General features: G+C 44.2%; 4 protein-coding genes across 9 annotated transcripts; 3 read left to right on the top strand and 1 right to left on the bottom strand.

Moving 5' to 3' along the window:
- The first annotated feature begins 35,221 nt into the window (after positions 1-35,221).
- On the top strand, positions 35,222-76,845 carry dab1a (DAB adaptor protein 1a). The gene is made up of 15 exons (XM_041040557.1): positions 35,222-35,291; positions 50,075-50,214; positions 52,120-52,218; positions 58,003-58,134; positions 60,880-60,999; positions 61,460-61,498; positions 61,998-62,060; positions 63,460-63,513; positions 69,496-69,558; positions 69,695-69,791; positions 70,691-71,002; positions 71,039-71,097; positions 71,269-71,464; positions 71,575-71,723; positions 76,702-76,845. The coding sequence occupies exons 1-15, from the start codon at positions 35,222-35,224 to the stop codon at positions 76,747-76,749; spliced, it is 1,641 nt and encodes a 546-aa protein (XP_040896491.1). The 3' UTR covers positions 76,750-76,845.
- A 3,415-nt stretch (positions 76,846-80,260) lies between these two features.
- On the top strand, positions 80,261-91,002 carry LOC121182959 (arginine-glutamic acid dipeptide repeats protein). 4 transcript variants are annotated; one of them, XM_041039660.1, is made up of 20 exons: positions 80,262-80,602; positions 81,112-82,283; positions 82,420-82,589; positions 83,820-84,017; positions 84,128-84,395; positions 84,485-84,612; positions 85,111-85,139; positions 85,270-85,304; positions 85,472-85,640; positions 86,047-86,206; positions 86,515-86,647; positions 86,780-86,814; positions 86,900-86,984; positions 87,126-87,160; positions 88,406-88,475; positions 88,585-88,656; positions 88,760-88,779; positions 88,974-89,007; positions 89,283-89,394; positions 89,494-91,002. In XM_041039660.1, exons 1-19 carry the CDS (start codon positions 80,594-80,596, stop codon positions 89,377-89,379), a joined length of 2,919 nt encoding a protein of 972 aa, XP_040895594.1. In that variant the 5' UTR covers positions 80,262-80,593; the 3' UTR covers positions 89,380-89,394; positions 89,494-91,002. The 4 variants fall into 4 exon arrangements, with proteins under 4 accessions (XP_040895595.1, XP_040895594.1, XP_040895593.1 ...); XM_041039659.1 differs by having other exon boundaries at positions 89,491-91,002; XM_041039661.1 differs by lacking the exon at positions 89,494-91,002 and having other exon boundaries at positions 80,261-80,602; positions 88,763-88,779; positions 89,283-89,482.
- A 3,279-nt stretch (positions 91,003-94,281) lies between these two features.
- Positions 94,282-102,094, bottom strand: prkaa2 (protein kinase, AMP-activated, alpha 2 catalytic subunit). 2 transcript variants are annotated; one of them, XM_041039663.1, is made up of 11 exons: positions 101,895-102,093; positions 100,671-100,812; positions 99,336-99,429; positions 98,245-98,389; positions 97,222-97,309; positions 96,522-96,746; positions 96,166-96,328; positions 95,707-96,045; positions 95,489-95,615; positions 94,700-94,985; positions 94,282-94,473 (listed from the first exon to the last, which is right to left on the bottom strand). In XM_041039663.1, exons 1-10 carry the CDS (start codon positions 101,992-101,994, stop codon positions 94,735-94,737), a joined length of 1,674 nt encoding a protein of 557 aa, XP_040895597.1. In that variant the 5' UTR covers positions 101,995-102,093; the 3' UTR covers positions 94,282-94,473; positions 94,700-94,734. The 2 variants fall into 2 exon arrangements, with proteins under 2 accessions (XP_040895597.1, XP_040895596.1); XM_041039662.1 differs by having other exon boundaries at positions 94,282-94,985; positions 101,895-102,094.
- A 1,394-nt stretch (positions 102,095-103,488) lies between these two features.
- Positions 103,489-130,659, top strand: plpp3 (phospholipid phosphatase 3). 2 transcript variants are annotated; one of them, XM_041039819.1, is made up of 7 exons: positions 103,489-104,072; positions 117,459-117,613; positions 120,634-120,726; positions 121,116-121,303; positions 121,415-121,472; positions 125,258-125,434; positions 130,048-130,659. In XM_041039819.1, exons 1-7 carry the CDS (start codon positions 103,934-103,936, stop codon positions 130,174-130,176), a joined length of 939 nt encoding a protein of 312 aa, XP_040895753.1. In that variant the 5' UTR covers positions 103,489-103,933; the 3' UTR covers positions 130,177-130,659. The 2 variants fall into 2 exon arrangements, with proteins under 2 accessions (XP_040895753.1, XP_040895752.1); XM_041039818.1 differs by lacking the exon at positions 117,459-117,613 and adding an exon at positions 118,012-118,169 and having other exon boundaries at positions 103,493-104,072.
- The last annotated feature ends 13,520 nt before the right edge of the window (positions 130,660-144,179 follow it).

Raw genomic sequence — 144,179 nt, 5'->3', positions numbered from 1 at the left:
TCTCCACTTCATCACTCCCTGGTCTCCCTCCTTCACCACGTCTCTGCATCTCTGCTGGCTGTGCTTTTAGGTTTTTCGGGGTCCAAGAGGGAGCAGCATGCTAGGCTAATTGCAGCGTTAGGATCCAGCCATATTGGCTTATGTTGTTTTTCTGCTTCTTCTCTCTGCTGTATTGTAACCAGGGGACTTGTCCATTAATTGCCCCGCTGATGGCCGTCATCATCCGCACCCCTATATGTCTGACAGGGGTGTGGATGGGCTAGAGCGCGTGCATGCGTGTACTTGTCTGTGTTGTGTGTTTGTGTGTGTGTTGGTCTCAGCGGGTGTCTGATGGGAGAGTGCTCAAGTGTGGAGGACTCATCATGGGTTATTAGGAGCATGCAGGGGGGCCATCAAGCGTGAGAGATAGTGGTGGCAGAGAGATGGCGAGAGAGGGAGAAATGGGTGAGAGAGGATCATTCTTAACACAAACTAGTGCTGGTCCTAAAGTGTGGCTTTGAAAGAGTCTCACTGAGTTTCTCCACCTCTCCTCTCCTCTCCTCTCACTTCTCTATATGCTTTTTTTTAAGATAAACCTTTGTTGCCAAGAAAAATATATTTTGACAGAGTCACACTGAACTTTATAAAGTTGGGGGATTTCCAAGAGACAGATTTTCATCCATTTTGTCCCAATTTTCAATCCTCGCTGTGGGTCAGGCTCTTAAAATGCAGGATCCTACACTTCCCATAATGCAACGCCATAGCATCCTTTTTTTTCAGTCTGTATTCCAGGTTTTCTGTTATAAATATTTTAGTCTCAACCTGAGATAACCCTGTTACTATTACTGTGATATCATCTGGGTCATTTTCTCGGCTGTTAGAAAGCTCCTTCTCAGACCACAGAGGACATTATGCAGCGGTTTTCACAGGCTCAGCTGTCCCACTCGCGATTAGTCAACTGACTGTGACATTAGAAAGAAAATGGTGAGGTGGTCCTTTAAATACATGTTTTTTTCTGTCATAGAAATCTTTATGGGATGAAGGAGCAGCATCAAATGGCATTTAGCGGCTTCACATGGGCAAGACACACACACACACACACACTGGTCTCTGTCATTGGCCACTGTTAATTTCCTGCAAAGCATCCTCACAGCACATGAAGGCAGATAAGGATAAAGGACAAGAATCTAGACAGCCTTGTACGCCATGATTAATTCATTTCATATTCTGCTTGCCTAGAATGAATGTGCAGTTAAAATTTAATATTCAATTCAACTCGATTCAGTTTTATTTATACGGCGGCAAATCATAACATGCATTACCTCAAGGAACTTTACAGAGTAAAGTATAGTGAGAAACCCAACGGTCCCCACCGCGAGCAAGCGTGTGGGGACCGTGAAGAGGGACCGGACACAGAGTGGGCGACAGAGGACAGAGAGGAAAAGCACAAACTACAGCCGAGAGAAGACACAAAGTTAATCACATGCAATGATGTGGAATAACTGCGTGTGCACAGAGAGAGAGAGAAGAAGAAGTGGTCAGTGCATCATGGGAGTTCCCCCAGCAGCCTCAGCCTATAGCAGCATAACTGCAGGGCTCATCTGATCCAACACTAACTATATGGGAGAAATATGATTCATTTTTTTCTCGTTGCTGTTTGTTTGTTTCTAATTTATTTTTTTAAATGTCATGTTTCTAATTTTCATAATATTCCTACACTTTCTCCACATGATTGCAACACGATTATGAGGAGGACATGTAGTGGGTGTGTGTGTTTGAGAGGTGAGAGAGAGGGTAGGAGGGAGGCAGGGTTAAATCGCACGTTTTTTTTTAATTGCACTGTTTGTGCTTACCAGTAATGCTAATGTGATGTTTATAATAGAAAATAGAAAACAAAATTAGATTGAAAGAGACAATTAAAGAGAAAGAACAGGAGATGACAGGAATAAGGGAGGACTGGGAGGGGAGAGAGACACAGCATTACCATATGTAGTTCAGTGTGGGGGGCAGAAATGTGTGTGTGCTGACACAGTGTGTTGTTGTGCATCTGAGCAGCGCAAGAATAAACACACAGAGCACCTCTAGCTTTATTTTCATGTTGTATCTAATGAGGATTTTTTTTTTTTCGTTGATGCCACGATGAATGTTTACGTAGTGTTTGTAGTATATCTTATACATTAAACTCTCCCCGCTGGAAACACACTGCATGGAAGAAAACAGCAAATGAGAGAGGAGGAGATCCAGATTTCATTATCACATAATACAACCCTTGAAATGTTATTATTGTTCGTAATTGGAGCCTTTAATAAGCCCGCTGTGAGGTCATGGGGTATTAATGGTTTGTATTACAATAATTTCCCAGATTCACAGAGCAATGGAGGCTTTGGATAAGATTCCATTATATATCACAGTAAAAACACGCCCACCACACACCGCCACACATCGGCTTTCACTCCCTGTGAAAGCCGATGTGTGTCGTAATTATTCTTCTGTGAATGCAGTGCATGTCTCTGCAGAGTCACATAGAGAAGGGTGGCATGGCCACAGAGGCCAGCAGTGGCAGCTGCCTCGCAAAACCCCCACGAAGAAGCTGATTGGCCGATCCAGCTTCTTTTTGGGAGACAAGTTTGAAGTGAAACACTGGACCTGAACTGGACATTTAGAAAACAGCCGCCACAGTGTCTCCAAGTGCAGAGAAGCATGCTTGTGCCTTTACACACACACACACACACACACACACGCACTGCAGACAGTGTCATGTTGTTGCAGTAGTAGTATTGTGAAGGTGCATAATGTGAAGTAAGAGCCAAAGGGCTGATGGAGGAGTTAATTAGAGGCCAGGCCAGCCGTCCCCACCTCCTGACCCATTTCCACCCCTCCCATCAGCCCCCTCCACATCTCTCCTCATCTGTCATTCACAGTCCCACCACTGCTAATGAGCTTATTCTGAGCCATACATTATGTCTGCAGCTGTACCTTTTTCCCTGTTCAGAGCAGCTCGGCTTTTATTTCCTCCAGCAGAAAGAGAGAGAAGGCTATTCGTTCCCGCCATGTCTCCAATTAGATGCCCCTCTATTCATCCTTCTGTCATTCCTCCTCCTCCTTCTCTCTATCCTCTTGTTTCTCTTGTCTGCTAGTGTTGGAAGCAGGTTGTAAAACAGGCTGCCTTATCCAAATGGAGACAAGCCCCGCGGTCACCATAGTTTTGTCACATTAGCCTCTTTAGCCTGCCTGTGTGTGTGTGTGTGTGTTTCAGTGCGTGAGCTTGCGTGTGTGTGTTGATATGTATGTGTGTTTTGAGACTGTGTGTGACATTAGCCTCGCAGTCACAGGTAATGATCTCATCTCCCCGCTGGTGACTAGAGGCCCACAAAGCAAATTACACACACACACACACACACACACTCAGAGGGAAAGATGGGCATTGTAATGGTACTCTAAAGGGCTACCTGACAAGTCAAGTGCTTTTTCTTAATGCTGTGCCCCCCCCCCCCCTTGCTCTCTCCTGCAGGTGCATTTTCCTTCTTCGAGGAGCAGTGATATGGACACCAGGTGTGGTGACGTCCAGGTATGTATTCAGTGCCGACACCACACTGTGATGTCTCTCATGTCATGTGCATCAAACACACCATCCTCTGGATAACCCTGCCCTGTCATCACATATCATAACCGACTATCACCTCTGCCAGTTCTACCTTTTGTTCAGCTGCTATTGAACCAAATCCAAGGTTGTTTGGAATCACTCTCTGTTTTCTATATGTTGCACTATATTTACCCTCCTCCATTTTATGTAAGTGCTTGAATTGAGTGTGAAATTCATGCGTTGTGTAGTGCCCTTTATGATTTCCACAGTAGAAACAATAGAATAGCGTCCTTGGCATGTGCAATCCCTGCTCGGTGTGCTGTGTCACATTTTATAGAATTAAAATTACCTTTGTGTGACTCTACAGCTGTAAGTGATGACACAAAATGAAGATGAGACATATGTGTCATGCATTTTGGACACAGGTTAAATCAGTCTACACAGTAAATGATGACGGAGGGAAACAGAATAGAACATTTAAATCAGATCTGCATCAGTCCTGAATACGAACTGAGAGAAAGAGCAAATAGGACAGATTAAAATAGAAGAGAAGCTCACGCAAGATATGCAGCAGTCATCTCCACACATCAAATTAATCGCACAAAAACCTAGGTGAAACAACACAGAAACAATGCCAAAACAAACCAGGGGGTACTGAGGCAACACACAGCAACAAGAGATGAGTGCTGCGAGCTCTACTCCAAGTATTCCTGTTATTTCTGAACCTGCTGAAAATTAATGAACCAACAAACAGCGGTGAAAACAGTAGCATGAAGGCACAATTTGTAAAAACATGCTGATTTTTGTATCGGCTCAAAAAACAAAAATCAATTCTGCATTTTAAGATGAAATCACATCTTCAGAGTTTTGATCTGGTTGTGTTTTGGGAAGCTGATTGTGTCATTCTGCAACCTGTGTATGTGATACTGCATCTGATGTGGTTTCAGTGCGACCAGCTAAACTTGCCATTAGATTGAACATTTCCTTATCTTTGAATCCTGCAGCCCATCCACCTGCTATCAGATGTGATGTTTTTTAGCAGTGAGCAGCCTCTCCACCCCACAGACACACTGTAATGCTTTTATATTCCTGGCTCTCTATTTTTCTATTTATACCCACTGAGATGAGCGATGAGCCCCAGGCAGCCCTCACTCACCAACCCGGGCACACGTAGACACACACACACTCCAACACAGAAACACACACAAACACACACGCTGTGAGTTAAGGCTGAGGTGGAGGTTAGAGGGTTTCATCAACAGTGTGTCTGACCATGTGAACTAATGCAATGCAGTTAGCTGTAATGTCAAGAAAGCACACAGAGGCCTGGAGTTCCTGCTGTGTCCTTGCTTTCAGCTGCACGGCATCATAGGAAAAATCCACTTTGGGAAAAAAAAGAAAAACTAACATTTGCTCTTACTGTGATTTTGCTCATTTTACGTTTGCAAATATGAAAATGAGATAAATAAGAGCGTCTGGAAGTGTCTTGGCAGAGTCATCAAGAGACACATCCTGAAGCAACACTGACAGTAATTGGGGTGATTTTATGAAGCTGTATGCTTTTCAGTTGGCATCTGTTGTCAAAGCAATGAAACTAAGTAATTTTTTTTTAAATGTAAAAGCTCAAGTTTTATATGAATTTATAAAGTCACTTGATGTTTTTTTTTTTTTCCTTAATCATCACTAAAGAAGTAGCACGAGGGAGCGAGCATTGCAGGTCAGTGCTGATATCACAAGAGAAATCTGTTTTGAAGTGGATTTTTTTTTTTTTAAGCTGTAATTATCTCTAGCAATCAAAAAACAATTAGCAGTGAGGAATTAACCTGCGTGTTTTTTCTGACCCCTACAAAAAAAAAAAAAACTACTACAAGGTTAGTTTATGTTTATTAAAAACGTGCCCTCACTTGCATACGTGCACATACCCACACATACAGGCCGGCACACACAGAGAGGGAGAGAGAGAGAGCGCTGGAGTACTACTGTGTAACTGAACCAGTTAAAAATGAATGAAGACAACATCCATGAGAAACAGCCCGTCCTGCATTATTTACTATGTTGAGAATACACTGGAACTGTGTCAGTTTGACTTGTTCCACCTCCTCTGCCCTCTTTTGCTCCTTCTTCTCTTCCCCGTATTACCAACACCCATCTCAGCTCCCAACCAACACACACACACACACACGCGCACACACACACACACACACACACACACACACACACACACACACACACAGATTTTTCCTTCCTCTCCCAGCCCCTCTTCTTGAATGATTCACAGACTTTACCAGAGGTCGAGTAGGGTCAATGTCACAACTCTTCAGTGTAGCGGAGCAGACGGTGGTCAGAAGAAATTTCGGGTGCAGCAGATCCTCTCATCAACTCTTCAGTTCAAACTGATGGAGGATTTTTTTATTTGATTCTTATACATTTATGCATTTCTTCATGGATAAGTGTAGATGTCCTGGTTTTACATAATGTCTAATCACGTCTTTTTTACACCTAAATTGCAGCGGATTATGCAGAAATGGAGGACGGATAAATGTCTGTGTGATTGCAGAGGTCCAAAATTTAAATTCATTATGTCCATGGCTGGTGCATGATTGATACTCGTGTACAATAAGGTAATACTTGTTTTTTGTTATATTATGGGTCTCTGAATCCATTATTACGCCCAGCGACATGTCTGACATGATATCTGACACCTTCATTTAAAAAAAAAAGAAAAAAAAGGTAGCACTGGGACAGAGAAAGATGAAGTAGATTTCTCATATTTTTCTCTGTGGTGGGGATAGCGACTGTGTCCAAGAGAGAACGATGTTCCAAGCTTCATCATGGGAACAATACTTCTTGGCCAAACAACACTATTGTCTAGAGTACAGGGGCTATTGAATCAGCTGGGAAAAACTTATCTTAATTGATCTCACAGCATCAAGTGTGCAGCCCAGATATTGTTTGTGTTTGAGGAGTTCTCTTCAGCTGGGTGTTCTTTTAGAGATGCCTTACAGTGTGAACTGCGTGAACTCAGACTTCATTAAAGTCTTTACAGTGTGCTTTAGAATGATGCCAGGCTCACGTTTTATATGAAGGGGATTCAGCTCCATAGAGACTGTCTCTGTCACTGACCCTGCGCTGAGACCACAATGTGGACGGACAGAGAAGAGAAAGCAGAGAATGTCCTTATTCAGAGATTTTACATTGAGGCTGTAACTCCTGCATACATACAAAATAAATAGAGAAAGAAGAGCTTTAAAATTGTCGCAGACAAACAGAAATGAGATGAAAATTAGCTTCACTCCTTTCTCAAGGAAAAAAACTCAGCAGTTACTAATGTTGCTGCTAATGTTGTCACCACTGCCTCCTGTCACCTCCAGTAAGACCCTGTTAATCTTTTCCTGCTAATAACCTCCTTTAATTACTTCTCAGACACACGTTATGTTTCTATTATGATACACGCACACATTCACAACATATTTTAGAGTAAGATTAATGTGTTTGCGCGTTTGTGTTTTCTGAGCTTTTCAACTCACCAGCATAATTGTCCTTCTTTGTGAAACACACTGGTGCCAAACCACAGCCTGCTGTGGGTACTACTGGTGGCAAGCGGGTGCCTTCGTGGTATATATGTATATGTAAAACCACTGAATTGGGATCGACTGCACTACAGTGACGTGTGCAGCACGCTGATGTTCTTTTTTCAGAGCAGTTCAGGATGTCAGGATCAGTTCAGACTGGCAGCAGGGCTCACAGAGCTGGGAATGGAGGGAACAGACGCCCTTTACTTCCTCTCTGTTCTGAGGGAAACGAGTGAACGTATGTTTGCATGTTCCCTCGTCTGCATATGCATGAAACGTGTTAATGAAATGTGATGAAATATGATGGATCCTCCCAGAGGCAAAAGCCCTCAAAGTTACACATTCTGATAAAAACATAAACATATGTGACATTTCAGCAGCCGCACATCTTTACATCTAACCCCCTGCAGCTTAACACACACACACACACGCACACGGCTCCCCTGAACCAGCTGCACACGACTCAGCCTGTCACCTAGATTTAAGTTGTGATCATTCTCGGCAGCCTGAACCTGCCTCCCTCTGTCTTTTTCAGTTTAATAACATGAGAATACAATAACAGTGAACTGTCGCATTGTCAAAACTCCACTCAAAACTCCTTCTGCATGTGTGTTTTCAGATTCACTGTTTTTTCTGTCACTTGAATCATCTCCCTGTGCCCCTTTACTCTCCTCTTATCTGTCAATCACTTGATATCCTGTTACATCTGAGCTATTGAAGACTGACACGCATTGATAGATATGGTTTCGCTGTGATATTTCGTCTTTGGAGGGACGGTCGTAGCGATGTTCCATCTGCCTCTGCCTTCCCCCCTCTTTCTTTCACTCACACACGACACCCTAGTGTTTGCAGTTTGCTAAATAAGCAGCGTGGGATATAGAAGGTGAGACAGGTCACTGTGCACTTGTGTGTGCATTTAGGTCGAAGCTAATCTCATTCCAGTTTAGATGTATCCCTCAAATTCACCTCCAGACGTATTGACACTGGTTCAGAGGAGACAGACGCCATTTACAGGCGTCAAGTGATGTTTGATTACAGTGTCATGTGACTGCAGCGAGGCATGCAAGCTGTACAGTGTGAGCTTTTAATAAAGTGCAGATGTTTTCATCAGCGTAAGAAGATGCAGCAGCAGTAAAGAGAGCTGCATCTCATAAGACAGATTCTGGGCATCGGTGAAGTCTCATCACGGCCATATTTCCACATGTATAGATATACATCAGAAAAACATCATACACTAGAAAACATCATAGAAAAATGTATGTAAACTACCTGTCAGATGTTTCCGAGCACCTCCACTTTTCCAAACTTTAATTTACATAATTCAGTGTCTCCGTGTGTGTGAAATTAAACCATACAACAAATACACCAGTTTGCGAATTTAAAAAAAAAACATGGAGTCTTCTTGTTGAACTAAATTTAATCTGAATCTTTGACTCATACACTCTTGGTTTGTTGCCGATGTGTTGCTCTTCCAGTCTGTCTTTGCATGTTACTCACCTTTTTCCTCAGTATTCTGACAGAAATACACAGTGCTACTTCCTGCAGTACATTATAATTCATTAGCGGGTGTAATGTTTGTTCCAACGTGGCCTTTGAACAGACAGAGGATCTGTACGAATTGTTTGCATTAACTTTCGGGGCTTCTTTTACTTTCATTGCTGCGGGAAAACTGGAAGTTAATCAGTTTCTTCACCCCTGAAAAAGGGATTTTTTCATCAAAAACCAGAAAAATGGCGGTGTTCTAAAACTTTTGGCTGACAGTGTACATACGCTGTGTCAATATGCCACTGGCTGGGTGCATAAGCAACAACCAGAACCTGTCTATCCTACGAGACGCCCTTATTTGCTGGGTGCAGGAAATGAAAGTGCCTTTCCTGCTCTTCTGCTTCTTCTTACACTGAAGACCTGCGGTTTGTTGCTGCACCTTATTAAAAGCTTTGACTTGAACCGTGTGCTCCAGGTTCCATCCCCGTGTATCCTGTCTTATTGTCCAGTCTGTGGACGGACAGCTTAGAGCTCTGGATTCCCTGATGTGCAGAGATTCTGTCGTTCCTGTTTGACCTTGTTTTAATGCTTCTTATCCAAATATGACGTATGTGCACATGTTATGTGCTGCATGGCTTAAGGTTTTAACCAGGCTTTACGGTATGTCCAGTGATGAACTGACCGTCATACACTACCCCACTGTACTGTACTGCCACTACTGTAGTTCAGAGCTGTGCTCAGGCAATTAGAGAGCTGCCTTTGTTGCCTTTAACGAGTTTGACCCGTTTTGCTGATAATACGCATAAATTTCCATTCTTTCTCCTCTTCTCTGTTTTTCACTCTCTGTCTCTCGTCTCCCTGTCTGTCCCTATCTTTTTCCTTTTTTTCACCCTCTCTCTCTCTCTGTCCTCTTCCTTTGCGTATGTGTGAATTAGAGGAATCCTAATCCTGTTGAACAGTGTTTTGTGTGAGTAGAACAAGAGAACTGACCTTCACATTCTCACTGGAGATCACATCCATATGGGCATTCCCATGGATTACCCAAAAGACACATCTGTGTGTGTATATGTGTGTGTAAAAAAAAACAAAGTGTTATGTATTTATGCGATTACATCTGTGTGACTGCTGTCTGTGTGTGTGTGTGCGTGTGTGTGTGTGAGACATAGGAGTGAGAGGAAAGATGGACAGAAAGCTGCTGGCTTGCCCACATGAGCATCCGAGAATTATCTGTTCAGTCAGGCTGAGACAGACAGACAGAGACTGTGAGAGACAGGAGGAAGGTGAGGGAGGGAGGGAGGGAGGGTGTAGACAGCAGAGCTCTGCACAGAGAGAGATGGTAACCTACAGCTCGACTTAGGCAAGAAAACAGAAAAGATGATGGGAGGGGAGGGAGGGGTGAGGCACGAGGGAGGAAGGACGGACAGGAACGCTGCAGTGATGAAGTGATGTGGTTGAAGACAGGAGCAGCGCGAAGTTTGGAGAAGTTTGATGGTGGATGAAATGTAGTCATGAGGTTACAATGAGGTTTTAAAACACAGAGGTGAAGTTTAACAATGTAGAGTCACTAAACGTGTCACTCATCCTCATGCTAGTTTTCTAGCTAGCAAATCTAACCAGTAATGATGGAGGTAAGATAATGGATTCAGAGTGAACAGGTGTTCAGGCTGTTGTTGTGGGCAGACGGTGTGAGAGACGACGATCCACAGAGCCCGGTCGGATCAACAGGTCCGTGAGTTTTTTACAGCTCTGGGGAATTTATCACAGCGACAGTCTTTTATAGCCATATATCCATGATACAGAGTAATCAGGCCAATGCAGTGCCCTGCCAGGTGATGCTGAATTGTGTTGTGGCAAAAGTTTAACCAAGGCCAAATCTTTGGCATGAACCCGGCATTTTTTATTTTTTTTTTTTATGCTGCTTCAGCATTCCCACAATGCCAACAAAGTGACTTCATGAAACAAAGGCTTTTATTTGTTAATATTTGTGTACTAACTCTGTTGACAGCAGTTTACAAGCAAATACTTTGTGAACCAAATTAACCAGCGTGTACCATTGGATTTACCTGCCTGCTCTACAAACACTCCACTGAAACTTTTCTCTCAACCAAAATCTGAAACCAAACCCACATCCCTGTTTGAATGTGGAGGAAGAGGCGGAGGTGGAGCGGGGGGGGGGGGGGTTTAGGTGGAAGAGTGTTGAGTGCCTTCCAGTCTTTGCAGAGATCAGAGGAATTGTGTCCACACTGAGTCTCCTAAACCCCTGACAGCAGCACTCCACATCCGGAGAAGAGGATGATCTGAGGCGAGGAAGTGCGGGAGAAAGGGAGAGGAGGAGGCGGCGCAGGGATAGAGAAGTGAAAGGAAGAGGTGTGGATTAAAGGGGGCTAGCTGTACAAGTTCAAGGCTTAAGGGCAAATGCAGGAAAAACATGAAATTCTAAATTTTCTTTTACCAGTTTTTATGCTCATTAATCAATAAACAACAGTAAGGAAGCAGCGTTTTGTATCTTTAGGCCTCTAAGTGAGCTTTCTTTCTTTCTTTCTTTAAATATTTTTTCATAGTTCCAAAAGCTTAAGTGTGCTCCCACTCTCAGAGCAAGACGGTCAGACACCACGGTGAGTTTGCCAAGTCTATGACTCACACACACACACACACACACACAAATTGGCTGCACGACTTAACTGCAGGTGGTTAACCAATCAATAGTCTATGCTGAATGACGGAGCGAAGGCTGCAGCATGACTGCTGCTTGCGTGCATTCATGACTCAGTGAGTGTGTTTGTTTGTTGTTTTTTTTTTTTGGTCAGCATTGCTGAGTGTGGGGAGAGAAAAAGTGATGATGATGATGATGATGGTGAACTTTGGACGGGAACAGGCATCCTGCCACACACTCTGACCACACAGTGATTCACAGCTCCGGTGACATTTCTTCCACAACTTTTCTTTATTTCTAACCTAAATCCATCCATCAGCTTTCCCTCTCAGGCTCCCACTTTTTTCCCCCTCTCCTTTCATCTTCTCTTGCTCATTATGATTTTGTTAATATACATTTCATAATCCTCCACCATCACCCATTTCTTCCTCTTCTCCTCCTCCTCCTCCTCCTCTTCGCACCCCCTCCTCCACCTCCACTCCTTGAAAGCTGAAAAAAAAAAAATCAGGGCAGTTCAGCAGCGGAGGGGTTAAGGCGAACCCGGCCTTGTGATTGGCTGCCGGCCGGCGGTCTGAACCAGCCTACAGAAAAGAGGTAACCAGGCAACCTCAGTGAGGGAGAGAGAGAGGGAGAGGAAAGAAGAGAGGGGGCAAAGGAGCGAGGAGGGGGGGAAAACGCGCTGAAAGAAGCCTGGCATAGTTTTGTGGGGATTGTGGAAAAAGATGTAACGAAGCTTGCAAGCGCTCTCCCAGGGATGGAAAACTGGATTACTCTCCCTGCTGAAGCACACTGTGGATGTCTGAATAAACCAGGGGGAGATACGCGGGAATGAATGGATTCTAAAGCCTTTTCGCAAAATGGGAACTAACTGCTCGTTTTCGCTGTAGTGCAAAGGTAAGTGCGCCAGTGCAAACAGCTTGATCGGATGCGGCACAAGTGGCTGATTTGGTCCCGCTCCCCTGCGCAGGGTCCACGAAGTGTGTACTTTTAGGCTGGTGTGTGATGGTGTATCTGGACCTGAGAGGAGCCTGTGGATTCAGTGTGCTCTGCTCCTATCACTGCAATGAATTATCAATCGCTGCTGCTGCTGCTGGTGCATCGGGATTTTACTGTGCGCCCTCGTGTGTGTTGGGCTGTTGTGGGGGAGTGACCCCCTCACTGAAATTGTGGTCAGGGGCTCTGTGTGTGTGTGTGTGATATGTTAGGCGGGAGGAAAGACGGTGGTTTTGCTGCATTCGGCACCTGTCCCCCCGGCGTGTGTGCGTCTCAGGGCGTCCTTCTGACGGAGATTCGCGATCATAATTCCGACTTATTTACTGTGAAGTGATAAAAACACTGGCAAGTTTTGATTCTGCATTAATCCATCCACTTCAGCGCGCTTTCCCTGCCCGGTGTTTGCCTCCTCCTCTGCCACCAACGAAAAAAAAAATAAATCAAGAGACTAGAGTGGCTTGTCTTTGGTACTCGACGGTGACTTTATAGTAACCTTAATATACTTGATTCAGTTTTTCTCCTCTGAGTGAGATGAATCTTTCCTAGATTTATTCAGTAGTGTGTTTTGTGACCTTTCTTCACTGAGCCATATGGTTTATTTTGTTTTATTTTTATTTATTTTTTTCCAAGTGAATGACCGCACACCTTTGAGAACTGTACCCGGGGTTTCGTTGTGCAGAGAGGCTTTCTAACCCCACACAGCTTACAGTAATGTTCCTGATGTGTGCGGATTTTGTCCACTTCGGAGGGCCGGCTCACGGTGGGAGAAGAGAGGTGAAATGAAGTGCAGCACGGCACAGCGGAGGTTATACGGATGTTGATGAAGTGTTAGTGTGGAATTGTAGTCAATGGTGTGGAGGTTATAGCTGGTTCTCAGCCACTGGGTTTGGGTTGATGGAGAAAGAGAGAGAGAGAGAGAGAGCGACGGAGGGAAGGAGAGCTGAATGGGCGACCCGGTCAGTTTGCTTTGGGGGACCCAGGCTCCGCTGCAGCTAAAAGCCGCATTAATCATGAGGCTGTGGTGCTCTGCAGACCCTCACTCTCTCCCCTCTCTCTCTTTCTGTCGTGCACACAACCTGCATCAGTTATATGTAGTGGAGACGGTGTGTTATATATATTTATATATAACACATGTAGCTGGTGTGTGTGTGAATGTGAATCCTCGTGTCTACATCTATCAGATGTGACTCCATTTGCAGTAAAAGCTCTACTCTGTGACTGTTGTTTTTTTTTTTTTTTTTTTTTTTATCACAGATGCAAAAATCTGTGTCACTTACAAGCTTGGCAGGTGCAAACCAACCACCTGTGTGTGTGTGTGTGTGTGTGTGTGTGTGTGTGTGTGTGTGAGAGAGAGAGAGAGAGAGAATGAGGATCATTATTGAGCAACTGTTCTTTTATTCTGAAGTACTGTCAGTAATTGGAGTACTACACTCTGTGATACCTAATAGCTGTATTGTACAGCATGTCAGATGGAGACGTTGCACTTCTGAATGTTTTTTTTTTTTTTTTTACCATTAGTTAGCTCCTCAGCAGATTCAGATTAAACACATAAAAGATCCATCAACATCATGAAACATGATGCATCTCTACAGGTTAAACTAATACCTAAAACAGTAGTTTAAGAAAACTTAATCTATAAATCTGTTCTAATTATGGCAAGTACATTTTACAGCGGTTACTTATTCACATTTAGCTGTAAAAGTAGAAATTTGTTTGCAGGATATTTTATTTTTGGTTGTTTATATTTGCCCTGTGTTGCTGCTGCTTGAATCTAGGTAGAGGATTTGAATACTTTGTCCTCTACTTCCAAACAGACCTCTTACTTCTGCCTGTATGGGCCCAGCAGGCGACTCCAGGTCGTCATAGAAACCCTCAGAGTATTGTGTGGAAACTCTCAAAGAAAACACTGATGAAGGCCCTTTTTCTCCCTCTTTCAGTTCTCATCTCGGTCTGCTCCGTCTGCAGCCTCCCTTTTCTTTTCTGCCCGTTCTGTCACTTTCCACAACCCCAGCCTGCCTCTTGCAATTTATGTTTGTTTTTTTTTGTGCAGTATAGTGGGTCTTATGTCTGTGTACTGTATAGCAGTAGACAATGCTCCTGAATGAATGCTGGGCTAAATCTTGAAACAGAAAAGATCTCTTTTAGGCTGTGTAGTCTTGACATCAAGAAATCATTGGAAGCTGGAGCTCACTGTTCCAGTTCCTAAAGCTTGTCACAGCCTTTGCAAAAGTAGGTTTGTAACTCTGAATTTGGATCTCAGTTGGAGACATGGCGTACCTCTGAGATCAAGAAAGCCTTTTTTCCACACAGACTAGTTTTGTGCGGCACAGAAACACATCTGACGCCATGTAAATGTCTGCATAAAAATGACAAGCTGTAAAAAAATAAAAGTACCACCTACAAAGAATTACATCAAGCTCAAGGCGTTTCCCGAGCTGAGTTCTGTGTAAAGTTTGATTAACGGCACTGCTGCTGCTTTAAAAGTAAGGGTGGCCACTGAGTGCATTAAGGTGTAATGGCTTTTGGTCAAACATGTCCCGTGAAGACGTGAGGATTTGACCTCGGATTGGACCCAGGACAGAGGAACACTGCATACTGTGTTTTTAATCAGCCCTGTCGCTGACAAGCGAGAAGTTAGAATAGCATGAGTAGTTCTCGTAGCCTGTTTGAGCCTTAGAGTTTTACTGTAACCTTAACATTCACATAGCTGCCAAATTTGCTGTGTTGCCCCAGTGACACTTGTTGCTATGGATACAATTCAACGCTACAACAAACTTGACAGCCTATTCAAGTTACCTGCTCGGCTCAGCGCCGGCTGTGTCTCTGTGGCGTTTCTTTAAATTAGCTGTGGTGAAAACAATGAGCTGGCAGCTGCAGGGGAATTAAACTTGTGCATGAAGATAACTAACTTCATCAAGTCCCCGGCCTCCATTACTTTCTCTTCCCGTTTGACCTGGAAGCCTGATGGGAAAGTTTTGTTTTTTCACTCATTGTATATCTAATTTACCAACAACAATAAGGTTCAGAATTCAGATTTGTCTCCCACTGCGCCGTTTCAGACCCAGGTTCAGCCTTTTGGTCCATTTTGTAGTGGTTTGTGTTTTAATGGGCTGTTCCTTAAGGTTAACAGGCTGATGGTACTTTTAAGGCCAGCTATACATTTCTTTTTTTCGTATCGGTGAAACCTCCCGCTGAGGTTCTATCTCAGTCAGCTCCTGGGTGAATATTCCAGCTGCAGATATGACCAAATATTGCATTTCTTTAGCTCAGAGGTGGACTGCTGTGTAAAAGCAATTCACGTTTCGATCGACTTTGTCCTCAGCAGTGTGCACTTTTACAGAGTCATTCCCATCAGCAGGAAAACTGTGTCCAGTATCAAAGTCCAGTATCTAAACATGCAGTCCATGGAAATCTCATTCATGCTATTTCTGAAATTACACAACAGCTGTGCACTATTCCTCTTCCTCAGGTCTTTTGTATGCTCCCTTTTCTCCCCTCAGGTCTGTACGTTTGTTGTACTGGGGGTGTCTCAGCACAGCTCTGACTCATGATTGAACCAGGATTGACTTCTCCTCAGTATGAGCCAAAGATGCTACAAAAACACTTTATTTTTATTATAATCTCCTCATATCCTTCTTAAATGTGCGTCATTGTCAGAAGCAGAATTTTTATACAGTGGAAACAGTGCTAAAGGAACAGAAAAGGAGACGTGTCACAGTGAAGTCTGTACCTGCTCTGCTGAGGTATTTTAAACAGGTTGTAACGCGTTAAATATTGGTATTTTTTCAGCAGAGGGTTCCACGGTTACAAGAGAGGAAAGAGGGAGAATTGACTGGCTCTTGGCTGGCTGCCCTCAAAATTGATCCACATTCCTTGTGTGTGTGACATTTTCTCAGATATAATTGGCACTGAGAATATCTTTACAGCTCATTGGAAGTGTGTGTGTGTGTGTGTGTGTGTATAATGTATACGTACCTTATTTCCTGGCTTTGATTTATTCACTGTGAGGGAAATGGGATGTGTGTTTGTGATACCTGGCAAATCAATATCCACACACATAAACCTTAAGACAGCGGATGTGCACAGAACTATCATTAACAACAGTCGTGCTTACCTCTTGAATACAAACAGACACACTAAAGCACATTACGTGAACACACACACACACACACACAGAGCCACAGAGGGGCTGCGAGAGAGCAGGACAGTCCATCCAGAGGTGAGGATCGAGCTGTCAGCTAGTCTGCCTGTAATCTGTGATCTTAAAACACTCACAATCTGTCCACGCCAGTGGGATTAGCATCCGCAGACACAACAACAGTACACACACACACACACACACGTTCACTGCCCACTGGCTGCGTGGGTTTGGCATGCTCTGCCTGTTTGCAGAGGACCTTACTCATCAGGTGTCCTGCGTTTAATGCATCACTACCTATCCTAGAGTTGGATTTGGAGTCCAGGGCGGACCATCATGCCCTCTGATGGACTACACCAACCTCACAAATACATTTTCATAGTCACAGTAGACCACAGAGCAGCTGCCACATTCTGCGTTTTACTGTCAGACTGAAAACGAATGAACATGGTAATTGCTTTTTTTTTTGTCTTTCACATCGAGCCGTTTTCTATACCTGTTCTGTACTCTATCGCTGCTCCACATCTTTACCCTCACTGTGTCCTTTCTCACTCTCTGTCTTTGGTTTTCCTTCTCTGCCCTGATCCAACAGTGCTGTGTTTTTCTTCAGTATTGGTTTACCTCTTTCTCCTTCTCTCTCTCTCTTTCTCTGTTTCCTTCTCTCTCTTTCCCCTTCATCTCTCTCTGCCTGCAGAGTGGCTTCGGGGATCCTCTTGTTTCAGATGAGATGTTGATTATGGAACTGAGACTCTTAAGTTCTCTCTCTCTCTTTTCTTTTTCCTACTCGTATTCACAGTACCATTATTATTTCACATCATCATTATCACATTTTCTCCCTTTTTTTTTCGCCCCTTCCTTCTGTACACGTCTGGTCCTCCTGCTCTTTCCTTTCTCCAGTGAGCATCATTTCGGGGTGAAATCACAAAGGTGTTCGCTTTGTTAATGAGTTTTCACAGCAAACAAAAGCACTTTAGAGGAGGCACAGGCACACACACACACACACACACACACAGAGGCATGCGCCACACTGGAGTCACAGCACATTAACACTTCAATTAATTTAACGCGTTACATTCTCATTTCCCCAGAAGTCAAGATCCCTGACCACCCACCTCCCCTCCAACCCCACACACACACACACGCACGCACACATACGTGAGACCCGAGCAGTATTACATGCTCCTACTGACATTTGAGGTGCCGGAGAGAAAGCAGCAAAGCGTCATAAATTACATTTTAATTTGTGTTCTGTGCCTTTCATCCGGCCATGTACACAGGAGAGGAGATGCCCGGTTTTGTACAATATTCTTTATTCAAGGAATACAATAGATAATGAATGCATGTACAGCACGGGAGGGAGAACGGGGAGCGGGCTCTCGGTTTTGCTGGGGGGTTTGTTAGCTACACTTCCCTGTGGAACAGCTCCACTGACTTCCACACTCTCTCTGAGACTGCAACAAAGTTAGAGAAAGAAAAAGATGGAGACGGGAATGGAAAGATGTTTTCCTCAGAGGATTTCCTCTTTATATTTCTCCCCCTCTTTCTTTCTCTCTTTGTCTCTCTTGCTTTCCTTCCATCTGTGCATTTCTGTGGCTGCTCACTAATGAATTTTTAACCGTCCCATGATTCTCCCCTTTGTCTCTCCCGTCCTCTCTGTGTTTGTAAAGATTACCCACTGTCTTCTGTGCATCGAACCCACAGTGATGTTTCACAGTGCGGTAACTTATTACATGTCAGGAGCAGCGCAGCCGTTTACTCAGTCATGTGGAAGTGACATGGCCTGTCTGACCCCGTCTCGTTTTTAAAGACAGGGTGTTAGTAACCTAATTCACTTCTTTGTAGGTGGTGGTAGGGCTGCGTCGTGTGCCAAACATCTGTTAATGCAGGAGACACAGGCAGGGAGAGGGGCTGAGTCTGGCATCGGTGCATCCAGGACAGAAGAGCCGTAACTGGTCCAGAACCACATCATGAGCTGCCTCCCTGGAGCATCTGGCTCCCACCTCACGCAGCGCTGGCTGGGCTCAGAGGAGCGGGTGGGTGCCCAGATGCTCCGGCACTCAACGTGCTGAGTTCACACTCTCTGACATACACAGTCACTCTTATATGAACTCAATCGTGACACACACACGCGCTCCTCCTTCACGAGTTTTTACTCATTGACAAACTTGTGTGCTTCAGCTCGCAGGGCGCAGCACTTCAGTGTCGCACCCAAGCACTTTTGTGATCATAGAACGGAGCTTTATGTGGTTTCATGGGTCATGAAATCTGCTCATCCCATAAACTGAGTTAAGTTTCAATTGAGGTAGAAACATAAAAATGATCAAAATGAGATCCGTTTTTTTTCATGCAGCATTAAAGCAGAAGTGGAAAACCTCTCAGGCTCTGGTTTTAGTGGTTTTTAAATTTTTGCTTACTGTGCTCGACCTGTAACTGATCTCAGGCACAGTCGTTTCAGGTAGTGCGCTTTTTGTTACCGTAGAACTGAAAATACTGATCCAAAATGTTTATGAAGAAAATGAACTGAGGCACAAAACAAGCACACAAAACACTTCTATGACCACACTATAGGCAGCTGGTGCGAATGAATTGCTCGGTTCTTCCCTTTGATCAACATTTCCAGAGTTTTCATGCAAATCCATTTTTATCCTGCTAAGAGATAAATAGATGGAGTGAAATGCAAAGATAAGATAATCCCATGGATCTCCATTGATGGAGATATGGAGTCCATAACCAGTGATTCACCAACGGACTCGGAAAGTGTCTGCATTTGCACACACACACACACACACACACACACACACACATATATATATACACTCAGTTCGAGAACGGATAAAATATGCATAGGACTGGAAACAGTGATTTTTAATGTGGTTCCTACTCATAGTCAGTCCTAATGACACACCATATATCCCTGTAGCCTCAGTATTATTATTATTTTTTAAATGTTGTTTACTTGGCACTCATGTAAGAGGATTTGACCCACAGACACGTACACAACACATTAGGAATAAAGATAAAATGAACCGGTTTTCACTTCAATGCTGTAAATGTTCAGCTCACGTCAGCCCAGAGCTAGTTAGCGTGGCTTTGTGCTTTAGATTGAGCTGTAAAAGTGGAGCTTTAGCACTAGTAAGCATGTACTTATGAGACTGGCATTTGTAAATGAAATACAGCCTAAAGTAGCTTAAAGCTGTATTAAGCTATTTTTTTACTCCTCACAGCGTTATTTACAGCGAAGGGGGTGGGGGTGCAAATGGAGGGGGGCATTTGGACCACACAGAAACAATGCCCGCTCAAGCTCCCAGTCCCCCCCTCCAACTCCCCCTTGGTGAACCTCCTGTAATGGGGTAGTTCAGTAGTTGCTAAACAAACTGATATGAAAGCTGTGTTCTGCCCTGGTCCACGCTGCCTCCCTCTACCTGTGCATGACGGCTGCTTCACTGAACCACTGCAGAGATCTACACCAAAATGTGCATTGCTGCTACTGCCAGACCGAGTCTTTCTACATTGATAATGGTCATCAATAATAGAATGTTTCATTATAAGCAGTCACGTGATTTTCGTTTTACCCTCGTTCAGAGTGAGCAGAGAGAGAGAGCACAGGAAAACTACTTCCCACAGACTATAGGTCTACGGCTCTTCACCTGATGTTCTGTTCAGTTATTGACATGATCATAGCCTACATCATGAGGCTAAATAACTGACACCTTCGGTGCATCTCACCATCTCTACAGTGGTTCTGTTTTTTTTTTTTTTTTTTGCAGGGGTGAATTAATATATTGATCAGTTTCATCGCTTTTGCTGTATTTGCAGGAAACTATCAGTTTCTTGAAGGGAGACATATCAAAATTTTGAAAAAGCACGGTGGTGTTTTATTCTACCTCAAGTAGAGTAGGGTTGTCTGGAAAACTAAAATCCAGACTTTGAAATCAAAATTCCGCCTCTGCCTCACAGGATGAAGCTTTGATACTGCACCAGCTTATCAAGTTCTTATGGCTAAGCCAAAAACTGTTGGCAAACAATTGTCCAGCAGAATCAGAGCAATGTGGACATCCCATCAGAGTCTCCAGTGTCCTTCTTTCCATCTGTTCAAGTCCAGTGTTTACTGGTGTTTTGGTCTCAAGACTTGGTTTTAGGGTTCTGGTTAGATTTGGGTTTAGATTAGGCTTAGGTGTTCGGTTTGGTTATGGTTATGGTTAGGGTAAAGGGCTAGGGAATGCATTATGTCAGTGCATGTCCTCACAGAGACACAGGTACATGTGTGTGTGTGTGGTCAGCGTCTCAGTCAAGGGTCTGCCTTAAGGACAAATGGAGGATTCAATCACCTGCTCTCAGGTCATTTGTGTTCCTTGATCGAGTTCCTACTGGGCCGACACACTCTGCTGGCTGCTGCTGTCACGCTCATACACACACACTCAAATAATGAAGAGGACATATAACTGAAGGGTAAATTAATTTTTTCACTGTAATAGTGCTTTTGATGGCCCCCTTACCCTCAGGCCATGACCCTTCTCTCCCTCTTTCTCACACTCTCTATTTCTCTCTCCCCCTCTCACACACACACACACACACACATACACCCTCCCACCCATTCTGTATTTGAGCATTAAGATAGGCAGCCTTCAATTAGCTGGATATGCTTCCAGATAATGACTCCTCTATCCATAGCAGTATGAAAGCTGATGAGTATGATAAGTAATTTTTGGGAACGATGGTGTTAAAAGACCACCCATTCAGCCATGGGGCCACGCTCACCCTGTGTGTGTGTGTGTGTGTGTGTGTGTGTACACATAAAGCTGGATTAATGGAACAGGAAAGATCTAAGAGCTGCAAGATTAAATGACTGTGAACTGATTTGATGGTTTCAATCACGCACACGCATAATAGCCGTCGCTGGAGCTGACAGAAATATTTGATAATATGATGTGGATGACTGGACCACCATATTTGGTGTGTGTTTGTGTGTATGTGTGTGTGTATGATTTAAAATAGCACCCATGCTTTTCTTTTCTTTTCTTTTTTTTTTAGAGTTTACTTCTTCACGTTGCTTTAGTCTCCTGTGGCAGCTGGTAACAGCAGCTGTACTGTTAAAGATATTGTGCTTCTAAAGTGAGGAGAGGCTGCTCTTCATATATCTTCCCTTCCTGTATTTTCCCATGTGACGTTATGGATGCGTGTCTGTAAGGAGTGTGTGCTTTAAGCAGCTTTTTCACATCATAAAGCAGCAAAGTGCTGCAACAGCCGTTACAATGGCTCGTGTCTTCCAGGTGTGAAAGAAAGAAAAATTACATAAAAAGTTAGGTCTGAAGAAAAAGGTAGGATTTGAGGTATGTGTTTAAGATGGAGCGACCTCATCGCAAAGTACTTAAAGATGGCAGAGAGGAAGAGAAGTAGGGGAAGGAGTGAATGACGGAGGGAGGAATAAAGAAGGAGCAGAGGGAAGTGAGAGACAGAGAGGAGTGAGGTGAGAAATGGTTGTGATTGCCTGGTGTGCCTCAGTGAGCTCTGCAGTGTTATTAGTCATACTACCTGCTGCTGTGATCTGCCCAGCTCACCTCATGCTGCCACCTGGCATGTGCATGTGCCCTCATGCGTTTGTGTGGGTGTCTAATGGCTTCTGGAGCTGGCGATGAGTCCACTATCTCGCTTTCCTCTCTCTCTCCCCCGTCTCTGGAGGGTCTCCGCTCGCCCGGAGAAAACAGACTCTTACCTCGGCCTTTGCTGTAAATCGCCCCTCGAATGAGTTCTTGCCGTGATCCCCTCGCGCTGCCTCGGACCATAGCTCTCTTGAGAGAACAAGTTAATGACCCCCCACCCCCACTCTCCTAAACAGAGGCCAGAGGAATGAATGGAAATGTGTGCTGAAGGGAATATTTGAAGCCTGCGTTGTCTATCAGGTGGCCTTCCCAGAGAGTGGACCTCTTCACCAGAGTGGATTGACCTTCGCAATTTATTACCTACATCACTGACATCCGTCACTTCTCAGCCCTCAGGGACACACACGCAATAATAATATCACAGCAGCCCCATACAGCCGGCCACATGACTGTCTGCCTGCTGCCGTGGCTGTCTGTACAACATACCGCCTCCTACTATAGGTGTTTGATCCATTATACGCTAAGGTACCTGGTTCTCCGGCTGGATGTTTGGTGTATAAGTGAGAATACGGCCCGGTGGCCATCCCTCAGTACACCCGTCCTCATCAGTACCCTAATGGATTTTTTTTTTGAAGCCTCTCCTTCCCTCTCCTCACAACCACTTTCATCCAGGCTTCCCTATCAGTGTGTTAGAAGCCTCTTTCAGAAATGCATTTCACCATGTAAATGTGGTCGCAATTTTATATGTTGGTCTCATGTCAAGGCCCCAGAGTTACTTTTCCATATAAGTGCCAATATGGCTTCAGTCTGAATTGAATCACAGGCGCATTAATGTAAAGGCTACAGCGGCGCAAGGTTAATAAACCAAGAAATAGCGTGGATGAGCCAATTTAAAGTTTCGAGAAGAGGCTCCTCTCATGTCAGATCACTCTGTAAAAATGTGTTTTCATTGATTTTTCTTCTCCTTTGTAGTGCAGAGGAAAAAAGTAATACTTTGAAAGCCACAATAATCTTCAGACGCTCTATCGCATTAAATTTGCTGCTTTGAGTATGGATAACAAAACTCTACACATACAACATGTGAGCAAATACGACTTAAATCAGAGCCACGACCTGTTAGATGCTGGTGGACTAAATCAAATATCATCAAACCCAGTGATGCAGCCTTAAAAACAACATGGGAACACACTCCCTTCGTATACTTATCTTGAAATGAAGGTGCCACCACTCCTTCTTGCTTACCAGATACCAAATGTCGCTTGAATGTTGTAGCTTTTGCTAAAACAGTATTCTCATTTATATGGCACTTTTTATCCAAAGCCATTTACCTCATTTACCCAGTGAGAGCAACTGGGATTCAGCATTGTCCTCAAGGACACTTCTTCATATGGACAAAGGGGACTAGGTGGCTCAACCACCAACCCCTGCCATCTACCTGATGAGCCACGGTAAACACATACTCTATATATTTGAATTGAATAGAGCCGGAACAAGCATTTACATCATGGAGACCTGTGTGTGAAGCAGATAGATGGACCCAGCAATGTCGCAGACTGTCTGATAAGGGCTGTAGAGTGAGGTGTGGCTGTAAGTGTGAATGTGTGTGTGCGTCGTATGGTGTGCATAGCTGTCCTGCGGAGTGTGTTGTGACTGGCCCAGGGGAGTTCTCAGGGGTGTAGCTGTAAATTAAGAGAACAGCAGAGATGGGAGGGATGGAAGAGAGGTGGAACACTTCCAGGTGTGGCAGAGCGTTTAATCACTCACCTGTGAGACTAATGAGAGGAGCCAGCCGACCACACACACACATACCCATATATGCTCATGCATACACATACACTCATAGACTGGTGGGACTAATTACCCAAACTCCACCACGGCGAATGCACCACCACAGCACGGCTGGTAAAAGCTCATCCGTACACACATACAGAGACACGACAGCTTGCTGCTTCCTCCCTAACTCATTACACCGCTCGTCTCCTGCACCTCTTCTCATGCCGTCGCCATCTGAAGGAGACACGGAGGAGGAGGAGGAGGAGGAGAAAAAGAGAGCAGGGCGGTAGCTAGTAGGTCAGGAAGCAGATAGGCAGAGGTAGCTATTCTCCACGCAGACTGTGGCTGCCGGCAGCGCTACAGGTAACAAACACATCAGTCACATACACAGCGCACCTGTTACTGTACAGATGGCAAGCCCTGGGAGAGAGGCAGGCAGAGCAATGAAGAAAGATGAGCAATCAGACAGAGAGAGAAGCGCAGAGGAGGAGAGACAAAGGAAAGGAAGGAATGATATTTTTCATGGATAGCTTGTTAAGGGAGATCGAGGAGGGGGAGACTGGGAGGCTGGTGGTGTGGGGTCAGGGGGGGCTGCACCTGTTTGTTTACCACTGGGTTTGCAGGGGGAGGAGAGCTGAGGGAAAGGGGGGGGAAGAAAAAAGGGAGGGATTTCCTCACCTGTGTCCTCTGCCTGCAGCATTCTATCTGCAGCAGATAGAATGCTGTGTAATCTAGTGAGTCTCTCTAGGCTCTTTGTATATCATTATACACACACACACATCTCTTCTTACCATCTTTTTCCTTTTCTTTTTTCATCTCTCTTTCTTGTTCAGCCTCACATAAGAAATAATCCTCTTCATTACCTGTATCCTCATCAAAGACACTAACATTCTCCAAAGCGCTCTCTGCTCTAGAACTCTGCCATTATCATTTTGTTCTCTATAATCATCGAATAAAAGGTTTTAGTCTGTGTGTGTGTGTGCGCGAGGGCATGTGTGTGTGTGTGTGTGAATGTGTGTGCACATGTGGCTGTGCCCCCAGCTACATATCTTAATCTCCTGTCTATTAGTATATTCAGAACTCTCCTCTAGCTGGTGGAGGCATCTGCATCTGATAGGCTAATTTCACAGCCCCGCTGGCCTTCATCTTGCTCCAGGAAGTGAAGAGGATGATGTGTCTTGGGAATAAGATGAGAAGAAAAGAAAAGGAAAGGAAAAAAAAGAAAAAAAGTGCTTCATCCTTTTCTGTCTCCGTCGCTCTCTGAACAGATCTAGTTGAATTCTGAATGAGCTAAAGGTAATTTGGAAAATACAAATTCCGTATGAAAAGATGAATTTGGCAAAAGCAAAGTCTTGGTGGTGTCATTTTAGTTTCTGTTTCGGGCAGTTGGCTGAGATTAATCACGAGCAGTTTTTGACTAGAGAGCAGATAAATTCCTACGTGGTGTCAATAAACGGACCTTTTATAGGCTCATGTAACACCACATTTTGGGGCCATGAAGAACCATGGAAATATTCTTTACAGCAGCAGGGTGAAGATGGTTTTATAGAGAACATTTGTTTTGCTTTGAAGAAGCAAATTTGCAGTATTAAAATGCATTTTTAATAGCTGCAATTTTATCTCTTATCTTTTTTTATTTCAACAAACCAAAGGGGTCCTCGAGCGATCATGGTCCTCTTTAAAAGCGTTGCTCCTGTCTTATTCAGTAACTCTGTTGTTGCAGGAATTTAACATGACATTTCATGAGATGTTTATGAATGCAGACCAGAATTCTGCCTTGTTTAACCACATAGTATCAGTGAGACATTAAAAAAAAAAAAACAATTTAGCTGTGGTGGTATGTTGCGAGGGTGTTGCTGGAGTCTCTAGCCAAAGTGCTTAAAATATGAATACCTCCTCTTGACGTTTAAATCTGATCTTGTCTGTCCCACAGACAGAGAGGAAATTTTCAAATTATCCATAAAACCATGGCTGAAGATCAAACACAATCTCCTGAAGTGCAGACTTGTGTCTTATTCCTGAGAAGCTCAGAGGTCGTGTCGAACCAGGAGCATCCACTGGCCTTTAATATTAATCCACACAGATGCAGTGGAGCTCGTACGCAGCGCACACACTCAGCCTCAGCTTTTCTGTGTGTTTGGCAGCGGGCATTGTGTGAGTGTTTGTGTCTTTGTATGTGTGTGTGTGTGTGTGTTTGAGAGAGGAGAGAGTGTGAGAGAGGGAGGAGGCCTGGGAGAATCAGATTGCCTATTCCAGTCACACAGATAGTCTTTTCACTCCTCAGCCTGTGACAGCACATTTCCTTCCCTCTTCATGCTTGTTGCCTCTTCTCTACCAGCTCTCTCTCTCTCTCTCTCCCTTTTTCCCTCCTCCACCCTCCTCTCTCTCAAATGCAAATGCAAATTCAAATTAGCTTTATTGGCACGACAAGGATTTTTATATAACATAACATACAGTAGTGTAATAACAGCAAAATTCTTGTTGTTCTTTGTCTCTTTTAATCCCAGCTGCCTCTTTCACTTTTCCCTCTGCAGTCCTCCTCTCTGGCTCCCTCTCTTTTCCTCTCCTTCTATTCCTGTCCCCCCCCCTTTTTTTTTTTTTTTCCCCTGGCCCTCTCTGTGCTGGTGTATGTATTGGTATCATTAGCAGCTGCACTATGATAGATGGCACTGAGAGGCTGGGCCCTGACAGGGTGGGACTCTGCTTTAGCACACTATCATTACCGGTAACACATAATGCACACACACACACACACACACACACACACACACACACACACACACACACACACAGACACACACACACACACACACGCACAAAAGCAAGGACTGACAACATGTGTGTATAACTGTGTATCCACACCAACATGTATTTACAACTAATGCATGTCTGAAACAAATGACGTCATTCAGACGGCTGCGAACAGATGGAAAAATGAGTATTGAACTTTAACATCACCCTCTTTCTCTCTCGCTCCCACACACACACATACAAACACACACACGCGCTTAGAAACACACACAGCCTTTTCTGAGTTTTAAGAGGTTTGTATTGACTCGGATTCCCACAGGGAACTGAATGCCAATAGCCTCTCTACTCTCTGTGAGAGTTCAGACAGACCAGCGCTCCAATAGACCATAGGGTGCTAAAAGGGTCTATTTCAAGCGCTGGCAGAAAGTTTCACCTCCAGGAACTTTTGCAGACTCCATATGCAGCATGAGATTTTAGCACATTGCCCGGGTGTGAGTGTGTGTGTATATATTTATGTATGTGTGTGATTTTGGCTGGAAATGTTTGTGCAAAGTTCAAAGAGTTTGGAATTCAAAAGTGGAAATTATGCAAATCATCTCCTGAGTCTGACAATCCTGTGGTGGTTCACTCCGAATCTGCTGATGACATCAGAGGGTGTGTGTGTGTGTGTGTGTGTGTGTGTGTGTGTGGTGTGTGTGTGTCTTTATGAGACAAAGATGGATGGAAAGCCAACCAGTCCAACAACAAATACAGTGTGAGATAAGAAAATGTTACACAGCTTTCAGAGACACACACTGGTACAGTAGTCACTCCCCTGTGTGTGTGTGTGTGTGTGTGTGTGTGTGTGTGTGATGTGGAGGCTGATCATGTTGTCAGAGTCCATAAGAAACAACAGGGCCTTATTAAACACGGACACTCAGTAAAGATTGATTTTGTTTGGCTGTCTCTGTTTTAACTGGAAGGGCAGGCGGCTGTGACAGTGTGCGTGGGCGATTAGACACACGGGCAGGAGGCAGGAACTGTGACTGACTGATGGCCGCTGGTGGCAGGAGGCTGCACGGGGAGGGCTGCGGAGAAGTTGTACTTGTACCCCCTTGGGGATTTTTTTTTTTTTTTCCCCAAAGGTTTAAGGGGGTAGATTGAACCTAGACATTCCCTCTGCGCACTGACTGGGCTCAGAGGACAGAGGTGGAGAATCTGTTCCTCCCCCTGCAGCGCAGAGACACACTGGCAGAGTTTGAAACCATCGATACAACTCACCCGTTGGCTCCTCCAGATGTGTGTCTTGGTACCAGTGGCTGGCAGTGAGCTGCTCAGCTAGGGCTCGCCAGCGGCTTCCAAGTGAAGAAGTTTGGGACTGTTATTGTTTAAGGTTTAGCCTAAAGCATCCTTAGCTTCTTTTAGTCACTGCGCACTCGTCTGCTCTGCCATCCGGTCCTTCCTCTCCTCTTTATCCTTGTCATACCTTTCCTTGTTAAAATGAGCAGAGACTGAGCAGAACTTTGGTATTTCACTCTGAAAAGAACTTTAACATTCCCATGAGGTGCTCCCAACGAGCACTGTGTGCTCGTGGGGACGTATATGATATAGATATTTGGGTTATCACTTTCATTAGTGAGCAGATGAGATTTTTGTTTTGTGGAGTAGCGAGGGATGCAGCAATCAAACATTTTCTCACCTAATACCTCAGCTCGGGGTATCACCCGAAACTTATTACAGGTCTGCTGCTATTGATCTGTTTATCTCATTTAATGTTTTATGTTAGGTAACATGAGGCCAGATTGCTGTGGCAATAAAAACTGAGTCAGGGGTCAGAGTTTTTATAATGACTTTGAAACTGTATTTAGGAGAAATGTGTCACATCATGGCTGATACCTGAGCCACTTAAAAGGTCTGGTTCTGCGTATTGGATCCCGTGAATCCCTGGAATAAGCAGAATTCCGACACAGGGATTAGTCAGAAGATAAAAGGTAAAATTTTAAGTTCTCAGGGTTGAATCAACCGGCTGACCGGGGGCCTCTCTGTGTGGGGCCTGCATGTTGTCCTAGCCACCCGGTTCCACACCTCTGAATCCCACAGACCGACAGTCATGAAACTCATTTGGAAAGACAAATCAGAAGCTTGTCAGCAGGATTAAGAACGGTATGCCACCGTCCTACATAGCTACAACCAGTAAAATGGTAACAAGCCTAATTAAGATCAGCTGATTTGTCTGAAATGTCAGTGTCCACGTGTGTTTATAAATCTGTCCTGGCTCCTGTAATGTTTACTGTGTCAGGATGAAACACACACACACACAGTATCTTCATTTCCCTTTTCATCCATCTATGTGTCCCTCTGCATGTCCGCCTTTACAGGCACAGTTTGAAAAGTCTGTGGTACGTCTGTGTGTGTGCGTGTGCGTGTGTTTGTCTGCATGTGTGTGTGTGCACATGTGTGTTTGTGCAACAGCATCGTGCGACACCATGATTAAGTGTTTTGAATAATTGATGATTGCATCCCTCATTAAGTCTCAGTCTTCTGCTCCGGCAGGCTCCGGCTCTATTTTTATGCAGCAGAATCCTCGTCTCCTCTGTTCCACTCCACAGATGTAGCAAATCCATCACTCACTTTAGGCTGTGCTGATGGGGGTCCAGAGGGGCGGCGAGGGATCTAAATCATCTTGAGTGGACATTCTTAACAGGCCAGCGGCACCGTGAACTGCAGCTCAGTGATGATGGGTTTTCCAGTTGCAAAGAGGGACACGCTACTGGGGACACACTGGTTGCAGCAGCCCAAAATGTAAAACAAGTAGTTGTGAAGCTTTGAGTGTGAGCATGGGTCTGCTGTCATTCCCTGTATGCTATTCACTCATTCATTCACCAATTGGTGGTGCATAAAATTAAAGTGAAGATGCCACGAAAATAAATGAAAATGATATTTACTTGTATCCGAAGGGTCAGGGGAAATGATGGCTGGACGGTTCTGCTGTGTGTCTGTATCATACTTGGTTGGTCATGAAAATCCATTACCCTATTGCTGACATTAGCCCGCTTCACTAAATCACTCCTGGACAGGATGGAGCTACAGTCCCACCCCCACGTGTTGCTGAGCGCTGGGAACGAGGAAGAACCTGCAGCAGGTCCAGATGTGCAAAGACCGTCTGAAGTTCTACATCTGTGGAGATGAACAGGAGAAAATCTGCAGCAAATTAAATCATCAGTCAGAGAAAATGTGTCTTGTGTTAATAGTGCAGATGAGGCTGATGCAGACTGCTGTAGTACAGGAGCAGAGTGGGGTGAAGCAGGCAGCGAGGAGATCAGACCGACAGACAGACGGAAAGGTGGAATCAGAGCGCGGGTTTGTTAATAAAGGCATAACCACAGTCTGTCAGCAAAGCCGCAGCTTCCTCTCTGCATGAAGAAGACAGCCTTACACACATTGTTGAGCAGGACCAATTTACATTTTAGCACATTAACAAGGCAGAGGAGACGCACACACACACGCACAAGGGAGGTGCAGGGAGAATGAGTTTCATTTTCATCTATTTCCCCTTAAAACATGAGAAAGGAGGAATTCCCCAAAGAGAGTGCAGCGCTTTGATATCTACAGCCCCCGTGTCTGTAAATAGGTTAGGTGAAGACAATGCGAGCCGTGTGTGCGCTTGCTTGCATGTGTGTGTGCATGTTTTCGTGTTAATTTGCGATCCGCACGTGCACGTGAATCTGTCATCTTGTGGGGTATCCTATTTCTGGCAGGAGGTTGTGGGTGGGAAAGCGTGTGTGAGTATGTTTACCTTTTCCTGATGAGGCCTCTGCTGAACGTTCCTTGTAGTCATTCAGGCAGGCAGGCAGGCAGGCAGGGAGCCATGTGGAGTACCTCGAGCAGCTCAGAGCCCCGTGTTCCCATGTTCCCTTCCTGCAGTGTGCTGTTGTGTGCTGGCTGGTGGCCTGGCTGACAGCCTGCTGAACTAGCTGCACTGCTGTTCTTATAGGCCTCCGGGCCTGCTGCAATAGCCGGTGCTTTATCCACTAGACAGCTGCAGTAACAATTTTGAGGCGCTGTTTGTATGTGGCACAGATGTAACCACAGTTGAACTCCCAGTTTTTTATTTTTCCTGCTTCGACCTCAAGAGGAAATCCGGCGCTGCTCATGTGGTGTGGGGATGTAATGGCAGTTTCGATCAGAGTCAAAACCCCCTTTTATCACAGGGTTCGTTTATCATGCTGTCTATCAGCAACCGCAACGTTTTCCTAATCACTCAGAGAGAGGTCAGGTTAATGATAAGATCTGGGTAACCCATTTATTCTACTTATATGAAGCCATTTTTCCACAGCCCTGTTTGCAGGTTTTGTTTTTACTGCCCTGGATGTTTAGTCACATCTAATTGTCCTCAAGAAAACGTGTTAGTGTGGATGACAATTATGTTTAATCTTTTGAATTTTATTTGGCAACTAACTGAAGAATGACAGACGGAGCAGGAGCTGCAGCGGCGGTTTTGAGTGACAGAATTATTTGATTCAGTTTGATTTGTGATTCAAAATAATTAATGAGTTTATTTAATTTATGACATCACATGTCTAATTTACTTGGATTGTGCTGTGGGAAAAAAAAAGCCCATGTCAGTTGTTTCAAGGAAGCTTTCAGGTGGTTCAGGTGACGCATTCATTCGATGATCAGTTTAATGAGCTTTTAATGATTAATCAGTTATTGATCTTTAACTTGGCTGTTCCCTCGATTGAGGGAAATTAACTCTCTCAGTTTGTTTCCCAACTCAACACCCACATCACACACGACCCTACATGGTCTGCTCTGCAGTTGCCACATATTTAATCATCATCACCATGTAGCTGTCAATCTTTTTTTTTAAATGCTGATCTCTCACTAAATGTGAGAATTGCACTTCATTTATTGTTGGCTGAGTATTGGACAAAGTGCATTGATATGCAGCTGTTACATAGGTGTGATATTGAACTTTAACCCAAAGCTCATGTTCTCATGTCTTTATCTTGCTGTCTCTCTCTCTCTCTCTCTCTCTCTCTCTCTCTCTCTCACTGTCTTTCTCTCTCTTGCTCACACACAATCTGCTAACTCATTCACCCATTGGTGCGTCTTGTCCTCTAACTTGTATTAGTTGATCTATCACTTCTTTCTTCACATCTATTCTGGTACACTGTGTCATCATAAACTGGTAGGTCTCTGTATTTCATATCCTTAGTTGTTTTTTTGCTGTTGAGGTAAACCATTATTTTTTTTTCCCTCCGGATAGAACAGGTGTTGATTGACATTTATTTGTCTCTTTGGTTTGCTAGTGTTCTCTATCACTTGACATTTCAAGGTTCATTTAACCATCTGGGTCCCTGAAACTGCATTTGATTGTGTGTGATTGTTAATGTAGTTAAAAGAGAGATTGTTCATTTACCATTCAAAGCTATGAACCATGACAGAAGGTAACAAGGGATAAGCTTTTGTACACGCAGTCATGGTTATTCATCAACGAGTATGGCTCAGGTGTCAAGATACAAAGGTGAAGGGGGCGGGGAGGGTGGGGGGGGGGGGGAGTGGTGGTGTAGGGTGGAGGCTGAAGATGGACAGAGCACAGGTAGTGAGAAACATAGTGTGGAGGTGGTCTATATGATTATTCATTATTGAGATGGCAGGAGAGCTGAATGAGTGCAGCCGCTAATCTAACTCTGAGCCTGATGGACAGAACACAATTACCCAGGGAGTGCGGGAGGTGGGCGAGAGAGAGGGGTGAGGACAGAGAGCCAGCACCCACTCTTCTCTCCCCCCCACCCTCCCACCCCCTTCTTTTTTCTTTCCATTCGCCTGGCAGACTTTACTGTAGCTGCAGATGATTTCTGAGCATTAAGCTCCTGTTGGCAGCGTCCTGTTTATCGAGTCACACACATATACAGTGAAGACACACACACACACACACACACACACACACACACACACACACACACACACACAGGCAGATCCTCACATCACCCACTCGCTCCTGTTGGCAGCACCCCATTTACGGACGTCCAATTTACTGCTCGTGCCCTTCTCCTGCTTCCTTCCAGTCTGTGTCTCTCCTGGTATGGCTTCAGATTGATGTCTAAATCCAGACACGCTAAGCCATGTTCACATCCTCCTCTGCTTCTACTTTTAGCTTACATGCTGATTCCAGGTCAAACCGACACTACAGTGTTCACGATGGCTTTTTATGCGGCTGCTCTTTCTTTCGTGTTATCTGTGTGTACATGAGGCAGGGAATTTGTACAGCTAGACATGAACTGCTTTGCTTTTTTTTTTTTTTTTTTTGAGAAATTAGCTTGTTCTCCCCTCCGGTGACTGTAGCTTAGATGTAGAACTGTTCCCCGAGTCTCCGGAGGAACAACCATATGTCTGGAGCCTTGGAGACGTCTGGAGACTGGTGCTGCAGCAGATTTTTCATTTTCAGCCTCAGAGTCTTGTTTCTTGCTCATTTTCACAAGTGGACTAGTGGCTGTTTTGTTTGGTTGGATGGGTTGGACTTCTTCAACTAAGTGAGTAGTGCTCTCACAGGATCCAGTTTAGCAGACAGAACCTTACCTCTGAAGTCATTTTACAATTTTTTTCTTGATAGATTTGTCTTTGTACACTCAACACGGCAGAAGTTTATCTTTGAATCTTGTGTTTTTGTTGTTGTTGGGGGAAAAAAGCAGTTATTTTCTGGGTTGAGGCGGTGAGGGGGGGTTTCTAGACTGCCTCTTTTCTGGTCCAAGTCGAGGATTAACAGACTGCCTTTCTTAAACACGGGCTCCAGATGCTGCCTGAAAGACTTTGCAGCTAGAAGGGGAAGAACAAATTCAGAGAACAAAAAAGGGAAGGGACAGAGGGGGGCATGTTCAGGGTTACAGCTGAAGCCGCTCAAATTCCGTCCTTTCTGTTCTGATTTTACTTCCTTGGGCTTTTTTCTCTCCCCTTTTACCCCTTTCTCATTATCTTACTCACCCACTCTATGTTCCCTCACCCCTCACTTTCTTTCCACTCTGTTCATTTCTCTTCCCTCTAACCCCTCTCTCTTCATACTCACTCTCTCTCCATCCATTTGGTGGAACAGTGCTGCTGATAATGCCTGTAATTGGAGTGACTCACACTTTTCCAGTGTGTTTGGACCAGATAAAGAATATTGTCAGCATTTTGCCGACATGGCCTCTGCTGGCAGAATTAAATGGACTCTGTTCTGTTCTGTCTGCAGCAAATTAAAAGCCTCTCAATTCATCTGTTCTCGCCCGAGGCTTACAGGGGCCTCCTATTCACACAGAAACACCGTGGAGAGGGGGAGGAAGAGAATAAGAGAGATTTCCCTCTTCCCCAAGAAGCACCAGTCTTTTGGTTTTGTTCAAGCTTGCACTCAGCCACTGTTAGATGAAGACGGAGAGGGAACGAGAGGTCAAGACTTATAGTCTAAGGAGAGGTGAAGAGCAGCTCAGAAGGTAGTCGGATTCATTATGCAGCATGTCAACTTGCAGCTGTCTCCTGCTGCCTTTGTACTTCAGCGTCTCCGAGTAAGAAAAGAGCTTGTCTGCGCTTGTGTGTGCATGTTAATGTGTGCGCGTGTGTTTTCGTGCATTCGTGTGACAGGGTTAGAGTGCAGATCTGAGTGTTTTTGGCTGCTAGGTTATGGTCGTCACTGCCAGTCAACACTTCAGAATAAAGTAGCAGCAGATGGGCGAAGAAGGGACAGACTGCTGGGGCCAAAGGGGCCCATCAGGCACTGGACAAGGCCCAGGAGGGACTACGAGTGTGGTAGTAGCATTGAGGAGAAAGCACGGTATAATACAGCCTGGGTCTGATTAATTTCAGCTCTCTTCTACTGGTGTTAATAATGGAGCCACCAAGTTAATGGCTGAGACCTGGGAACGCATCGACATTGTTTGAAAAAGAAGAGAACACGAGCAGCCAGATTTAAACCCCAAACGTATTTGGAAAATTAAAGAAGCAAATTAAATTATTTCTCAAAATGTTCTTTGTAATCATCCATCAACTACTACGTACCGTAGCTGTGTACACAGGCAATTTGGGCCAGTGATTTCTATTTCATCTTCTGAATGTGTGTGGTGATTTTGTCAGAGTATTAGTAGTTATTTAACAGGTAGAATGCAAATACAACACGATGACGTAACGAATATGCTGATTAGCGCCACCTCACAGTTCCCCGGCAGTTTTCAGCTGTGTTGTCAGTTTCGTGCGTTGACCGTACATGGTCTTGTTACTGCATGATTAAAGAGGAAAGTGGTTTGGTGAAGTCTGATTATTCCTCAGGCAGTGTCCTTGCTGAGACAAAATATTGACAAGAAGCAGGAAATGTGCAGCAGGTCTCACCAGTCTGTTACCATGGGCAACATCTACTCAAGGCCCCCCGATCAAAAACAAGCTCATTCTCATGCCTGCTGAGAACTCTTGCTAGCTTTCGCCTGCCAAGAGTAAACACAACCTAACTGAAACAAACCGCTTTCTTCCTCTCTTTCTCCCCAGCTCTCTGTGGGTGTGTGTGGGATGTTGTGTCAGGGCTAAAGCCCATCCCTCTCCCATGAGCCTGTGTGCCCACACACACACCTGGCGCCTCCACGCTCACACCCGGCGCCCACGCATACACAGCCGGCACTGACGCTGTGAACTGGACCCTCGGAGCCCAGCGGAGCCAAGCGGAGCGGTGTCTAGCCCAGTTGGAGCCTGAGGATGTCAACAGAGACAGAGCTACAGCCAGCGGTCAGGCCCAGCAGCGTCAGACGGGACTCCAAGAGGAAAGGTAAGAACACGATCACACCTATTGTACAGTCTGAAACAGTGTTAGTAATGGACTGGAACTTATAACCCTTATCACTCATTACTATACCTAAGTGGGAATGTGATTAATTAACTTAATACTCAAAGAGGTAATGAATAATCATTATTACTCATTACTTTGCATCACTAGAGATTTTCAAAGCAGAAATTCTGACTTGTGATAGTGGGAGAAACACAGGTGTGACTCTGTTCTGTTCACGACAGTGTGACAGTGAGAACAGTACCACGGCCCTAAAACTGACGCAGCTAAATGGAATTCAGCCGTCACTGATTTTATTATTTACACCTGTGCTTTTCCTAGTGTGACATGTCAAAATGTCCTTTGTGAGAAAGGCCTGTTAGGACCGAATCCTTACCTGTTATTGGTGTTCTGTCTGAAAATCATTGATTCCCCCATAGACATGGGCAGGCAAAGCTCCCTGTGATATTTTTCTGCACACCTGGTCAAACAGTGATACCAGTTTACGGCTGCTTCACGTCGGTGTACAGACTTACAGTGTTAGTCTCCGCTTTCCATCACAAAAAAAGAAATAAAAATAAGGAGAATATCTTGACACATCAAAGCATCCAGCCTCCTCTGCCAAGCTCCTGACAGGAGGAGCCATCAGCTGATGTCTGACAACTTGCCCTTGTGAGATTGTGACACAGGTTTAGATTCAGTGCGTCGTACCGTGGTTCTTTTGAGACTGTGGTTGTAAATAGTAGCACAATATTCATCAAGCCAGTATCTAAACTAAACACAGAGTTACACTGTGAAGAGCACTGAGGTTACAATAATTCATTACTTTCTGAGGTTGTACCCTAAGCACTGGTTAGAAACAGTGGTGACTCACTGATATGCTGCTCTCCTCTGTTTATTAATTGTGCCTTGATTTACAGTCGATGATGGATTTGGGTTCTGCGACAGAATGCAGGGCTGCTGTTGTTCATATCTAATTAACAGGTGTGGGGGTATTACGGTACAGTAGGTTGCCACCAAACAGGTGCAGGGATGTCGCGGTTGGTGAGAAGCAAACAGATCCAGGTGTGAAAAGCTCCGGAGGCAGATAGCTAGCAGGTGTACGAGAGCAGGCCTGTGTGGTCTCGGAGCAGAGGTGATGCCAGGGGCCAGGCTGGCAACCATCACCCAGCTGCTCGGTGCCACCTGCCCAACTGCGAGAGCGACGCCTAGCATTTTCTGAATAAGCATCTGATTGATGTGGCAAAAACTCCGGACACCGTTGGGAACGGCACTTAATGGATGCACACAACACACACAGAGAAACACACACACACGCGCACACACCTACACACATATCACTTGCAGCAGATGCCTCATTGCACACGGTGTGCTGCAGCCCCTGCAAACAAACGTTGGTTCCCACATACACAGAGTGTGAGGGAAGGCTGAATGCCTCTCATGTCCTATTTAGAAACAGTATTGTTCAGCTGCAGTGGAGATCATGTTCATCATTCAGACTGCTCTCCATATTTGGGAGGATACACACACACACACACACACACACACACACACACACACACACACACACACACACACACACACACACACACTGGGACTGGGATTGAAGCCCAGAAGAGCATATGAGAGGAAAGATGAATGGTTTGCTTCAGCATTCAGACTTGAGGGTTTTTAGCTTCTCTGCCTTCTTCCCCCATCTTTATCTCTTTCTCACACACACACACACACACACACACACACACACACACACACACACAGACGCCACAGACACACACACAGACACCACACACACCACTTTACACCTTCTGTCGTCTGCATCTCTTTTTTTCTTAAAAAAAAAAAGGTATTTACGGTGTGTTCAACTACAGACTCATCTCTCTTCTGATCTGGGTCATTCTCCGCGACAGACACACACACACACACACACACACATACAAAGACATAGATGCACACACAAATACACATACTCTCAGCAGGGTGATGAAAGTCAAATGCAATCATATACTAAACACAAACAACGACCGTGCTCTGGGAAATAGGAAACTTTAATAATGTTCCTGTTATTGTGTTTTACACGTATGACCTGAAACCCCATTGTACATACGGTACATACACATGTTCCTGTTTCTTTCCAGCCCCGTAGTTTCTGTCTCTTCAGAGTAGCTGTATTTTAATGAAAATACATCCACCAAACAGCTAACCATCATCGGCAGCTTCGCTGTTGTGAACAGTCCCTGCAGGATAGTCCCTCACTCTCTTAACATGCTTCCTCATCCTCTTCTTCCTCCCTCTGCTGTGACTCCTAAATGACCTTGCCCCGGATGAGTGAGACACAGAGGAGAGACGGATCACGGAGAGAGAGAGAGGGAGAGAGACTAATGATTCAATGTGAAGGAGAACTGTTTAATCTCAGGCCTTTGTTTCACACTTCTGTGGAGAAGAATGTAATAAGAAAGACTATGGGACTGCTGCGTGTCACACATTAATCACAGACGGTGTGTGCCTTGGTCTATGCATCATTGTGTATCTGTGGGTCTGTGACTGCACGTGGTTTTTTTTTTTATACACACAATTATGTTTCATCGGTGAGCTCAGAGGTCATTCTTCTAAGAGCACTTTTTTCTCTACCAAAAGGTTTTTATTGAATTACCATGACAAGGTAGAGATAACCTTTGACCTTTAGCATTTACATGACCTGAGCTGAATAAATGCGGCTTTCTGCTTCTTCTGACAATAAATTAGTCATTCTTTTTGGTCAGGCTCGATTCTTGAAGTATAATAGCCTTTATTAATCCTCAATAAATTCAGAAAGATTACATCTCTCCACCTCTCTATCCCTCTCTGATCCCCCCCTCCGCATCTTCTATTTGTGTAGCTGCAAATCATTAACGTAGGTGGTGATTTAGACCTTGTACCAAATCTTTTTGGCTTGTGAGCCTTTATAGCCGAGCAATAACCACTCACAAACCCTCATCGCAGGTTTCATATGAACCCAGAGCAGTTCAACCAAAGAGCTGATTCTTTAATCTGAACAGTTTTCAGAGGCCTGGAGAGGTCAAACTCTCTAAAAGTTTAAAAGGAAAAAAAAGAAAGAAGCATTTTATGTGGCATCCTGACCCCCGGGTTGGAATTTAGACTTGAAGCTATGCGAGAGGTTAAGCAGAATCCGTTGAGACGCCTTGGGTGGATATTTGTTAACTAGTATAACTGTTAGTTTTTTAAAAGGAAACACGGTTTGATATTCTTCATTATCAATAAAACATGCAGTTGACAGTCTGCCAGTACTAACACTTTTCTGTGAAAGTCAAATTAGAGCAGCGAGCCAATCTGACATTTGTGAAGAGCTCAACAGCTGCAGACCGTTTTGTCTCCTCTTAAAACTTTTTCATCTCAACACCTACCTTCCTAACGAAGTACGACGAACCGTGGACGTCTTACTCTGGGGAATCTTTGAATTGCATCTCCCGCTTTCACCGTGCAAGTAAATCATTCTGACATTACAACACAGGATTTCAGCAACACTACATTTTGTCAAATGTGGTGCGTTTTATATAATTACAGTATGCTCTGCAGTGGCTTCACCCTCCGGAGGAGCTATAGTTTTCTAGTCAATACAGGGAACAAAGGTCTGCTAACCACCTGGCTGAGAGACAGTAGAGTTTTATTTTGCATTTTTCTAATTTAGTTCACTTCTGTAACATAGAAAAACAAGTTGTTTGTACTATTTATTCACAGTTGTTACAGCATGAAGTTCAGCTTTTACACTCTCCATTCTGACAAAAGCCTGATAAAAAAACAGTTCATAATAGTAAAAACCCACTCAGCGAATAAGCCGTGTGCTGATTTGGCATGTCGAATCTGGCGTTGTGCCCGTATGGTTGTTACAATATGTATGGACATTTTCCATTATCAGGGTTGTGAGGGAGTATTTTAGCCAAATGTTGGTAAATTGTGACTGTGATTTGCAAGCTTGTCTACCAAAGCAACCACTTTGGCAGGTAACCAACAATAATGTGGATCACTTGGATGTTCCTCATTTCTAAAACCCCACTCGTAAACATAGCAACACTGACTTTCGTGCTTGCTCCGACCAGCGGATGACGGTGTTTCATTTTTTTTTTTTTGTTTTGCGTCTCTATTTGCCTTATTGTATTCATAACATCATAAAATGTTCAAATGAAACGCTCGCCTGATGCCTGTCTGTCTTTCGCGATGTGACACCAAATATGATTACAAGTTATAATAACTTCTGCTGCCGTCAACACACACACAGACAACTGTCATCACAACTCTGAAAAATCACGACTCTCCCACAATGGGATTTGGCTGAGGATGTGTGGGAGGGTGTTTCTACAGTGTAGCTGGCAGCTGTTAGCCTCGGTGTGTGCATGCGTGCGTGCGTTTTGATATGTGTGGATACGTGTGGGTGTGTGTTTGCTCGTCTCTGGTGTGCGATTAGCAAACACATTATCTTCTTCGTGTGGATATTATGCACACATCCAGTCTATCTGGCACAATCACCGCAGCCATTTACTCTGATATCTTTCCCTGGGGAATCTTAGAGCACAAACAACAGTATTTTGAGTGTGTGTGTGTGTGTGCCTTCTATGAGAGGTAATCAGATCTGTTCCCTCCAATCAGACAGAGATTGAATTGAATTGGCTGTCTGCTGTTGTGGTTGTCAGTGGAGGCCAATGGTGGATACGGGGGGATAGAAGACAAAAACGACACTCAGTAGCAGATAGTGACACACACTTTCCAAACATGGCTTCTCAGCACAAAAACTATATTTAGAGATAACTGCCTCCTCTCTGTCCTCTCCTGCTATCTGCTGCCCTTCTCTGCCATCAGTTTATTTTCGGGAAAATTAGCGATCCATCCATCCTGCTGTCTTCTCTTTCCCTCCGATGAGAGCACGGGCCGGCGCTCTCGTCGTACCCATCTATTTATCCGTCCGCTGTTTTTCAGCACCGTGAGGTGAGGGTGGCGAGATGTGATCAATCCCGTTCCCAGGCAGGTATCTCATTCCCCGCAGCGAACCCACATCCTCTTTCTGTGCAGCAGCTCCAATGACACACTCCTCTGCCCCTATTCCTGAGTGTTCGAAAAGCTTCATCCAAGCTTTCAAATGTGACCACGCCGAATTAGCATTCAAAACACCTGACTCAGAGAGAAAAATATATATCAGTGAAAGCCTTTTATTTGCTTTCCTGAGTCTTGGACTGTGTGTGTATGTGTGTGTGTGTGTGTGTGTGTTTGTGTGTGTGTGTGTGTGTGTGTGTGTGTGTGTGTGTGCGTGTGCGTGTGTGTGTGTCTGCGGTAGCTTGTGTACTCTGTGATCCTCTCAGTATGTTCAGCTTAGTCCTCTCCTCCGCACTAGTTGGTGTGGCTTTGCCCACCGCATCACTAACTACAGTCTCCATAGCAACAGTTTGCTCCCTGCACATAATTTGCACAAAAGGAAAACGTCCCAATGTCACCCACAGGCTCTAATAGAGGCCGATACTCTCACCCTGCTGTGCTGGTTGAAGGACTGCGCATTGAAGGGGCATTTCTTATTTGTTAGATGTTGACAGGCTGCTGTTTTCCATTTCACTTTGCTCACAACACAAAAAACGGCATCGTCTGTGTAGAGCTCATCTAAAACACATCAGCACTATGAGGTACAGCAACATCTGTAATATTAATGATAATAAAGAAATAAATAAAAAACATATGGTTTCAGGTGACTGAAAGGCGCCCCGTAGAGTTTTTGACCTCTAGTTTTTATGAGTGAATTCCCCTTTTGTGTGACTCATGCACTCAGACTATCCCACTGATCTACAGGTGGTCACAGTGAACCAAGAGAAGCAGCAATGCACCAACAGTGACAGGGAAGGGGAAGGCTGCTAGACTGCTAGCAAGTAAACACTGATGTAAACAATGCAGAGATCAAAATTCCTTGTAAATATTTTATGAGGAGGAAAACTCCGTCAACGTGTTTGTTAGACTTCAAGGAAACACACAATGCATTGAATTTAAGCATAACATTGTTTACAAGAGAACTCAGCAGGGTGGTCTTTTTGGAGTCAAACTTCACGTCTGAGTGTTTCTCAGACTTCTTGTTCATATTTCAGTTGGTGTTGAAAGGAAGAAATGCTTCTCTGTGCTGTCCTCTGAGTGGGCAGACTGGTACACAACTTTGACGGACAGCTGACAGGCGGGTTACTGCAGTTGGACAGACAGAACTTTGTTTACAGTGGTATTGAGGAGTAATGACCACTTAATTTAGCAGTTTATCAATCATGGTGAGTTTTTAAATTGATGAATGTGCCGCAGATGACAAGTTAATTGGCCCTCAAGCTGATATTAGCAGTGCACTTTTCCTTCAGCTGGTGTTTGTTAGAAAGTTCATTCAGCAGCCAGTGTGCATTACAGGATCCAGTATGTGTCCATGTGGTAATGAGATAATGTGAGTTATGGTTCAAACTGTGTGGCTCTCTCTGACTCTGTTGGTCAGTGTCACTGCTGTTTGCAAACATAGTTAAACTGACTATCTGCTGTACTGATGTTTTTCTTAAAAGAGACTAGAGTGTGTGTAATCTACAAGTCAAACCTGTTTGCTGTTAACAGAAAAAAACCCAAGTTGATTTAAACGATTTGATTTAAATTGACTGTGGATGTGGACGTGATGATAGTAAGTACACGGTGAGGACAAAAGAGAGAGTTAGAGACACAGAGACACTCTGGCAGATGGCAGGGTGTCCTTTTCATTTTCATGCTGTATGATGTTCTTCAGTCCTCCTTTACTCCATCCCTCTCTTCCAGGACCCTGGCTGTGTGAATGAAGGGAGGGGGTTCATTACGCAAGATGAGGCAGAGAAAGATAGAGAGAGGGATGGACCGCAACTTCAAGTGGTTCCATATTTTGGCAGAGATGACAGACGTGACATGAAGGAAGGCTTTGTTCTGGCACACTCGCCTTGGCATGAAAGGAGGACTGCTGTGTTTGGAGGAGTTACCTGTGTTTCCTAAAGCTTTGAAAGAAGGGCCTCAAGTGTTAGATGGTCACACACACACACACATGGACACACACACAAGCACACCTCCTGTTCACACAGATTTAGGAAACAAAGACTTTTGACACTTTTCAGTCGGATGTGTGTTTTGAACAGACCAAATACTGTTCGTGTGTGTGTGTTTTCAGGTGAGGGACTAAGAAGAATGACAAGGACAAAGAGTGTGTTGCTTTTTCTTCTTCCTTTGATGATGAGAAGTATTTAGAGGAAGCTCACAATGCAGAGCTCAGAGATCTACTTTTTGTTTTGTAGCGATGAACATTTATGGAAAGGTGGAATGGAAACAAACCAAATAGTGTGTGTGTCTGTGTGTTTGTGTGTTGCGAGTTGCGGCTCAGGGGCGACCGACAGTGCAGTCCATGGGGGGGAGTGCTTCAGCGTTGCATGACAGGATGCTAGCGGCATGTTTACACAGCCCACTCTCTGATGACCTGTCAGAGCCCAGAAAAGACACAGCTGCACACACACACAAGCAAAACAGATGCATACACACACATAACATGCACATGCATACACATACATATACACATAGACACTGCTACACGCACACTTTCATGTTCCCATTCTTTAGTGAGACCAATTACCTTGTAATTAAAGCCAGGGTGAGGAAAGAGCTTTACCACCAAGAGTCCTAGATAGACAGAGGGATGCTGGGTAGAGGGGATGAGGACTGAGAGAGAGAGTGAAAGTGAAAGTGAGAGTCATCAGGATCGAGAACGGCCTCATGTCGGCAGAGCTATTGTTGGCTTCTTATTAAATGGGGAGAACATGGGAAGGATGAGATGAAGTGAAAGGATAGAGGAGATGATTAAATCATCTTATTCCCCTATAGAGCATGCTGTGTTCTCTTGTGGGTGTGTGTGTTTCACTTTTCTAACACCAACTGGCTGCTTTTTGCAGATTACACAGTACATTTTGTTATGATGAAAGTTATAAACAAAACCCAGAACACATGAGCTCTGAAAACGACTTTGCCACGACGAATGCAACCATGCTGACACTTATACAGGCACAGAGCAGGGTGCTGTGCGGCTTTGCCCTTTGTACTTCATTAAAAGCTTCAAGCATTTCCTAAAATTCTACTTCACTGCATACACTGCCAAGATAGTCAAGTGCACATTCACTTCATCAATTCATTTTTCAAACTTCGCCTTCATTTTGAACTCGACTACACTTTCGTCACAACTGACTGTCTGAACCGAGCCGTTACCCTAAAAATAACCGTAACCTAATTCTAACCTGGCCCTGTGAAGGTGTGTCAGAGGAAGTGAGGACTGGCCAAAATGTCCTCACTTTCCCAAGATGACCATTAAAACTCCAAACGGGTTCTTACAGTGTATAGCTATGCAAATGCACACACGGACTCGCAAGGTGAAAACAATACCAGCCACGCTATTGCGGCCAGTAATGACTGCTTTATTTTGAAGTTGAAATCTGTAACATTGCATAAAAATGCTTTTGCTGTATAATGCTATGAAATGAATTCTCCAACCCTCACAACACACAAGTCAGAAGTTTTCTCTGTCTGAATGTGACCTTGTGTGTCTGTCTGTGTGTGTGTGTGTGTGTGTGTGTACATGTCTATGGTTGTGTGGAAAAAATGTATTTTTGTAACCATCATTGTGAGGACATTTTGGTCAGTCACAGCTTTAAAGGACTCTTTGAGACTTGGTTAGAATTGGGTTAAGGTTATGGTAAAGGGTTAGGGAATGCATTATGTCAAGGAGTGTCCTCTCAAAGATAGAAAGAAGTGTGTGTGTGTGTGTGTGTGTGTGTGTGTGTGTGTGTGTGTGTGTGTGTGTGTGTGTGTGTGTGTGTGTGTGTGTGTGTGTGTGTGTGTGTGTGTGTGTGTAGATGGGATAGTAATGGGCAGTATGTTGCATCTGTCCCTGATGTATTTTTCAGCTCTAATTTGTTCTGTGTTTTTTGCCAGAGAAGATAGCTGGACGCCTCAAGACACACGTGCATGCACACACACACACACACACACACACACACACACACACACACTTTCATACACAGGCAGCTCAGGTCTCTGTGGCTGTCATCCAGGTCAGAGCAGTGGGTGGCAGTGAAGGTGGAGCTGGGGAAAAAAAAGGGGAAATGAAATAGAAATGGAGAAAAATTACACCACTACAGCGATTTGACATTGGCCAGAAGTCTTCATTTACTTATTCCAACTCTAAAGCATTGTTTCATGATGTTGAGTCAGCCTCCACAGCTGAAACACACCTTTCTTCTAACATAGATGCCAAATTAGTCATAATAATTACAGAGGAAAATGATATCAAAACCTACAGGCAGAACATGAATTCTTTAGCATAACCTTAGCATACTTAAGTAACAAAGTAAGAGCTTGTAATGCACATCAGCAAAGGTTCAGCAATCATTTATTTGATGAGTGGCACCAGCACTTTATCATCTCATTTTACACCCAGCGTTTCACTTCAGCAACGACGGTATTTGTAACGTGTTCATATGTGAATACTCAGTGGAGTGTGAGGTTTCGTGTGCCAAATCAATCTGTCAGAATTAACCATGGAGCTGAAGGGGAAACGCTGAAGCGTTGTTTTCTTGGCACATCCTGTTTGTGGGTTTAAAAGAGTCTGTGTGAGAGTGGGTATGAGTGAGTGCTTCATCTGAACAAGTCTCTGATAGGTTAAAAAAAAAAAAACAAAACACACAAAACCCCACAATCACACACACACACACACACACATTCAGGAGCAGGGTTTAGAAGCAGGATTAATTGGAGAGTAACTGCTGGGTTCCCTCATGTGCTGTTGAGTGTTTGTTGGGAACCATCCCAGCTGCAGTTAAGAGCCTCTGGGTGCTGTTTCATCTGGAGCACAGTGAAACAAGCTCTGCAAGTTACCAGCCACTGCAAACAATGCAGGCCTGTTGGAAATAAATAGATGAGTGAGCAGGAGTGCACTGCTATCGGGAGTCGCGTCAACATTTGTGCCACTGACATCATTTCTGAGATACATCAGGCGTGATGCCAACAACTTCATGTCACAAATCAGGAATCAAACCAAATCCACAGGAGTCCAGTTTTCTTTTCTCTTGAGAGCTACTCATTCTTACCCAGTGGCCTCAAACTAATGGCCCTAAGTCTCTAATGTCTAATGAAATTAATGAAGTAGACTGTTATGCGCTACTGGCCTTACACTTAAAACTCTATGCTCTTGGCTTCAGCTTACAGCCTGGTTGACCAGCATGCATTTAAACAGAGAAAAAAAATCACCCACATGCCTCTGCAGGTCATCTGAAACACGTTTGGACACATCACCATCAGTCACAAAGCAGGAAAAGTCAAGTCAGCGTAACTGTATAAGAGAACAGGTGTAATCCAGGAGACACAGAAATACAACAGGTGGCAAAAAAAGAAAAAACTCTTGTACTTGTGATAGGGAACAGGCCAGATAAAGCAAGTGTCAGTTCTAACAGGACTGATTATGATTAAAAGGAAAATCCATTTTCTTAGAAGTACTCTGGGCTTCTCCTTAATATCAATTATATCTCATCAAGATGCTGTGACAGCCTGAACTACAAAACTAAGTGTTAATCAACTGGAATTTTACTTTCAAGTCTTTTTTCCCTCATAATTTTACAAAAGAAAAGCAAGAGAAGAAAAAGGGAAAAACGCAAAGCAGAAAAATAAATCTGATTTCTTTATGTATGTAATCTACATGTAAACCAACTACAGAGTAAGGATCATGCAGAGACAGATTGAGGAGTCGGGGTATTTAGTGCAGGAGAGGAGGGTAAAAGGGGAGAACCAGCTGGGAGAGAGAGGGGCACACAGGAAGTGGAAGGTTACAGTTGCCAGGGGCGATGCTACGGGCTTTCCTGAAGGGTTAGACATACTGTACCAGCAGTCACCTGCCATCTATCACCTGTGGAAGTGTGTGTATGTGTGTGTGTGCGCGTGTATGTGTATGTGAGTAGGAGTCGCGGGTTCTGTCTGTCATAACGTTCTAATCCTGAGTGACATTTATCCAATGGAGACCTCGCTCATTCATCCATCCATCACATTCCATTCCTCCTTTCCATCCTTTGCTCTCCGCTTTATGTCCTTCCCTCCCGCTCAGCTTGTTGCTTCAGACAGACAGTCAAACCAACCCTGCATACTAAACACTATCTCACACACACACACACACACACACACACACACACACACACACACACACACATACAACACACCCACATATAAGGTATAAGGTATTAACTACTTCACTGTAGAATAGAAAGCTGAATGCGAGACTATACGACTCTGGTTTAGCAGTGTTCAGTGTGGTTTTGCGCATTAGGTTGTGCAGATGTGAGAAAAGTTTGTATTTGAGAATGTGAGTAAAAAAAAAAAAAGAGAGTGTGTGTGTTTTTTTCATGTGTGTGTTCACCTGTGAAGCAACCATGACTGATGTACCAGAAGATTCTTTTAGTAGTGTTATGGTACGGTAGGTGGGAAATGTGTGAACATGCGTTTGTACATGGTTGTGTTTCTGTGAGTGTGATAGAGAAAGACGTGAGGGTTGTGTGTGTACACGCGTGTGCGTACATACTGTAGGTGTGTGTGTGTGTGTGTGAGTGTGTGTGAGTGGAGCAGCCATGACAGATGAAACGGAGGATTCTTTCATTAGTTGTGTTTGAAGCTCAGCGGGTTCACAGCAATTGCACACATTTAATTACAGCAGACTGAATGCTTCCCCTGCTGACACACAGAGACGCACACACGCACACACATGCACCACCCGTACACACACACACACACTCACAGGGAGGTCTTTCATGGAACATGCTTCCAAAAGGCAATAATATAAACCACTCAGCAGGAGAAGTAACCCTGGACCCCGTCCACCTTTTTCCTCTCTTTCTTCCCCTCCTGGCCTTTCTCGAATTCTCCCTCTCTCTCTGTGCTCCTCGTCCTCTGTGCGCTAAGTATAGCAGCAGTAATGGTGATGGATGCAGATGGAGGCAGCAGGTCCTAAATGTCAAGCTCAAATGAAAACCACTGTGCCAGTGAGACAAAAGCAGCTGGACACATTCAGTGTTATTTAACACTCACACATTTACATCCAGACGTAGCAAAGGAAAACAGATCCTCGGGTGAGGTCACAAAAATTTGGATCAAACTGTGCAGTGTGATTTAAGAGGGAGATTTTTAATTTAAATAAAATATACATGTAAATATGAAACAGTGCAGATTTCTCACTGAATTGTCAAGGACATCCTTTCAGGCAGTTAAATAAATGTAGCTGTCCCATTTGTTTAATAAAAAGCATCTCATCTAAATATGTTTTAAACATGGAGGTTGTGATGAGGTCACATCTACAAGTAGGATTTTATTTATTTATTTATTTATTGGCTATGGCCGTGCTGAACATTGAAGGTACCCTGTGGAGTTTTTGAAAACTAGTAGCGCGCAGAAAGAAAGTATGAATTTTCTGTTTTTGTTTTTGTGTTTTGTTATTTTTTTGTATTGTGCAGCTGCACGAGGACGCACGTACACACGTGCACACAAAGATGCATGCAACGCGATTTGCACCCCGCTGCTATTTTGATGCTATTCTGGTGATCAGCAGCTTTGTTGGTGACTACAAAGTCCGTAGACATGGATGCAAACAATGCACAATTTTAAAATCGACTTCGCTAATGTTTTTCGGGGGAGGAGAGGCCCTCAGCGTGTTTATGAGCTGTTTTTGTGAGTAACTGAATGTAAACAAAACTTTTGTTTGTTTACAAGAAAACTCCTTAGGGCACCTTTAATGTTTCTCATTGGCTACAAAAAAATGTGACTTCACCGAGTGTATATTCAAGTTTTCAGCTTTTCTTTTGTGTTGCCTGACATACAGCTTTTGTTTGCATGTGAATGAAATATGAATCTGTTCTTTTACACACAGCAGCAGCGGCACGTTTCATGTTATTGACACGGGGAGGGGGGGGTTTAGGAGGGAGGGGGTCATCGTAGCTGTTGATTGTTGCACAGTTTGCGCTTGTTTACGTGCGCACTCGCCCGTGTGCACATTTCACAGGACTGTTTCAAGTTTAATGAAGGCAATTTTTTAAATGTCTTCAAACGCCTCTGCGCCGAACAGAACAATCCTCCGGTGGTTTAATCACTTACTCTCATCTCAGCCCAGCTGAGACGTGACACAATAGAGAGCGCTGCACCGCTGTTCTCTCTTACTCCCTCCAAAATAAGGACAGATGTTCCTCGTCTCTTTTGTCTCGGAAGACTTTGACGCAGACAGTCATGATTTATTCCAAATAGGACTGAGTCTGTGTGTCTGTTCAGTGATTCAGAGGAACAAGCTCATCCACACCACATTTGTGTGTGTGGGTGTTATTTTTCATCAATGGAGTGAGGTGATTTTTTTTTCTTTGAGACAAGGACAAGGGACAAGGATTTTCAGATAAATGAATATCCACAAACATGATCTCCAGCAGCCTTGGACCTGTAGAAACTACTCTTTGAGGCTTTCACAGTGTGGGGCTGCTGACACAAGGGCTAACCCAGCATGAGAATCTTGTTTACTCTCTGATAATGAGGACTTTTTTAAGCCTGAAATGTCCTGAAGCATTGTCCAGCCTCGAAAATCCAGCATAAAAATGATTTAACTCAGGTGATGCAAATGCAAATTTAAAACTGGGCATTTATATGTGGACCGGCAGACAAAGCAGAAGGAGGTGGGAGATTAGTGTTGGACAGAGATGATTCAGTAGCGTCATATAACACCAGGCTCTCGCCTGTGGTTAAAGGGCTCATTTCTATGATCCTGCAGTGCTGTAGGGACTGTGTGTGAATGGAGGGAGTGTGAAAGAACGACGAGAGGAGGAGTGGGACCTCTCCATCACTCAGACTATGACCTTCCAAGAGTCACGCTGTTATAGAGTACAGAACTAATGCCTCAATATATTATCTGAATATGCTGCATTATCATTATGCTTCTGCCTCTCACTATTGCTCTTGCAGTCGTTCACTCGCACAAACTCAGGAACACACAGATGCAGGAGACACACACGGATGCGGGAATGTTTCCCCTGTACAATATTTGATGATGAAATGTTTGCGCGCTGCAGGTCAGAGACAGAGGAAAAGAATCCGAGAAAGATGGAGAGAATTTGGCAAGAGAGAAAGCGAGTTTGGCGTTACGAGTGGCCATTCTCTCCCTTTGGTGTGCATCGTGTGTGAAGAGGAGCGTTGTAGTCACTTCAGGAGATAACATAGAGACTTCCTGGACAAGAGCAAGGTCAACTTACGCACATCATCGCCGGCACTCACTGATGCATGCGCACAATGCCAACAATCTCCCACACAATAGAGGGTGAGGAGAGAGGGAGGGACTGTGGGAGACAGGGGAGGTAAGAGCAAAATGTCACGCCATTATTTTGCAAGAGAAATGGCTGGAAATGAGAGCAGCCTCGGTTCCAGGTCTGATCCTGCCGAACTTCATTGATTCATGTGTCTGAATGTATTGACCAGTGCCATTCATCTGATACCAAAGTTCAATGCTCCAATCTGACATAGTTGCATAATAAGATGTAGCTAACATCAGTAGCTTTGACCTATGCTGTGGCTGTGTTTTTGTAAGATTACTGTTGAGGTCTTCTGCGGTCTACGTGATTGATGACCCCAAGGTAATAGCCCCGGTCTGAGATGGAGGTCCTTGACTGGAAGATGTACTGTGGACTACAAAGTGTGTGTGTGTGTATGTGTGTCTGCAGGGCAGGATCGCAGCGAGGCAGCTCTCATCAGGCGCTTTAAGGGTGATGGCGTCCGCTATAAGGCCAAGCTCATCGGCCTGGACGAGGTCACTGCCGCCCGTGGAGACAAACTCTGCCAGGACTCGATGATGAAGCTCAAGGTAAGGAAGTCTCTCTTTTCCTCTCTTCTCTCTCTCTGTTGTTCAATTAAGATGCATAACTTGACTGCCAACAGTCGCTTTAAGTTCCATGACCCACAAAAAGAACCGAACGCCAATGGCCGACACAGTTATTGGTCCATAAATAGCTCATCAACAGTATGCATATTCTAAAGTTCAACTTTTAAATATGCATGTTTTGTACGTTACACAACTGTGTATGTGTGCACGCACTTATAAAGCAGAGTTGTGGAAGAAGATGGATAAAAAATGAGGACGTTATAATTTATAGGGACGACGATGATCAGTGCAGGAGGAAGTGTGGAGGCTAGCCATACGGATGAGAGGGGAATGAGGGTAAATGTCTCATTTGCCAGGACAGGAACAATTATCGGGGGAGGTAGACAGATGGGGCAGTTAGCAGAGGAGAGAAGGCATATAGGCAGGGACTAATTTGAATGATAGGTGAGAGAGAGATGAGGGAGGATAAAGATGAGGTGAAATAGGACTTTTTTTTTAAAAATTCATTTATCAGTGAAGTCCTAATGAACAAGCTGGTTGTGTGAAATATTTTATAGTTGCATGGAGAGCACATTTCCAAATAATGTTACTCTAGAAAATGTCCCAAAGCAGTACAAACTTAATACAAAGCCTAGTTTCGGCTTCTTTTCTCTCTAAATGTATGCAGAAAGAGTTCGAAATCACACTCAGTCTGAAGAGCGCCTTATTTATTATTAATTGTCATGTAACACATGGGGTCCAAATACTGCGGGATATATTTAAATTGAAGAAATTACATTTACGTTTTGTTTATGTCTAGTGAAAATGATCCAGCCAGGGCCTGGAAGGGTGAGGAGAGGATAGACAGCTCATTGATCAAACAGCTTCCCTCCTCCTCATTTATTCAGACAGGAAATCCATCAACTCTTTTTCTCTGATCCCTCCACCTCCTCTCTCATACTGCTCCTCCCTCTCCCAGCCCGACTCCCTCAATTCTCTGATCTCGCTCCTCTTTTTTCTTCTTTTTCTTTTGTGACTCACCTATGCAAATGGAGGTGAGGTGAACGTTAAGGGGATATTCCACCCTAGGATACACTTACAGAGGTATAAATCATGATAAGTTCAGTGAGTCTGAGCAGTTATGTGGTCATGAAGGGTTGCATTTGAACTTTTTTTGCTGTAGGCTATATTACTTGTCTGCTTTTTTAGTTATTGAGTTCCTACATTTCCCATAATACCTTTCAGCAGTTTAAGAACTTGCATTCGGCTGAACAGAGAAAATGTAGCTTGATACTGGACAATATTATATTCTTTGGGATATTTGTTTTTTCCACTTTAAGCAGATTTTAATTTTTGTAACAATTAAAATATGAATGTACAAGACGAAAGGACGATTTACAGACGTTTTTCCAAATACTGTTGTGAATTTCTAACCAGAGGTTTGACAATAAATCTCTACCATTATTCACAAATACAGTATAGTCTTAAGTGCACTGCTTAATTGCTTGTTTTGTTTAGTTGAAATGGGGTGTGAATAAATCAATATCTACCAGAAGTTTTGTCCAAATCACTGTATCCATCACACAAGCATGTCTCAGAGGACTCTATCTGGACTATTGAGACAACTGTACCTCTGGTGTGATGTCTTTATGTCTGTATGGTTGATTATAAAGTGATGCCAATATGGGATGTTTATTGCAGATGTTGTAGAGGGATTTGCAGTTATTGACAAGTAGAAGAAAAACACATAATCCAGCAGGAAAATAGTCGTGTAGATTGAGAGGTGGCCCAGAGAGAAGTTCTTTATGGAGTTACCTTCCCTTTACACTCTACATATGCTTCTGTCCTGCTTCTAACAGGGTTAATGGCTCCATGTCAGTATGTGTGTGTGTGTCTTTCTGTTCTCAGGGTATAGCTGCAGCAGCACGTTCTAAAGGAGAACACAAACAGAAGGTGTTTCTAACCGTTTCCTTCGGCGGGATCAAGATCTTTGATGAGAAGTCAGGGGTAAGTTCAGAAGCTATATATACTGTATATATACTCTGTATGTATACATACATATACACACACACACATCTATATATAGGTGTGTGTGTGTGTGTGCAGGCCTGAATACATCATTTCGGCCTCTGTGTGTGTGTTTGTGTGCGTTTCCTCTGTTAATGAGGTATCTCCATGAGAGGGAGGGGCCCCTGGGGAAATCAGGAGGCCCTAATTGAAACCCAGAGAACAAGGCCTCAGTAGATGAGAGAACATGGCTATCCCATTGTCTGCCTGTATGCAAGCAACGACAACACTGGTTTCATATTGTCCTCCAGGATTATGCATTTTCCATCTTACATGGCTGCTTTTCTGGTTGACCAGCTGGATCTATTCAGGCTTTGTTGTCTGACTGCGATCATTCCTCCTTGTTCGTTTTTTTTTTTTTTTTTTAATCTCTGGTGACCGTCCAATGAGATTTTAGAACCGCCCAAATTCCCCAAAAGACCAATAATTGCACAAGAGTTTGTCTTAGTTTCGCTGATGATGAGACATATCGACTACAATTTGATTTATGACTCCAGGACCAGACATGTAGACACCCTATGGACAGGCGAACTGTGAGTTCAGTTGTTAAATGCTGCTGCAGAGAAAGTATGTTTGCAGCTCGAGGGAAAGTGACCAGTAGAGCGTAGTGATTTTGTTTTTTTGTTGTTTTTTTTATTTCTCACCCAAGGATCCTCTGACAGGTATTATCGAGGTTCGATCCCCCAACTGGCCATATCTGTCACTGTATCCTTGAACAAGAAATGAAGTGCCTACATTCCCCAGGATACTTTGTGCTCTGGATGGAAGACGGAGCAGCGCCTCACTGAACAGGCCGTTTTGCCTTCTTTTGGTGTTAATAATGTCACAATAGCTGTAATCACAGAAACCTTTTAAAGAAATCAGTTTTAAGCCGCTTGGCCCAGTTTGTTCACCGTAGCTTACAAGAATTGTCTAAGCATGTTAGCTGCTGTTTGTGTTGCATGTAAATATGCAGCGTGAGCTGACTCTTCTGTGTCTGGCTGTCAGTCGGTCTGATTCTGCTTCAGATACGATGTGAAGCTCACTGCTCGGCACCTGACTTTAGCGGCTGACGTGGTAAGCCTGAGATTTACACCTCAACAGGAGCTGGATGTCAGTGACTCTGTGTTGTTTGTGTGTGTACGCTCGTACCCAGCAGTAATTCAAGAGTGTTGGGTATTAGACAGGCAGGACACGGAACCAGTGGCCTCCCACATGGCAGCCATATTGCATGCAGCCAAACTCCATCCCTCATGAGTCCAATCCTTCATCCCTCTTTTTATAACCCTCATCTCTCTCCGTCTCCTGCTCCTTCTTGAAGCTTCAAACTCTCTGCATCGAAAGATGGGGAGGGATAAAGAGAAAGGACAAGGGATTACATACAGATGTAGAAAGGCAAAGTGGAGAAGGCGATGAGGAGAAGAAACAAGAAAAGGACAAGAGAGAGAAGGTGAGAGGAAGCAAGACAAGATAGATAGAGGGAGGATGAGAGGGAGGGACAAAGAGACAGAAACAGAGTTAGAGGGATAGGTGGCGAATCAGTGAGCATATGTCAAAGTAAAGCTCTCTACAGGGAGACCTTGTCCTCTGTCTCTGCACATTAATATTAACTATAGAGATATGCTGTCCTTACTATCAGTCCTTCAACCACTCCTAATAGCTAGGGAGGGAGAGAGGGAGACGGAGAGAGAGAGACAGAGAATGACTCTGCTGAGGTTCAGGGATCTTGACAGTCTCATTCCCCTCCTGTGCATCAGTCAGCCAGATGGGCGGATGGATGTATGGGTGAACAAATGGATGGATGGCCTCTCTCTTGGAGGAGGGAAGGTCGTGCTGGGTGGAGGGACGTGGTGCTTGAGATGGAGGAGAAGAAGACGGGAGACATTAATCTAGCAGAGGGCAGGCCAGCATGTCTCTCTCTCTCTCTCTCTCTCTCTCTCTCTCTCTCTCTCTCTCTCTCTCTCTCTCTCTCTCTCTCTGTCAGCCTCTCTCTCAAGACACGCACATACATACACATGTAGACACACGCACACGCCACCGTCCTCAGCCCTTTTTGTCAGTCTCGTCAGGGCCGCTGCACCACGTCAGGTCAGGAACTCGCAAGAGTCGAGGGCTAAACTCCCTCAGTGAATGAAATCAGAGATTTCAAAGATTAAATTAGTCCAGTCCAGCAAACAGAAAAGACTACATTAAAAAAAAAAAGTACACATGTAGGAAAGCTATTTAGAAAAGACCCTGAAGCACAGTATTCATGGAGGCTAGGCAGAGGTGCAGCTGCAGCAAAGCAAATAAGACAGAGAAAAGGTGCCACTCACACCAGTGTCAGTGCCAAACCTTTCAATACATTCACTTTCACCCCGAAAACCCAGTTTCAGATCTTCAATATTTGCTTATAACCTCAGACTTTCATGACTTATGAGTTTAAGTTTGTGAGAACGTGTTCTTAGTTAGACACCCAAAAAATTCAACTCTTCTGCGTCATGAGGACTGTGTGGCTCTGGCTGATCAGATTTGATTGACACTAGCTGTGGCAACGTGTGCACAAGTATGTGAAATGGCCTTTTTCCAGCTCAGCCCTGCCCACTTAAAAACCAGTCAAAATTGCACAGACCAAAACACAAATACAGAAATCTCTCATGTGAAAAACCAAAACTGTTCTAAAGTTGGAGGAAGCTGTTTTCCTGTAAGAGTCCATCGAAGAAAACAGGGTTTTCGAGGATTTGAATGATTTTATTATATGTATGCTGTGTATATTTGTGTCTTCCTCACACTCATAGTCACTGTCTCGCCCATTGTGGTGTCAAACCTAATTATTAGACCATATTTACAAGTGCAGTCCAGCTTATGTGTATGTGGCCGTGTGCGATAACGACTGGCACAGAGAGCTCTCTGTGAATAAGCACAGCAGTGCTACCTCTTGCGAGGAACTAATTAAGCCTCAAAGCTAACTGCTAATCTCTGCCCTGTCCTGCTGGCTGGAGACTGGACAGCCTCTGCAGGCCCTCTGATGATGTCTTCCCTCCAGGAAGGAGATGTGAAGAGCAGGGAGGAGAGAGAGACTGTGTCCTGCTGCTTTTCCTCCTCCCTCCCCACTCTCAGCGTAACGGGGAATATCTTGGTTCAGTGGCCAGCAACTGCTGAAGGGCATGCTGCCCACAGTCCCTCAGAGACACTGTGTGTGTGTGTGTGTGTGTGTGTGTGTGTGTGTGTGTGTGTGTGTGTGTGTGTGTGTGTGTGTATGTGTGTGTATGTGTGTGTGTGTGTTCGTGTGTGAGGCAGAGAGAGAGAGAAAGAGATTGTGAGAGAGGGCCCAGCAGTGCATATCAACAGTGCCTGAGAGAAGAGACGAGAGAGTACACAGTCAGTATCGACGTTTTCTGATACACCCACCTGTTTTTGCACTTCACCAGAGAGTGCATCTATTTAAGCAGCTTTGAGCTGCATCTGATAGCTGATGCTGTCAGACGCGTCGACTCCAGCGACGACCACCCTCCTGGGATTTGATCTCTCCATTCTGTCCAAACTTTACCAAGAATGATGCAACAAACACATTCACAGGGTTTTTGCAGCAGTTACAGCAGTAGGTTGCAGTCCTGTTGGCAGAAATGTTTCATAGAGATAGAGATCTGAGAAGAATAATAACATTTGCTCCATTTTTAAGTGTGCAAATAAAAGTGCAGTACAACTGGTGTTTACAGTAGAGCCTGTAAGTGGAGAGAACACCACAGCAAATGTTTGAGCTGGTTCCAGTTGATAGAATATAGAACTGATCTTGGAATCACAAAAACTGGACAGTTAAAGAGAGTTGCTTTCGTGCTGCAATGGAGGCCTAAGATTTCTAACATTCAATCATTCCATCACACTGATTTTGAAAATGTGTTTGCGTTATGTGTCCACATGATGTGAGAAAAACACAAATGTAAAAGTCCAAAGTTCAATTTGGAAAAAATCCAAACGCAAAAGCCCAGTTAGTATTTTTTGTTTTTGACTTTAAGCCGCACATTGCTTGCCAATTGAAAATGAAAGTGCAAAGTCACATTCATTTTCATCATTAATACTGGTTACCCTTTGGAATACGCTGAAAATTATGTTTCTGAAATTTCTTCCCTAATTAGATTTTGGCAGTTATGATGTTTTTTTTTTAATCATAAAATTGATTTTTTTTTTTTTTTTTTTTTTTTTTTTAAAGTTGAGTTGAGGCCAGGATAAACTACTGCCAGAAATAGTCAGCAGCACCAATACCATAACTGTTTCACACAGCATACATGAAGGACCAGGTCCATCCCTTCATGGTAAGACAATACTGTCTCAGGACTGTTCCACAAAGTGTCTTCTCACATGTCAACCAAACTGAGCATGTTTGAAACTGGAATGAGAGGTTTTCTCAGAAAGTGGCTGTTTTATACCGTACCTGACAAACTAGGTTCCGACTCTCTGTATATGTAAATTGCATCTATTCTCTGAGCTGTACTCGCTACCAAGACGTGACAGAACAATTGAATTTATGCAGTCATCTCATTCTCCCGCTCTCTTTGAATCAGAGTCCCTCTTCGTCACCTCGCCACCCACCCAGAGATAATTCAATAACCTCTGCAAACGAGCTGTGTGTGTGTGTGTGTGTGTGCGCGCTTGTGTGTGCGTGCGTGTACATGCACGGCTGTCATTTTCAGGTCAATCCGAGGTGATAATAATAATCATTACTCTAATTATTAAATTTAGAAGACATGACTCATACAATGATTATCTATTTCTGCTGGGGCTCAGTGTGTGTGTGTATATGTGTGTGTGTCTGTGTGCGTGTGTGCATGTGTGCAAGCCACTGCCCCCTTGTTAAATTGGTGTCACTACACTCCTGCCATGTCTTAACTTCTGGAATAGCTTCAAAGCAAGCAGATGTGTGTGTTTAGCCTCTCATGTACAGCGCTCCAACCCCTAGAAAGCATTCGAGGGCTGCTGGGTCATTATGTTGACTGTGTGTCTCTGCTCCCAGCATGCAGCTGGCATAGACAATAACAACAAAGCAGACATTTAGTGTGACTTAACAGAGGGCCATTGCATATTAAGTTGTGAATTGCGTTTGTGTGTGTGTGTTTGTGCGTGTTGTGAGTGAGGGCACAGATGAAGTGATCAAGTCGACAGCTTGCCGAGCTGTGATTGTCACTGATCCCCCCTCTGTCCTCAGGAAAAACAGTGCCATCTGCCATGGGCAATGCCAGCTTGGCACTCCCCACCCAGGCTAAACTAGAGAGGGCAGGGGAGCTAGAAACAGTTTAATGTGGGATGCAAGGTCTGTGCGTGAGTGTGTTTGTTTCCCTGTACACACTTGAGGGAGTCTGCGTTAGCTTTTTTTTTTTCAGCTTCCCACAGGTTTTTGGAGCAGCGTACTGGAGTTCTTAATCCAGCATCTTTGTGTGTGAATGAGTGGGTTCATGTACCTGACGCACTGATACCAGCTTGTTTTTGTTAATCTGAAACTTAATTTCATTTTCAATGAGGTCTTCACAGGTGATAAAGGTTCTTTTTTATTTTCCTACCAGTTTCAAATTCATATTCGTACAAGAATTGCGCCACCGCACTGAAAAAGTTGCATGTTATTAGCATTAAGTCATAATTTCTAGGAAAAACTGATAATATGACAAGAATAAAATTATAATCTTTCAAGACAAAGTGCTGTTTCTTGATCGTGTCTGCATGATTTATTAAACGTGACCCCTGTGTCACCTGTGCCATCCTTCGCTCCTTCAGGTCCTCCAACACCACCATGCGGTCCACGAGATCTCCTACATCGCCAAGGACATCACGGACCACCGAGCCTTTGGCTACGTCTGCGGGAAGGAAGGGAACCACCGCTTTGTGGCTATCAAGACGGCACAGTCGGTCGGTGTCTGTGTGTAAAGATGTGTGTGTGTGTGTGCATTGGCTTCGTATGTGTTTGTACATGTTTTGCCGTGTACCCTTTGTGTGTAGGTTCATGTATGATTCATCAGGGTCTTTTCTCAATAGCACGAACCTCTTGACATTTAGATAAGGACCCTTGAACACCAGCTCGTGTCCCTTTGTGCTGTTCATCAAACAAACTGTTTACTCTGTAGAGCTCTGGCTTTAGGTTTTGTGTGTGTTTCTGTGTGTGTGTGTGTGTGTGTGTGTTTCTGTGTGTGTGGAAGGGTTCACAGTCAGTCCTTCAGCAACATACTCTATCTGATATTGAGTACTGCTTTTGCACCTGTTATGATAGTTGTTGCTGTTGTTGTGTCTGTGTGCCCGGCTTGTTTAGTCTGGATCCAGCTGGCTCGCTCCGTAGCCATATTGATTTCCCATAGTGAGTCGATGAGGGTTTGAGTGTGTGTCACCGGCTCTAATGGCATATCCATCCTCCTTGGGCCATGAACCGTGGCTCTTTGACTTAGACAGATACACACAGGCACACACACACACACAAACACACCCGTCAGGCTTTACTCAACATATACACCAGCCACATTTGCCCTCAAAAAACTGTTGCTCACCAACTGCTACCCTGCCGTACAGCGTAGCGCAAGGCTAAGTTCTCATCGGTCAGCTAAGATGTCAGTTACCTGATGCGTGCGGAAAGGTCACAATTATATTTTACTCCCGTTTTCAGTATTTGAACCAGCCATCACTTTCACGCAGACTATTAGCTGTGGAGCAGACAATGAGCGGGGTGGAGGCAGAAAGCTTATGGCAGAGGCTGAGGCTGTAATTGGAAAGTAACCGCTTTGATGTGAATTAACAAAGCGTCTCTGTCGTTGTGAAGACTCAGTGTTAAGGTTCTTCCAAAAAGGCCAATTTAGGGGTACATCCGAAAGTAATTGGCTTACCACTAAACTCAGAGTCTCAGCATAAGAAAGACGTGTTTTATTTAGCAAGTTTTAGTGCAGATGGAAGTCCGCTAATTGTGTAGGAAAGGATTTCGTAGACGGCCTCCAATTCATCACGGTCTTTGTTGTAACTTTTTAGAAAAGTTACAGTCGTAATTAATATGAATGGGATCGGTTTGTAGCAACCGTGTTTCCAGGTTATTAGGAAGGTTACGGAGAGTTTAAAGATAAGTTAGTCTCAGTCCAGATCGTCAAAATTTTAAAGTTATTTTTAAAGAAGTTATTACATCTGTAGTTATTAATTCTTTTTATTTTGGTCCCTTTATAAATTTGGAGCTAAATTACCACTGTGGGAAAATCATAACAGCACCAATAAAATAAAATAAAATAAAAATGATGTAGTGGTGAGTCTAGCTTTCTCAGAGTCAAGCAGCAAATGCTTTTTGTTGAATTAACCACTGGCAGCAGGGTTCAGCAGCTCTGTATAAAGATACTGTACTGTCTAGTCCGTCCAGTACGAAAGCTTCTTCCAGGTTTTTACTATGTCATCATTTCTGTAATCGTATGTACTGTCTCCACTTGTACAGTAAGTTCGGGCACTTTCTCTGGAGGTTGTCAAAAATCATTATAGGAAATGTAGGAAGTCACTAACTTGAATTTGATAAAGACGAGGCATGTTGAGGGAAATTCAGTATACCGAGAAATAAATTCAGGAACATCCCGGAGATATCAAGCCAATAACCAACACCAGGATTTAATCTGGGTAAAGAAATCCTGATTAGTTTAGATTCAAACAGAACAGAGTGTCCGCAGTAAAAAAGTCTTTATCACTACTGTTAAGCTCATTTTTGCCGTAGGCTATGAATTAGTCATCTAATTCAAGAGCGCTGAACTGATGATGTCTCATCTCTGTGGACCTGTGAGGTGGCCGCTCCTCCCACATCGTCCTCAAAGTTTTCTGCATTTACAGTTCTAACATTCACCGCTTGCCTCGGCTCTCTGCATCTTCTCTCACCTAGAAGTTTTGACGAGAGGAGAGGGGAAGCAAAAAAGAAAGTTAGAGCGACGGCGAGTAAAGATGGAGATTAGAGCATGTATTGTCAAATGCAAAGAGGATCTAAGTCTGACGAAGTGACAGTATGTTTCACTGTTGGCTCAGCAGGAGCCACCGTTTACCTCGGCGTGACTGTTACGAGCAATATGCAGCTGAGAACATCTCGCAGAAAGACAACACGAAAATAGAACTACTTCATGTCAGGCAGCGTTCAGGCTGTGAACTCTGGGTGCACTTCACGTCGCTCCAGTCAATAATTGATTAGGTCTGAAACACCATTGTACTATCAGACTCTTTGCTGTTGTGCTGTGACAGTAGTTATGAGTTATGAGTCATCTAACTGGTTTTTTGTCTGTACTTTTGCTCCCCTGACAAGGAGGGGTGCAAGTAAAGACGAGAGGCTGGTACAGGGTCTTTTCACTGTCAGGACCAGGGTTTCGTAGTGAGATTGTGCAGATGTGTTTGCGGAGGCTTGTCGCCTATCAGGGCTGTCTTTGTGTGATTGCAGTGTTTTTGTATACTCTCTACGCTGTGTTTGCAGCGTTAATGTCAGTCTGACCGTGGCCGTCATGAGGTACGGCAGGTTCGGTCAACATTAATCGCCACGGTAACTGGAATAAGCAGGCATGGTTGCAATATATCAATGTCATGAGTGTATATAGCGTGTGCCTGTTGGTCTGTGAGTGTTAATGGGTGGGGTGGATAATGTGACCTTGTCGTCCTGTCTAGGCCGAGCCTGTGATTCTGGACCTGCGGGACTTGTTCCAGCTCATCTATGAGATAAAGCAGAGAGAGGAGATGGAGAAGAAGGCCCAGAAAGACAAGCAGTGTGAGCAGGCCGTCTACCAGGTACACTTACCAACTATATGCTACTGTTTTTCCCCTTTAACTTAATCATCTGCCATAAGTATGATGAGCTCCATCCAAGAGACTCTCGACAGATGAGTCAAGTAAGACTTGAAAAAACCTCAAAGCAACTGAATGACATACGGAGCACCCACTTTTAGGTTTCATCAGTGGCATCATCTGCTCATTGTGCTCATTTCACCTTCGTCTGTTCTGTCTTCTTTGTATCTCCTGTTTAATATCTCTTTGTCTCTTCGTCTGTCTCCCTCTCTCTCTGATGATTGCCAAATGATTATCTGAATGTTAGGAAGCTGCTATGTCTTGCTGTGCTTTCCGCCTACTCTTTCTACTTCACCAGCTTAACTTCCCGCCTCTTCCCTCTCTTCTGTCCTCCTCCCTCTGCTCCTCTCTCCTCTCCCCCGTTTGATCTCTCCGTCTCTTTCCTGCCGCCGCTCATCTGCAGACAATACTGGAGGAGGATCTGGAGGACCCGGTCTACCAGGTAACTTCCTGACCAATCGCATTGCTGCTGTCACCTGCTTCATTTCTAGCCAGTCAGCTTGCTCCTCTCTGTGTGCACTGTGGGGAGACAGCCCCTGTTTGGTTACAGTGTGGTAACAGCACAGTTTGTGCAGTTTGGATGGACTGATGTTCGCAGATGTGTGTGTGTGTGTGGAGTCACGTGCAGTAAGAGACGCTCAAACCTGTTGTGTTCGTGGTTCTGAAGCCGTGCGTCTGTGTGCATGTCTGCCGTTTGGGGTGCATGATCAGCTGAAAGATGTAAGTTTTCTCAGCTGCAGTGGGAATTTTTTCTGCTTAACTTCTCCTCAGTGTGTCACGTGGATCTATTCTTCAGCTGCCTTTTAATGAGAACCTATTGACATTGCTGTTTGACTAATAACCTCTGCAATTTCACCGCCTTTATTCTCAATTTCTTTATCTTCCAATTTCTCTCCTGCTTCTTGTTTTCTCCTCTCGTCCCTCTGCTGCTGACGTTGTAGTACATTGTGTTTGAAGCGGGACACGAGCCCATCCGTGACCAATCAGAAGAGAGCATTTATCAGGTACTCACAAGCTCCTGTTGTCTGCTTGTGTCTAAGTTATGTGAGTTATCTCGTCACCATCTTGTAGCTACCAAAACGAAGCCCCTTAGAGCAGGTTTAATCCTCTACTTGTCGGCCAATGCTTCTTTAATGTGATAAATATTTTGTGGCATTCTCATGAATTTAATGGTTTCCATTTTCACACATAAGAATGTAGATACAAGAAGTAAAAGACAGCAAGAATCACAGGCGAACAACCAGCCAGCACTCTCTAAAGGGCCTTGACAGCCAAAGCTGGTTACCCCAGGGAGACAAGCCTTTCTCTGGGTGCTCTCCTCAGAGGCGTGGGTAGACCTCCGAGGGATGAAGAGGGGGGAGGGTACTGTGTACGTGGAGGGGATGTGGAGGTTATTCCTGGCCTGTGTGGAAGGCGAACCCCTCCTCTTTTTCCCGCCTCCCCTCCCTCTTTTTTTTTTTCCCGTGGAGATGAAAGAAAGTGGGGGAAAGATTAATCACCAGCCTCTCGTTTGATCTTTAAATAAAATGGATTGAAAATAGAAAAGAGTGCTGGCGCGCGCACAAACGTACACAAGCAGAAAAATGCACATACACAGATATACATACAAACAGCAACCCCCCCCCCCAACACGCACACACACACACGTATACACACATCAGGCGTAAGAAACGTGAGCCTCAGCCTGCCTCCAGCCACAGAGGAACTAATGTATGAATAAAGATGGCAGCTTCTGGAAATAAACATGTGAAAGAAGTAAACAAGGCATCAAGAGGAGGAGAAAGAATGGGGCAGGCTGGGCTAGACAGATATCCACATTCTTCATCAGTGCTGTTTTTCATTTACCACACAGTCTCATTAGGGCACATCCATCTGGAGAAGAATAAAACTTTATCTCAGACCTTGTGTCACTTCAGGAGAGACCAAACCGTAGGAATCCCAGGATTCATATATATCAGCATTTTGCTATCAGTACCCATTGTTTCTTTTCATTGCACACACTGTCAAATCTATCTGCCTGTGTGACATAGATATTACATGTCTCCATGTGTGTGACAATCTGAGTTATTACATGTCTGTGGATGTGACAAGCAGCCTTGTCCATTCTTTATTAGGGAGAGAGCAAGAAAGGGGGACCAATCACTGCAGGCCGGTAGTCTAGTGATTTACCTAAGATGAGTCCTTACTCCACAGATTTTAATTCTGATTATCCCTGAACACACACACAGACACACACTCACACACACGCTCACTCTCCTAGTGATTGATTTGATTCCTGACGAGCCAGGTTCCAGGGTATTGTGTTGGCATCCAGCGCGTCGCAGTGCTGTAACAGTGATGTGTGAAGACTGAGGTAACCGGCTCTCCTGGCTGTTCTCTGACTTTATCGGCCTGATTGTGTAGGTTCCCACCAGTCAGCAGAAGGAAGGGGTCTATGACGTCCCAAAGCGACACCCAGTGAGTGACCGTGTGTTTGCCCGTGTCCCACCGCCCTGCCCCCTCAGCCTGCCTCCCCCTCTCAGACAAACCTCTCAGCTGTCGCACTCGTGTGTAAAGCCTTTTCCTTCGGTGCCTTCTCCTTTTAGAGCCCTGTGATGCTCTAATTTTAAAGCGATCCTATTTCCTGTTAACATATCTCCCACACGGTGATCCAGTGTGTTTGTGATTTTTTTTTTTTTCCCCCTGAGAGGTTTGCTGGGACCCAGTGCTCTTGTGCAGTGTGCTGTGCTACTGTTCTGCTTGTCCTGTAGCTGTGGTGGCTGGCGCCCTTCTCCTCATGCTCCATGGTGCCTGCTCCTTATTGTTAACTGGGAAACTGTATGTGTGTGTCATGTCAGTTTGCTCGATGAAGCATGCCAGGCTGTGGTTTGCCAGTGTTGGGTCCAGTAAAAACCTGCATGACCTTATCCTGGATTGCTTTGAGACACATTTTTTTCACTGTCATTTCTTTCTTTTAACAGATAGAAATTATATGACTGACTATAAATGTGCATGGCCTCATGTTTTTGAATCTGTGCCTCAGGATCTTGGACAGTTTTTCACCCTGTTCATGCATATAAGTGTTTGCAGGGGAAATCTATGTCACTGTGTGTGTGTACAGTACTCGTGTGTGTGTGTGTGTGTGTGTGTATCTTTAAACTCTTGTTATTGGCTCACACTGCCAGTGGTTATAATGAACGATGACCTTGACCACTGTCAGGCTGCACTATAACTCAGCCGCTCTTTATCTGCCTATAAAGATGCTAGTTATATTGCTGCCTGATTTAATCTGCTAAAATCTTCACACTCACAATATCCAGGCTGCTGTCCTCTGTGTGTGTGTGTGTGTGTGTGTGTGTGTGTGTGTGTGTGTGTGTGTGTGTGTGTGTGTGTGTCAACACTTCGTCTTATGTTGCTGTTCCAAAGATCAGTTTTCCCTCAGTCTGACCAGAGCCCACCATCTCTGTGCTTATTCCCCCTGCAGTGGGTCTTTTATCATTAAACCGCTAAAACTGGACTCCCCCACGTCACTACTGGCAGTCAGAATCCCACTCTATGAATTTTGGTAGGCTGGGAATCAGTCTCGCAGTTTTCTGGCTGCATATTATCCCCAGCTTTGGTAAGAAGCTTACAGGCACCATAGTATTACTGTTCTCTCCTCACCCAGCCCACAACACATGCTGCTATTTGGATTGCTTTTGTGTTGGCTGATGTCTGAACGTGAACAAATCCAATATTTCTCTCTTGTTGTGCCACCAATTGGACCAGTCGTCCATTCTGGTTTAAATACAGCAACATACAAGCCTTTTCCCAGTCAGTCATAGGGAGTAAATATAACCCTGGATCAAAGAAGTATAAATGGATCATAGAAATTTAAGAGATTCCCTAGTGGCAGATAGCGTGTGTTGTAATTTGTAGATAATATGATTTAGTCTTAAGATAAATCCCGACTCACAGAGGGCAGAAAACGGTTGCTGTGCTGCTCTCTGTGGGCTGAATCCTTCAGTGGTGTCACAGCAGGTCTTTTCCTTCAAATGTCGAACTGCTGCATTCACATCAAACTGTAAATTTGAGCAGCCTCCTGATGTTCACATCGGCCTCGAGGAAAAACTGTGAATTTCTGATAACTGCAATATCTTACATTTAGAGTGAAGGGCTGCAGTGCAGCGTTACTGCGAAGCTGCCGTTTGCTGGCAGTGCAGTGTAAATAAAATCCAATCTTAACACCAATAAAATCAGTTCAGCTAATTACAAATGAAAAATACAGCCTTCACAGTGAGTTAAAGTTAGAGTTTAACTTATTAATGATCCACCTCACAAATTTAACATTTAGCGTTATTGTTTTTTATGGAGTGACTGCAGGCTTTGCACTGGGGGTAACTATCTTGAAATAATGCGTGAAAACATAACAATTGGATATTTTCTCGTTCTTCCTTTTCTTCCAACACGGTGTCAACGCTGCAGTAGCACCTGCTGTGAATACTGAGTGGGGAGTGACCACAGGCAGCATCAATTTTCTGACGATTGTTATTTGGGCTGGATTTAGTGTTTATTCCATTGGCAGGAGAGGTTCATGGTCGCCTCAGCAGAAGGATTGACACCAGACAGTAACGTTAGATGAGATCACTGCCGCGTGCACACACACACACTTCGCTTCAGATGAAATGATACAACTGGCAGAAATGTGACCTCCTGTCTACAGCAATCTCTTCTGTTGTTTACTCTGTCACCCTCTTAAATGATGACAAATCAATAAAACACACACACACACACCATTTCAATCTACTGAGGCCTTGACCCTTTAAGAGCTGAGAGAGTGAGTTGAATCAACAGACGCCCTCGCTACCTTTACACAGGTAAAGGTCAACATATTACCACCAACCAGCCAAACACATCAACTCTGCTCAAACACATATGATATGATATGATATATGATACATGATATGATCAGTTAGCCATCACTGTAAATTAGGATATGTTTAAATTGGCCTAGCTTATAGTTTATATATAAATAGCCTCCTAAGTGTGCATGTGTGTGATAGTGATTGTGTATGTGTGTTTGTGCGAGAGAGAGACTGAGCAAATGAGTTACAGAGAGAAAAGAATGTCCACAGTCTGGTTGTGTTTTGTTGAGTTATGACTCTGTGTGTGTGTGTGTGTGTGTGTGTGTGTGTGTGTGTGTGTGTGTTTGGGTTTGTGTTTGTATGTGACAGTTCAGCCGTGTTTTCGTCGCGTGCCAGTGCGATCAGTCACGCGGCAGGGGATCAGCAAGGTGGCGTTAATTAAAGGGGCTGCCTTAATTGTATGCAGAACACATGTGCACAGGTAATTACTGTTTCCCTGGAGATGGCTAATTGATAGGTGGCGGCTGTACTGATAAAGATAAAGGGCCGGGCAAAGAGATGGCGAGCGCGTTTAATGGGCACAGAGGGATAATTGGCAGTGCAAGAGAGGGAGAGGGATGGACAGAGAGCAAGAGAAAAGTGAGAAAGCCAGAGGAATGGGCAGCAGCAGAGTGTAGCTTTTAGCGAGGAAGACGGCAGGGCACTGTGTGTTTCAGTCCAACTGTCAGGTATAATTTAATGTTCCAAAAATGTATGTATATACCCAGATTGGTGTGTTTCGTCAGCTAGCTTGAAATAAATCACTATGAGTTCAGATTTTCAGAATAAAAAAACAAAAAAAAACACATCTAGTAGAAAAATGGGCAGTACCTACAGAACTGATTAGTATTGGGCAAGCTGTTATTGTTCTTCACTATCACTTAATGATGGTCGTATTTCATGCTTTCATCCCAAGAAAAGAATGAACTCAGCAAAATTGTAGAGCACCAGCTACTCTTGCTTTGCCAGACCAAGGTGCACATTATGTTTCAGGAGAAAGGTCCGGCACAGACCATCATCATTCTGCTGCAGCTGAAAAAGATGTCGGAGGTTTCCTCATACAGTTGGGGTGGGATATGTCATGTTTTGGCTACACAGACACACTGTTGGCTTGGTTTTTATCATGGAGATTTGCTGATAATTATAAAACCTTATCATGTAATTAACAAGTGTTACTGGGAAAGAGATCCAGCCAGTGAGGAAGCAAGGAGGGAAGCTGTTTTTTCCTAAAATATAACATCTTCCGTTCGCTCTCGCATACAGCTTACAGCAGCTAGTTTATCCAGCTCCTCCTTCTGTGTCTGCCTGCCTCACCGTTTGTCTCACATTGTGGTTCCTGACACGGGGGAGCAGGCTTTACAAAAACACAAAGGGGGTTTAAACCCCAGCTCAGTGCTGTAGTTTACTCTAAAGGTAGGGATGATCTTTAAACCTCTTTAAATCTTCACTTGGTATCTAAGTCTGGAAAGAAGAACCATGATCTGTTTCTGAGAGTGTGCGTATGAGTGTGTGTGAGAGTGTGCACTGTGACTAGAGCACCTGCAGACCATTGCATTCCCCCGTTAAATTAGCCTCATTTCACCTCACTCCCGTCTATCTCAACCTCTCCCTGAGCGTATGAAAAACAACTAATATGTCTGTGTGTGAGCGCATTTCCATCCCACCTGCCATCTAACACTGGGGTTGCGATTGCAGAACGGACATCAAAGCACCCCCCACCACCATCCTCAGCATCATCACTATCATGATCAGCCCCTCCAACAAGAGAAAACCGAACAACAGCCGCAGCAGAAGCAGAAGCAGCAGGCAGTGGCAGATCTGATAGACTTAGACCTGGATATGGTGACTCAGGTAAGGAGCTGTACATATATACAGCAAAGCACAGTACTCTTGTCGTTTTCAGGGTTCTCGGTATTAAATGTTACCCATCAGCCCTCATAAAGTGGTTCTTTAGGCATGTCCTCAGATGATCTCTGGTCTCCCGTCCTCATCTGTACGGCACCGCTTTTGTCCTTCTCTAGTTGTAAGTCACTGCAACTCTTGACCCCTGTCAAATGTGAATAAAACATGCAACCTTGGTGTTGCCATAGTTACCAGGCTGAGGCACGAGTAGAGTAGAGTTGTGTACCGTATGTATGGGTGCACCCGCGTGTCCACACCTGCACGCGTACGTGTGAGAGAGGGAGGACGAGCGATATATATATAGTCGAGAGACAGAGCGGAGGTTCTTTAAGGTCAGAACGAAGCTGGAGGTCAGAGTGCCTCTCTCTCACCTGCAGGCCCATTCGCTGACACATTAATAACGATTTCATGACACTCTGATAATCACAGCCAACCCGCCCAGCCCACTGCCACTCAGTTAAAGAATATTGAGTCAAGTGAACAAAAAGTGGACAGAAAGTCTATAATTGTCCAGCTTCCTGTGCTGTTTGAACACTGGCTCCAGTGGCATTTTTCCTGTGCCGGTGGTTTCTGTTTGAGGAACATTAGCAAACTCTCCATGGTATCGACTCAGAGTACTCAGTGCCACAACATTCAGCAACAACTATGGGAACTGAATGTGTTTTAGGTGAAGAAAAGTGTTTGTTAAAGTGTGTTTTGTGAATTTAATCCCATGTACAACCTGTTATCAGTCCAGTGGATGCACCATTTTGTGTATCAAGCTTATCGTCTTGTTGAGTTGATGTTTATCTGCTATGCTAGACTCTGGAGCAACACTAGTCCATATTACAGCCTCTTCTCTTTGTAAAAAAAAAAAAAAAAAACCTAGCATACCCATCCAGATCCATAACTGTAAAACACCATGCTCACAGATCCATTTTCTGATATATATAAAAAGAACTTTGTGGTCTATGTGTGACCTACGCGAGCCAACGAGAGGGAAGATATTCTAAGAACATTCATTATCTCTAAAGAAATTATCCGCATCCATGATTTATGCAAATCTCTGACCATGTGTTCAAGGCTTAAATTCTTTTATCGACTAAAAATAGTTTCTTTCACTCGCCACCGGGCTGAAGATATTATTCATGTGCAGAAAATGGGAAGATACTAAAGTGAAGGATCGTGGGGAGGCTGTGAAAGGACACAGAATGATACAGAACAAATTCAGATCAAATACAAAAGGCTACAGTCTCTGATAGCTGCTTCTTCTGAGGCACACCGCACATCTTCTGCAAGAGGGAGACATTAATGATTTGTCCAGATGAAGACAGTGGTACAGTAATGATGCAGGGGGGTGTGGTGGTCTGTGTTTAGACCAGCTGCTGGAAAGCGCCTTTATCTGGAGCAGATGACAAAGATTGTGATAACTCTTGGTAGGTATGTCATCACAGTCAATCATTTCATCTCATTATTCCACCTCTCCTCACCTCTATGTAACCTCCTCTGTGTTGCTGCCACAGTGCTCAGGTAGGTGCCACAAACTTACCCAGCTAGTGTCGTGTTGCATGCAGTGTGTGTGTGTGTGTGTGATGCATGTTGCACTGGAATGGAAACTGCTTCAGATTACATATATACGCTGTAACAGTGCTGTTATTGTGCCTGACTGCTAGTGTGTACTTTCTCCGATTCTCAGAATATCAACCAATTAGAGATTTTTGGAGACATGTCCACACCTCCTGACATCACCTCTCCATCGGTGAGGAGCTGTCACACACAGACACACACACACACAGTTTGTAATTTACATCTTATAAAATTCTAACAGCATTTCCACTGAGCTGTCTCCTTTTTGTTTTTCCATAACCCCCAACTTCCAATAACCACCGGCGCAGACCCCCGCCTCTCCAGCCAATACCCTCGACCCCTCGCAGGGCCTGCAGCCTCCCACGGAACTGTTTGCTCCCTTCAATCCTGCGTCTGTGCCCTCAGGTAGGACCTTGTTCATTTTCCGCTAAAATACACCACTGCTACAAGCGAAGAGACACAAACGCAGCGGGAGGGAGAGAGAGTCAAGAGAAGAGATGAAGGGGAGCCAGAGAGTCAGAAGATTCAGAGGGAGAGGGGAAGGGGGGGGGGGGGGGGGGTGAGATAAATAGAGAAGGATGGAATAGAATTGGAATATAGAGGAGGTGTTGGTTGTGTGTTGAATATGAAATGCATCATTAGCTTGCTGCCTCAGATGCTGCTGATTTACCTGTGGCTGCTGAGGCAACTGTGGCGGTCAGAGCAAAGTAATAAAACATGCTGAGATGATTGTAGTGAAGACTCCTTGGTATGCACGGGGGCCTGCGGGATTTGGATTTGGATGTGGTGTGGATTTCACACTTTTTCCTGGGTCTCCTTCTTCACTCCCCTCCTCACCTCTGTTTGTCTCCTCTCCTCCCTTTTCCCTTGTCAGTGTAGCAGGGTGGTCAAGGTCAAATGTCAACTTTCTCTGCTGTAGGTAACAACTGGAGATCAGAAACAAGAGAACAGCACGTGTGTAATAGAAGAAGCTTCTGCAGATGAGTTTGAGTGATTTTAATGAGAGTGTGTTAAGCTCTGCCTTCTCATAATGACTCTGCCTCATTCTGGAGCTAATTATGAGAGTTCACCATGACCATTAAGAGACACCACAGTAGCTACAGGCAGAAATAGGGCGGCGCTCTCTCGTGATGTATGGGTGATTATCTGTGTGTGTTTGTGTGCAGAGGAAAAGCGGTGGTGAAATGCACTGTGGGTATTATAATCACTTCCTTTTCCAGTTTCTGTTGTTACATTGTTATTCTGTTGTTAGCAACAACATCACCTTTGCTGTTTTTTCTAATCTCTAACCGTTCAACCACCAGGTTATGTGACAATGGGAGCGGTACCCCCCGGCCACTGGTCCCAGCAGGCGTTTGCTGCCCAGACACCACTGGCCTTCGGGGTCCAGTCTCCATTAGGCCCAGTAGCCCAGGTGCTGCCAGGCGGCCAGCCTCTCATCTGGGGCCAGGCCAACATCTTCCCTGCCACCCAGCAGCAGTGGGCAGCCATGGCAGCTGGAGCCTTTCCCCCTACAGCCTACCTCCCTGCCCAGCCTGTGGGCACCCTGCCCGCCGCCATGTTCCAGACTCTCACCCCCGTCACGACTGTGACCCCGGCCGGCGAGAGCCATTCAGGTGCTGGAGCCGGCGCTTCAGCTCCCTCCCCCTCAGCGTCGTCGAGTCCGCAGCACGGGGAGAGGGGGAAGAAGATGGGCAAGGAGATGTTCAAGGTGGGGGGAGCTGATGAATTCCGAGTTTGGATGAGAACAGAATAACAGTATCTACTGAGAATCTTCATGAAATTAAAGCAATAAAATAATAGTAATAAAACAGGCTACGTTTTGAGAGTCGATGCAGTGAGTCAAAGGGTTGACCTGACGAACGTTTGCCTCTTCCTTCAGGATTTTCAGCTGGCGAAGCCTCCGGCCATGCCGTCGAAGAAGGCTGATCAGCCCAGCTTAGCAGGAACCTCAGAGGCATTTAGCACTTACTTCAGCCGTGTGGGCACTGCCCAGGACACGGATGACTGTGACGACTTTGACATTTCTCAGATGAATCTGACACCGGTCACCTCCACAACACCATCCACCAACTCGCGTAAGCGTTCTCTCTGTCCCCGTCTGTCTACCCCTCAGCTGTTTTTTTTTTTTTTAACAAATCACCACAGGTGTGTAGCAACGTCTGACTCAGCTTGTCCTCCCATACAGCACCGACCCCAGCTCCCAGGCAGAGCTCTCCCTCTAAGTCCTCAGCCTCCCATGTAAGCGACCCCCCCACCGACGCCACAGACCCCCCCACAGACGACTCGTTTGGGGAAGCGGAGGGCAGCCCTAGTCGCAGTGGAGAGGAAGATGCTGTAAGTGTTTGTGTAGCCGTGTGTTTGTGTGCGAGGATGGTAGAGGAGGTTTGTGGAGTTAGTCAAGTGTGTGTGCCTTTAATAACTCAGTCCTTATGCTGCTATAACCTGCGCAGCATGTGTGAGGATCTCCTGATAAATAGCCTTTGTAGCAGTGTTGGCAGGCCAGGTAATCACTCTGGTTGATTAGGGGGCCGGTGCTGTTGTGTCCCTTAGTGTGTGTGTGTGTGTGTGTGTATAACTGTTCGAACGTGAGCGGCGGCGTGCCTGCGTAAGTATGTGGTTCAGTGTGTTTGTGTGTGCGCATGGTCAACACAGCATTAAATTAGCTGGTGGAATTGTCAGAGACATCATTAAGCTGTTATTAATACCGAGCAGGTAGCGTCCATACATCACTACTTCTGTATGGACAGACTCATCTGATCGGTGAGATAGAGGAGGAATGGTGCTGCCCCAATTCTTCTTCCTGCAGCCATTAATATTTATTTTACCCGCAGCAGCACCTCGAGAGAGGTGCTGAGAGAGGAAGTAAGAGAAATTGCGGAGGGATGAGAAGATAAAGAGAGATTTTTAGGGGTGGGAGGAGAAATTCCCTTTGACCAAAGTCCTTGTAGAATGAGTGACCTTCTAAGAAACAGGACTTTTCTAAAACTTTCCCTGCCATTTTTCTTTCTGTCTCGCTCTCTTTCGTGTTTCTTTCATGCTTTGCCTCTTTCTTCTCTTTTGCTCTCCGCTCTCCAGGCGTGAAACATTAGTTTTATGCCTCCAATCCTGCTATTATTGGGAAAAAAAAAAAAAAATAGAGAACTTTCACACTGCTGAAAATGTCACCAGGCCTGAATAACACGCAGAAGCTTTACACAACCCAGAAAAATGTGCATCGGTGGCGGCACTGAGTGAGTGAGGCGAAAAGGTTACAAAGAAAGAAAGAAAGAAAGAAAAACTGAGGAAAAATGGAGGGTAGGCAGAAAAACAGCCTCCCACTCTCTGCAGGACGAGGTGTAAAAAGCGGAAGTGTTTTAGGAAAAAAGCAGCGGATCAATAGAACAAACTCCGCAGAGGCTTTCATAATAGACCACTGTAAATGAGCTCTTGCGTGTGTGTGTGTGTGTGAATGTGTGTGTGTGTGTGTGTGTTAGAGTATGTTTGTGTGTATTTGCAAATGTGTTTCTGAGAAGAGACAGGCTGTGTGGGACGTGGTGTCTCGCTCCAAATGTCTGTATTTCTCCTTCGGAGTATTGACACCTTTTCTCCTTGCTTCCTGTTTTCGTCCTCTCTTGTAGCCTTTACCGATTCTGCAGCCTTTCTTTCCGATTTATTCCTCTCTTTCTGCTTTCCACCCCCTCTTATTTCCTTCTCTTATGCTCCTCCGTCGACCTTTCTCTCCACCCTCTCCTTCTCCTTCCTCCCCCTTTTTCTTACCCTCTTTAGGCTTGTGGTTCTGGGTCGCCCTGCCCAAGTGAGACAGCAGAGCCCAGCCCAGACCAGGCCAGTCCAGAGGCTGGGAGCTAGATAGCAGAAGGGCAGGGTAGGTATCAATACCACCTCCCCACTAACTCCTCCTCCTTCACCTCCCTGCCCTTTTCTGTTCTTCTGGTCGACTCTTTTATCCCACACCTGTGTCAGTCTTGCTGAAATCTCTGCATGCTGCATCTTTTTTCATCTTTTCCTTCGCCTGCTGGTTTTCTTTTGCGTCTCTGATCTTATTTTCACAGTTTTACTTCATCTCTCCTTCTCCTGCAGTCACGCATGCTCAGAGGGAGACGTGTGTTTGAGTGGATTTGAATGGTTTGTCATGTATGATTGTGCATGTATTTCATTTTTGTGTGCCGGTAGTTTTTGTCGGAGCTTCCCCCGGAGCTGTGTAAGTACCTGTTTATTATGAAGCTGCATCGCATGTGTGACATGTTCATCACGCACACACATCGCTTTGGCCATAGTGCTCTGTGCCCTCACTGTGTCCTGTCTTTGTGACGTGTACCTAAATAACGCCCAGTTCCCTAAATAGCACACATCTCACCAGGAAAGCCAACAGTGTGTGACAGCCAATCAGAAACTGTGTGCTCCAGTGAACAGGACGTCTTCTGAGATATGCCAGTGTTGTGCGCAATATGTTGATCTTGGATGTTTAGCTTAATATATTAATATAACGTGATGTGTGCTGTCATTTCATGCATTATGTATGTTTTGTGACGTACTGTAACTCACACCTTGTGCGTTTTTTTTTTTTTTTTTAGAGGATTGAACTGATAAAGACAAGCAGCTACTTTCAGAACTAAGAAAATGTGACGTGTGTTTTTGCACTTTTTGCACATCACATCATCCTACAGGAAAACTTTCACACAGCTCGCAATGGCTGGAAATTTCTTTTAGAGATGTGTCAACATGCAGTTTTGCTGTTTGCCTTCTCAAGAAGACAGAGGGACACACACACACACACACACACCAAAGAAGAGAGCCATTTTGATCCCTGCCTCCCTACCCGGTGTCATCACCCACACAGTTCTTGACTGTGGCTCCTTAATGATAGCTGCTGGCACTCACACAGGGAAAAATGTAATGGTTGTGTTTTCATCAGCTAATACTGGGGTGCCAAGATTAATGACTGCCCCGGCATAATTGGCATTAATTAAAACCCAAGAAGCCTTCTAGTCCTTCCCCCACTCGAGGAGAGAGGAGGGCTGGCTGAGCAGCCTCTCTACCCTGTTGGCCAGCTTTCTCACATTCAGACTGTCTGAAAGCTGCAGGGCAGCAGGTGGATGCGGGCCTTAAGTGGGAGGATGGATGGTGGAGTACTGAGTGGTGAATCTGGCTGCAGACTGACTGTGTTATGGCCAGAAGCACCGAGTTTTTCCTCTGTAGTAGGTGGACTGCTTTGGTCCTGGTCCAATGACGCTGCTCCCATATGGTGTTTACTTGCTCAATCACATCGACTTTAGACATCTTCCCAAACACACACACGCGCACACACACACACACCTGTGCAGTAGGCCCAGTTATTCCCCAGATAAGCACACCTGTGATCGATAGTGTCACCACCTGTGCTCATATTGGAGCCAAAATATGTGTGTGTTTCTAAGTGTGTGCTTGCTGTTGGCCATGACTGCCTCTCATGTCCTCCCCCCTCCCACTGCGTGGCTCCGACAGACATGTGTTCAGGCTGGTGGGAGTGCAAGTGTTTTTTTTCTGGCGTGATCTCATCTCGTCCAGCGAACACTCCTGCACTCTCAGCCTTACCTGCTTCCACAGTCCACTGAGCAGTCTCACACTGCTCCCCCTGTCCAGGGCCTACCACTCACATGCATGTCCATAGATGTCCACGCATGTACCAGCCAGGCCAGATACTTTGGGCTGGCACAAAACCAGCACATCACTCATACCACCATCCAGCCCCTCTTCTCTCTCTCTCTCTCTCTCTCTCTCTCTCTCTCTCTCTCGGCTGGGGTTGATGGAGCCGAAGTGGCCCCATGTTGGCAGCGCCGGGCAGATGATGCAGGGTGACACTGCCGGGCTGTGGCTGTGGTGCAGGGTCTGAGCAGTGTGTGCTCGCTGTCACTGCTTGTCTCAGCCTCTTTGTCACCTCTCTCGGGGCTGCTGGCAGCTACTTTCTGCTGACTGTCTGGCTTTGGCCACCCCTACAGTTGCAGCTCTGCATCCCGTAGCCCAAAGCCTCAGCAAGAATCCCTGCTATCCTTAACCCCAGTTCTGTGTTCAGATGAGAGGCAGTGTGGGTTATGTAACAGGTCAGGTTTCAGAGTGACTGTGAGTTTAGAACTTTTTTTGAAAGTTTGTCTCGTTATTTTTTTCTCCGAGATACGACTCTATCACTTCAGAGAGCTGCATTCAGATACAACATGAATCAAATTTCAGTTCATTGATGTAAATGAATAGGCCTGCGACTAGGCATTATTTTCATTATCAATAAAATCTTCTGCTTATTTTTTTTTAGTTAATAATCAATTAATTGTTTTGCCCATAAAATGTGTGTTGATGCCTTTGTTTGTTCGATCATGTTGCTTCTAAATTTCACTTCATGCCTTCGGTTGTAACTGAGTGGCAGCACTCAGCGGCAGCAGTAACTGCTGAATCCGACGAGGATGGCAAGACCATAACGTCATGTCGTAGCGTGGCCTTGTGAGAATGTAGCGTGTTTTCTCACATCAGCAGGAAATTTCTCTCCAGTCCGCTAAGGGTCAGGTTTCATCAGATTATATGAATATTTCTTTATCCTTGAGCAGGAGCTGCTGGTACACCCCAAACACCGAGCACACTTCTCTGCGCCGAGGGAGAGAAGTCGCCCAGAATATAATAAGCCAGTCAGAAGTCTCCAATCAAGTTGTCTGCATGGCAGATTGAGTGGCTGGCTGTAATTATGCGTACGATAATAATGGGCCCATTGTGAGTGACTGCAGCGGGCTTGGTGCTCTGACTGCAGGGTGTTCCATCATCCACTGTTTTCTTCCGGCTCAGTTGGAGAGAAATACAGACATGATGACTCATAACTGGTCTTTCAAGGCGCCAGTTTATACCTCTGATTCACACTGGTCCTGGAGGGAGCCTGGAGTGGCAGAGAATATGCGTGTGTGTGTGTGTGTGTCCGCACATTGACACACACACACACATAAAAAGGTTTCGAGAGTGAGGGGTGACTCTCTCAGTGGGAGCCTCTGAATGGACTGAGAGGAGAAATGATTGGACATCTCCTCCAATGCAGTGTGCTACTGCCACCTGGTGGCTATGTTAGGTACAGGAACTGGCAAGCCTCTGCAGGTCTGGATCCTTACTTACTTGTCAGGACCTGCAGGCTGGTGATACTTGCAGTTAAGTCGGTTGCCAGAATAAACCCGAAACTTAGACCCTCCCTTTTAATTATGTAACATTAAGATGAAGTGCAGAGGCCACATGATTCAGATACAGCCAGGCAGAGAAAAATATACAGATTTTTGAAATTGCTGATGTTTTTCTCTGTCATGCACAGATGGGGAAGGACCCTCTCTACGCCCAGATCAACAAAGGGAAGAAATAAAGAGACACACAGGAAGACAGACCTGACTAGCACTGAGGGAACAGGAGGAGAACCCTCACCTCTGTGTGTGTGTGTGTGTGTGTGTGTGTGTGCCTGTATGTCTACACATCTCCCTGCCCGACCAAGCCCTTCTTCTTCTTCTCCTCCTCTGGCTAACAACCTCCCAAGAGGAACCTCCACACTCTCTCTGTCCTCCTCCTCCTCCTGTGCTCCTCCTCCTCCTCCTCCTCCTCTGCAGTCTTCTCTCCTCCTGACAGGAGAGAGCCCTCTCGGTCATTCACTCCAGGCAGGAGGGATATCAATCACTGAGACGGATCCAGTTCTCCCTCCACTGCGCTGTCTTCTCCTCTCCTCTCCTCTCCTCTCTCCTCCCAGTGGCGACTCACACCCAGCCTTACAGACATAACCTCCCTTCTCCCCCCCCCCCCCCCCCCCCCCTCCCCTTCTTCACTCTCACACTCCTCCCTCTGCCTCCTGTGTCTGGCCAGAGCCTGTGCTGCCAAGGAGGGACTGAATCAAGCAGTGCCTCTCTATCTCCGACACACACCCACACACACGCACGCTCATCGGGATTAGAGTGATCATCTTTCCTTTTAACGGACAGAATCTGCATCTGTAGCAAGGAGATCCCACGGGAGGAGCTAGACTCTAACGGGCCTATCGGGGATGGCCCGTTACTGGGATCACTGCTTCTGATTGGTTGGTTGGTTCGGGCGTTTTCTCCCCATTCTTGTGAGTGTCTGCTGGATCACTATGCAGAAACAGACTCTCTGGGAGCTACTCACACACCAACTACACACACACACAACTTCTGTGCACACAGCAGTCTGCCTACAACACACACACACGCGCGCAGTCATCCCTCACTGTCTCTGACACACATACACACACAGTGATTTGCCAAACGTCTCTCCTCACAGACAGACTCGTTCAGAGGCCAGAGGACCCGACGTGCTGAGGAATGGACCCTGAGAGGGAAGTGTTGCAAGTCAAACAGATTCTGTGATCGAACTGTTCATTCTCTATAGCTTTTGTACAATACCGATTTAAAAAAAGAAAAAAGAACAAATTAAAAAATTGAATTTTTATTTTATAAGTCAATCAAGCCGCTGGGGTCAGCTCTATAGGAGTTATAGAGTCAACATGGCTTTAAGGCATCTGATCGTTGGTTTGCCAAACTCATTTTGTAAATAATGGTAACAACAACAACAACAACCATGTTGTCCACTGGACGTCTGTGCCATAAAATAGGAAGGCTTCAGTTATGCAAACTCTTGACGTTAACCCAAGCAATACCAACATATGTTTTTCTTTTTCCTGTTTTCCCACTTTGTTTTGTTTCTCCCTCTGATATTGTTTTCTTCTTGTGCATGGATGTTGTAGGTCTTTGTCTTAGCCTCACTTACTAATCCAGGCTCCAGCTCTAAACATTGCACCATGCCCCTGTTTGTCTCCACAAGTCCCACTGCCACATGTTATTGTCATGTCCCAAGCAAATTAGCCTCTATGGTTTACGGTACCCAAAACCTAAGTACCACAGCCCTGTGTTTCTGTACCACAAGCCTTTACTCCTATGTTTCAGGCAGCAGACTCGGCCTCGCTCACCGTAGCCCTCCCTGCTCCTGCCCTCCGTCCCATTCCCCCAGAATAGTCTTTAAGATACCGTGATGCTCTGCCCATCTGTCTGTCTGTTGGTCAGGTGCCAAAACCGCTGCTGTCCGAGCATCTGTGTGTGGACTGCAGCGTCCTCTGCTACAACAACATCAACTGTGATGCCAATGACTCCCTATTTTATGGCCAGAGTCCCCATGTCACTTGAGAACTCTTTTGGACTATGATGTTGATTAACTCAAAAATTTGACAACTAGACGACGAGCAAAGAAGCTGAATAAAAAGGGAAACGTTGCTGTTTGAGTACATAACATTTCTAGACCTATTTTAACTTTACCTCAGCTAACAGTTTCTTAATGTAAATTGACACATTATTTTTATCTTTATGAATATGACATTCTACAGTGGGTTTTTAGATGATTTTTTGGTTCTCTCTTGATTTACGTATTCCACCATGTATTACTGTTACAAATAAACACATCCCAAATGACCAGTGTGTCTTGGTTGTGAATTGGGACTGTGTGTGTGTGTGTGAAAAAAAAAAGGGGGGGGGGGGGGGGGGTGAACCTAATGGTGTGTGTCTGGCAGAGGTGACCTCCAGTGTGTCTTTAGTTACTGTAAAGCAAGTGGCACAGTATTTTGTTGTAATTTAACACGGCTTTAATGGCCTGTCACATTCTGCTACACTAGCAGCCTATAATGCAAGCTGTCATAATCTTTATTAGAAACAGACCGACGAAACAAGAACCTCGGCCTTCTTACACTTACTTTGCTTCTCCCCTCCTGCCCTTGGAAAAAGACAAGGCTTTAAAACAAGCTGAACACACTTTTTAAATTCCATATTGTGCAGGACAAACTAAAACGCTACTGATTTAAAGTCAGTTCACCTAAATTACGAGAAAGCATCAGTTAGTATCGGTTTGAAATGATGACGTTATGTAATGTGGAGGTGAATGGATTTTTGTTCATGGTGCTTTAAGCACTGAAAAAAATTACATTTGACAGCAACGTGTCTTTCTGAAAACAACATCACTGCTGGGTAATTCGCTGGGCAAACCTCACTGTCAGCAGTTTTCTTTGGGACTGTTTCCTCTGTGAAAACTGTCTGGAGGCTGTCAGCACTGAGGTCTGTGGATTGTCCAGGAAAACCAACACATTGTTTTTTCTGGGGGGGAAGACAAGCTGCAGCTGAATTTTGTAAATATATTTTGTTAAAGACTGTGAACACCACAAATGAAATTCAGTTCGCTTCCATGTGTACCGTGGCAGTGACAGAAATTCTAGACTAGTGTCTCTAAACCTCAGCAGATAAAACTGAAGCAACCAGCACGGCTGGATACAACCCAAATGGAAAAGGAGCTGAACACAGAGCAGCCATGATGAGCAACCAGGTCTGTGTATGAGGCCTAAGCTACTGAGCTGCTCTGTTAGTCCCTGACACACCTTTCATGACAAGTTAAAGTTGGCAGTGAGACAGAATATCCTTCAAAACTGTCTTAGGTTAAGGGTATGCCTGTGGCATGTAGTGTATTTATGTCATATTATAAATGCCTGCTTAAATACTTTTGTATTCTGAGTAGCAAAGCTGGAATGTTGACCGACCTCTTTTGTTTCCTTTTCCTCTATGTTTGCTTTGAATTTTCAATTTTAGCCACAGAGAAGGAACCAAACATTTAACATCACTCTGAGACCAAAAGACGTACAGGCTGCTTTACAAAGATTCAAGAGTTGCCGTTTAAAAAAAAAAAAAAATCACAATGGACACTTGACACTTTTAAAGAAAACCAAGCTCCAGCTCTGTGTTTCATGACAGTGACTCACTTCTGCGCGCACACACGGTGCCAGCCGAGCGACATTCCTGAAGAATAAAAAAAAAAAAAAAAAAAAAATCCAAGAGCTGTTGAGAGTCGCTGTGTTGCGCTAAATGCTCAACAGGAGCGAGACCCGTTTGACGAGACGGACTGTTTTTAAAGATGAGTGTTAGTATTCAGCCTCATTCCTCCACTGAAACCGTCCCCTGCGCGCATGGGACGCGCACTTCTTTCGATCAGACAGGCGAAGAAACGCGGAACGACTTGAGACCAGGCCGATAAAGTGATGATATAAGTTTTTGTTGATGGTGTATTTTCATCACATAGGCCACAGAATGAGAGGCTGAAGGGAAAAACCCACTGGACTTAATTTACTTGACTAAACAGGCTTTTGTAGTTGTCGGTGGATAAATAAGCGCACAATGGACCAGGTATGTCGTACTGTAATATCTTTAAATCCTTCCGCAAACTGTATGATAAAAGCTGAAATTACAACAGTAATAACTGCAATTGTTATTATAATTGATGTTGTATTTACAGTTATGAGTCTGCTTTATGTCATGACGAATTTTCAAATGTCCCTTCATGTCAGTCATGTGAAGAGAGATGAGTTGACGTCTGTGAACGTACCATACGAATGTAAGCCCACAGTATCGTGTGTGTTGAAACCCTTTTTGTTTCAGGCTGATCACTACTAATCAGGTTTGTCTACTTTCTGAAAGAAAAGCTAATAGACATGCAAATGGAATAAAAAACATCACCTGGTTGTGGCCTTGAAGGTTGTAAATTTAATGTTGATGATTCTTCTTCAGTGATAAGACTGACACCCTCTTTAGTGATAAGTGACATAGTTTTTGTGATCCCAACCACATCAGGTGATAGTGTTTTTGCTTAATAATATGATGGTATCCAGTATTACATTGTGTGATCCTCTCACTAGGAGGACACTTTGGACTTTAAGGCTCTGAGGGCCAAGTTCCAGGATGAAGAACTCCTCCTGAAGCAACCAAAGATCAAACCTGCTCTCCCAGAGAAACCAAAGGTCGTCCCCCCGCCTCAGAGCCCCCCTCATTACCTGCCTGCAGGAGCGCGCCCCTCCCTGCTCACCTCCATCAACCAGAGTTTGGAAGGAAAATCACAGATCGCCCCCAGAGTGGTCTTCAAGGATGAGAAGAAGGAGAGCAAAAAGCCTCTGATCCAGAATAACTCAAAGGGAAAGGACAAGAGTGAAGGGAAGCTGAAAGTGGGAAAAGACAAGACAAAAGGAAACAAAGAGAAGCCTGATGACAATGATTCATCAGATCAGAAGCAGAAGAAGGAGAACGGTAAAGACAAGAAGCTCACAGCAGAGCTGGTGCCCGCCACGCCTCCACCTAAAGCCACAACACCAAAGAAGAAGGGTTTCCTTGGTTTCAAGAAGTCAGTAAAAAGAGATTCAATGGAGGTCCCAGCTGACCCCATCTTAGACACCCCCAGTTCGGACGTTCCTGGATCAGTTCCGCTGATCCCAGTACCTTCTGACTTTGGTGACAAACCACTAGAGCCTGAAATCTCTGCACCAAAGGCCCTACTGCCAAACATCCCCGCCTTGCCTGACTCCAGTACTACAACAGAAACCACCCCACCCTCCATTATCCCTGCTTCTCCCGATTTCATGCCACCTCCTGCCTTTATTCCTGATTTCCCAGCTCCTAAGGTCCCAACCCTAGAGAGTGAAACCCCACTTGATATAGAAACTCCTGCCCTGTCCATTCCCAGACCTGCCAGCCAAAATGAAATCATACCCAGTCCACCCAGCACTGTCTCAACCCCGCCACCCACCCGTGCTATCTCTGGCCCTCCTCCAGTGGCCTCCACTCCATCTCCATCACCTCCTGAGCCTGAGATAGCAGCTGAGGCTGGTACAGAGGCTGTAAATGTAGCTGCAGTGGAGAATCCTTCTCCTCCGGTCACAGACTCTCCATCCATCCCGCCTTCACCCAAAGCTGAACGTCCGATCTCAGCGCTCTCAGCCCTGGAGAGGGCGGAGGACATGAACCTAGGGAAACGGACTGTCACGGCTGACCAGAGAATTTTCAATGCTCTGGAGAAGGCACGCAGGAAGACTGCCAGGTATACAACACACACTTCAGGAGCACACTTAGTGCTATTCCAGGAGCTGAGAAGAAGCTACAAGTATTTATACAGTTTAGTCAATTAAAGCGTGATGTTGACCGCTAATATCTTACACTGTCTCATCTGTTCTCAGCCCACCGACAAACCCCACCGCAGCCTACTCGATCACCCCTCCACCTGAGGAACTTCCCCCTCCTCAGAGCTCCACCCGCTCTTTCCCAGTGCTCCCACCCATTGATTATGAGGATCGCGCAGGGAACGCCCTCTCACCGAAACCAGAGCAAGTTAACGGCATTGACCACCGTAAGTGCGGACTCATCACAGCAGAGCTCTTCTCTGTTCCTCCCTGCTTTTTGCTTTCCAGGTCACTTTCAGTATATTTGGATTTTCTTTTTACTGTTTACTTCACCAAAACATGAAGTACAAAAGAACACACCTCTGCATCAGGACATCAGGTATGTGCCGTACAGCTGCAGAGCGTCATTTGTTAGTGTAGGGTTTCTGCTATACAGAACATCTGCTATGTACAGTATGGTTTATGCCACAGGGTTGCCTCAGGTGTTGGTTAGAAGAGGCAGCTTTAAAGAGACACACGCACACACACACACACATATACAATGAGAACAGTCCTGACATTCCTCTTTTGTGCCAGAAACAACAGAGCAGCAGGCAGGGCCGAGCTGCAGAAGTATGTCAGCAATGACAGAGAGGAGGAGTAATGACAGGAGCGTGTCCATCATTGTGACAGAGAACTGCAGTGACAAACACTTTAATGTGTGCTGAACTGAACATGCACAGGATGCACAGTGAGCCTGCTGTTGTGTTGATAGCAACTTGATTTACACAGGGTTTATTAATTGTGCATGCAGGTGTTTGGGCATGTATCCATTTTAAACAACCTCACGTTATTTACCATTTCATTATGTCTGTTGTCACACATGACGGCACAGTAATTTGCTTGCACATCTACACTAACTAAAGCACTTTGTGATACCGCGAGACTGACAGTTTAAAAAGATTCTTTAATTCCCTCTAGTTTTTAAACACCTATAGAAGACAGTTCAATCTGAAAGGAAGTTTGAAGAGGTACAGTAAACAAGTATTGTAATTAGGAAAAGTAAAATGTAATTATATTGCACCTCTCTTAAACAGAAAGCTTTACACGGATTTTAGATTAAAAGAAGTGGCATGAAAACTAAGGTTTTTTTAAGGTGGGACGTCTGTACTTTTCATCTTTAAGCTGTCCCGATTTTTCTCTTATAATTGCATTATCTCTGCTCTGCACAGTTCAACTGTCTCACTGTGTTGGACTGGTTTGGTTTCCTCACTAAAGTGATTCCTCCACTCTGCCTGTTGTCACATTCTCTCCCTCTCTGTGTGTGACAGTTTCCTCCACCTTAAGTGTTTTACTGTTGTTAGTGTTCAAACCTAAGTTTTTCTGTTCAAAAAGTTTCACTGTGATCTGTAAAGTATCTGACAAACAGGTATTTACAGAGTTGTTTATTAAGACTAATGTTACGTAATTCTGTGCAGGACAAGCCTCTCCAGTGTTGGAGGGCATCACTGGGGAGGGGACTGATGTTGTCCCAGAGCTGTTGGTGGTGCCCCCTCCTCCTCCCAGGAAGATCCTCCCAGACCCACGTTCTCTGGGTCCGTCCCCAGAGAAGTCTGCCAGACCGTCCTCTGTGAATATGAGTGAATTCATCCATCCTCCCCCTGTGGAAGAAAACGGTGTGAACATCGCACTATTACATGTCACCATTACAAACCAAACTTACCCTGTCCTCTAACAGCCCTCTTAATATAGGTTTCATATTGTTTTTCATATATGTCATTTGCAGAGATCCCTGCTTCACCCGAGTTCTTAAAGACGGAGATCGCAGATGTCCCAGAGTTTGACGATGTGGCTTCAAACGCCCATTCTCCAGAGCTGCCTGTGTTAGAGTGGGGGGATGGGGAGTACCCAGATACTCCAGATGGACAGAACCTTTCAGAGTTTTACGACAACGAGATAACTGTGCCAGGAGCAGCACTTGGAGACGAATACCACGATAATCCACTGCCAGAATCTTCTTTCCCTGTCACTCAAGAGTCTCCACCAATGACAGGGTAAGACCGTAGGTTGAATTTAACCCAAGTGTCTTTGCTTTGAAATACTTGTTCATCTCTGAGAACTTTCACTCCTCTGTCCCAACCAGGCCTGAAGCTGAAGTTGGCAACGGTTTGTATGAGAGTACAGAAAATGTCTATGAGGACATTACCACGTCTGCCACCAAAAAGAAAGGGAAGACTGACGGTGGCAAGAAACGCAAAGGACCACCAAAGAGTGAGGACACATTTTTGGATAATACGTGACATCAGTCATATCACATCAGAACATTTATATATCGATAAGAAGTCGGATCCAGATAATCATGTTAATGTTCATTGTCTTTGATGCTTGATTGTGCCTGCATTTTAAAAATCAGATTCCCTTGAATATCTCACAAATCAAAAGTAGATTTGAATAAGTCTTAGACTCCTATCATGATTTTAGCATGATTCTATTAAGATTATGATAAAGGTCAGTGTTACTCTGTGTATCAAATCTCACTATCCAGCACTGTTTCAGGTAGATTTACTGTCTATAGATATTACATAAAGAAAAAGTATACATAACTCACAGATCCCATCAGTGGCTCTCACAGACAGAAGTACTGTTATCTTGTGTGATTGTGTCAAAGCTGAACGCTGCTGTTTCTCTTCATGCTATCAGCTTCTCTTCTCTTCTAAGTTCGCTTAAACAATTTTGAAACTCTTTTACCTAAATGTGTGTTCACCACAGATCCATATGCTGAGGCAGCACAGGAAACCGTAAGTAGCTTTGTCACCGTTTTGAATTAAAATCTTATTTTTCTTCATGACAAATGTTGCTTATCTGTCTGAGATTCTAATGATTGAGTGCAACAGGAATCAAACCTTATCTCTTTGGTGGTGTCTACAGAATGAAGAGAAGAGCAAGACGGGCAGGTTCGGCAAGTAAGGCCTTATTTTTTTGACCCAGTTCTCCTCCGTTCTGACAGACACTGTTAGTGATGACAGAGTCTGGTCTGCCTTTGTTTTCCTCATAATCTCCTTTGCCATTTAAACCTGGCGTGAGGAGTCTCTTTCAAACCAGAAGACATCCCTCATTCTGTTTTCTGCAGGAGCGACAAGAAAGCCGCTGCAGAGGGGCCGGATGAGAAAGAGCTGAAAAAGAAAGAGAAGCAGCGCCTGGAAAAGGAGAGGAAGGAGCTCAAGGAGAAACAGGAACGGGAGAAGAAAGAGCAGAAAGAGAGGGAAAAGAAGGAGAATGAGATGAAGAAGAAATTCAAAGTGAGTGATGTTATTCTGACACAGAAGGGAGGTATGGAAAGTGAGCGAGCAGCAGGGGAGGGTGGGGTGTGTGTGTTGGCATACAAACCTGTCTGGATTCATTCCTCCCAGCTGAGCGGAGCAACGTGTGCAGGCTCAAAAGGAATCTGTGTAAACATTTCTTTCATTGTTGGTGATATTTCTGACAGGAGATCTATGAACTTTTCTTCTGCAATATAATATTACCACACTGCAATAAAAGGGCATTAATAAAGGAGAAAAACCTTCACGCTGAGCAGAAAGAGCGGGGCAACCTTTACAGTTTTCAATGAGCTGACAACGCGCTCCTCTAATTTACATTAACGAAGGCAAATGATACATTATCCACGTGAATGTGTGTTTTTAACCTGTGACTGCATTTTGTTAGATCACAGGACACGAAGATGCCATGTACCAGGCAACGGTGACTGTAACAACAAAAGGACGGAAGAACGATCTGCCCGTCAAGAGCGGTGACACCGTCAGCATCATCCGCACAACCAACTGTCCCAAAGGGAAGTGGCTGGCCAGGGACAGCAGCAACAACTGTGAGTTCTCATTATGTTGTCATTAGCAGTGTGTTCACCTCAAGGGTAAAGGGATGCATGAAGAAGCAGGAAGGTGGAAAACGCTGCATTGCAGCAGGAGCGTGATGAAAACAACAGAAATCACACTCCCAAGTATATTATCACTTATATATATGTTATTGCACTTCCTTTTTACAACTGACTGTATAGATTCTGAGCCACATGGGGCAGAAAAACAAAGGCACAGAAAACTTGTTGAGACACATCACTTGTGTACTTTGATCCTTGATTGTGGATTCCTTCAGTGACTCTGTGAGTGTGTTTTCTAGATGGGTATGTTGCGGTGGATCATGTGGAGCTAGACATCAAGGAGATGTTGGAGCTGGGGAAGAAGACTGCAATCAGCCGCAAGAGCAGCAGCAGCAATGTTATCGAGGGAGAGGTCACCAGTACAGGGAGCAGGTGTGTGTGTGCACAGAGGGACACATGTAAAGACACAACAATAAAAAAAAAAAACATGCAACATCTCACTCAGTATTCATCACACTGTTCAGCTAAAAGGATGATGCATGGCTGTTTTTCTCTTTTCCTCAGGGCGTCAAATCACTATCCACTATCAGCAGAAAGCTGTAAGTATTGTGTATTCTTACTCATACCTACAGGGTGTATTTAACTTATTCAGCAGCAGTTTGATGTTGGTGTTGATGTGTTCAGTCACAGATGACAGCGAGGAGTGGACCGGTGATGATGATGAAACTCTCTCCCCTGTGACTGAAGCTGCAGATCCACTGCCTCCAGTGTAAGTCAGTGCTAGTCTGACTCCAGCCAAGTGAATTTTTCAGTTTTGATTTCCACTATTTTTCAAATACAGACGATTCTACACTGATCTTTGATTTTTATTTTTTAAACCAATGCCTTGTCAATGTCGTTTCCTCTGCAGGGGCCACACCAGGACACTCTCCATGCCAGACATGGGTAAGACATCTGCTGTACTGATAGCTCTTTGATAGTCAGGTTCGGTAGTAAAAAGCGAATGCTCAACAAAGTATGATGGCTACTGCTTATCACCTGAAAGTCTGTCATTATTGTCAGATTGTTGTCACCTAATTTGTCAGGAAGTTCCCGTATCTCTTCCACTAGTTATCTTGATGGGGGTTTGTGGTTACAATAAGCAAGAGATACTACAAACATCTTGATTTTCTACATCAGATAAGTTCATGTTGTTTCATTCAAGGATCCACAGCATCCGTTTGCCAGCGTCAGAAGTGTTGGAAAACCTTCATTATGTATGATATGATAATATCATGCAGTTCTTGCAAAGTTTTTGTTTTTTTTGATATGCTGTAAATAACACCCCATCAGGAATATTATTGGTGGCACCGAATTTGTACCTTGCCATCCGTAGGTCGAAACAGGAAAGATGATCAGACTGTCTCATTTTTTTTCACTTGTTAGTCGTTAAGCTTTGCTGATCAAAGCACCAAGAGAATAAAATGTCCACACGCGTCAAGTTGTTTTCTCTAAAATCGACACAGAAGTGTGCGACTGAGCTCAAACGAGGCAAATTATACTGCGTGAGGTGAAAGGGACAGGTGCATGCTGGGATTGTAAAAGGAACTGGAAGTTGGCTGATTTGGCCCAGCTTACCAACACAGTCAGCAGTTGGAGCTGCATCAGTGTTTGTGACACACAGCTCACGGAGGCTATGAAGGTATTTTAAAACCCTTAGAGCCACAATTAGTGCCAAAACTCACACTCCTTCTCAGAGTCATGGCTCAGTCAAGTCTGTCAGATGTCACAGAAATGATATACGTATTTTTAGATCCAGTGCGATTTACACATTCTGAGAATTTTATTCTAGTCCATCACAAATAAATGTCCATAAATCTACTGGGATATTATAGATAAAAGGCACAGTAATCGTACCGTGTTGAAAGCCACTGACATCAGGATACTTTCCAATTCTAAACTTCATTTAAAGACTCACTAAACTCTTATCTCAATTTGCATACTTCAAATACTGAATCATGACCATGTGACTCTTTGGATGAGCAGGTTGTTTGTGTAAACAGGAAGCTGTTAACTTAATTGTGTAATGACAAGCTAAGGGTTGATGACCTCAGCAACAATAGCCTGGTATGAGTATGGCTTAATTAATGCTGTGGGTGTGTGTTCAGAAAGTCCATTAAATTAATCTGTCTTCCTTATTTGTTTTCTTAGGAAATAAAGACCTTAGCATAAACCACCAGCACAGTCACAGTGACATCAGCGCAGACGGCTCCCACATCCAGTGAGTTCACCTGTTTCTCTCTTACACTTAGTTGTAGATGCAAACACACACACACACACATGCGTCAGAGTGTGGATGTACAATATATGTGTGTGTGTCTTTTTATCAGAGCAAGACATGAAGCACTTCAGAAGTTGGCGACGTTTTTCCATTCACCTGAACCTGTGGAGCCAGCTTCCATGTAGGCAGCATGAGCGCACGCACGCACACACGAATATAGTCACACACAAACATGTACAGACATGCAAATGTGGTTTTAAAATTTGCTTTTCTTTCTGTTTCAGTAGCAGTGAAGTGGAGACAAGTAAGTATCAAAATACACAATATATGTTCGATATGTAAAACTGTGTTCTGTGATATAAATTATGTATGAATAATGATGTGCAAGATGATTATTCCACTACATGAAATCTGCTGTGAATTCTTAAAGCCATTAGTTCAATCACTGAAAAAATGATGACCCGTCTGATGCCAGGATACTTTCTGGTTCCATTTCAGGTCCTGTGCTCGTGAAGGAAGAAGCAGTTCACCTGTAAGTAAAGTTATAAAACACACAGACACAAACAAAGAAAAATGCCAAACATGTTGTGCAACCTGTAGACAGGCGAGTTTCCTTCCTTTTTGCCTGGAATGGGTTGCTGAGCCTGAAAAGATCGAGTGTCTTATTCTTTTTGTGTTTGAGAGAAGGAGAGATGGAGGGGAAACCACTCCTTCTACCAGGAAGTAAAGTTGGTAAAAGAAAGTAAAGCAGAGCAATGGAAGGTGGTTGAGGAAAAGATGTGTTATTTTCAAATGTGTTTTCCATAGGCCTGAGGCGAATGCAACACAGGAAGTGGATTTTAATCATCCTGAGATGCTCATCTTACCTCCTCCTGACCTGTACGCTGACCTGACCACACAGTAATTATTGGAAAACAAGGTAAAGATGAATCACCTGGACTCCTCGCTGTCCATCACTGTGCAGTTCACATGTTGACATAATGTTTATGGGGTTTTTTTTTTTTACAACAAAAAGCAGTCAGGCAGAAGAATCAGGATTTGTCTGTGGTGTTGCTCTTCACACTGTGACCTGTGTCACTCACCTAATACTGTGACAATAACCTCATCCTCTGGACTATGACTTTATTAAGCTGATGACCGTGTTTGTGGATCAATGTGATGATTTACAAGAGGAACAGGATTTTTCGACAAGTGATCTCTCAGCCACCAGAAATCTTCCTGTGCTGTTTCTTGAGGCACCCAGTGTGAGACCTGTGAGGGACAGTCTGTCTGGTGGCTCTGAGTGAACTAAGAACCAAGGTGGACGTCTGATCCCAGAGAAGGACTGAGAAACTGTTGGAGACACACACACAGGTCTTCTGTGGTTCTGTGACCCCGGAGGCTCTTGTGGGGAAAATTACACACTTGTGCAAATGTCATGTGCAAATAGCACAAAGACGGATCTATTTAAAGTAGTGGAAATAAGAGGGGGTCAATGGCAAATTTTCTTATTTTTGTTTTCTCAGATTAGTGTATGTTTATTGTCAATGCACCATCTTTAGGGAACACAGAGGACTCCTGCAGTGAAAAACAGGTTGAACTTGTTTACCTATCCTGTTTAGCCATGTGTTTAGTAATCAGTAGTCCTTCTTCCACCACGCGGTTGATCTGGAGGATCAAATATCAATCCACAGATGAGGGTTGGAGCGCAAGAACCAGTGGAAGTTATCAATGTCTGAATATTTATCTAATGCCACACGGAGCAGTGTAAAGGGTCGGATGAAATGAGTGTCCTACACACACATATTACCAGTTTGCAGTGTTGGTAAGGAGTAAATAGCTACATAGCTAATAAACTTAACAGATTTTTAGGTTTGGTCGTCAGTGATAGTTATGTGATGTGACCTATTTTCATTAATTCCATGCTGCAGGACTCTGATTAACTCTTTTAAAACCACCTTCAATGTTTAGTTTTAAGTGTTGATATTATTGTGCTTTCTTTTTTTTTTTTTGTACTTGAACAAAGTTTTTTTCTACTTTGTAATTTTATGTCCTCTCATTATTTTGTGAACGCATTATTGTGGAGTATGGCAGTACCTAAGTAACATATGAGATTAACATAATAGTTATCTTTAATGGCAAACAAATAAACAACATAATGGAGCATAATCTAAAATATAAAACGAACGAACTCTGCTGGTACCAGTTGCTATATACTGGTCACAGTTGCAGCTTCTAAAGGGAAACATCATCTGTGACATTATGTCCTTTACGTGTTATGGAGCTTATGTCTGGCAGTGCCTCCTATTTTTCTGGGACTTTCCCTCAAGCTAATGAATAATAAGTATTACAGAAAGAGAAGGAAGCAAAGCAGTGATGATCAACCGAGGCCGTGACCATGCAAGAATATTGTTGTTGACATCTATGGGTGCATTATAATCCTCTGTGACGGGTGTGTGTGTGTGTGTGTGTGTGTGTGTGTGTGAGAATGTGTAAAACTTCCAAACTGATAAGACAGAAACATTTTCCTTTTTATATGTTTGTTTATTGTTTTTCAATAAATACGCATTAAAGTGCAAATCATAACAGCAATATCATGCAGTGCATAACAAGAGAAATCCAAACCCCAATCAGACAGAGAGACAGGGAGAGACAGTTGAAACGCACCGTCACATTCACACACCCGTGTGCAGAAACACACCCTTGTACACATTCTTTCACAATAACCAGTGTGCACCCACGCACACATTTCACACACACACACACACATACATTGGGGTATTTAAGGTTACACTAATCCAGCACAGATAAACAGAGATCACAGCTTTCTGCTGTGGAAAATACTCACTTTGGTACAACACGGAAAATCTGTACTTGATTAGGCCCTGTGGCATGTGTTTCCGGCTCTAAACACAGATTAGAGTTTACATGACTAACGTGCCACTGGTAGTTGCATACAGTTGTGATGGTACAGTACTACATCTGACAGTAAATACTGGTTATATCAGAGGGGTTTTTAAATCCGGCCCATGACCTCTAGGATAGTGCACTTCATTGATCGGTGTTTCGTATTGTTGTGACGAGCAGCAGTATCAGGAATGAATGCATAATGGGCCAGATGTGATCCTGATGTGACCAAAGCAGCTCACTATAGAGAGGACATGTTATTAAGACACAGCAACAGAGTGTAATATAGAGAAGTGACAGAACATGGATTAGTGTTTACAGAGGGGTGTGTGTGTGTGTGTGTGTGTGTGCAGTTGCATGTATCTCGCAGCAGGGAGCAGAGTTTCTCTCCCTCTTACATCAAAGTAAACTCAGTGTATGTGCCGTCTCAGACAGGATAGACCCTACACAGGACACAAAGACAGAAGACGTGTAGTAAAGGGTTTCAGCAGAGTAACAAATAATGTGGCTTTAACCGTTTCAACCAAAAGCCTACACAAAGCTTTCATAAGGCAAAAATCAAAAACTTTTTTGCAACAGTACTGAGTAACATACCAGAACCTCTGTTCACTTCTTATCGTTGCACATCCAACAAAATACTGAGTGAGCAATATGTTTTTGGCTTAATAGTCATCGTCAAGAGTGTCGCGTGGCTAATTTTAACTTAGCCTAAACTAAATAATAAATAAGACACGAAATAAATAATCATGAACGAACACAGAAAAAACATCTACATGAACCAATAAACTGTGAAATAATTTAATGATCAAAACTCAACCCATTATTTAGAAATGTTACTTCATTGTTCTTATTTCATTCTTTGTTCTTTAGCAAATCGCACTCCCCCCAGTCTGTGAAAATAATGATAAATTCAATTTCATAATAGTGAGCTGAGGTTATTAAATTATTTCAAAATGTACTGCTTCATTTATACACAATACTGTAATTATTCATATTATTATTTATTTCCTAATGTCTTATTTACTGTACTTATTAAGTGTAGTTTCATAGTTTGTTCATAGACACCAGTCAATCAGCTCACCCTCTGTGTCAGACTGAGAACAGTAGAAAGGCAACAGTCCAGTGCGCTCCATCAAAACACCACCAACCAAGGGAACATGCCCGGAGAGAAAGACAGAGGAGGATTTGTTTGAGCAGCACCAGCTTTCACTTTACATTCAGTCGGAAAAGAGTGTGGAAAAAATATCCAGTGACAACACCAACGCACAAGACCGCTATGGTATGACTGACAGGACAATGCAAAACATTTATAGAAGTAATAAACAACATGGCATTCATCTATATGTAGAACCACAAACAACAACAACAGGTACAGTAAAGTTTGTGCATCCACACAAAGTTGTGTGATGCAATAATAATAATAATCTGCAAACTGCTGGCCTCCGCAAACGAGTTTTAAAGTGCAGACTGAACGGACAACAACAGCTAAACAGAAGATACACACACACACAAACACACGCACACACACACGCACACACAGAAAGCAGCTACAATACACCAAAGCATTACGTTTTGATTCTCGTCTCTTTGTTCTCGCTCTTTTCTATCGACTCTGCTGATCTCACAAACCACCGCAGCGTTAAGTCAGTACGAAAACTTCTGACCTCCGTTACACACACTGGCTCAAGCACGCACACTCTCCTTATACAGGTACATACACACAGAATTACTGTGTTGCATTCTTTAAGGCAACTGGAGAAAGGTTTCTGTGGTTTATACTGTCCCGCACAGACCCACACCATCTCACGTGGATTTGTCATCTTCATCTTTTCCACCTGCTCTATCATCATCATCATCATCACCTCGTTACTGGAACACAGAACTAGTTAACTAGTCTCAATTTGTTTATTACTGCTGAGACAATTTGAAAACTGATTAATGAAGTAATTTATCAATTAAAAATAAATATTTTTCTTTATGCTTTTTAATTTAAATGCAGTATAATATATTTCATAATACATTTCAAAGGCTCAAGGCTTAAAGAAGAGAGATTAAGGAAAATTATGTATTAACTGAGGCCTTGAAATGGTCGCCGTCTCCATTACAAACAGCACATGGCTTCTGTCTGAGTTCAGCTTGCTGCATATGTGATGGACTGCCATGTCTGTCCTCCTGATGCCACAGGCCTGATTCCGTTTTTTAATTAATACATTCTGTACGTGCAAGGATGAGCAGCATTTTAACAGTGGCTCAACTTGTCATTTGTTAAGGACTCAACTCAAGTAGGAAAAGGAGTCTTTGCATATCTGTGACAGTTACTGAATGTGTAATATGATGGTTATGTGGGAAAAAATAATCAGTGACACTTATCTTTGAACTACATAGTAATAATCATATAATAATAATTGTGAAAACCCAGGTGAGATGGTGTGAGTCTGTCTTCAACATCAAATGCAACACGCAGTCAGTACCATGTAGAGCATTGTCGTTCTACTATCCTTCTGTCTCTCTTGGTTCATTAATCGTCTACAAACTACTCAAAATCAGGATAATAATGTAACTACAGTGCCTAAAAAAACAATTTCTAAAAAATAAATATGGATCTGATATCTAAATAATAATAATAATCTTCTTTTCGCTGTATAAAGTCTAATATTTGGTATTTTTTGTCAACCTTTTCAGCTACGTAATATGATTGAAATATAAATATAATATACATGAATAACAAAAACCGTTTCTTTACAGACCATTTAATATAAAACCTGAAATAAAACCGTGGTGGTAACGTTCCCACACACACAGATTTAATGTCAAATTTAACAACCAGTGCCCTAATGAAACCATTAAACAAGACGCAAAACTGACCTCCAATCAGTGTCTGCGGCAAACTCAGCAGGATGTCCCGCCATTCAGAGTTATGGTGGGTGACGACGTTTCAGCAGTTGGTAATAGATTGAAGGTATCAGAGGGATGAGCGACAGTGAACTTGACCTTTGCAGACTCCGACATGGGTGTGAACTGTGACCTCCGCCGGCCTCCACTTGCTCACAGTTTCCAGTCCCAGGATCAGCTGCGGCCCAATGTTTAAACACCAAGACTCTGACCCCAAGGACTGTGGCAAAACAAGAAACAAAGCGATTAATCTGCTTTTCTGACCAAAGGCCTCCCTCTTTCTCTCTCTCCTTCATCTGAGGGTACACTGCACAGGCTCTGCTCTTCACCCTTCCAGTCCAATACGACTGGAACAGAGATGGAGAGGAGACAGAAAGAGGAAGTCAAGCAAAACACCTCCACTCCTTACATCCCAGATCTGCAAATGGCTTAAAAACCCCACTGACATCCAGGTTACAGCGAGGTTAGGAGTCCTCAGGCCTCAGCGTGCAAGTGTGGTGATCAGACTGGCACACATCTCAAAGAAGTCCATGGTGTGCGATCCCTGACGTGGGGTGAGCAAAGGCGAGCTACCGGACAGGGATCCAGGGAGAGAGGAGCTGAGCTGAGGCAGATCAATGGCAGGGCTCGCCGAGTCGATGCTCAGCCTGGGTCTGTGGAGACCGGCCGTGGAGCCCGACCTCTGAGGAGTGGACGAACCCGATTTAAAGCCCACAGCCTCAATGATGTCATCTGGAGGAGGAAAATATCATCAGCATTCAACAGAGGCATTTTAAATTTCATTTTAATACAACATTTAGAGCCCATAGCCATGCTGGTGGCTCTGTGAGACTGCACTGTACGGACACAGCTGTGTTTTGAGCTAAATGATAGCCTCTTGACATTTCCCACCAGCTCAAGGAAGCCAAGTGCCAGGACCTGATGGACGAAGCCCGTACCAAAGGCTGGCAAACAATGCTTTTCCCAGTTGTTTGATGCAGAGGATTTCCTTCTGCATCAATGTGCTGTTTTCTCCAGAAGCTAAGCCTCTCACCCAAACGTGAAGAAAGCTTCCATGGAGACTGGCACCGTCACCATGGCATGCTCAAGATGGCTATGGCTTACAAAGAGCAGCACAGCAGGAACCCTTCTGCTGGTGAAGACTGACAGTCTTTGCTGCCCCACTCAGGCCAAGTGCTCGGGCTAATGAAACCCTGATGATATTGTTTATCCTGATAGTTTTGTCTGTCACTAACCATCAATGCTCTTGAAGTCGAGGAGGTAGGATCTGTTGTCCACCTGGTAGAGCTGCAGGCTCATTTTCACCAGGTTGCCCGTCACTGGATTCTTCCTCCGCACTCGCAGATGGTATGGGTTCACAACCTACGACACAAAATAACAGAGGATCTAGGTTGTATAGAGATGTATGTGTGTGCTGTACGTAAATGTGCATGTATAAGACATATCCTCTTACCTTCCAGTCAAAGTTGAGTTGTTTCATAGCCCTGTACACTTCAGCCATGATATCGTAGGGTCTGCTCTGACTCCTGATACCGAGGTGCCACTTGGCTTTCTTCACTGCCAGAGGTTTGGGCCGGGTGGTGTTGAGAGCATCCAGGGGACAACGAGACTTGGGGCTGTCGGCCAGGAGTGGAGGCATCCTCTCTGGGTGGGGTTTGATTCCAGGGGGTAGTGGCATGCCCTCTTCTATGAAGGAGCCCTGGGGAGGACTGGAGGCCAAGTAGAACTCACTGGCCTGGGTCATGATGCGCCGGTTGTCTATGATAAGGTGATAGGCCACTGCTAGCTGATCCTGGATGGACAGGAGGAGGTTGGAAAGCATAGTTCAGACATGGGAGTCCTTTAACACCGTTTGACTGTGACTGAAAACCTTCTGTTCCTTCAGATTATGAATGCGTCTTCATGAGTGTACCTGTGGATCTCCACTGTAAAGGCTGGACACAACCTCAGACTCGGTGCATTCAAACTTCTCACACACTTCCCTGACGGCCTCCTCGTCCAGGACTGTGGCATCATATGAAGGGTCTTCAGGGAACAGGTAGCCTGGCAGGTCCTGCTTAAACCACTCGTGTTCCCTGAAAGAGGACAGGATCACTATTCATTTCAAAATGTCACAGATTGTTGTCGAACACAGAGGTCTGTTTGTGTACCGACACTCCAGAAGCAGGAACATTTCATTTACAAAAGATTAATGTGATGTAATGAAAATACAATGAACCTGTGAAAAACTAAACTCTGTCTGGCCACTCGACAGAGTGTGGTGACTACCTGATGTCTTTGATGGTGGCTCTCTTCAGAGGGTCAACCTGCAGCATGAGCATCAGAAGCGAGGCCACAGACCGGGTCAGGTACTCTGGGATGTAGAAGACGCCTCCTCTGATCTTCTTAAAGAGCGTGGGGACGTGCTCATCGTCGAAGGGCAGAGTGCCGCACAGCAGGGCGTACAGGATCACTCCACAGCTCCAGATGTCCACCTCTGGGCCTGCATAGAGCCTGACAGAGAGATGAGCGGATGTGACAGGTAACAAACAAAATGACCCAATCACAGTGCGTGTTACAGGTGCACAACATTTTCTTTTAACCTTGTTTATTCAGCCTGTGTACATACTCATTTTAAAAAACTGATATTTGATATTTACATGTTTACATTTGAGAAACGTTTTATTTATGGGTTTGGTAACCTGTGGAGTTTTTGACCTCTAGTAGCACGGAGGAGCATTTTTTTTTTTTTTTTTCACGTGGATCTCAGTTTTGCTTGTATTGTGCATGCTCACAATTACACAAATGCGCAATGAATCAAATTAATTGAGCCTGAATTTAAGTAAAAACTCCACAGGGTACCTTTAAAGGTTGTTTTCTGTCAGGCTGGGTTTCACCCATTGTTCAAAACCATGAAATAACTCTCCTCTACATATAAATAACTGTGATTAGTGCTGACAATCAGTCGATTCGTCGTAGACACACACACCTTCCTGAGATGACCTCAGGAGCTGCATAGTTGGGTGAGCCACAGCTTGTCCGCAGAAACTCCCCATCTGACATCATGTTTGACAGACCTGTCGGCCAATCACAAGACAGGCACACATTAACACCTTTCTGTCTTTACTCTGACAGTAACACACGCTACAGAAATAATCCTCTATTATCATATTATTGCTACTGATCCATAGGTTAAACTGAGCACATCCCGCCACACAGACAGCGAGGGTAATAGTTACACTCTGGACACCGCTGATACCTTTATCCTCCTTTACCCGCCAAGACTCTAAGCTCTGTACACGAAGCTCATCTAATTGGATGAGCTTCTCTCTGCCTGACAGGGCCTCAGCTGAACGGTAAACACCAGACGTCCTGTGATGTGCTGACCTTCTCTTTATCTTTTGTCACTGTTCCCGTAGCACTCTCTCTCTCTCTCAGCTCACCCGTGTCTGTTGCTCTCAGCCAAAACACTTCTCCTGCTGTACACTCCTGCCGCACCCCAACGATTCCTTCACTATCAGATAACACTAGGCCTCAGTGCTTCCTGCCAGACTTGATATGGGACCTGGCCGTTGCTGGGGGGGGGGGGGGGGGGGGGGGTCTCTCCCTACCCCACGCACCCCGCTGGGCACAAGGACCTTCACATGTTTTTGAAAATATTTCTCTCTTTCATCATTGCAACAGGCAGAGTCTCTTAACCAGTCGGTTAGAACAATTATGCCACAACCAGTAAGAAAGAAAGAATGAATTCTCACCTTATAATGAGGTTAGCAGGTGCATGAAGGTGATTTCACACTTTTCTACAACTGTAAATTAGTGTATAATTGGGCTGTTTCTGATCAGCTCTGCCACAAACTCTGCCTCTTGCTGTTTCTTATTCCCCCTTGAACATATTCAGTTATGTCCTGTTATGCTGTCTCTCTTCTTAAATTCCCTAACAGTCCTCAGCTTCAGTCAAGCCAATCCTTCTCTCCCTCCCTCCAGCTATAACTGTGTTCATTGGGAATCCTACCAAAGTCGGCAATCTTGGCGTTCTTGTTGGCGTCCAGCAGGACATTCTCAGGTTTGAGGTCTCTGTGGACCACCATGTGCCTGTGGCAGTAGTCTACAGCTGAGATAATCTGCTGGAAAAGACGGCGAGCTTCTGTGTCCTCCACCTGAAAGATGCAATATGAACAGTATATGACTGCACTGTTGATATCAAACGGATATCTGTTGTATCTGTTGGATATAAAAGTGTGTAACTATATGTGACACAGATTATTACAGAAAAAATGCTGAACCAAGCCTATGGCGTGTGGAAACAGCAGTGGACAATGAAGTTAGGTGCTTTCCTGTTTAGAACAAATTTATCCTGTTCAGTGTTGGTCATGAGATTTCCATGGCTCAGGGCCCAGGTAAAGTTCAAGTAGGATTATTCTCATAGTAATAATAATAATAATAATAAGGAGAGGCCCCAGAGGAGATCATCTCCACATAGCTCTCAGTATCTGCCTTGAATGTGTGTGTGAGAAAGAGAGAGTTTGTGTCGGAGACCATGTTTCACTCGAAAACTGGAGCTGAACATTTAAAAATAATCATTTACAGCTCTGAGAACGGTGGAGCTGTGACACCGGGGTCAAACGCATTTTTGAGACTCATTAAATATAAATCGTATTACTTCAGACTTTACAACAGTTGATTAATAAGGAAAAGGTAATAGTGAAGAAAACAGTATTTTGATCCAAAACATGCGTACTGATGGAGACAGCTGCAGTTTAAAGACAGTACAACTTTCCCTAAATAAAACTATTTACTAAGTAACATAAAAAAATGTAAATATTAGCACTTAACAGTATGTATATGACGGCTAAAGTCAAGGTAACACCCACAATAGAGTCTTACTTGTTTCTCAACACAACTACCATGAATTCGAATAAAAAAAAGAATCCCTTAATTGATGTTCGACAAAAGGCAGTAGTACACACTGCTTCACAGCTCTATTACTGTTCAGCCAATCTGAGCTGTGGTTATGTAGAGAGCAAATCATTTCTGATGATTCACTGACCAGTGCATGCAGGAGACGGGGACTCTAATTAATCCCTTGATAGTGAAATGTCTTACCCGTCCATGTTTGCAGATGTAGTCAAACAGCTCGCCTCCAGACACATACTCCATAACCATGAAGAAATCTGTGGGTGTACTTATCACCTGGTACCTGAAACACAAACATAAATTTGTGCTGACGACGACTTACTGTACATTAATTAACATTTAAGCCTCTTTCACATTCTGTCCTGATATTTAACTGTAACTATACAAATATTAATATAAATAATAGGCCTTTATTCCTCTTCTAAATCTCTAAACCCATTTTATTTACTTCAAAACATGCAAAGCATAAATACACAGAGAGGTAAGGCTAAGCTGTGATGTATGGCTGCTGAGTGTAGGCATTATTTTCATAAAGGTCAGGTACATTAAAATGCAGGCGCGGTCTCATGAATGGTCGCTCGTGGGAGATTCTGCACTACTTCACAATTTAATTCACTCCTGCCAAGCTGGGTGCAGCACCGGGGGGAGAAATAAGCACAAACCAAATCGCAATTTCTTTGTCTTTCCGTCTTACATTCTGAGAACACTTGAGGGAACAAATTTACGACATTTGGTCTAATTCATTTCATGCTGGTTTTACAAACAGAGCCAATACATCACACAGAGTCTGCTTTTCTCAGTTCTGCGCCCATGCCTGAAGTGTGTGTGTGTGTGTGTGTGTGTGCCTAAAATATATGTGTTTGTGCCTGAGTTTATGAATGTATACGTCTGTGGCAGAGAGTGCCACAGCACTCCAGCTCATGACCTGAGAGCTCACATATCTGCCATAGCTTACAGTGTGACGGTGGACTAACCCTAACCCTGGCCTAAAAATAACACAGAGATTGTTGAGAGAGACAGAGAGACATGGACTGACAAGGAGAAAAGAGGCCAGGGAGATAGGAGGAAAGAGAAAGAAGGAAGACAAGGTCAAAGAAAAAGCAGAAGAGAAGCCAAGAAAAAGGATTTGACCATGCAGGAATTACAGCAACTCCTATCATCTTAACTGGAGATTTGTACAGACCAGAACAGATTTCTTTATCTAGTTCCAAGCCTGTATGTGTGTGTGTGTGTGTTGGTACGTCTGTGTGTTCTACCTCCTGGGAACCTAATGGGCATGCTCAGTACAGTGCAGCTGTAGTAAACAAACAGGAACAAGCAAAGCATGCCACAATACAGAGGGAACACAGCACAGCACAGCAAAAGGCCCACATTACAACAGCCACTGATTTCACAGGTCTCAGCTATCTCTTCAGTCTGTCCGACAGTCTGAGGTCTGTCTGTCCAACAGTCTGAGGTCTGTCTGTCTGTCAGCGCCGAGGATCCCAAATCTGACAGAAGCAGGCGTCGTGTTTCTCCACTTACAGCTTGATGATGTGTGGGTGTCTGAACAGTTTGAGATTCTGGATCTCTCGTTTGATCTTCCCGACGACATCGAGGCTACGGATCTTCTGTCTGTTCAGGATCTTCACAGCCACTTTATGGCCCGTCAACTGATGCTCTCCGACTGAAAACAACAGAACACAGATATGAAGCAGCTATAGGACACAGATGATTTAAAAAAAAAATAAAAAACTTACACACATGAAATACAGCAGAGGCAGAAAGAAGCACTAAAGGGTTAAGGTTTGATCTTGAGACCTGTTGCACTGCAGGCTCAAACATACCAGTGAATGATTTGCTGGCTCTGCTGTAGACTTTCCTGGCCATATCTTTGCTCAGGGTGTTTGTAGCTCTACCTGTGCGCCTGTGCGCTCTGTGGCCACGTTCTGACTGAAGCTATCAAACCCTACTTACCCACCTATAAATTCCCATCGGGGACAAGCAACTACTTCCACTGGCAAATTTTGCATTGAGTTCGGTGTTGAGACAAAAGCCCAACCTGCGCACACATGCCCGCATCCCTCAACCTGCGCACACAACAAACAGGTGGGGTCGAGCGAGGAGTTAAACCTCACAAGGTCATGCGGAGTGGCCGAAAACCAGCCAAGAAAACTCAAATGATATCCTGTGCTATGGCTTTTCCCGAACTTAGCAAGCTAACCCTGGTTAGCAACGGGATGAAATATCCGACCAGCTGCACCGTCTGTGAACATTTTGTCAGTTGACAACATTCTAAGCTCACATGGAGGGTTTCGCTCAGGCTATAAAGCTTCGCACATGTCCTTTACCGTGAGACGGGGCGAAGAAACCGAGCACAACCCAAACCCTGAACGTTACACCGTTATATGATAATAACGTTGGGTATGGCTGCGTCTCCTTCGACCTTTTTTTTTTTTGTCCTCCAGGTGGTTACACCTGCCATAGCTGATACCAGCAGCTACAGATACGGGCTTCGGAGAAAGAATTTGACTTTCAGGAGGCCGGATTCCCAGAACGCGTTTACGCTTTAAATCCTTCCCGTTGCTGCCGTTAGAACATGTAGCTACGCAAACTGCTCACGGACCCGCCGGCAAGTTCAGCACTGTCCGTTTACGGGGGAGGGGAGGCGGGGGGGGGGGGGGGCATGGCGACTACTTCATATTGCTCCAACTGAAACCCACAAACGTACGCATTAAGCCCGGCATGACACAAAAAACATGACTTAACTCTTCACTTTCCCGAATGTCCCCACTCCGAGCGTGTCGCCGAGGATGTAATGGCCGATCTTTACCCTGCCTTCGTGTTTCTGTTGTTGCCGCTCTGCCATCTTCTCCGTTACCGACGGCTGGGCTCGTTCGCTCGCTCGCTCGCTCGCTCGGTGCGGTGCGTGTGCTGCCTGCCTTGCTTGTGCGGCGCACGGAGGGGCGGGGCACCTCGCTGCTCCTCACTGCTGGGGAAGGTGGAGAACCACCGACGGCTCGACCCCGTTCCGCGCTCACTGTCCGGTTTGCGGCGTAGAGCGTAGCAGAAAAACGTAACCGCTATTCGGGAGGCCAGGTGGCTTCTGGTGTAGAGCGGAATCTGGGTGGCAAAACCGGGATTATCCCTCCAAAAGCCCCGCAGCCTTTAGCTGCCATCCAACCTGCACGGTGTGCGTATCCCACCGCGACCCTGTTCTGTGTTGAGTTTTACACCCGGGTCAATAACCTGCGCCAATAAACACTTTACCTACGACAAGTCTGACAGATAGCTTGGTAAAAGCACTGAGGATATGGTAGAGAATGTGCGTAAAATTGCAATTATGAAAAGAGCCAATATTTATGATAATATGTCTCTGTCTATTGATTGTGCTATCAGTGCAGTGGCAAGTGTTCGCTGTATCTTTATGGGCTATCAAGCTGTGTTTTCACTGCCATGCTCACAAATAGCTGATAATCTTCCATTAAATGTCTGGAATACAGTAGGCTGATTAAAAGGAGAAAGGTCGGAGCAGTGAAATGAGTGGTCAGGTGAGTTGTTCATATTTAACCACTAGATGGCAGTGTAACTTTAATTTATTAATAATCAGTATGACTCTTAGAGCCCCCTTCTGCTCCTGTCCTGTTTTTAAACAGCCTGTGCTCCTGTGCATAAAGCCAGAGTCCTCTCTGAAACTGGGAAACATCTGAGGATCTAGCGCATGAAGTGTTTCTTATCGAAATTAGAAAAGACGCATAAATCTTCTGCTTCTTACCACGTGTTTTTTCTCGGTCAGTGTTTGTTTGGTTTCACTGACCAGATCACTCATATTAGATTCTCTACCGGTAAATGAGTGTTTTTAAATGCAAAATTTAGATTAAATGGATGAAAAAAATTTGTCCACGTTATTTTCCCCGTTCAGCAAATCCCCATAACAAATAAAGAAGCCAAATGAAAATGATGAATTTTAAACTTCTATGTGTTCTTTGTATGAGCACCTGCAGAGTATGTATATAAAGGTTTACTGCTGTACTGGCAAAATGCAGAAATGATAGCAACGTCTCGTTTAGGGTGTGATGAAGAATTAAACATTTCACATCAAGCATTCAACAGAAATTGGTATAATTTTATGTTACAACATTCACTGAAGAATAACAGCTGCTTTAATTGTTTTTCAGGATGCAAAGAGAGCAAACACCCCATCTCCGATAGTAACAGCTCTCCAACGCTCCGGACCACGTTTATTCTAGTGCGCCTGTCGTGCCGTGCGCAATCACTGGGGGCGCAGTATCCCCGCCCTGCTCTGTCCCCCCTACTCGTTCCAGTCTGAGAAAGTTTTCCATGCAGGGATGGACATGATTACCCACCGCTAGCAGAGGGAAGAGGGCTGAGCCTTTCAAGCTGCTGGGGGAACTTGAAGAGAGCAGGGGGAGGAGGAGAAGAAGGATTGATATAACAAGAGCGGCTGTCGATGCGCAGCGCAATTCTTACCCACTCCAAGTCTGTGAACCAAGAGCGATAAAGGGGAGCGGGCTTTCCATTCATTTCGAGCAACTTTTCTTTCTTGAGTCCGTGGCGCGGGTCCGTTCACCAGAAAATACTCATATATTTTTTTAGATTAAAAAAAAAACTCCTGAAATACGAGACAACGAGACATCAGCACATCTGCAACTTTACGAGACCTCCGAGCTGGGAAGTTTGATTCCCGTACAACTGCATGACATTTCTTTAAAGGACTTGAGAGCCTGTCAGAGTTTCTTCACCTACCGCGTGGTGTGGGATTTTGAGCTGAAACGGGGAGTTCTCAAATGCAAAAGTACATGTATGAGAAAGCAATGGCACAAGAGACAAGGAACGGAGGAACCTCTACGTTAAATAACAACAATGGTGTTGACAACAGCAAGAAGAAACTGTTAATAGCGCTCGACGTCTTCTGTCTTCTACTTGGTAAGTTTCTAATTAAGTTTAGTCTGTATAATCCTCTCTGTTAAAATTAGATTTTTTTATTTTATCTCACATTAGCTGATTTGGACTACATGCATAAAAAATCAGATACTTTGCACACTGCAGTCACACTGAAAAAGACGCTGAACAGTAAATAAATTAAGCATGACCCGCGCTTTCTAATGATTGGCAATAAAAGCTTTATCGTTTTGCCTGTATTGCCTGTTATCTGTGACCACTAGACAAGTTAATCTGCAACATCCGCTTATCATCCAGTTCCAACACACCACCCCATGCTGTGGAGGCGCGGAACAAAACACTAACCACTCGCAAATACTTCCAAGTATACTGTTTATACCGTCCCTCAACCAATCTCACAGCGAAACGACTCAGACATGTCATGTGTACTGGAACATTCATAAATGTATGACCAAGCGGTTTGCACATCAATACAAGAGGAACTTTGACATTTTGTTAACAGGCAAACACGTGTATGGTCTTTCTCAGCTGAGACAGCAAGATAGAGACGCTGTCATCACATAATATATTGATCATTTCAAAGACCACAGAGCATCACTGGGACATATCGGTTGATGTTTCTGCCGCCTGCCAACATGCCTGGAGGCATAAATGTTTTGAAGTGTTGTAACCTGCCCTTTTACTGCCCTTTAAATAGCCTGTGACACCCCTCCTGAGCCCCTATAACCTTGTTCATCTGACCTTAAACCTCCAGAGGTGCCATTCCAGTTAGAGCTGTCCTTACACAGAGATGCAATATGACTGAAGTAAAAAAAAAATGGAAGTGTAGTGAAGTTATTGATTCATAACTGATGAAACAATGTCAGGCGGTCTTTACTGTTCTGATTTGCTCCAACAGGCAACTTGTTTGTGATGTAGAGTTTTTTTGTGTGTCAGTCCTGACTTGTTATTCCGCAAGCGTCCCGTCCAGATGCATTGTGTTGTGTTTATGTGTGTTCGTGTGTGTGTGTGTGTGTGTGTGTTGCTTTGATAGCTGGTTTGTTTTTGGCTGTTGTCACTGTAGCCCAGTCCTTTTAGTTTCCAGCTCCAGTGGCCCCCCTTTCTCTCTCTCCTTTCAATCCCTCCGTCTCTCCTTTCTCTCTTTTAGAAAAGGATTATGGGAGTTGTGCTTAACTTCTACACATTCTCTCCCAGAACCCTGCAAATCCCTGGCCAGCTGCCCCTGATCACTCCACTTCAAATTACTTTCTCTCTAGCTCTCTCTCTCTCTCTCCCTCTCTCTCTCCCCCAGCCCTCTTTCTCCCTCTCTGTCCAGGGGAATGCGTGGAATAATTGCTTAAGCATGTGTTGTGGCAGGGGAATGCCTCTCCAATCTAACAGAGAGAGAGAGATGGAGAAGTGGGACCCGTGGCTGACCAGGCATTAGAGGAGCAGGTGGGAGCCGCATCAGTTCTATACGGAGAAACTGAAACATCAACGGTAGTAATGAAATAAGTGACAGTGCCACACAGGAGCAGGATTTTATTACCCAGGATGTTACAAATGGTGCAGATTAACTCCACATTCTCTGAAGTGCCGTGTAGTAGAAGCAGATCTGCCTGACAGACACAAAGTTTTCCAGTGGGTTTATATTGGTTTGCTTATTAAAGAACCTCAGACAGAGATACACTGTTTCATCTGCGCTCATAAAAATGTAGATGAGCTTTGAGCACATGTGGAGTGAATTTCCTGCATAAACCAACTTCCTTCTCTGATAAAAGCTACACTCAGCTCTTCTTTGCCATGTAAGGACACGCACACATAACGCATGTAAACACACGCACATACACACAATGCATGTAGGCACACAGACACAAGTGGTCACGCAGATTCTTTGTCATGCTAAACACAATCTGGCTGCCCTGAGATGATTGGTTGGCCCACTTTAGTGGTTCTGGGAGGGGTTTACACATGGGGGGTTTAGTGGATGGAGGGACAAAGGGGGGTTAAAGAGAGAGAAGGAGAAAGACCAGGAGAAAGGGGGGGTTATCAGGGGGTCCTGAATGAGGAACAAGGAATGTGGGTGTGTGGCGGGCTAAGAAGAATAAGATCTACAGATCCTGAATGGGTTATGTTCTGTGTGTGTGTGTGTGTATACATCAGAAAGAGGTAGTGCACACTATACAGCTAGTTAATGCATAAATATCTCGTTACCTTTAATTAGTTCCTGTTTGCCAGCTGGTGCTGCACACACACAGTCTGCACAGTGACACCTTCCTATTAGTTGTCAGTCTGCCCCACAGGCACACACCCTCGGGCACAGCTAATGATTCTGTTTGCATAAAGGACATCTGAGGCCGTCTATAATCACACACACACACACGGACACGCTCAAGGACACGCTCTAACTCATGTGTACAAACTAAAAAAGTTTTCCTTTATGTTGCTTCTGATAATCAAATCAGGGGTAATGATGCATAAACACTGTTAGAATGGTGATGAATAAATGTAAATACACACACACACACGCTCATCCAGCACTCCGCAGTGGAGATTTTGACAAGCATCATCTGCTGATTTCACTTTGGCTCAGGTTCCACTCATGCTGAGCAGCAGAGTTGATTTAGCAATGCTATATGGAGCGCACACTCAAACACCATACACTCACTATAAATACACAAACTCCACCACAGACTGTGGAATTTCATTCTTCTCTCTTGCTCCGTCTCATGAACATGGCTGCGGCACTGTCTGACAGCCTGCTGTCATGCACTTTAAATTGGATGTTTATTGTGAAAGCTGTTTTTAACGAGCGTCACCTAAACCCTGATTACGTTTTACACAATACAAGGGAGATTATGCGTTGTGTGTTTGTTCATATGTGAGTCTGTCTGGGTCATAGTTTGAGCTGCAGGGATGTTTTTCTGAATACAAACATGGATTGTCCTGCACTCGCTGCACTTCCAGTCCTGTAGGTTCATTTTTAAAGCCCTATGAGGGCTGTCTGTGTGTTGCTATAGTGATCAGCCACTCGTATATATTATTATAAGTCAGTCAGTGTGATTTAAGTTGATGGAAAGTCTTTTTCCATCAGCGTCTCACAAGTCTTGCTATCGGTTCTGATCTGTGATACAGTCAGGTGTTCAGTGACGCCATTTTCCACAAGCGATAGACGGGAATATTGTTATTAGCAACAGAGAGGAGTGTGACCCTTTTGGCCCTGGGGAATCAGCGTCATAGCCGGCCCTGGTGCATTAACCCTATATGTCTCTACCCAACTCCTGCCTCCCCATTAGGTGCTATAGCATTACAGCACTCAGTCACACAGCCCCTCATTAAAGCCGGAGAGGTTTAACCTCTACCTCTCCATTCCTCAGCCACTTCAATCCTGAGCCGCTCTACAAATATTTTCCAGAATTTCTCAAATTCTTCATCTGGCTGCAGCGCCGTGGTCAAAGGCTCTTGATGTGACATCTGGTGCAATTTTGGGAGTGAGTGAACCAGGGGGCATGGGCTCTGTGTGTGCGTGTGTGTGTGTGTATAGAGTGGTGCTCAGGAAAGGGTGGGAAACGGAAAGGTAGTGTCGGTCGGAGGTAGGTGTGGTTGTGAAATGAAATCCTGTCTATTTTTTTTTTTTTTTACCTCACAGTCCATTTCCATTTCCCCCCCTTCCTTCCCTCCTTGCTCCCTCTCAACTTGAGCCGGTGTTCCCTCTTCTTTTGTACTAACATAGAGAAATGGCATGAAATAACACTGGTAGTGAAAGACTTAGACATGATAGCAGTAGGCTGGTTTAGTGTGTGTGGTTATGGATAAGTACACTTCAAAATTTAGCAGAATATCCTAAAGGAATTACATTCAAATACAAAGAATGTTTTGGGTTTTTTTTAAGTACGCCCAAGGACCTCATCTTTCTAACAGCAGATAAGTAGGTTTTGCCAAGTGCCTAGTAGAAAACTGTAATCAAACAGCAAGTGGGAAGCCCTCACACACAAACCCAAACACAGGATCCTATCCAAAACGACTGACCTTAATCTAAGGGCAAATATTCGGAGGAATTCTGCATGAGTCTGTCTGTGCAGAGGCAGGAGCTGAGAGGAGAAGTGCTCCAGACTAACTGGATAGATACAGAGGCAAAAAGAGGGAAAAGGAGATGGGGCTAAGAGGGAAAAAATACTTATTTTTCCATGAAGTCTGCCATGTAAAGCATCATTAATGTGGGTGTATTTTACAGTCAGCATAGTAGATCACTTTGCACTAGCAGCCATAAACTTGGATGTCACAATGTCCACTGATTCTATTGAGGAGAAGTATTGAAGATGTTTGCATTCTTAGGTCAAAGGTCAGGCAGAAAATTGACTCATATAAGCCAAGTGCTTGCAGTGCTCTCTCTATATGACATTTCCTGCACTCATGAAGGGCTCGATGCAGACATTTGATAGACACGCACAGAGGAATGCGTAACATCAATCTCAAAATTCAGCTCTGACAATAGTGGATATGTATATGGTACTTACAGTGTGATTACATCACTGTATGTATGTGTTTGTGAAGCTGTGACTTTGGGAGTGGCCTGGGGTGGGTTGTGATGTGTGTTTATGTTATGGCTGCAGGACAAGGCGAGGTTGGGGCTCTTTAGAAGGTGACGAGCGTCCTCTGGCAGCAGAGCATCATTGTATTATGTAATAAGATAAAGATCAGCGGATGTTCATGACAACAGCCGTGGCTACAGGGCTACTAGGTCCTCAAGAATGAATGTAATTTTAAGTGTACATATATATATATGATGGAGAGTAGTGGCGGGACTGTGGCCAGACCTATGAGTGTGTATATATGGCATTTTCAGCCTGTCATTGTGACATGTGGCTGGTTTCTACTGGTGCAGGAGTTAAATGACAAACCCCTGGGGTTAGTGTGTGCGCAGAGCTGCGATTAAAGGTGTGTGGGTGTGAGCGTGTGCATGTGTGCTTTGTGGGGTTTATGAGGGAGAGGGAGCACCCAGAGCTGTCATTAGATGGACTCTGTGGCCTGAAGGGTGAAACAGTCGCATGCAGTGTATGTGTGGGTAGCATGTGTGAGGCATCTGTGGCTCAATTTGTGTGTGTGTGTGCCCCATGTGGTTCCCATGGGCAAGCCGAAGGCATCAGTGTGACTGATGTCTCTTTATGCCGGTACAGAAACCAGACACACTCGTCTCTTTTAACGCTTTTTTTTTTGTCTCCATCCAGTCAAACAATTAAATTGCACAGTAAGACAAAGGCAATACACGAACAACAGTTTGTCGTTTATTCTTTGACAACAATAGAGTAGTAAAGCCTCTATCTCTCTTGTCTCTCTCCAAGTTCTCATCTATGATTATAACCCTTGCAGGTAAACACCCACAACCTGCTTATTTAGATCATTTTGGATTACTGGGCAGGACCATGCCATAAATTGTTTAAGTCTGTGTTTGAGTTTTCAGCTGGTGTTGTAAATGAGTTCTGTGTTCATAAACATCTGATTCTCTATATAACTCTGTTTTTTTTTAGGATCTATGCAGTTCTACAAGTTAACATAGGACCTGGAGATTAAATAAACCAACAATGATGGCTATGGTAATACTAGCTTTTTGATGTAAATGAGAACAGAGGCAGCAGATGATCTTAAACAGCCGTGCTTCATCGTAGCCAACAGACTGGGAGCTCCAGGCCTCATTACATCTCTCTTGTTACACCACACTGTCCTCGCTTGGGCCTCCTCCCTGCTGTTACGCAGGCCCCTCTGTCTGTCACTTTCTCTTACTACATTGCTCACCACAGTCCTCAGTATTTACGTGTGTGCGCATCCAGAGATGGGGGGTTGGGGGGGGTCATGGAGATTTCACTGTTTCACTGAGAACAATACCCCTTTTGATGCATCTCAGCGCTCTTTGTTTCGTTAACGAGGACCAATAGGCCGGTGGCAGGCAGAAGGAGGATGAAATGGAGGGAGGGAAAAAGTGAATGAAGTCGAGATGAGAGGCTCTTCTCACTGGGCACTCAAGGCCTGCATGATTATCTGTCAGTGGTTTATGGCTGTGGCTGCTTCTAGCTGTATTGTTGGCTGGATAGTGGGCTGTAGTGCTTATCTGCTCAGCTGTGACCAGTGTAGTAATCAGCTCAGTATCTTTATTGGTGCAGGCCTTATCTGTGCTGAGCTCTATCCTGTTTACATACAGAGAAGAAGCTTGGCTGAAGAGGCTCTCTGCAATACTATAAAACGCCATGCCATGCAGAACATTCACACTGTAGCTCCAAGTTAGCACCTATTGTCTCAAGATAATCACAGGCTGCAATGTGTGTAGAGAATATTAAAGGGAGGGGATTGCATGAAATGGAGGAAAGTAGTGAGTGAAGTTTAGGAGAGCATTATCCAGACAGAGGCGTCGGGTTTCAAAGACTCCACAGCTCTCTTCTTCACAGCCAGGCTTTTGTCCCAGGGGGTAATAATGCCATTATGGCAACAACAGAGAAACGCCCAGCCAGCCAGCCACCCAACCAACCAGCCAAATAACCTGATCTGGCCCCTGGGCACTGCTCAAGTTTCCCTTCACTGGAGCAGCTGTGCGGTCGTCCTTCTCTTTCAACTGACAGTGCGGCCAAGCATTAAGAATGTCTCATTGAGTTGTAACTGATCTTTTTAAAACACATTATAAATATCCTCTTGCCTCTTCCACTCGCTAATATGGACCAGAGTTGATTTCCCGCAAAACAGTGTTGAATCCAGCTTCTCTTCAAATGTGCCTAGAAGCCAACAGCAACATGGGGCCGACAGCATCATTTAGAGGCTGCCCTCGCAGGTGCCTGCTGGTAAAAGTCCCCTAGAGAGTGTCCCAACAGATGCCTGTGTGTAAAAGGCATTTATTCCTGTGAATAAAATCTCTCTGAGTAAGCACATGCTTCAGCCAGCGGCCCCCCAGTCGCTGCAGCATTCACACAGAGGGGGGAAAAAGGACAGGGATTCACTCTGTACACCACTCTGCTGACCTCAGCCACTCCTGTGTGTGTGTGCGTGTCCGTGTTTGTGTATTTGTGAGCTTTGTACATGTGTGAGACACATCAGCAGCTTGTAGAAACAAAGGACTCATATCTGGAGCCACACATCTGTATCGGTGTACATGTGTGCGTGTTCGTGCGTGTGTTTATAAATGTATGTTTCCTAAACAGCGATTATGCGTATGGATAGCCTGGGTGGTTTTTATGGAGCCGGGTTTGTTTATTTGGGTTGCAAGAGCATTTTTAAAGCTCTTTGTGGTCAACAACTTAAAAATGTTTGAGAAAGGCTTTGCTGAAGTTGCCAGTGGAACCACAGTAATCCACTTTAACACCCACATTGCCACACACATACACACACACACACAGCCACACACAAATATATAATCGGCAGCGTTAGAGTGACAATTGTGCCCTGCTCCTGAATGCTACAGTATAATCCTAGAGCTATGTCACATCCCTCACCTTTGACCCTTGGCCCTGTAGCTACTTCCAGGGTCTGTCATGAACCTAAGCTAACCTATGCACTCTATTCCCAAATGACTGGAAGGCCACACATACTCATGGCCCTGGCTCTGGTGACCTTAAGATAAAGTTAACTGTGTGGGCTTACAGCTCTGAGTAGTGTTGGATATGTGACAAGTTTCATCACATCCAAGGCATCTGCTTGGCAGGCCATTTTTAAACCCCAAAGTGTGTGTGTGTGTGTGTTCTCTCTATAAATATTAAGATATATATTTGAAGACTGGGGCAGAGGATTAAGTTACTGTTGGTATAATTAATAAAGATTTAGCTCATTAACATATGTCACATGTACAGTATCTCCATATCAACCTTATGCCCATACACTTCAGCCACTGAGCCTGCTTCCTGCTCACCTGCCTGCATTTTGGCAGAACGGTGTCCACCAAGAAGTGGACCTGGCACTGAGCCACTCATTCTCTCTGATCCCCTTTTCTTACCAGATGCACACGTATACTCTCACTGTTCACACACACACAAAGGCTAATCTTTTTCACACAAGAACACACATACATCCCCTTGAGACTGCGCTCAAACACTGCAACAGCGCTGTGACTTGTTGCATGAAGAGTTCATTCATCCAAATTGATGGACCAGATGGCCCTGCTAATAAAAGTAATTCAACAAAAACATTGTGTTTTTGTGTCTCCGTCTCTCTCTAAAGACACAGAGTCACACACATATCAAATAACCACAACATACTTCTTTTTAGTGATGTAGGCCACATTAGAGTGTCCGTTAGCAACTCATATTATGTTGCAGGGTGTGTGTGGATGTCAAGATCTGAATGATAGAAGTATGTCAAAAGCTTCCTCAAAGGACTGGGATTGGCCTAATATAGACAAGTGAATGTAATGGATCTGTACACGTTAGCCATGTCTCTCTGTCATAACAACACATACAGACACACACACACACTCGGATCAGGTTGTTTCAGAGTTTGTGGCAAGAAGTCTATGTTCCTTGAGAATGCTAATTATTATGTAAATGGATAAAAAAGCTTGAATACATTTTTATGTTATTTTTAAACAGTTATTTTTATCAGATAAATCAAGTGCAGGGTTAGTGCCATAATGTGTCATAGATTTGATTTTTACTGGATTACTAAATTAGATTCACTCTTTGATTAACTGATTATTTAGTCCATAAAATACAGCCTGACTGAGCTGAGCAGCTAATTCCCCCGACAGCCATCTGATCTGTCGCAGAGCAGTGAGAGAAATCAGAGAAGAGAAGACAAAGTTGGACTGATTGACCTGCCAGTCTATGGAGTCAAGCCCCCCTGAGCCTCCACCCTCTCTAACCTTCCTCTGAATTGTCTTCTGTCTCGCTCCCACTCCTTCTCAGGACGGGTCACATGATGTGTTTGAGAGACAGGAGGAGGAAATCCTCCATTAGAGCAGACCACAATGCCTCTTCCTCTGCCCCGCTCCGCCTCCCATTCACCCCTCACACTCACTGCTGACACTCTGGCTCGATCACTATAATCACGATATCATTCTAATTCTGCCCCTGAAAGCCCATTAAAATGTCAATAGAGCTGTGAGAGTCATGAGAGCGGGAGAAGGGGGAAACTTGTCTCTAGAGTCTCAGCAGACACGCAGGTGTTGCTCTACAGGGAAATTAGTGCCATGTCAAGGGGAATTAACCTTCTGATGCAGGGCTTTAGCTGGCATAAGAATAGCTATTGTTTCCTGTTCTGGCGAGTACAGTCTGTCTTAAGATCCGAGAAAATAATAGAACATCGCTGATCCTTATCCTGCAGGACTGAGGAACTTTGAACTGGTTGTTAACGACCACTACTGAAATTCACCAAAATGCAAATCCGAGCACGTTCCAGCAGTCTGCTGCGCTGATAAAAGAAACACGTTTTTCCTTTTATGTGTGTGGAAAATGCAAAAATCAGACTTGGTGCTGTTAGTCCCGCTAATCTTAGCCGTTCACTCGCTATACCAAATTTAACTCCAAAGCCAATCAAACGGGCACCGGCTGGATAATCTCTCTCACACAAACAAATGCATGCATGCACACACACACTGACACACACACAAATACATCGCAAGTTACATACCTAAACATAAAGTACACAAACATATTCACACACACACGGTGTATAAACACGTGCACATACTTTAGTGAAGTGATTTCTAGCAGGTAGTGGAGCGTGAACATGTGAGTGGATTTACGAATGGAAAATAAGTACAGCACACACAATGACACACACACACACACACACACACACACACACACACAAAGGCCTCGCCATGACCTCTGCACATAAACACTGATTCAACCAGCCAAAGAAATGCCTTTCTCTCTCTCTATCTGACCTGTGCTAAGTAGTCTTTAGTGGTTTGCAGTGGTTCTCCTCATAGCCTGAAAGAGAGAAGTGCATGACAGAATCTGATAAGACAAATAGAACTGTTCCCGAACTCGCCAAGCCACCCACCTCGGATGTGTGTGTGTGTTTTTTTTTGTCTCCTGCTGCATTTGCCATACTTTCTGGACCTCTATTTCTCTTTCACTTTTTTTTTTTTTTTTTTTTTTTTTTTTTTTTTTTACCATTGAGGGATTTTTAGGCTCCAGTTATTCTCAGGCGCCTGTTTGTGCTGTTCAAAAGCAGCTCGGTGGCTTGATAGCTCTTAAGGCTCATTGATTCTAAAAGTACAGAACTCACAACTCCTCCAGCAGGGCAAAAAAATAACCTGTCAGTAGTAGAATTAAAGTAGCACTGTTTGCTGATGCTTCTTCTCTATTTGAGAATACCTGGCTTTACTGAATGTTACTGACCTCATGCCAGAGCTTGTAAAATAGTTGTTTTTTAATGCACTGATGCACCACAGGCCTTTGCCAACAGCCCAGCCCACCTCTTTCTTTTTCTCCCCTTTCTGTTTTTATCTCTCCCTCCTCTGACACTCCCCCATCTTTCTCTTCCTCACTCTCTGGGTCAGCAGGTCCTGTGAAGGTCACACTCTCTTTATCCCATCACCATAAAAGAGGCCATATTTCTTCACACCGCTGTCTGCAGATGAGGCTCAGATGGGCTGTAGGGTTAGTGCTGGGAGTGGGTTTGATTTTGTGCTGAGAGGTTCATGGACTGTCTGTGGTATGAGGAGAATGCCCACATACCAGGCTGTTTTCAGGGAGATGGAATGGGAGGGGGCAGCACAAAACAGCTTGGCATCTCAAGGCTGGACAGTGTGTGGACAGAGAGGCTTTCATAAATTCTCAATAGATAGTGTTGAGGTGCTCAGTCGCTTGCTCTCACTTTCCCTTTTCAATCACTCAACTTTTGAGATTCCCATGGTGCTCTCTGATCGGTTTAGCCTTTAAGCACCGGTTTGCATGTGTGTGTGTTTGTCTGCGTGTATATGTTTCCCATGTCTGTTAAGCCCATGACCTCCTTTCAGTTCTCCTCATTAGCATATGAATCCCCCCACCCACAAGTAGGCCAGAATGGAGGGATGGAGAAGGAGAGTGAAAGAGAGGGAGGAGAAAATGGAAAAGGAGACTCGAGACTGGCGTGAGAGAAAGCATTTCTGAAAACTTTTTTCTTTTTTTTTTTTGCCCAGCTGAGTGTTTACCCAACAGAACTGAGTTTGTGCGCAGACTCAGTGCATGGGAGTTATCACCTCATGGTATCAAACTGTAGCCAAGTTCAGTGGGGCATTTAAAAACACTCACAAGAACAGAAAACGGGTATCTGCACCAGATATCCACCCAGTCCAACCATCTGAAGTCCTGCTGACTGTCCTGTCTGGACTCACCCAAAGCTAACCCTGGCTGTTTGGTGGTTCTTAGACACCACCAAAGCCCAGGCCAGCCCTGTGTGGGCCCACCAGCAGCCTGTCGAGCTCTGGCGCTGAACCCTGTTTGTGCAGGTGTCTGCCTCAGTGACCATCCCATCTGCTGCCCTTTGCTAACCACTGGAGAAAGAGGCATTAAGGAAGGAAACACTTCGCTTTGTTTACACGGAAACATCAAAACACCAGAAAAATGCTTAAATCCCTTCATGCCATTTTAATGGCTTTATGCTGGTTTTAAGTATTTTTTTGTTTTTTTCAGACTAGAAGAAGATGAGTACGCCAGCAAGATTCTCAAGGCTGAGTTCAGTCATGACCTTGGAAACAACAGTTTACAAAACTGGAGCTTTAGATCAAATCACGTGCAGATATTCAAACTTATGATTTTTCTGAGCACTTGAAGGACCTCTTGTCCTCGTTGGCTCGAAATTTGAGTTAAGTTCCTTCTTGACGTCAAAATTCTCAACATTTTTTTTTCAAGAAGCTTTACGTTTAAGAGACAAACTTCATAATGATCACATGATGATGTGGGCATAGCCTGGGTGTCTGCTCACTGATCTAATAGACACCTGAGACAACACTTACTTCTTTCAAGTGGGAGTAGATGTTAAGGAGCCTGAGAGCTGTGAGTGCGTGCCTCACAAGCATGCATAAGAAAGTGTGTTTTGAGGTTTTGAAGAATGTTCAAGTACATGCAACTGGTGAGTGTTTCAGGACAGACGAGTAACACAACCTCCCTCTGCCATCACTGGTGAGACGACAGCCGTGGTTCTCAGCCGCATTAAGAACATTCATGAGTAGATCTCTCTCTTTGACCCAAATGTCAAAAATCCCTGTGATGTGAGCTAACCACGTGAACCACATGTGGGAATATTTTCTGTGCTGTCTGACATTGAATGTATACGTTTGGTGTGTCTGTGTGTGGGTCTTCAGGACGCCTTCGTGTCTTGAGCTCCCTCTATTTATGAGCTACTATGGTCGTACGTACGCACGCCAAACATGCTCTCATGCGAAAAATGTTCCAGAGTTGGGTGGGCTCACTTTTGTTTTTCTTGGTATTCACACATTTTAAAATCCCTCAAGGAAAACTTTGAAAGTCCCAGCCAGAGTTTGCATGGCTGTGTTTGGATTCTTTTGATTTGGAGGTGTGTATTTAATAGATGCAACTGAACAACTGAATTAATATGAGCAGCTGAACGCCACTGCTCTCCGCTGTTTGTCCATTTGTTGTTGAGCTGTTTTGACAAAGTTCATGTAGATCCCCATCTTCCTTCTGTTAAAGGAACTGTGTGAGAGTTCTTTAACTTGTGACAAGAGTTAGATAACAAGATTGACACCAGTCCCATCTCTGTATGGTAAATACAGAAGCCCGTTAGCTTTGATTTTTCGCTCACTTTAGCTTAGCACAAAGGCTGGAAACGGGGAAACAGCTACCTTCACTCTGCTCAAAGTTAACACAAAAAAATGTAAACACTTCTAAAGCTCAGTTAATCATGGATTATATTTCATTTGTTTAACTTTTACAAAGCATGGATTTTATTACGTTTGTACAGAGCCAGGCTAGCTGTTTTTCTAAAAGTAAAACATCAGATACGAGTACGTCCTGAAATATCAAACTGCTCCTTTAACAATAGTTTATTCTCGCAAAAAGAGATATGGACACTCTTATCTGGAATGGCACTCTCTTCCTTTGCAATCCATAAGACTAAACTCTTCATTATATATTGACACTGTCCCTAAGTTTGTGTGTTTCTTTTGTCTCCAATAATGGACCCCTGGCCCTAAATGTCAGTGTGTATTTGCTTTGTGGAGGGCGAGGAGGGGGGGGCAGTCACCTAATGGTAAAAAATATACCTCAGTTTCAATAGCCTGGTGTCACACTGTCAACAGGAACAGCAGGAGAGAGTTTGCTGAGTAAACAGCCTGTTTAATGTTAGCACGATCACACACAGAGACCTGTGATTTTTTTTTTGTCTGTTAATGTGATATTTTTTCCTCAGATTACAGGTAAGTGGAGTTAGTAATGTTAGTTACTTATGTATGTGTGTGTGTGTGGGTTCATCCATCCATCCGTGTGTGTGTGTGTGTGTGTGTAGCTATGCTGCCCTCGCTGGTTCTGCACCGCACCTCTATTCGTCCATACCGGAGGGGTCTGTACTGCAGCGACACCAGCCTGAATTACCCCTACAAGAAAAGCACCGTCCCCTCCTCGGTGCTTATTTCTGTTGGGTTGACACTGCCCGCGGTGTCCGTAAGTCCCCCCCCCCCCCTCACACACACACAAAGAGCGGCGGCCCTGGGGAACACTGAAGGCAGAAACAGGGAGGGCTGCAGGTTCATGGCAGTGGCTGGGGAAGGAGTGATGACACAGCAGCAGAGTTAGTAAAGTTCAAAAAAGTTGACACAATATTATTCTCATGTCATCTGTCACTCCTTTGCTCTAAGCTGACCATACATGACACCCCTCAGCCCCACCCACTTCTGCTGTATCCCATGATCCCCTGGTGCCAGCATGCTCCTTGTGCTTCCCCTGTTCTCTCCTGTTTATGTCTGTGTCACTGACCTGGTGCTTTTATGCTTTTCTTTCTTCTCTCCCTCCTCCTTTCTTTCTCTCTCTTTTGCTCTTCTCTTTCTCTGTGTCTTTTGTAGCTAGCCTGCCTTTCCTGATCATTGAGACTAGCACCATAAAGCCGTACCAGCGCGGGTTTTACTGTTCGGACGAGTCCATCCGCTACCCCCGAAAAGAGGGAGACACCATTAGTGATGCTGTGCTTTGTGGTGTTGGCATTTTAATTGTCATCTTCTCTGTAAGTCGATCTTCACACCTCCCTTTGTTTGCTGCTTATACTCAAAATTTAAAGTCACAGTTTTTAACACTTACACACCTTGCAGTCCAGTAGCTAACATATCCCCTTAATCAAAAAGTTTGAGTGATTTCTTGTCATGCAGTGTTTTCTAAAATGTTCCAGTCTTTTGCTATAAATGTGCTCTGCATGTGTTCCCCCTCCATTCTATAATGTTCTCTTTGTCATGCTTCCTTCTGTATCTACTTTGAGTCATCTAAGCCACTTGTAATAGCCTGTTTTTTATTACTTCGCTAAGCGAGTCAGTGGCAGTGAAAGGCACCCCAAGCAGCATTAGGAAGTATGTGTTTTTGTGTATATGTGCTGACGCATGCATGCCAAAGACCAAAGAGGTTTTATGGGCTCCTTGTCCATTCTCATGCTTCCCACTCGTAGCCCGGCACCCTGACTCCATACCCTGGACATTGCTTTGGGTGAATGTGTCAGTGCTCTCTCCCATGCCCGCAGTGCCCCAGCGATGGCCTGAGGCATCTCACCAGTTAACAGCAGCATGGAGCTGTCATTCCCATGACTTGACTCTTTCTCCAGAGACAGAATGGCTCAAATATTGTGCCAGCAGGTTAGGGGGGGTGGGAGTGGGGGGGGTCAGGGTTAGTGGAAACATGTTATAATGACATTTGGTGGGTGTATGTCAATTAGTGCCACGTGGTCAGGCTAGATGATCTTTACAGCCCCCTCATAAGTTCCCAGACTGAGACGTCTCCTCGCCATCAGCTTGGTGGGCACCCACACACTAACACACACACACACACACACACGCACACACACACCGAACCAGCTCAGCTCTTCTGCTTATTGAAACCAGGAGACTGTGCTTGTGTTCATTAGTTCTCTCACATGTTCAAGAGTGGGCAAAGCTGGCGTGTCTCACACAGCTGTGTTCCATTAGTGGCGTCTACTGCCATGCTGACACCATTCCTTTAAAGCACACACGCACGCACACACGCGCGCACACACACACACACATACATATATATATATATATATATATGCATACATATACATGCACTGGTAGCAGATTCCAGTTGGGCCTCTTGTTTATCTCCACTGCAAGGGAAATCCCATCAGTCCCGCTGCTCAGACATATCCATGTCTGACGGGCTGCTTCCACTGTGAGAAACACTGTTAGCAATAGTGCGATAGAGTTCCATAAGCATACAAACTGATGATCCAAATAATCCCATCAGGCACCTATTTATCCCTGTGGTTTAATAAGAGATACCTGTTGTATCTATGGCAGAGCCTGTCCGCACTCGAGACAGAGATAAAGAAGGGGAGGAGAGGTTTGAATGCAAATACCGACAACCCAAATAAACTTCCCTAGCCTGTATCAGCCTCCTGTGGTTCTAATCTCCAGCTCAGATCAGAACAATTCATTGACAATAGCACACACACACACAAGCTAATAGATCACAGTGTTTGTTTCTTCTGGCTGTGAGCATTCCAGCTGACCACCCAACAGGCAGGATAGATGTGTTTATCAAGCCTAACAATACACACAGAATACATGTAGATATGCAAACACTAGGCTTCTGCATTAATAGGATGTCTGGGAAACACTAAACCTTCATATGCGTGTACATTTAGAGTCTTAGTTCTGTTCTCCTTCACAGTGCAGAGTGTCCACTGGCTCAGAGATGGGCAGGGAAATATTTTCCTGTGAGACTCGGTAAGAAGGTAGGCAGAAGACTGAGGCCTTGTGTGGACAGAGGAAGGAAAGGGAGATGTGGTTAGTGGTGGAGAGCAGCCGGTCTGTCAGTCAAATACCCCAGGTGGTAGAAATATGATTGACATCTCTATGCCTCGAGGGTTGGCTTGGCATAAGCCCCCTCGGAGTAGATGAGGTCTTTTCATGGGGCCCGACGGTACTTAAAACCGCCTATCTGGAATACCAGAGGAGTCAGGGTTAGGCCACTTCATTTAAGCCTCATAGCAGACCATTACTCTGACATAAATCTTCCTTATATCAGGGTCACTTTAGATATTGATCTAGTCCCGGTTATTTACATTGTTTTCATGTTTTCCTTTTCCCATTGCCTTTACACTCATCTTGCTTTAAATCTCACATAAACATACCATATCACTGAGCGGAGCATCACCATTCCTCAGTAATCTCTCATCACATCCAAACTGCCTGAAGGAAAGGCAGGCCATGCTCATCCTACTTTATATGTTTGTCCGTGTGTCAGTCTCACTCATTCTGTCTCTCCTTTCTGTCCTTTACACGTCATCTCTATTCTACCTGTGACTTCAACCTGGAATTAAATTAGATTTCCTGCATGATGATACACACTCAGACGTTACTGTCGTACTGCATGTTTAACTACAACTACATCACATAGCAAGATTTTGTGTTTGTGTATGTTTGTGATCGTGTTTATCTCCAAAAACAAATCTTATCTTTTAGATTGCGATTGGGGAATGCTTCAGGATTCACCAACTACATGAGGGAACCAAGTCTTTCGTCGGGAATCCCTACGTCGCTGCCCTCTACAAACAGGTCAGCTATCCATCAGTGCTTTTCAGATAATTGCATACATAAGAGACCATTTGCTATACCCCTCCCCTGAACAGTGATTGTCCAATCTGTTTTTTTTTTTTTTTGTTTTTTTTGTTTTGTTTTTGTGTTTGTGTTTGCTCTGTCTTGCTGTACTGGATCTGCGGATATCCAGCTTCAGACCCAGTCTTTTAGCATGATATCATGTATGTAGTAATCAATTTCAAATGTAGCAATACATTTAAGACCTCTTTTCCGGGTTATTGGTTTGAAAAGAAAAAAAATCTGGAGCTCATTTTCTTAAAAAATCATGTAAGTAAGAGAGGCAGTGCTTAGGTAATGGTTATATTCACTGTTTTTATGTCTAACTATGAACGTGTGTCATCTTGCAGATGGGCGTGTTTCTCTTTGGTTGTGCCGTCAGCCAGTCATTCACAGACATTGCCAAGGTGTCGGTGGGTCGTATGAGACCCCACTTCTTAGATGTGTGTAATCCAGATTTCTCCACAATCAACTGTTCACTGGGATATATCACCAACTATACCTGCAAAGGCTCAGAGAGTGATGTTCAGGAGGCCAGGTTTGTGTAAACAGCAATATATACACTAAATATACACATATTTAATGCTGTATTAAAACAAAAACATCTTAAATTGAAAATACTGACTGAAGATAATCCTTCTGTCCACAGGAAATCCTTCTTCTCAGGACATGCCTCTTTTTCAATGTTTACCATGCTCTACCTGGCTGTAAGTAACCATTAAACGCTCTTGCACACACATCACAACACACTCAGATTCATACAAACGCACACACACCACAGAAACAATGGTTTACAGACTGTTGAGGGAGTCATGGAAATAAGGTTGGTCTCTAATTTGGGGATTCACTGCCTGAAGAAAAAAAAGAAACCATTGCTCTCCTCCTCCTCTGCTCCAGCTCCTCACTCAGTTTATGAAGAGTTTATTCATCCTTTCACTCCTTGGAGAGATGGATGGATGGATTCCACCTGTTTTCTTCAGAGCAGCTACATGTGCACTTCCTGTCCCCTCCCATTTCCCTCCACCTCTTTGTCTCTCTCCACTTGTTGTGGCTTTCTGGCAGGGCTCAGCACCCTAGAGGAGTTTCATGCTTCAAACAGCCTAATTACCCACTCCTCCTCTGTTTGGACACCACAAGTTTCCACCTCACTTTACACTCTGAGTCAAGGGATGAGGGGAGAAGAAAGTCAATGTTTGAGGTCTTTCTGGCCCAGGTTTTGGTTTTAACATGGTCTTGGTTCTCACACTGGGCTAACAGTTAAAGTTCAGGTCTACTGTGTTATATTGTCATGCAGTGAGAGCTTGCTGCGGGTATTTCCCAACCTCTGGTTGAACCTACAGCTGAACTCTGGTCAGACCAAGGAAAAGAGATGAATTAAAAGCAGGGGAAAAAGCAGAGAGGGAACGGAGATGTGCTGCATCCAGACCACAGAGTGACACACTAGTCAGAGACCAGTGTTCCAGCTGTGGCTAGCTCCGGACCATAGCCAGGGGAGACTGGTGCAAACATAAAGAGAGAGGAGAGCAGAATGAGCGAAGGAGAGGAGGAGCAGTCTGTAGCTGATGTTTTGGAACACAAAACCAGCCTGAAACAAAGCCCACAGTGGCGGCATTTCCAGTGGAAATAGGAATCTGCGGCATGTTTCGGTTTTACCAGCTGAAAACCAGTCATGTGACATCGTGTTTTTACTCACAGGATCTCCCTCCACATTTAGAAGTGTTCTTATGTTTCTTCTTGTGTCCGTCAGACAGTATTAACACCCAAAATCTAAAATGAATTCCAATCAAATTAACATGAAGATGGATAAACTTTGCCAGTTTAATCGTGAGCTGTGGATGCATGACGTAGGCAATGAAAATAAATGCAGAGATGAGGTATCTACGCCTCCATAATCAATATTTATATTGAATTAAAAAGGAAGAGTGGTAGTGGGCGATCTTCCTGGTTAACTCTTGACAATAAAACAAATGTCAAATTATTCCTTTAAAAGACAAATTCCTCATCAAAATGATTTTCTTTCAATCAAATAATGGAATAATAAATAATTTAACCATTCATCTCTGCGTCACCAAACCTTACACCTAAACATTGTATCTCTGCAGAACAGCTCTGGTAAAAGCAGGTTATCAAGAAGTTTGTTTTGTCCTCAATAAAACCACAAACTCTTCCAGCTTAGACAAATATGGAACCTTTGTTTCTTGGGTCTTTCCACTGAGCCTGTGTTTTTGATGCTCACCAACATTAAAGCGTCATTTCCACAGTGTGGCTGTCACCTTGTCCTCCCTCCCACAGCCCCCAGTCATCAGCTAATTGGCACTCTGTGATTTTTAAGCACTTCATTTCCTGCAGAGCGTGTCTGAGCACTTCGTCTGTGACTGATGTGGTTTGAGCAGGGACAGCCCTCAGAAATGGCACAGAGATAACTGGCACAGATCTCACAGCTCTGTACAGCCGCACTGTAGCCACAGAGAATGAGCGTATGTGTGCATTCATTTGTGGTACTGTACTATCTTGTCTTTTGTCTACTGGGCGCACAACATGTAACAGGACTATGCACATGCTATCCAGTAAAAAAGAAACTGGGATGTTTCTGTAGACTGTTCAGTCTACTGAGCCTGCTATCACTGAGGCACATAGCATGTTGTTGGTTAAATAAAAACCAATTTGTTTGTTTGTGATGTGACTGATCTTAACCACAGCTATGCCTTTGTCTCTCAGCATGGTGTGAACCAGAGGAGCGCGAGGAAAGGGGGCAGGCCATTCTTTCTCACGTCGTTGTGTTTGTGTGTCTTTTCTTTCGTTTAACACTGACTTTGAGTCAGAGTGAGAGAGACAGAGGGAGAAGATCTCCCTGGAATGAGCTGGATTCCTTCAGAAACCACCAGACTTTGTGTCGCTCTCGTCTCCCTCTGTCATGGGAATCCGCTGGGACTCCTTTTGTTGTTGGCTTTTATTGTTCTTTTCCTCAGATCTAACTATTTAAGACACACACAGCAAATTTATGGGAAAATGGCTCAGGTCAGAAAGGCAGATGCCTGAGCCTATGTGGGACTTAAAGAGGAGACATTGCACTGTGAGAATTTAGAAGGTCATTAACCCTCTCAATTTCTTATCATGACTGTGCTCCAGCTGGACTGGGGGGCCGATACGTTTATTTGGGTTTGTCCACTGCCCTACAGTTAGATAAGGCCTAGCTGATTGGCAGGTCACTGTAACTCTTTGTTTAGACTACATTCAAGAGCTTATTTTCAGTGAAACATCCCCCATTAAATTTTTCATAAAATTGAGAGGTTTAGGATATTGCGTTCGTGACTGCAGGACGTCAGACAAAAGTACTTATCAGTAGTCCCTGCCCGCTACCTGAGGACCACTGTGGAGGAAGCCTGAAGTCTAAACATCCCTGCCAGGGAGGAGAGAACAAGACTGGAAGGGATGGGAGGGATCACTTCCTTTGCTTCCGTAAGGAGAAGAACAATGATAGAGTTTCACTGAGTGCGAGGGAGCGCTACGTCCACACCTATGGGGGCTTGTAGTGAACGGGGGTTACTGGGAGGCACTGCGGCTGTCTGAAGGTATTGTTAGCCTAGTTGATTATAAGACACAAGTCTGGAGGTTTGGGCTGGGTAGACCTTGGCTGAGGCTGGCTCTCCCAGGCCCTCTGTCTCTGGGTGTGAGAGACAGGAAGTCAAGGGTATGAGTGGTACAAGAAACACAGGATGTCTGAGGAACCTGGGCTGACCTCACCACTCCGTGCGGATAAGAAAAGAGACACTGTGCATGTATTTGCACTTGTGCTAGCAACGTAAAGTGGCCTTGGACTTTGTTGTTCCTGTTTTGGTTCTCTTCGGTCTTCATCATGACCCAGAAAACTTTTTGGCTGCAGGCGGAGCAGGGGGTACATCCGCTTTGTCTTCTATTTACTCTAACAAAGTGTTGAAACATGCATAGCAGATTACTTGTATATAAATGTGTGTGTGAGTGTGTGTGCATGTGTATTCCAGTGGCTCTCTCTGTGGTCATGCTGTTTTTACAGCTGGGATGTTGAACCATGAATCAGTCATGTCCGGGTCTCACGCAGTCGAGTGTGTGTGTCTTTGTGGAAGAGATGTGTTTCGCCGTGGGTCTGGCAAGTCTGCCCATTTTGATTCAGTCTAGACCTTTTAGACAGTAATAATACACACACACACACACACACACACACTGCAGGTGCAGGTTCAGGGTTAAAAAGGTAGTTCAACATATTTTAAAGTTAACTGCTTTCATGAAAATTTCCAGCCAGGCGTGTGTGACGGTTCCAGTCATGTCGATATTGATGCTGCTGATCAGTAACATGTTGATAACAAGTTTTACATCATCGACACTCAAAGAAAAACAAACCAAAAGGGTTTGTATGTCGGAGCACTTGCACAGTGAGTGTGCATATGACTGTTGTATGAAGAAAATAAATAACTTTATCTCTCTGCCCTCTTCTTTCTTCCTTCCTTCTCTTCAGTTCTATCTCCAGTCCAGGTTCACATGGCGCGGCGCTCGTCTCCTCCGCCCGTTGCTCCAGTTCACCCTGTTGATGATGGCTTTTTACACCGGCCTATCGCGTGTCTCCGACCACAAGCACCACCCGACTGATGTCCTGGCAGGCTTTGTGCAGGGAGCCCTGGTGGCCTACTGCATAGTGAGTGCACACAATATATGCTCAGAACACACAATACATGCAAACTGTATGAAAATATGACAATAGAAGCCTAATAAGACACACACACCACATGCAATTTAAACCTTTTCTATAACTGTTCACTGGGGACCAAACGCCTTGCCTCCTTTTTTCTCCTCTCTGCCTTTGATGAAAAGGAGAAACGGAGCAGGCAGCAAAGTGAGGAGAATCTGATTCCCTTTAATGAATAACACATTGCTTGGAGCCAGGCCCTAGTTCAGGAGTGTGTGTGTGTGTGTGTGTGTGTGTGTTTTTTGTGTGTCTGTGCGTTAGTGTGAATCCATACTCTGCAATCTTCTTCACTACTTCTGTGACATATCGTCACAGCAGTTGCCAGATGATTTTCGTAACCCTCATCATTACACTAAGCTAGATGGAGCCAAGGAAAATTGAATTCGGCTTGAGAGGAAAATAGAAGGAGCGTAAAAAAAGAAAGAGAGAGGGAGTAGGGGAGAGAGAGGATTAGCCTTTGAAACAGGAATGAGGCTGTTAATTATTTTGGTTTTTTTATTTGGCGGCTCTGGTTCTATCAGCACAGCAGGCCCCAGCTCAGCTCTGCTGCCTCTGGGAAAAGCATGGAAAGACACACTAATACACATGCACACACGCACACAAGAAACCTTTACCTTTCTACAGGATCCAAATCATGAACGTGGAAAAGATTAGATCCATAAAATGCAGCAGGACCTTAGTAGTGGCGCCTAGGCAGATCTTGGCACAGCTGAAATGCTCGTGCACACTCACGCACACAATCACACACACACACCGCAGCAGGGTCCTTGAATACAGGGATTACTAAAGGGTGCAAAATGAACCATGAGCAGAAATCAGCGTGTAACAATGGACAATAATGCTCTGGCAAAATCTGCTCTCCTCCAGCTGGGCGTATCTCCTGGACGACATCAGCTTTGACAAGTTAGGAAGAAAAAAAAACAATGTTTTCAGAATTATGCTCAGCACATGAGCTTGACCTCTAAATGGGCAGATCTGGCGGGAGGAGTGAAGGGAGGGGAGTGACAGGAGAGAGGAGCCTTGTCTGCATCTTGGCTCGAGACGAGTGTGGGTTTAATCCAACTCAACTATTCCACAACCCTCACAGAGACAGCTTAGCACACACATAGTCACACTGTTCACATCCACATGCATACATAGTCAAACCCCTGCCGATCAAGGCAGTGAGGTTAGTTTTACAATCCTTGACGCCCCTTCTGATTTGCCCAGTCTCAGTAGAAACACACATCTGTGAGTACTTTAGCTCGACTGTTTCAGCCTCTCAATAAGCAGCGGAGCAGAAAAGAACTGACAGGAGATGAGTGGAAGCACGATAGAGGAGGTAGAAAGCCTTTGTGCCTCTGAACTGCCAACAGTACTAAATCAAAGTGTGAACGTTGACAAGTGCACAGGTTCAGTCATTATTCTTTTAAATGTAATGTTTGAAATGTAGAATAAAAGAATAAAAGCATGACTTCACACTTTGAAATCGTGTCAGGGTGAATATTTTTTGCCACTCTGGGATGTTTCGAGCACTAAAACAGTCTTTTAAATGTCTCTGCTTAGAGCTACTGCATGTACTTTTAATGTGCATAGTCTGTATCCCAGTCTGTATCTTTGTCTGCCACCAATCAGTCTCATAAGATGTTTTCATGAGGCAGAAACAGTTGATATTTTAGAGCCCCCATGGCACCCTGGGTAGTGTGGTCCATTAATCCAGCCTGAGCTTGTGTCCACGCAAGAAAGGAGCAGTCTCCAAACACTGACGGCAACGTTTGTCACAGATACAAAAAGTCTGACTTGAAGAACAAAAGGACACATTTGGAGGAATTAGTGGATTTGCACATCAGTCTCAAGTGTGCTATTGTGAACAATTGTTCTGAATATCTCATGATGAGTTATATGGCCTTGTGGAAAAGCGTCTTCCTTTCCAAACACATTTCAGTAATTGTCTGTAGAGAAGTGTGTTGTTCCATGACTTTATTGTGTCTGCTATTCCAGGTTTCCCCGGGCTACAGTTACCTCTTTAATCCCAGTGCACCCCCACTGAGTGCCAGTAAATGAACAATACAAACCAGGGGCAAGTATGGACACATTCATATGTAGTGACGTGTTCAACTGTAGCCTTTGTTGTAAGTAAATTGCTGCATTAAACCGCGTTGTCTGTCCGCACATTTGGGGGATGGATGATGTCTGAGTCGGGAGACGTGCAGTTTTTTGAAGAATATGCAGATGAATGTCTGTTCTGAGTCAAACACTCCAGACTATGTCTGTGATTTGGAGAATTGGGGGAACCACAACAGGAAAAGGTCCATCTGCCCTACCTGGCACTTCCTATCAGACACAGTGACCTAGTTTTCAACATGTGTTGTAATAGAGGTCAAGAGGACCGAAACCTGCAGGAAGCAGCTGTCGGAGAGAAAGCTGGTGCAGCGCTCATTTGTTTTTCGAGGTTCATTGTCACAGTGGAGAGGAGTGGGGTCAGGAATTAAAAGGAGAAGGAGGCAAGAGGTTTCTATCTCTCCCTCACTCTGGTTTAAGCAGAAACGGACATATTGCACACTGAGGGGGGTCTCAAATACTGAAGCAGTGTCTGTGTGGTCAGTGAACTTGTATAGAAGCCGGAAATCATCTTTATCACTCCACAGACACAACTCAGGGCTCTAAATTTGGACATCCGCATTGCACAACAGAAGCTAAAACAGTTGTTTTCTAAACAACCGTTTACATACGTAGATGCACATGTACAATTAGACACTTTACACTGTGAGACATCAGTAGGTGAACGGCTCACTGTTTCCTCGGGAACAGAAAAATGTAAATATATTCACCATATTTGGACCTAGATGGGTGAAAAATGCTTTTACAGATATTTTGTGTGGTTATAGGGAGCGTGTCGTGTACATTCATAGCTGGTTTCGTGTGCGTGCAAGCAAATTCAATGTTAGCCTCTGATACACGAGAGGGGGCCTGGTGAATAGAGTGTGGTTGTTTTTGGTAGACATTCATAGTTCCTGCATATCGGTACCCACTTCCTGTGTGACTCAGCTTCTTTATGTGTCAGGAATGACAATTACAGAAAACGAACTCCCGCTCCCGCTCTGTCTCTCTCTCTCACACACACACACACACATATATATGCCTTTAAAGGTTATAGTGTTTTTTTCTGCTGAGTCTGCATAGCTCAACACAATAGGCCTGGAGACTTGTGTGGTGTGTGTGTGCGAGGCTTTGTGTATAGCACGCAAAGGAAGTGGTGTGCCGTGATAATCTTTGCACCATGGCAGATTCAGGGAAGGTGGGTTGGAGGTTGGGTGATGTGGCAACAGGGCCCGCTGTGATCCGGATTCTCTGAGATATGACTCCACCTCATGTCTCTCTGCGTTCCCCTAATTATATCATTTTTAAATATACCATACATGACGTACTGAACACACACTACACAAACTAATGACTGCACAGACAAAGACCCCATTGATAAGCATGAAAACAGCTGTGTGTTATGGAGGTATCTCTGTAGGAGTGATGTCATCTGTCAGTCAGAGGTCACCAGTAAAGGTCATTTTATGGCCCAGTAAATGTCAAGCTGTAATAGAAGAGATTGTGTTTGTGCTGAGCCCACCGCTCACATTCAGACAGTCGTCGCTGTATAAATAGATCACTGACTAGATGTCAGACATTTTCCCAGAAAACCAAAGATGAACACTGAACTGCTCAGTGCTATATGTTTGTCCCCAGTGGACATTCCTCTGTGAGATTGAATGTTGAGCTTCTTCCCTCGGCCGTCCCTCCTTGTCTCCCTGGCACAGGCCCTCTGCTCTTCCTCGACTGGCAGCACGGAAGGAAAAGCTGCTGCGCCTGCCAGTTGTGTGTGTGTGTGTGTGTGTGTATTAGTCCACAGCTGAAGCCACTGCTGCTCACGAGTGACCCCAGACCCCTCTGTAAGTGGAAACGGTAATCCACTGTTACAGGGGACAGTAGTTTCCATGGACCCACTTCCTGTCCACTCCTGCCCATTTTCCTGTTTGACATATGAGGTCACCAGGAGGAAGAGCTTTCTCCTGCCTTTCTTTATGCCTTCTTTTTTTTTCTCTCTCTCTGTTCCTTCATTCACCACCAGTGCCAAGCAGACTGACCTCAGCATTGATGTAAAAGGGGAATTCACCCATGGCATCATTCAGTAGAGGATTAGACAGAGTTCACTACATTTGTTTGTCATTTTAGGGTGAGCTATAATAAGATCACTTCCTTCAGCCAGATTACTCACTGCTGCTAGCTTAGGATTGCACAAAGTGTGGCAGCGGGAAGTGATAGAGAGTTTCTCATCGGGGCATAATAAAGTGATGCAGCTTTCTTGCCAGCTCACAGCTCCCCTTCAGACGTGGACATGTAGGTTCCTATTCCCATTAGCTCTGTTCTGACCTGCCTATGCCAAACCTACCTGTTTGGCATAGGCAAATCAGTTGAGATATGTTTAACACACTATTCAAATTACAAAAGTACCTTGACTTTCCCCTACTTAATACAACTTGAACATTGTTTATCTATTTCCTGACCTTGCTCTCCCTCTGTGTATCCACCAGGTGTTCTACGTGTCAGACCTGTTCAAGCCCAGGGTGAAGCCAGCCACGCCTCCGCCCTCCCCGATCAAGAAGGAGCTGCTCCCTTCATCCGACATCATCGAGAGGAACAACCACCACAACATGGTGTGAGAGAGGCCCCATCTCTTTCCTGTGACTGAGGAGCCAATCACAGCGCTGCTCACCTCCCATCGGACAGTAGAATGTAGCGACGAGAGACTGTAGCTGCTTCTCAAATGGCATCCTCCTCCCCTTTTGCAGTGCCCAGCCAGGCACTTTGTGGACTAGGGTGTCAGATTTGAGATTTGCACAGCAGAGTCCACTCTCACTATCCAGACGTATTATTTGCTATTATGTTAACTACTAATCAACATTTGAGCCCATCGTTTTGAGCACAAGCAGAACAGAATTGGAAGCTAGAAGACAAAATGAATTAAGAAATTGATGACTTGACAGGCAGAGCTGAGGGTGTGGAGGTTTGACAGAAGTGTAACCACATAAAGGAAAATCACTCGTGACGAAAATGAAGAAAAGAGACAAAATGAAAAAGGAAAAAAAAAAGACAAACCCCCTGCCTAGGGAGAGAGGGATGCTTTCCTCTCTGAACTCTCTGTGGCCTTGGAACGCCGTAGGACAACAACTTCCTTAGCCATGGGAAGGATATTACTGCAGTAACTAGCAGCGTAGAAATATTAACAGTATAGAAAAATATAACTTATAGCACTGTTTTTAAGTCCATTTTTCATTATCACCACTTGCTGCCTGAGATGTCTGACTGAAAGAAAGTTTGATGATGCTGACGTCCATGAGACAGAAATACTGACTCCTAGAAGCCGACTGAGCCTGGTGCGGTCGTCTCACAAGACTTCACACTCAGGCATGATAAAGTTAGCATAGCATGACCTTAATAACAATAACCCTCTTCCAGTAGGCCCCTGTAAGGATCATACACTGATCTTTCTAGGCCTTTAAAACAGATTTCAGAGCAGTTCAAACCTTTAGCATTGGAAAATGAAGCCCTCCAACCTCATATACCTCTGTCTCCAGATCGAGCACATCAGGCTTTTTTGTAGTGGACTGTCAGTGCGGCCCAAACCCGGGCTGTTGCATTTCTTGAGGGTTAGATGTAGTAAAGGGGGGATATATTCTGTGGAAGGAGGGAGACAGATCTCACAGCCCCCCCCCCAGCACCTGTACAAGAGGAGGTGTGGCTGTGCCATGTCACTCTCTGGTGTTGGGGCCATCTTTTTATCTTCCTAAACAGGAAGTAGAATCGGTGGGCAGAGTGAAGGGGTGTGGTCTGTCACCATGGAAAGCGGGTGATGAATTACAGCTAAGCTGGCACATTATTTTGGGATGATTTGGGCTCTTTCCGCTGGCAGGGAGGGGCCCCTCACCCACCCAATCACTCATTGGCAATGGATGTTTATCTCTCAATGTGTGTGTGCGTCCTGTACACTCTTGTGCTTGTGTGGGTACGCTTGTGCTTGTACATGTACATCTTGTGTGTGCAAATGTGTGTGTTCATATGTATGAGCGCTGTGCCCTGTGAAAAGGAACCCCCTCTCGATAAACTATGTGTGTGTCAGATGAAGCACACACGCTGTCAGCTGTGCCAAGTGTGTGTGTGTATGTGTATGTGTGTGCGTGCGTGTGTGTGTGTTTGTGTGTACCACTGTGTGTCAGAGAGCGAGAGAGCAGGTGAACGTTATAAAAACTGTGGATCTAATATTTTTATTCTCTGCTAAGAAGCATCTTTAACCTTATGTGTTTATAGCCTGTCCTGTATAATCACTAACAGTTGTACAGAACCAGATACAGAGGCCCTTTTTATTTACAGCCTACTCAGACATCCTCCTCCAACGACACACTCCGCCATGTTGCACATCTTTCTCATCGTATAGTCCGTCCTATCATTTCACAAAGCCGTTTTCACTTTCTTTTTATAAATATATAAATAATGTATAGATCACTAAAATTAACTCTGTAAGATATTTGTTTAACATGTTTAGATATATCCACTATGATTACAGACCTGTGTTCTTTACAAAATGCTGCTTCAAAAGCATCGATTGACAGATTTTTGTATCTAGACAACTAAACTATTGTAGATTGTAATAGTTACATTTGTAATATGCATTCAAAAAAAATACATCCACAATTGTATTAAAATTCAATATTAGTATTTTTGTATTGTCTTGTTTTTTTGTACAAAAGAAATAGTAGCAGTGCTGTTTTTTTCTGCTAAATGTACTTAGCTCTAATACATGTGCTTTTAAATAAAAAAGCTCATTATGAACACAACTTCGGTTTGTCTTGACTGTTAACTTTAAATTTTGACTAAAGGTTTTGAAGATTTTACTTTTGTATGGCTCGATGGATGCATTTTTGTTGTAAGTTTTAATTCATGTACATTATCCCTTTATCCCTTTTCTTAATTAAGACTTCAAGACAGCAAGGTGGTATTTTTATATTGCTTTTATTTATTGGAAGAAATGGTTCTGAGAACTAACTTCATATAGAAGCTGCAGGGGAAACACTATGACTGACTTTTTCTGCTTTTTGCAGTGGCCTCATCACAGCCTTGGTTCCTTTTGTCAAAAATATCACATAAAATACGGGTGTAATGACTCACACTTAAAAAAGGGCTCAGAGTGTGTGTGATTTCACACTCTGGCAGACGCCAGACCAGAGGAGCTGGCGTCATCCTGTGTGTGAGTGTGTGAGTGTGTGTGTGTGTTGCCAAAAAGGGAGCAGAGCTGCCACAGTTTGTGATTCTGATCTAAACAAGGAGTGTCATTTTCTCCACCACAGCATGTTTCATCCAAGGAGGGAAAAGCCTGAACGACACTTTCTGTCATCTCAATTGTTTATCAGCTTCCTTAAAACTACAGGTTTAATCCAAAAACTACATGGTAATCATGCACAGCATGCCAAAGCATGTCCACATAATGATGTGCAATATAATCTATAAAAATCTACAGTTCTGAGCAGATCTGTAACATGGCCAGCTGATGGCTTTTTGAGTAGCTTTCAGGGAAGTGTGAAAGAAAGAAAGACAGAAAGAAAATACCTCCTTCCAGCAGTGAATGATTGGTACTTGCTATCTTAGCTAAACGAGTTAGAAGGCAATCATTTGACTGATGTTGTCATTATAGTGACATGCATGTTTCCCCTCTGTGTCCTGTAAAGTGCAGTCTTTTATTGACAGTGACAGTACAGCTGGCCTGAGGTCAGTTGTGTAAATAAAAAAAAAAAAAACAGCACCAAACTGAGATTTACGGTGCCTGTGAACAGCTGGTAGGCCTGGGGTCAGCCATGCGTGGCTGTAATAGTAGAGGGCCTGCTGCTGAGGCAGAGAGAGGCCCATGTTGTGGTCTTGTTTGGCAGCAGCAGAGCAGAGCAGAGCTGGCACTAGGCCGTCACAGAGAGGCCAAGGCATTATGTATTACTGTACCTCACTTTCGGTGTGCTGGGTGTGCATCCCTCATCATCACATAGTGTACAGTACATGTGCTCGCCCTGTTTTCTCTCGTTTATTCCTTTACATGTTGCCTTAATTTTAGGGCAACTTGTGAAAACCTTGTAACCCTGGTGTTGGTGATGTTGACATTTTAACACAAGTTGGTTGGATTACATCCTCCTCAGTTGGCTGAGACATTTCTCCACCCTCACTCTTATAAAACCTATTCAAAACCCCTTTGGATAAACTCACGCACAACAATAATACAAGGAACTGTACAAGTATGACAACAGAAAATGAAACACCATTGAGTAATATAGCTAATTAGACTAAATTTTGATGCACTTGAGTGTGGAAAATAGGGTCGTTTGTCAGATGGAAAGTGTCAGCAGCAAGTTTACCATGTTCTGCTCTACTGGACTTTGTTAGAGATTCCAGTATAATTGCTGTGGAAAACCTTTCTTTTCTAAGAAGAGAGCCTGACAGATTGATAACACATGTCCACATGCCATATTCTGAATGGCTGAACACAGACTAAGGTGAACATCACACTCTGAAAGCAACAGGTTTGCAACAGTTATGTCACATGCAAGAATGCAATGGTAGTCAGAGAATGAAAGTGTGGAAAAGTAGTTTCAGTTTATATTTAACTCTGCACAGCAGCTCTGAATCAGCATGTGTAAAAGTGGTTAGAGTGGCTCTCAGCTGGCAATCCAAAACAAGGCTGACTAACAGACTTCTTTTCTTGCCATGTAGTGGTTGTAGTCAAAAAGCCCTTAGTGAACTGGCCCACTGGCACACATGATATAAAAAGCATCACTGCATAACAAGAGTGCTTCTGTAGGTAGCTCTGGTTTGGCCTGTGAGTGTATGTGTGTGAAAGAGATGGATCTGGCCTGTAGTGTGGGTGGCACCTCCAGGAGAGCTGTCAGGAGGCCGGGAGCTCTGAGGGTCTTTTCTCTGCAGCACAGGCCAGGGCGCAGAGAGGCAGCTGGGTTAGGGGAAACACACAAGGCTGGATGTCCAGAGGTAAGCCAGGGGAAAGCAGTCAGGGCAGGACTGTGCACTTCCTTTAGGGAAATGGGAGCAGAGACTCCCAGCAGTCAACTGTTTACAGTGTGGCAGTGTCTGTTTTGCAGGTTTTAACACACATGAGCTGGGTAGACATAATATGACCCACCCACAGGACACAGAGTGGACAAAAAGGGAAACTCGTGTGTAAGAAAGAAAGAATAAGTGTAAAAGAAAGACTTTTTGGTCCAAGGTCCAACTGAAATGTTTTCCAGTCAGACAAAAAAAATGAGAAAATATTGAGATAAATGGATGAAATGAGAAACAAAGAATAGCGACAGCTTCTTCAACCACTTGCGTACCCATGTTGTGAAGATGTTGCAGCCTTTAAATGAATTAAAAGAAGACTGATTTTTGAAGTATTAACCCAGTTTTTCATAAATCTTCTTTATTATATGGACATCAGTGATTAACACAAAACAAATGAATGTGGGTGTTGGATGAATAGACGTGTAGGCAGCAGGAGGATTAATATCTAGGATTAATGTCATGTTTTTATGGTGATGATCCTGCATCAGAACACAGCATCTTTGTCTCAGAGAGACGGGATATATTTTGGTGCTTTTTGATATGAATGAAACCTCAATCCAGTGAGCATAAAGTGGAGATAGACATGAATCTCATGTTAATTGTGACAGACAGGAAGAATGGATTAACCTATTTCTTGTGTTCCAATTTGAAGGTTTAATATTTCTGTGTGGAATCAGCAGTAAGTGTAATGAAAGTAAGTGACTGCAGTGACAAATAGTTGTAAGTGTCAGGTTTTAGCTATGACTCTATGTCTGTCTGTCAGCTTCACCTGAGAGTTGTTCATTGGTGCACTGCTTACACCAGCGTATTGCTACATTTCTTGTATTTCCCATTGGAACTGTTAAGATGGTGCACAGCCTATCTTTCTCACCGTCAGCTCAAGACCAAGCATGGACAAGCTACCGCTAGCTAGAGGCCAGGCTTGTCAAATCAGACATTAGGGTTCTTGGTGAGGAGGTTAGGGTTATGGCTGAAACACCATTCCCGTTTAAATTTTGAAACATCCCGCAATTGTCAGAACAAACAGAAATACGAATCTACTGCGTGTACAACGGATCACATTGTGATCTTTTACTAATTGGGTGGATTTAACATGTTCTCGCCCTGGAGCACGGCTGCGGCCACGGCTCCATTTAAAACTCAGCTATTGAGTTGAGCAACTTAAAACAGACCTTTAGGATTTTGAGAGTCCTGTTCTCTGAAATGTAACTACTTCATGAACATAAAAATTAATTGCCCACTTCACACATACATTATCCCTGTGTGACATAGTGTCTGCACACGGGTGGTGAGCTGGATGGAAAAAGGGGGTGAGTAGAGTGAAGGATAGAAAGTTAATACATTTTGCAGATGTTGGCTGTACGTGGGGGCAACAGGTGATTATGTCATCTTCACATAAATGGCCCCTGTGTCCACCTACTCTTTTGCTCCCTGCTTTTCTCACATCCAGTTTTTTTTTCCTGAGCATGTCCCACAAATTTACAAATTAAGATCAATTTACCAACTTCACTGTAGGTTTGTGTTTAAAGCTTCAGCTTTACTCACTAACCTAAATCCTCTTCCAGTTTGGGAAATGCAAAAGCTTCCTACATTACATTTCGCCTCATTCTGTGACTCCCTGTATGGAAAAGACATCTCCCCCCTCCCATCAGCCCCCTCTTGGCCCATGTGGAGGAATGGACAGGTCAGAAAAGGAGCACAGGGATTTGGTTGCTCTGAACTTTTAAACTTGACATGATTTTTACAGATGCAAAAAAAAGAAAAAAAAGGGTTTATTGGTGGTTATTTTCATTTTTTGCTCTGCGACACAGATCATTGCTCCAAACGTCACGGTTAATACAGAAACTTCAAGAGGAAAAACCCGAATGACACACACACACACAAACAAACACCCACTTACACATACACTCATCGTCTGCACTGATGCAGTCAGACAGATCAATGAATGCAGACTGTGTATTTCTTCTGGGAATCAGTTGTCTGGTTCCATTAGAGCAGATGAAGGCTGGGAGGGAGGGAGGGAGAAGAAAGGGGGGACAGAGGATGAAGGAGAGCAGTGAGATGTGAGGAGGAAATGGGGTTAGACGACTGAGACACAGGCCTCTGTGATCGTCTCTATGTACAAAATGGAGTCAGGCAAGCATCCCTCTCTCTCCCTCTCTGTTTTCTCTGCCTTTTTTCTCTTCAAGGTTGCCAGAGCTGCTCAAACTCCCATGGTACACCTGATCACGCAACACTGCACTCAAACCCGTGTAAACGCATTGGACAGAACTCCCCATACGTAGCAGGTATTAGCAATCAGGTGCTGTTTAGTGTAGATCAGCACTGACCACCACACTCTCAAATGACTTCAGTGTGAGTCTCATAATACACTCCTAATAAAGTCATAAGTCGTATCAGTGTGTGGTGGTAAATGCTGATCTTCACCATATAAACACATATTGCTCCCACATGCACAGAGACAAACAAAACAAAGACACACAAACAAACTCTCCAGCAGAGCACAGCCAAGGGGTAATTTTTTAGGAGGCAAAATTCAGCTCAGTCCTTCTGGCTGTGATCCAGAGTTTGCTGTCTGATTTACTGGACATCCATATGAGTGTGTGTCTGTGGGTTGTTTGCGTATTTGTTGTGTCATCCTGCTGGGAGCCAGCTCTGAGCTCAGCACTCAGGGACCATGCATCTGCCTCGCTGACAACAAGCTGAATACCTGCTCCAGACATTTGGCCCATCCATCGTACTCGTAAAGCTGTGATGTTCACTCTGAGGAATTTACTTGAATGTGTGCTTTTTCAGGTCGAATGCTGTAATCTGACCATATACAGTAAAGCAGGAATTATTGATTGTGAAGTGCATGATTCACTACTGGTATCGGTTTGTCTTTCTCTGTGGGAGACTGAGGGCAGTGGAGGAAAGTGCAGCTCTCTGCAAGGTTTCATAAGGTCAGACATGGGGCTGGGTCGAGACATAAGTCAAATGCAAAACGTGATTTAGCATCTAACAAAATCCCCAAGGCTCATCTATCATCTACCAAAATCTGGTCCAAGTTTATGTACTTGCACATACAGCACATGTACATGTATGTTTGTGCACGTGCATGTCTCCATTCTGACTTACATAATCACTCATCCTTAAATCTCACTGGAGGACACTGATATATTCCATTAGTCTTGTCTAAGCTTCACCTCAGACCAAGTCAAACTTAGTCTTATCTGCACCACACTGTTCTCAAAGGGGCTTGTGGTGTCTGTTGGCTAAAGTATGTTTACATACATGCACATGCACACACATACGCCCCAGGGTTGCCTTAAGTGCCTCAAGACTGAGTGATTCCAGGACTGTGGACCTCTACATGGCTTCAGTGGCGCTGCGATTTGTCACAGTTGACAGTTTTTGAAAACCTCTAAGACATGGGGGATGCTCAAGATACATAGATAGATAGATAGATAGATAGAGGGATGAGAGACAGAAGCAGATGAGGGATACGTGGGGATGGGGAGACAGACTGAGAGAAGGTCTTTACGGTACATTTCACCAGGGGCGGCTGGCTAATAGTGGGCGATAGGGCACCGCCCTCCTCGACCCACACGAATTATTTATTTTGCCGTTCCAAGTCTGAATATCATTGTCCAATCAGCAGCCCCTTGGGACGATCTCAGTAAGACTGAAATTCGCAATTTAATTTTTTTTTTTTTCAAAATGTATACCCTGCAGTGGATTTCTACGTGCTCCGGGAGGGCTTGCCCCAACGTGCTTTCGTCATACGCACTGGTGGAGTCACGTGCTCCTCTAATACGCGCAGCTCATCGCGCGCGTACGCGTCGCGTTCACGTTCAAGATCAACATGGCTAACATTGCAACTCGACAGAGCAACTCCATCGTGTCATTGCGGGAATTACCATTCTGTCGTCGGAGCAAATTTAAATATCAAGCAGGTGTCTTCAAAGGCGGGGAAAACCTACAGCCGCGGATTTTCAGGGAGCTGGAATGGGCGGAAAACGTGGCTAGCAGGATGCGAACTAGCTAACCGCCGTTTTGCTACATTAGCCTTCTGATTGAGCCGGATGGAAACACAGACACCGCCTGGACAACCACGGGGGAGAAAACATGAAACATCGAAGATGCATATGGACAGCTGCCTGAAACTTTCGTCTTTTGGAAGAGTTAACATCGACACACAGTTGGATGAGAGCTACATGATAGCTGCGTGTCGTCACGACGATGAGGTGAGTACGAACCGCCATTTTCTAGGCCGCGTTATTTACTGTGTCCGAGTCTGTGGCGTGTTTGAGTTAGCCTTGCGAGGCAACGGTGAAATCGAGCGGTCCAGCAACCCCGGGATTTTTCGCTTACTGGTTGACTTAGTGTCATCGCTAGACGAGGTGTTTGAAGAGCACTTAAAACGGCCTTGTTGTTGTGCTTTCTAAATGTTGAATTGTAAATAGTTGTATTGATTGACCATTGCCAGCTGAATATCACTGAATATGCTATGTGGTGATTTGATTTTAGTATGAGTACTTTGGATTTTCAATATGGCGTCATTCTCTTAGGTGTGTTGTGTTGTGCCATGGTTATATAATATATATAGTATATAGAGTAAATAGTAGGTTATGCCAACATTGATTTCGTTCATCGAAACAACTGCTGCACCTAAAGCAAAGTGTTGTCAGATGAGGACAATGGGATTTTTTCACTTTCAGAGATATAAATGAGGGCAAATTAGTAAATGACAATGCATCTGTTGAACACAGTGGAAGTATTTCATCGTAGAACTCATAATTGTACTCATAAAATAACTATGAACTTGTTGTGGCTATACAAGAATATTGTACAGTATGTACAATTCATGTCTGGTGCTGCCATCTAGCTAGTGGTTGAACAGGAAAGGTAACCAGGAGAACCAAATTATACAATGTAAAGGGATTTTGGTTGTTTTACCCATTGAACGGGTCGTCTTAGCCATCATCGCAACAATTGCCCCCCCTGAGAGATTTGTCAGGAGCCACCACTGCATTTCACACTTGTCTCTGCTCGGCTCACAGTTAACCCCATGTTCTGCCTGTTGGTTCTCACTGGATGGCCTGTCCATTCTCACACTCAAGCTGTGTGTGTGTGTGTGTGTTTTATTCCAGTCTGTGACCCAGTTATGAAACTATCTCACCATAGCTCAAACATTTTGAGTTACAGGAACTGGCTCCCACTGCAAACCTGTAAACTGTGACTCCTCACAGGACAGGACACTTTAATTTCCCCCTGATGTGTGCAGATGCTACACATTGCGAAATGAAGTGAGTCAAACTCTGAGAGAATAGAAAAGGGCCATTTTCGTTAACTGAGCCCCCTGCTGAAGACTTTCACTGAGCAGAGCTAACGAAGCTGAGGTGTGGCACAGTGCTGTAAACTGTCCTCAGCCAGATGCTTGTTTGTTGTCTTTTTGAGGCCTGCAGAGCAACAAGATAATGTCTCCGTAGAGAGTCTGAACAATAACTGTCAATGGATGTTTTATGGCGTCTCTGAGAGACAATGTCAATGATGTCTTTATGGCCCTCACATGCTGAGGAGCTTCATTCCTAAATGAGAAGAAAAGTCTGCTGCTCTGACAACATAACTGCTGACATGCTGACAATTTGGGAAAACGAGTATGTTATTAGCTATTTAAGGACACATGCTTTCCAAATGCTGGATTTGTCATCCGCTGTGTTCAGCTATTAATATTTAAGATGCAACATGTATTTTTTTTATTATCTAACATGATTACTGTCAGATTGATTGTCACAATTATATACTAGCAATTACAGTAAACAAATGATACCATACTTACTGAAAATACCACAGTCAGTTTGAGTGCTTTTTTTAAAACTAGGAACAGACTATTTCTTTCTGTGACAAACAGGATGTTGTTAATTGTTCTGTTTGTGAAGGAACAATAGTCTCTCTCTCTCTCTCTCTCTCGCTCTCTTTCTCTGAGTATTGTGTTATTTTCAGACCCATTCATCGATACCTGCCCTTGAAGCTCTCTTCTCAGTGAGCTGCTCATTACCTGCCTGCCACCTGCCTGCACACTTGCTCCTTGTTTGTTCACCAGAGACCTGGTGTGCAAAGAGGGCAGGTTTTTTTTTTTTTTTTTAAACACACATTTAATTTGTAGGGAAACTCCACCAAGTTTACACATCGACAACGTCTGTTTGCAGGTCTTAGGGGATACTACTGCATATGTGAAAGAAGTCATATAAAGCCTTTTGTGGTTCCAGTGGGAGCTGTGTGAAGTCTGATGAGTTGCCTCAAGTGATGTCACTAGAGTCAATATAGGACAGGGCTTCAGAGGAATTTCCTCTGTAGCACTCTTCACCTCTGCTTGAGGCCAGCAGCTCGAGGCAAATTATCCTCCAGACAATCCCGTTTACTGGAACGGCTGGACTGGCCAGCAGTGAATCCACTTGCACATAAACCCGTACCAATATCCCATGATAAAACGCCTCACTTTTTTTTATTACCGAAGTGATGCATCACCAAACTATTCTGTTTTATTTCCTCAGAGGAGGACTCACTCACCAGTTGTTTTGTTCCATGCACATGCAAGCCAACTAAATTCTAAGCAAAGATGAGTGCATTAGTCTGGATGAGCCAGTTGCATCATCTGCAGTATGTTGATTTCATCAGAGTGGTTTGAATCACTGAATGGATATCGGTGCTTTTACATGCCTGCTGTCTTCAGCAGGGGAAAGGAAGGTAAAAAAAGGGAAGCCTATGTTAAGGAAAGGAAAGAAAGAATATGTATAAAAAAAGGGTTAGGACAAGAGGTAAACTGATGAAGGTGTGGCATCACCTCTTCAAAGGATCTTAAGTTTCATGTTATGGAAGTTCTGTGTTATTAAGGCAGGAAAATGTGCAGATTTATGAGGTGAGGCAGATCTCTCTCCCTCAATCTCCTTCTTTGCCCTTGGGGAAAGATGTGAATGGTATTCAAGACTCAAAGCAGGGCACTCAGGGGTTACACATTGTTTTCCCCTCCTACCCTTCTTCTACCTTCAACATAGCCCCTTTAACTGCTCTTCCTCCTGCCTCCCACTTCTCGTCATCCCAACATCTGGTTTCAGTCTCATCTGAGATTACAGACGTAAGCGTAGCATCAACAACAATCCCCCTCACTACCCCCCACCTTCTTGTTACGTTGTGTTGCTCATTTCCAGGCAATCCTGAATGACTGATTTGGTTTAGCAAGAAGGAAGACATGGGACGTCTTTGGTGTTTCTTATAATATAGACTCATAAACAACATCATTTATGAAAAGCATCCCCACTGACCAAGTAAAAGTTAAAGAAACAGAGCAAAGATACTGTGTGAAAAACTGCAGGACACTGACCATGACCTCCAGAGGTGAAAGGTTAGAGGTCAGGATTCAGGAGGTTATGAGTTAGAGGTCAGGGGTTAACAGGTAGCACAGAGAGCTGGGGGGATGAAAGGTAAAAGGTTGTTTATGGCTGCTGCCGCTGCTGCGGAGGACACAGAAAGGGCAGTTCTTCTATCTGGCAGGGGTAGTCTGTCTGTCTCGGCTTCCTGCTGTGACCCAGCTTCTCCTCTCTGGTCTCTGTCTATTATCTGCTGTCTGTCAGTTTGTCTGTGTGTGTCTCCCTTTGTGTTTGTGTCCAAGACATACATGGATGAAGAAGGACAGACATTTATTATGCATGGTATTCAGGAGTGGGGCTTAGGTGCCTGTCTCAGCAGAAAATACGACTAAGAGTGGTCAAAATTGTCAGGAAGCCAAAATATGAATCAAGCTCCAAAAACACTTGATCCTACAGTTCCCATAATGCAACTCAGTAGTCTCTACTGAGTACTACTACTCAGTAGTCTCTTTTACTGCACTTTGTCTGCCTCTTGAATGCCTTTCAAACCCCACACTTCCAAATTACGTGTAGAGTGTGCCTGTGTATGTGTCTGTGTAACCCTACTTACAGACAACAACACTGATATTAGATACATGCATTTACATGATGCACACACTGCTTTGGTGGCTTGTCTACTTCTAAATAATAATAATAAAATTAAAAAATTTGTTGTGGATAAAATGATGTGTGTGTGAAGTCAGAGTCTCTGCGTTTGGGTAAGGATAGAAAAGGGAGGGGGGGGCATGTAACCAGTTCTAGGGGTCCCAGGGTTTATGCTGATGTTGACAGGGGAAAGGTTCAGAGTCTGCGTCCAGGTTGAAGCTCAGGTCCAGCTGGGTAACAAACCCACAGTCCCTCATTCACACACTGACATTCAGTTTCTATGTGCATAACTCAGCTAGAGCTCGCATGTCTCTCACCTAAAATTGGAGAGGCAGAGGCACAGACAGATGGAGAGACTGAGACGGGCGGCCATGGAGCTGGGAAATGTACCACTGACTCTGAGAGGCCCTAAACTCAGGTAGAATGTAGGCCAGGTTCCCAGGAGAGAGAGTGTGTGTTTGAATTTTTTTTATATTTAACTTTCACAGAAGCACCATTTATACAGCGTGACTGGATGTGAAATATGAATGTGATCTGCAGTAAGCCTGTTGAGTCTCATGGCTCAGAGTGATTTATAAACATCTCAGCGTCACTGCCTTTTTGTTACAGCTGCCATAAAACAGGATAGCAACAGATTGTCTGAGCAGAACGCCTCTCCAGACAGTTCCACTGCAGCTTATGTAAATGCTTAAATTGTAGTGTAAATCTGTCCGTGTGTGTTTGTGGCACATAGTTGTAGCATAGTAGTATGTGAGTATAAGATGTATTGTATGAAGGGCCATTTAAGGTTTCGTTTTGAATAGTTTTTTTAAATTATATTTCTCTGTACTTTAAATTCTTGTCGGCTGTGGCAAAATTTGTTGGCAGACACATGTTTCAAAGACATTCCCGGTGCCCACATGTGTTGTATGTAAAAGTACTGATTATTTTTTTTGAAATACAAAAGCTGTGGGCTTTATTGACTGTTCTCTGTGATTTTGGTAATGTTTGATTATAAATAGCGTTTGATATTTGCTGCAGTTTAAGAGGCTTCAGACAGCTTTGTAAATGATTCTTTAATACATGTATGGATATTTGTAATATGCAAAGGAACATAGGAAGTGTAACGCCACACATCTGGAAACACTGAACAGTCACTTTAGGTTAGAGGGCTGAAAAAAGATCTTTGCAAATAGCTAGCAAATGATACATTACATTTATTACATTTACAGTAATTTACAGACTCTTTCTGTAGAATACTTAAAGGCCCACAAATAAATTGAATTATGGTGATGGTAGTTTAGAGTATCAGTTCCAAAAACTCTGTGAATGATTAATGTGTTCACAATTGATGTTTAATAAATCATTTGTTTAACATCACAGATCACAGAATGATCACAGCAAGCATGTTTTCGACAGTAAAGCTAATTTGTTGCTGAAAATTTATATAATAGTTGATTAATAAAACATGAATGTGTTACAAAGAATTTATTGCTGTTTTGTATGTAAGTACATGTATCATGTATGTGCATATGGGTGTGATGTTACTTTACTTACTTTACGTCTTTTTGTTTCCCTAAGAATAGTAGCTGAACCTG

Source organism: Toxotes jaculatrix, chromosome 6 (genome assembly GCF_017976425.1).
Source record: "Toxotes jaculatrix isolate fToxJac2 chromosome 6, fToxJac2.pri, whole genome shotgun sequence".
Classification (NCBI taxonomy): Eukaryota; Metazoa; Chordata; class Actinopteri; family Toxotidae; genus Toxotes; species Toxotes jaculatrix.
Note: the sequence above shows the minus strand (reverse complement) of the source record. Positions and strands in the feature narration are given on the sequence as shown.

Coding starts and splice junctions, on each gene's coding strand:
- LOC121182959 (XM_041039660.1), top strand. Junction 84,613..85,110: donor ACGCAAAGGACCACCAAAGA/GTGAGGACACAT, acceptor TGTTCACCACAG/ATCCATATGCTGAGGCAGCA. Junction 85,641..86,046: donor AGATGAAGAAGAAATTCAAA/GTGAGTGATGTT, acceptor GCATTTTGTTAG/ATCACAGGACACGAAGATGC.
- plpp3 (XM_041039818.1), top strand. CDS start 103,934: ATGCAAAAGTACATGTATGAGAAAGCAATGGCACAAGAGACAAGGAAC. Junction 118,170..120,633: donor TTTTAATTGTCATCTTCTCT/GTAAGTCGATCT, acceptor CTTATCTTTTAG/ATTGCGATTGGGGAATGCTT. Junction 120,727..121,115: donor TCGCTGCCCTCTACAAACAG/GTCAGCTATCCA, acceptor GTCATCTTGCAG/ATGGGCGTGTTTCTCTTTGG.
- dab1a (XM_041040557.1), top strand. CDS start 35,222: ATGTCAACAGAGACAGAGCTACAGCCAGCGGTCAGGCCCAGCAGCGTC. Junction 71,465..71,574: donor AACACCATCCACCAACTCGC/GTAAGCGTTCTC, acceptor CCTCCCATACAG/CACCGACCCCAGCTCCCAGG. Junction 71,724..76,701: donor GCAGTGGAGAGGAAGATGCT/GTAAGTGTTTGT, acceptor TGTCATGCACAG/ATGGGGAAGGACCCTCTCTA.
- prkaa2 (XM_041039662.1), bottom strand. CDS start 101,994: ATGGCAGAGCGGCAACAACAGAAACACGAAGGCAGGGTAAAGATCGGC. Junction 100,813..101,894: donor GACATTCGGGAAAGTGAAGA/GTTAAGTCATGT, acceptor TGTTGTTTTCAG/TCGGAGAGCATCAGTTGACG. Junction 96,747..97,221: donor CCTGAGGTCATCTCAGGAAG/GTGTGTGTGTCT, acceptor TCTCTCTGTCAG/GCTCTATGCAGGCCCAGAGG.